This window comes from Lepisosteus oculatus, unplaced genomic scaffold (genome assembly GCF_040954835.1).
Source record: "Lepisosteus oculatus isolate fLepOcu1 unplaced genomic scaffold, fLepOcu1.hap2 HAP2_SCAFFOLD_144, whole genome shotgun sequence".
NCBI lineage: Eukaryota > Metazoa > Chordata > Actinopteri > Semionotiformes > Lepisosteidae > Lepisosteus > Lepisosteus oculatus.
In genome coordinates this window covers 59,432-203,610 of record NW_027167693.1, presented here as the reverse complement: position 1 = coordinate 203,610, position 144,179 = coordinate 59,432, and the positions used below count along the sequence as shown (strand labels likewise).

Genomic DNA, 144,179 nt, shown 5'->3' with positions numbered 1-144,179 from the left:
AAATTGACCTTATACGTTTTGGATTATGTTTAACCTTCTTCAATTTCTTTAACCATATTTTGAGATGATTACGTTTACAGAAGCAAATATTATTCAGTGCTTTTTCTTCACTCCTTTAATCAAACCCACATTTCTTTAAGGAGGGCCATTGTGAAACTCCCCAAAGTGAGCTGAATTAATCTTTTATTCTTCACACCTGCGAAGTCATTCCTTCATTGTGTAATATGAAGGCCTTTCATTATTCACGTATACTACAACATCTGAAAATAATCGGTCTTGAAATAGTTGAATGAAAGAAAATCCTGAATAACTCCTCCAAATGCGTGTTACACTTTCATCAGGTACACACACTTTGAATGTGATGAACTATAAAAAGTTATTTTAACCATACCCAATGGAGCTCGGGAGTGCGATTGCATACACAATCATGTTTTCAGTGTTTGGACATCAGCCGTACATCAGAACAATCATTTCACTAACACAGCTCCATGTTGAGTGACTTCCCTCCAAAAACACAAAGTCACTTTCCCTTAGCAATTATTGCATGGACTTAGATTATCTGCCTTCTGCATCAAGCCCTGTATGATATACTGTACAAAGCCAAGCTTTGTGATAGTGCTTTGTTTGGATCCTTTTCTTGATCCTTTTGGATCCCAGGCTGCTCATTTGCAAATGAGTTTTGACATTAATTAAAGTGACTATAGCAATGAGGTGGCACTGTGGTTCACAGAGCTGGGGTCCTGGGTTCAATTCCTGGGGTGCAGTCTGGATGGAATTGTATGTTCTCCCTTCATTTGTGTGGATTTCTTCCAGGTGCTCCAGTTTCTTCCCACAGTCCAAAGACATACAGTACTAGTAGGTTAAGGTGGAACTACAGTCCCAATTTTGCAGACACAAAAGTATTTAATTTCAGTCACAAAATAAAATCATTGACATTATAGAAAAACTTTACAAACTCAAAATTGAGCACAAAATCATGAATTTTGTGAAAGGACTGTAAGTTACGCCATGTTGTAACAAATTCGCATTCAAGTTCCACACAAATTGCGATGTGATGCAGCCCTTCCTGCTCACTAATCACTGTAATGACTAATGCAATGTGATGTAGGAGAGAAAAGGTATAGGTTATGCAGCAAACATTTCACTGCAAAAAACGTTCCATTCCAAGGTTCTTTATGCAGAGTTAACAATGTAATATTATTTATTGGCAAAAACGTAAAAAAGTTGAGAGCAATATTTCCATTGGATTAAACGAGATGTATTCACAAGCCTGCTCCTTTACAATGTCACAGGGCCACATCAGATTACAGGAAGTTTTGCTGCCTCGTTCTGAATCGCAGAACATGGTAATTCTTTAACCTTGAAATGTAGTCTATTTTGTGATGTAATGATGCAATGTCCCTTTACTGAGAGCCAGCAATCAACGGATGTGTCTGATCGTGAATGGTTTTCCCTGTTGTTTGTTGTATTACTTGGTGTTGCATTTTAAGCTGTGCATGAGGCAGGACCCGGAGGCTGCTGCTTCTGCTGGTGCTTCTGCTGGGATTGAGGAAGAGCTGAGCGCCATGTAAGGCAAAGACACTGCGTTCCACTTTATCAGGTGCCTGGAGTGTAAGAGCTGCAGATAATATTGAGTCACATTAATCCCAACATATTTCAAATATTATGAAAATTAAATAAATTAAATCAAATAACTTTCATTAAAAAAATCAATCACTCTTTACCTCGCTTTTTCAGTTGTTTTTAAGGAAAATTGATGCCGAGAATGTGTGAATACTACTTTTTGATGGTTCCAAGACCAATGTGACCTGTTCTATTGCCTGCCAATTGTACGTTCCAGGTTGAAAAATTATTTTTAGGAGGTCAAGGTGTATGAATGATAAGAGAAAAACTGAAATAACCACAGCTACGCAAACACCAGTCCACCAAAAAAAAAATCATTTAATTAAAATAAGGTAACATTTTTTTTTCATCATCATACGGATGAACTGTGCTAAATGTGTTTCTAAAAAGAAAAAGCAGGACGTGAGTCGTGAGCCAAGATCATGACTCTTTTGCTCTTCTTCACATCAGTTTTCATCTGCGAGGAGGAGGAGGAGGGCGGCTCCTGATGTGCTGACACTTGGGGATGTGCCTCTGTGCCGGCCTTGGGGCAAAGCGCCGGCCGCAGTGAGGGCAGGGCACGTAGTCGGGGTTTGGATTCACGGGGGGCTGGGGCAGGTTCACAACTTTCCCTCCTTGCGTGATCACCTGCTGCACCTCCCTGGCCTGTTTGATGCTCCGAATGAAATCCTCGTGCTTCTGCCTCCAGTTGTTCTTTCTCAGCTGGGAACAGGAAATGAAACCAATAAAACAGCTTCCAGAAAAAGTCCAGACTAGCACTGCGTACACAGTCTGGTCGCAAACCATTCACAAGGCAAGAAAATATCAATACAGTAATAACGTAGCTTTCTGGGGCTACCTTTCAGGTCATTGGGTAGAGAGTACAATTTACGTAGTTATGGTTTTGTTTCCTGTGAGTGCTATTTGCTTGATATGTAGATTTTTACAACAGAATTCAGAAGTCACTAAGACACATTTATTCTGTCTGGCAAATGTGCCTTTGCGGCAGTTTTTCAGAAGAGTACTTCATAAAACACTTATTTATTGTTTACATTGATTTATAAGCTGAGTCTGACTCTAGGAGAAAAAAAGGGAAGCTTGGAAAGAGTTTAAGGATAGCCCTTACCACGATTGGCGGTTTAACCTTCTTCTTATGGATGTATGTCTCCAGTTCTGTTCCCTTGGCCCTGTGCTTGAAAGAGTCAAAAACCTTCCTCTTTGAATTCTGAAGCTTCTTGCAGATCTTGCTGTGTTTCTCCAGCCTCTCTAAAGCAAACTTCCCGTGACACAGTTCACAGGGCACCAGCTGAGGGTTTCCACTCTGGCTATTCTCATATGGAAATTGCTCAGCGGTAGGGCACATCAGACTTGTAGGGGACAAATATCTGTTTTCCACTGACAGAGTTTGTTTATCCAGACATGTGGTCTTATTTCTGAAGTGGCCCTGCGCGGCCTGTGCCGCTGACACGTCGCTTTCAGGGAGCCTTGCTTTCTTGAGATACTTTCTCCTTCCACAGGGGACGTCTTCTAGCCCACGGCTGCAAGGGCTCACTTGACGTCTCTCCTGATGGGAAAGCGCAGAGGGAAAGTGCGATTCTGCGCATCCGCCATCTTCCATTGGAGAACCATAATCAAGGTTGTCTCCTCTGATAGGAAGGGCTTTCCTTGGAGTGAAGGCTTTTTGCTTCTCCATTCTGCAGGTCAGAAGAGGCACGGCCTTAGAGCGGTGGTTGGCCCATGGTCCTCTGGGGCAAAGCTCGCTCTGCCTCGCCTCTATTTTCCCTTCCGGCCACCTCTCTGGAGTCTTCCATCTCTCTCGGAACCATCCTCAGCTCCTCCTGAGCTCTGAAGAGCTTCGCCTGCATCATGGCCTCCTTCTGGCGAATCTCGTCCTTCATCATGGCCTCCTTCCGGCGCATCTCATCCTGCAGGCTGGCCTCCCTCCGGCGATGCTCCTCCTTCAGCGCGGCCTCTGCCTCGGCCACTTTTCGTAGCTCCTCTTGCAACTGAAAGTGCTCCTTCCCATTGGCATGAGAAGGGCATTGCCCTGGAGGGGTCGCCACCATGGGGAGGACAGTCCTGTCCTTAGGTTTGCGTACTCTTGAGCCCCTCCTGCCCGGCCTCTCGCAGGGCCTCTCATGACCATCCTGAGGCGGGGTGGGGGCAAACAAGGAATCACTCTGTGCGTCCGGGCGGTCCACAGCCCGAACCTCACCAGGGCCGGAGACTTTCCTGTTACCCATAGGCTTCAGGGGGTAAGACCGATCATACCCCACAATGTTCTTCTCGGGGCCCTGTTGGGCTTGGAAGCGATAGCTGTTCCCCATCTTCTTCTCCGCAGCGTATTTGACATATTGGAAACATTTTCTCATCTTCTGTAGAGCTGCCTCCTGCCGCCGATTGTACATGGCGATCATTTTTTTCTCCTTTTCCTGCATCAGTTTCTCTTGGAAGGTGTCCTTCAGAAGCTGTATCTTGGGAGGCGGGCAGTACGTGGAGATCAGATCCTGTTGCCTTAAGGGCGCGGGTCGATTCGAGTCTGTGTCCTTCGGGGAGGGGGACAGAGCACCAGGTTTAGGACTGGGCTCCATTGGCAAATGAGATATGAGCTTTGTTTCCCAGGTATCTGGAAAAGGCAAAAATGGCAAATAAATGATATCCTGCACAGTCTAGTATGGTCTAATAGAAAAGAATAAAAAAAAACAATTCAGGAAATACACAACTTTTTAATATTAAACCTAATGGTGTTGAATGCTGCATGCTGACTCAGTAGGAGACAGATCCTAAACATAAACATTATAATAAACATTTGTTTCCCAAATAACATTCTCAATGTTCAGAATGCTTAAAGTCATGAGCTTTTTTAAAAATGTTTAACTGAAACCTGGAAATGTGCTATTTCATTTCAAAGCTTGTATTATATCTATGATATAAATGTTTTTTTATATAAAATTAACCCATTATGCAACAGGGGTTTGAGCAAAAGTCACTGTGAATAAGGGAATTTATCAATATCAATTAGCCGTTTCACTACATTATAGATAGCTGAAGGATTATGATACAGTATATCGATTTCGCTACAAATTGACAAGCATATTTGATGACACTTACCAAACAAGCTTTAAACAGCGGAGAAATAGTTCACCACGACGATAGCAATGCAATGTTTGACTGCATCTCCCTATGTGATATATCTGTATTTGGGTATATACAGATCACGTAATTCAGGGAGCACTGTTACGTCAGGTCACCAACCATTATTACGACGCTCATATGTCATAGAGCTCCTTAGGATGTTTGTATAATCTTTATCCAAATTTTCATATGGCCGCAGTTACGGCGTTTATTTTACAGTTAATGTAACAGGGTGTCATTATATTTTTCTGTCTTTATGGTGGCAGACCACTTAAATAAATCTGAGTAGGCGGTTTCTACAAGTGGGTCAGATAAAATATTAAATATACAGTAAAAGCTCACACCTATTCATACCCTTTATGTACTGTATATCTACAATTACGTATACTACGTATACAGTTATCGTATACTATAATACGATAACTACCATTACAAAATGTCTCCCTTTTGATTTGAAGTGGTTCTTTTAAATAAGTAAATTGCAATCACTTAGCCTACATCTGAGCTCCTAATTCATCGCGACGACGGACTGAGACTCCAGTCGGATTTGTGAGAAGTAAAGGGGTGTGCCTGTTTTAAAACCGATTCATACGTCTTAAACACATGGACATAGATAGCAGTCTGTGTTATATAATTTATCTTTTTATTTTATTTAAATTTAAGTATCACATACACATTTTCAAAGTAACTGTACCCCTTTTAATTATGATCCCCATCGCTCACAGCTCCGAAGGTGAGACGAGGGCTACTTCAGATGGGATTTCCAATATTTCTCTCTTAGCTTGTATACCGGTGGAAAGGAGAGGGGTCTTAAAACGTGTTGATAGTAAGATTGGGATGTATTTGCAGTCTAGATATAGTTTTTTTAATGTTCGGAGCCGCCACAGATTCATTTTCTTACGACTGCTTTTCTGGATGACAATGACAATGCAAACGATGGTGTTAAGGCGAGGCTGTGCCTTAAGGCTCCTCTGCTTACAATGTTCAGCGCGTAAATCGCAAACGAGCGCCTCTCTTACTTTGAAAATGCAGAAAATAAGACCACGAGATTTAAACCTACGGCTTACAAATTTATGCGTAAACACTAAAACCGTATCTTTAGCAAAACTGGCGAGACAATGTGTTTTATCATTTAAAAAAGTACTGGAAAATAATTAAAGGTTATCACGATAAACAGAGGTTACTGATCTACTACTGTACGCTGTGACCAAAAATGAGAGTCCCCCGATCCTCGCAGCCTTCATGCTTTGGTCTTGGCCTGGCCGTTTTTTTTAAGATAATGGGGTCAAGTTAAGAAATTATGCAAGTTTCTAATCAAATCCAAGGGCGCCCCGATCTCCTAAACATCTTTAGAAGGCCGACGGACCACACTGCACGGTCCGGGTCGGGGCCCTGACCCGGTTCTGGATAATGCCAGCTTAAAGTGAAAAATTCTACTGTACATATTATGTTTCTTATTATGGTATATATGTATAATATAGCGCGACCGCTTCACGAAGCTAGAAAGAAAGTTATCCGCCATTTTTATTTTACCTGCAATTGAATTTGCCATTAAAATCATTATTAATACCGCAGCTGCTAAATAACTTACCTAAAAGCGTTCAGATACAAAAGCACTTGAGCTGTAATGTTTGTATACTGTTGGCCCGATGACCTACTTCAAGAAGAATTGTTACATAGACCGCCAAGGACTGTCATCACACTTTACGTCATAAAGCGCTTTAAAACTTTAGACAAGTTCAACACCTCATATTTTGTACTGTTTATCATGGTAAAAGCAACTCAAAGCAATTCTAAAAATGATCGAAAGGTAAAAATACAAGCTTATACGAGATGTCGTTTTAACATTTATAACATATATTTAAACAAAACATATATAATCTATTTTAATAAAATAGAAAAGTGTTCTTAGTCTTCACTTAAAAGCTGTTAGAAGCTGCCTTTCTGACAAGAGAGTTCTGTGAGTTCCACAGTCTCAGTGCATTAAAGTCAAAACCAGTTGCTTTTTATTTCCTGTTTTACGACAGAGCAAGGAGGGTGTCCACAGACCACTGTGCACCTGCAGACTGATATGGGGGGTAAAAAGTCTAGAAGTTAGTAAATAAGATTTTAGCACATGTTCTAAAACAAACCGGACACCTGTACAGTGATGCCAACACAGTGCTCTGAGCTCCTTCTTTGAGTTAAATCCTAGCATCTGCATTTTTTACAAGTTGTTGCTATGGCAGAGCATGACCAGAGCATAACAGAAACCACCCATTTTCTAACCGCTTCATCCAATTCAGGGTCAGGGGGTCAGGGGGTCGCGGGGCACGGGGGAGCCAGAGCCTCAGAAAGTAATAAGCAGGAGATACCTGGGACTGGATGGTAGTCCAATGCAGGGAAGACACAGACACTCACCAATTATCCCAGAAGCCAATTAATCTACCAGTAGTTCTTTGAACTGTGGGAGGAAGCCGGAGCACCCAAAGCAAACTCATGCAAACATGGGGAGAACATACAAGCTCCATACAGATAGCACCCCAGGTCCAGAAGTGTACCCAGGGCCTCAGCACTGTGAGCTAGCAATGCTAAACGCTGGGCTACTGTGCATGCTAATTTCTAGGCATCAGGTGATCAATCAGGTAGTGTTTCTCAGATAAAAGGACACCAGTTATTTAGTATGAGATTCAAATTGACCTCAGAACAAAATATAACTTATGTTATATAACTTATATAGAACTTACTACAGCATAACTGTCTTATTTGGCTCTTGTAGAAAATATTAACAGCATGCCTATTAAACATACAGTATCTAGCAATCAGCAATCAAAATAAAAACATTTCCAAACATGGAAACTGCCCAGTTAATGAAGCATTTCAAAGACATTAATCTATTCAATAATTACAGTTTTAAGTAGATAACAGATTTATATTCAGATTACGAAAGCATCATAACAACTGCTGCTTGTGTAAGGAATCCATGAATACCACTGTACATGAGAATTTCACACCTATTTGTAATCAATACACAAAATCCTATTGAATTTCAGGTACTTGTTTATTCAGCATTGCTTGACTCCGCGGACTCCTTGTTGTTTCAATATTCTAGCAATAGGACTAATCGCCAATACAGTGCCGTTGTAATCTATTCCTTCTGCCAGCAGAGGACGGTATTCGCACAGTCAGTTCAGGATAAGATACGGTCCTCGCAGTTCACAGCACAACTGGCCAAAGCCGTATTCGGAATATGCTCTCGATAACCTCGTTTAGTTTAAGTACGGCCATATTTCATATCAACCCACAGATGCATTGCATAAACACTAGAATTCTGGTTGTACTTAAATTGACCTTATACGTTTTGGATTATGTTTAACCTTCTTCAATTTCTTCAACCATATTTTGAGATGATTACGTTTACAGAAGCAAATATTATTCAGTGCTTTTTCTTCACTCCTTTAATCAAACCCACATTTCTATAAGGAGGGCCATTGTGAAACTCCCCAAAGTGAGCTGAATAAATCTTTTATTCTTCACACCTGCGAAGTCATTCCTTCATTGTGTAATATGAAGGCCTTTCATTATTCACGTATACTACAACATCTGAAAATAATGGGTCTTGAAATAGTTGAATGAAAGAAAATCCTGAATAACTCCTCCAAATGCGTGTTACACTTTCATCAAGTACACACACTTTGAATGTGATGAACTATAAAAAGTTATTTTAACCATACCCAATGGAGCTCAGGAGTGCGATTGCATACACAATCATGTTTTCAGTGTTTGGACATCAGCCGTACATCAGAACAATCATATCACTAACACAGCTCCGTGTTGAGTGACTTCCCTCCAAGAACACAAAGTCACTTTCCCTTAGCAATTATTGCATGGACTTTGATTATCTGCCTTCTGCATCAAGCCCTGTATTATATACGGTACAAAGCCAAGCTTTGGGATAGTGCTTTGTTTGGATCCTTGTCTTGATCCTTTTGGATCCCAGGCTGCTCATTTGCAAATGAGTTTTGACATTAATTATAGTGACTATAGCAATGAGCTGGCACTGTGGTTCACATAGCTGGGGTCCTGGGTTCAATTCCTGGGGTGCAGTCTGGATGGAATTGTATGTTCTCCCTTCATTTGTGTGGATTTCTTCCAGGTGCTCCAGTTTCTTCCCACAGTCCAAAGACATACAGTACTAGTAGGTTAAGGTGGAACTACAGTCCCAATTTTGCAGACACATAATTATTTAATTTCAGTCACAAAATAAAATCATTGACATTATAGAAAAACTTTACAAACTCAAAATTGAGCACAAAATCATGAATTTTGTGAAAGGACTGTAAGTTACGCCATGTTGTAACAAATTCGCATTCAAGTTCCACACAAATTGCGATGTGATGCAGCCCTTCCTGCTCACTAATCACTGTAATGACTAATGCAATGTGATGTAGGAGAGAAAGGGTATAGGTTATGCAGCAAACATTTCACTGCAAAAAACGTTCCATTCCAAGGTTCTTTATGCAGAGTTAACAATGTAGTATTATTTATTGGCAAAAACGTAAAAAAGTTGAGAGTTATATTTCCATTGGATTAAACGAGATGTATTCACAAGCCTGCTCCTTTACAATGTCATAGGGCCACAACAGATTATAGGAAGTTTTGCTGCCTCGTTCTGAATCGCAGAACATGGTAATTCTTTAACCTTGAAATGTAGTCTATTTTGTGATGTAATGATGCAATGTCCCTTTACTGAGAGCCAGCAATCAACGGATGTGTCTGATCGTGAATGGTTTTCCCTGTTGTTTGTTGTATTACTTGGTGTTGCATTTTAAGCTGTGCATGAGGCAGGACCCGGAGGCTGCTGCTTCTGCTGGTGCTTCTGCTGGGATTGAGGAAGAGCTGAGCGCCATGTAAGGCAAAGACACTGCGTTCCACTTTATCAGGTGCCTGGAGTGTAAGAGCTGCAGATAATATTGAGTCACATTAATCCCAACATATTTCAAATATTATGAAAATTAAATAAATTAAATCAAATAACTTTCATTAAAAAAATCAATCACTCTTTACCTTGCTTTTTCAGTTGTTTTTAAGGAAAATTGATGCCGAGAATGTGTGAATACTGCTTTTTGATGGTTCCAAGACCAATGTGACCTGTTCTATTGCCTGCTAATTGTACGTTCCAGGTTGAAAAATTATTTTTAGGAGGTCAAGGTATATGAATGATAAGAGAAAAACTGAAATAACCACAGCTACGCAAACACCAGTCCACCAAAAAAAAATCATTTAATTAAAATAAGGTAACATTTTTTTTTCATCATCATACGGATGAACTGTGCTAAATGTGTTTCTAAAAAGAAAAAGCAGGACGTGAGTCGTGAGCCAAGATCATGACTCTTTTGCTCTTCTTCACATCAGTTTTCATCTGCGAGGAGGAGGAGGAGGGCGGCTCCTGATGTGCTGACACTTGGGGAAGTGCCTCTGTGCCGGCCTGGGGGCAAAGCGCCGGCCGCAGTGAGGGCAGGGCACGTAGTCGGGGTTTGGATTCGCGGGGGGCTGGGGCAGGTTCACAACTTTCCCTCCTTGCGTGATCACCTGCTGCACCTCCCTGGCCTGTTTGATGCTCCGAATGAAATCCTCGTGCTTCTGCCTCCAGTTGTTCTTTCTCAGCTGGGAACAGGAAATGAAACCAATAAAACAGCTTCCAGAAAAAGTCCAGACTAGCACTGCGTACACAGTCTGGTCGCAAACCATTCACAAGGCAAGAAAATATCAATACAGTAATAACGTAGCTTTCTGGGGCTACCTTTCAGGTCATTGGGTAGAGAGTACAATTTACGTAGTTATGGTTTTGTTTCCTGTGAGTGCTATTTGCTTGATATGTAGATTTTTACAACAGAATTCAGAAGTCACTAAGACACATTTATTCTGTCTGGCAAATGTGCCTTTGCGGCAGTTTTTCAGAAGAGTACTTCATAAAACACTTATTTATTGTTTACATTGATTTATAAGCTGAGTCTGACTCTAGGAGAAAAAAAGGGAAGCTTGGAAAGAGTTTAAGGATAGCCCTTACCACGATTGGCGGTTTAACCTTCTTCTTATGGATGTATGTCTCCAGTTCTGTTCCCTTGGCCCTGTGCTTGAAAGAGTCAAAAACCTTCCTCTTTGAATTCTGAAGCTTCTTGCAGATCTTGCTGTGTTTCTCCAGCCTCTCTACAGCAAACTTCCCGTGACACAGTTCACAGGGCACCAGCTGAGGGTTTCCACTCTGGCTATTCTCATATGGAAATTGCTCAGCGGTAGGGCACATCAGACTTGTAGGGGACAAATATCTGTTTTCCACTGACAGAGTTTGTTCATCCAGACATGTGGTGTTATTTCTGAAGTGGCCCTGCGCGGCCTGTGCCGCTGACACGTCGCTTTCAGGGAGCCTTGCTTTCTTGAGATACTTTCTCCTTCCACAGGGGACGTCTTCTAGCCCACGGCTGCAAGGGCTCACTTGACGTCTCTCCTGATGGGAAAGCGCAGAGGGAAAGTGCGATTCTGCGCATCCGCCATCTTCCATTGGAGAACCATAATCAAGGTTGTCTCCTCTGATAGGAAGGGCTTTCCTTGGAGTGAAGGCTTTTTGCTTCTCCATTCTGCAGGTCAGAAGAGGCACGGCCTTAGAGCGGTGGTTGGCCCATGGTCCTCTGGGGCAAAGCTCGCTCTGCCTCGCCTCTATTTTCCCTTCCGGCCACCTCTCTGGAGTCTTCCATCTCTCTCGGAACCATCCTCAGCTCCTCCTGAGCTCTGAAGAGCTTCGCCTGCATCATGGCCTCCTTCTGGCGAATCTCGTCCTTCATCATGGCCTCCTTCCGGCGCATCTCATCCTGCAGGCTGGCCTCCCTCCGGCGATGCTCCTCCTTCAGCGCGGCCTCTGCTTCGGCCACTTTTCGTAGCTCCTCTTGCAACTGAAAGTGCTCCTTCCCATTGGCATGAGAAGGGCATTGCCCTGGAGGGGTCGCCACCATGGGGAGGACAGTCCTGTCCTTAGGTTTGCGTACTCTTGAGCCCCTCCTGCCCGGCCTCTCGCAGGGCCTCTCATGACCATCCTGAGGCGGGGTGGGGGCAAACAAGGAATCACTCTGTGCGTCCGGGCGGTCCACAGCCCGAACCTCACCAGGGCCGGAGACTTTCCTGTTACCCATAGGCTTCAGGGGGTAAGACCGATCATACCCCACAATGTTCTTCTCGGGGCCCTGTTGGGCTTGGAAGCGATAGCTGTTCCCCATCTTCTTCTCCGCAGCGTATTTGACATATTGGAAACATTTTCTCATCTTCTGTAGAGCTGCCTCCTGCCGCCGATTGTACATGGCGATCATTTTTTTCTCCTTTTCCTGCATCAGTTTCTCTTCGAAGGTGTCCTTCAGAAGCTGTATCTTGGGAGGCGGGCAGTACGTGGAGATCAGATCCTGTTGCCTTAAGGGCGCGGGTCGATTCGAGTCTGTGTCCTTCGGGGAGGGGGACAGAGCACCAGGCTTAGGACTGGGCTCCATTGGCAAATGAGATATGAGCTTTGTTTCCCAGGTATCTGGAAAAGGCAAAAATGGCAAATAAATGATATCCTGCACAGTCTAGTATGGTCTAATAGAAAAGAATAAAAAAAAACAATTCAGGAAATACACAACTTTTTAATATTAAACCTAATGGTGTTGAATGCTGCATGCTGACTCAGTAGGAGACAGATCCTAAACATAAACATTATAATAAACATTTGTTTCCCAAATAACATTCTCAATGTTCAGAATGCTTAAAGTCATGAGCTTTTTTAAAAATGTTTAACTGAAACCTGGAAATGTGCTATTTCATTTCAAAGCTTGTATTATATCTATGATATAAATGTTTTTTTATATAAAATTAACCCATTATGCAACAGGGGTTTGAGCAAAAGTCACTGTGAATAAGGGAATTTATCAATATTAATTAGCCGTTTCACTACATTATAGATAGCTGAAGGATTATGAGACAGTATATCGATTTCGCTACAAATTGACAAGCATATTTGATGACACTTACCAAACAAGTTTTAAACAGCGGAGAAATAGTTCACCACGACGATAGCAATGCAATGTTTGACTGCATCTCCCTATGTGATATATCTGTATTTGGGTATATACAGATCACGTAATTCAGGGAGCACTGTTACGTCAGGTCACCAACCATTATTACGACGCTCATATGTCATAGAGCTCCTTAGGATGTTTGTATAATCTTTATCCAAATTTTCATATGGCCGCAGTTACGGCGTTTATTTTACAGTTAATGTTACAGGGTGTCATTATATTTTTCTGTCTTTATGGTGGCAGACCACTTAAATAAATCTGAGTAGGCGGTTTCTACAAGTGGGTCAGATAAAATATTAAATATACAGTAAAAGCTCACACCTATTCATACCCTTTATGTACTGTATATCTACAATTACGTATACTACGTATACAGTTATCGTATACTATAATACGATAACTACCATTACAAAATGTCTCCCTTTTGATTTGAAGTGGTTCTTTTAAATAAGTAAATTGCAATCACTTAGCCTACATCTGAGCTCCTAATTCATCGCGACGACGGACTGAGACTCCAGTCGGATTTGTGAGAAGGGGTGTGCCTGTTTTAAAACCGATTCATACGTCTTAAACACATGGACATAGATAGCAGTCTGTGTTATATAATTTATCTTTTTATTTTATTTAAATTTAAGTATCACATACACATTTTCAAAGTAACTGGACCCCTTTTAATTATGATCCCCATCGCTCACAGCTCCGAAGGTGAGACGAGGGCTACTTCAGATGGGATTTCCAATATTTCTCTCTTAGCTTGTATACCGGTGGAAAGGAGAGGGGTCTTAAAACGTGTTGATAGTAAGATTGGGATGTATTTGAAGTCTAGATATAGTTTTTTTAATGTTCGGAGCCGCCACAGATTCATTTTCTTACGACTGCTTTTCTGGATGACAATGACAATGCAAACGATGGTGTTAAGGCGAGGCTGTGCCTTAAGGCTCCTCTGCTTACAATATTCAGCGCGTAAATCGCAAACGAGCGCCTTCCCTTACGATGAAAATGCAGAAAATAAGACCACGAGATTTAAACCTACGGCTTACAAATTTATGCGTAAACACTAAAACCGTATCTTTAGCAAAACTGGCGAGACAATGTGTTTTATCATTTAAAAAAGTACTGGAAAATAATTAAAGGTTATCACGATAAACAGAGGTTACTGATCTACTACTGTACGCTGTGACCAAAAATGAGAGTCCCCCGATCCTCGCAGCCTTCATGCTTTGGTCTTGGCCTGGCCGTTTTTTTTAAGATAATGGGGTCAAGTTAAGAAATTATGCAAGTTTCTAATCAAATCCAAGGGCGCCTCGATCTCCTAAACATCTTTAGAAGGCCGGCGGACCACACTGCACGGTCCGGGTCCGGGCCCTGACCCGGTTCTGGATAATGCCAGCTTAAAGTGAAAAATTCTACTGTACATATTATGTTTCTTATTATGGTATATATGTATAATATAGCGCGACCACTTCACGAAGCTAGAATGAAAGTTATCCGCCATTTTTATTTTACCTGCAATTGAATTTGCCATTAAAATCATTATTAATACCGCAGCTGCTAAATAACTTACCTAAAAGCGTTCAGATACAAAAGCACTTGAGCTGTAATGTTTGTATACTGTTGGCCCGATGACCTACTTCAAGAAGAATTGTTACATAGACCGCCAAGGACTGTCATCACACTTTACGTCATAAAGCGCTTTAAAACTTTAGACAAGTTCAACACCTCATATTTTGTACTGTTTATCATGGTAAAAGCAACTCAAAATATAACTCATTTTATAACTCATTATAAAAATGATCGAAAGGTAAAAATACAAGCTTATACGAGCTGTCGTTTTAACATTTATAACATATATTTAAACAAAACATATATCATCTATTTTAATAAAATAGAAAAGTGTTCTTAGTCTTCACTTAAAAGCTGTTAGAAGCTGCCTTTCTGACAAGAGAGTTCTGTGAGTTCCACAGTCTCAGTGCATTAAAGTCAAAACCAGTTGCTTTTTATTTCCTCTTTTACGACAGAGCAAGGAGGGTGTCCACAGACCACTGTGCACCTGCAGGCTGATATGGGGGGTAAAAAGTCTAGAAGTTAGTAAATAAGATTTTAGCACATGTTCTAAAACAAACCGGACGCCTGTACAGTGATGCCAACACAGTGATCTGAGCTCCTTCTTTGAGTTAAATCCTAGCATCTGCATTTTTTACAAGTTGTTGCTATGGCAGAGCATGACCAGAGCATAACAGAAACCACCCATTTTCTAACCGCTTCATCCAATTCAGGGTCAGGGGGTCAGGGGGTCGCGGGGCACGGGGGAGCCAGAGCCTCAGAAAGTAATAAGCAGGAGATACCTGGGACTGGATGGTAGTCCAATGCAGGGAAGACACAGACACTCACCAATTATCCCAGAAGCCAATTAACCTACCAGTAGTTCTTTGAACTGTGGGAGGAAGCCGGAGCACCCAAAGCAAACTCATGCAAACATGGGGAGAACATACAAGCTCCATACAGATAGCACCCCAGGTCCAGAAGTGTACCCAGGGCCTCAGCACTGTGAGCTAGCAATGCTAAACGCTGGGCTACTGTGCATGCTAATTTCTAGGCATCAGGTGATCAATCAGGTAGTGTTTCTCAGATAAAAGGACACCAGTTATTTAGTATGAGATTCAAATTGACCTCAGAACAAAATATAACTTATGTTATATAACTTATATAGAACTTACTACAGCATAACTGTCTTATTTGGCTCTTGTAGAAAATATTAACAGCATGCCTATTAAACATACAGTATCTAGCAATCAGCAATCAAAATAAAAACATTTCCAAACATGGAAACTGCCCAGTTAATGAAGCATTTCAAAGACATTAATCTATTCAATAATTACAGTTTTAAGTAGATAACAGATTTATATTCAGATTACGAAAGCATCATAACAACTGCTGCTTGTGTAAGGAATCCATGAATACCACTGTACATGAGAATTTCACACCTATTTGTAATCAATACACAAAATCCTATTGAATTTCAGGTACTTGTTTATTCAGCATTGCTTGACTCCGCGGACTCCTTGTTGTTTCAATATTCTAGCAATAGGACTAATCGCCAATACAGTGCCGTTGTAATCTATTCCTTCTGCCAGCAGAGGACGGTATTCGCACAGTCAGTTCAGGATAAGATACGGTCCTCGCAGTTCACAGCACAACTGGCCAAAGCCGTATTCGGAATATGCTCTCGATAACCTCGTTTAGTTTAAGTACGGCCATATTTCATATCAACCCACAGATGCATTGCATAAACACTAGAATTCTGGTTGTACTTAAATTGACCTTATACGTTTTGGATTATGTTTAACCTTCTTCAATTTCTTCAACCATATTTTGAGATGATTACGTTTACAGAAGCAAATATTATTCAGTGCTTTTTCTTCACTCCTTTAATCAAACCCACATTTCTATAAGGAGGGCCATTGTGAAACTCCCCAAAGTGAGCTGAATAAATCTTTTATTCTTCACACCTGCGAAGTCATTCCTTCATTGTGTAATATGAAGGCCTTTCATTATTCACGTATACTACAACATCTGAAAATAATGGGTCTTGAAATAGTTGAATGAAAGAAAATCCTGAATAACTCCTCCAAATGCGTGTTACACTTTCATCAAGTACACACACTTTGAATGTGATGAACTATAAAAAGTTATTTTAACCATACCCAATGGAGCTCAGGAGTGCGATTGCATACACAATCATGTTTTCAGTGTTTGGACATCAGCCGTACATCAGAACAATCATATCACTAACACAGCTCCGTGTTGAGTGACTTCCCTCCAAGAACACAAAGTCACTTTCCCTTAGCAATTATTGCATGGACTTTGATTATCTGCCTTCTGCATCAAGCCCTGTATTATATACGGTACAAAGCCAAGCTTTGGGATAGTGCTTTGTTTGGATCCTTGTCTTGATCCTTTTGGATCCCAGGCTGCTCATTTGCAAATGAGTTTTGACATTAATTATAGTGACTATAGCAATGAGCTGGCACTGTGGTTCACAGAGCTGGGGTCCTGGGTTCAATTCCTGGGGTGCAGTCTGGATGGAATTGTATGTTCTCCCTTCATTTGTGTGGATTTCTTCCAGGTGCTCCAGTTTCTTCCCACAGTCCAAAGACATACAGTACTAGTAGGTTAAGGTGGAACTACAGTCCCAATTTTGCAGACACATAATTATTTAATTTCAGTCACAAAATAAAATCATTGACATTATAGAAAAACTTTACAAACTCAAAATTGAGCACAAAATCATGAATTTTGTGAAAGGACTGTAAGTTACGCCATGTTGTAACAAATTCGCATTCAAGTTCCACACAAATTGCGATGTGATGCAGCCCTTCCTGCTCACTAATCACTGTAATGACTAATGCAATGTGATGTAGGAGAGAAAGGGTATAGGTTATGCAGCAAACATTTCACTGCAAAAAACGTTCCATTCCAAGGTTCTTTATGCAGAGTTAACAATGTAGTATTATTTATTGGCAAAAACGTAAAAAAGTTGAGAGTTATATTTCCATTGGATTAAACGAGATGTATTCACAAGCCTGCTCCTTTACAATGTCATAGGGCCACAACAGATTATAGGAAGTTTTGCTGCCTCGTTCTGAATCGCAGAACATGGTAATTCTTTAACCTTGAAATGTAGTCTATTTTGTGATGTAATGATGCAATGTCCCTTTACTGAGAGCCAGCAATCAACGGATGTGTCTGATCGTGAATGGTTTTCCCTGTTGTTTGTTGTATTACTTGGTGTTGCATTTTAAGCTGTGCATGAGGCAGGACCCGGAGGCTGCTGCTTCTGCTGGTGCTTCTGCTGGGATTGAGGAAGAGCTGAGCGCCATGTAAGGCAAAGACACTGCGTTCCACTTTATCAGGTGCCTGGAGTGTAAGAGCTGCAGATAATATTGAGTCACATTAATCCCAACATATTTCAAATATTATGAAAATTAAATAAATTAAATCAAATAACTTTCATTAAAAAAATCAATCACTCTTTACCTTGCTTTTTCAGTTGTTTTTAAGGAAAATTGATGCCGAGAATGTGTGAATACTGCTTTTTGATGGTTCCAAGACCAATGTGACCTGTTCTATTGCCTGCTAATTGTACGTTCCAGGTTGAAAAATTATTTTTAGGAGGTCAAGGTGTATGAATGATAAGAGAAAAACTGAAATAACCACAGCTACGCAAACACCAGTCCACCAAAAAAAAATCATTTAATTAAAATAAGGTAACATTTTTTTTTCATCATCATACGGATGAACTGTGCTACATGTGTTTCTAAAAAGAAAAAGCAGGACGTGAGTCGTGAGCCAAGATCATGACTCTTTTGCTCTTCTTCACATCAGTTTTCATCTGCGAGGAGGAGGAGGAGGGCGGCTCCTGATGTGCTGACACTTGGGGAAGTGCCTCTGTGCCGGCCTGGGGGCAAAGCGCCGGCCGCAGTGAGGGCAGGGCACGTAGTCGGGGTTTGGATTCGCGGGGGGCTGGGGCAGGTTCACAACTTTCCCTCCTTGCGTGATCACCTGCTGCACCTCCCTGGCCTGTTTGATGCTCCGAATGAAATCCTCGTGCTTCTGCCTCCAGTTGTTCTTTCTCAGCTGGGAACAGGAAATGAAACCAATAAAACAGCTTCCAGAAAAAGTCCAGACTAGCACTGCGTACACAGTCTGGTCGCAAACCATTCACAAGGCAAGAAAATATCAATACAGTAATAACGTAGCTTTCTGGGGCTACCTTTCAGGTCATTGGGTAGAGAGTACAATTTACGTAGTTATGGTTTTGTTTCCTGTGAGTGCTATTTGCTTGATATGTAGATTTTTACAACAGAATTCAGAAGTCACTAAGACCCATTTATTCTGTCTGGCAAATGTGCCTTTGCGGCAGTTTTTCAGAAGAGTACTTCATAAAACACTTATTTATTGTTTACATTGATTTATAAGCTGAGTCTGACTCTAGGAGAAAAAAAGGGAAGCTTGGAAAGAGTTTAAGGATAGCCCTTACCACGATTGGCGGTTTAACCTTCTTCTTATGGATGTATGTCTCCAGTTCTGTTCCCTTGGCCCTGTGCTTGAAAGAGTCAAAAACCTTCCTCTTTGAATTCTGAAGCTTCTTGCAGATCTTGCTGTGTTTCTCCAGCCTCTCTACAGCAAACTTCCCGTGACACAGTTCACAGGGCACCAGCTGAGGGTTTCCACTCTGGCTATTCTCATATGGAAATTGCTCAGCGGTAGGGCACATCAGACTTGTAGGGGACAAATATCTGTTTTCCACTGACAGAGTTTGTTCATCCAGACATGTGGTGTTATTTCTGAAGTGGCCCTGCGCGGCCTGTGCCGCTGACACGTCGCTTTCAGGGAGCCTTGCTTTCTTGAGATACTTTCTCCTTCCACAGGGGACGTCTTCTAGCCCACGGCTGCAAGGGCTCACTTGACGTCTCTCCTGATGGGAAAGCGCAGAGGGAAAGTGCGATTCTGCGCATCCGCCATCTTCCATTGGAGAACCATAATCAAGGTTGTCTCCTCTGATAGGAAGGGCTTTCCTTGGAGTGAAGGCTTTTTGCTTCTCCATTCTGCAGGTCAGAAGAGGCACGGCCTTAGAGCGGTGGTTGGCCCATGGTCCTCTGGGGCAAAGCTCGCTCTGCCTCGCCTCTATTTTCCCTTCCGGCCACCTCTCTGGAGTCTTCCATCTCTCTCGGAACCATCCTCAGCTCCTCCTGAGCTCTGAAGAGCTTCGCCTGCATCATGGCCTCCTTCTGGCGAATCTCGTCCTTCATCATGGCCTCCTTCCGGCGCATCTCATCCTGCAGGCTGGCCTCCCTCCGGCGATGCTCCTCCTTCAGCGCGGCCTCTGCCTCGGCCACTTTTCGTAGCTCCTCTTGCAACTGAAAGTGCTCCTTCCCATTGGCATGAGAAGGGCATTGCCCTGGAGGGGTCGCCACCATGGGGAGGACAGTCCTGTCCTTAGGTTTGCGTACTCTTGAGCCCCTCCTGCCCTGCCTCTCGCAGGGCCTCTCATGACCATCCTGAGGCGGGGTGGGGGCAAACAAGGAATCACTCTGTGCGTCCGGGCGGTCCACAGCCCGAACCTCACCAGGGCCGGAGACTTTCCTGTTACCCATAGGCTTCAGGGGGTAAGACCGATCATACCCCACAATGTTCTTCTCGGGGCCCTGTTGGGCTTGGAAGCGATAGCTGTTCCCCATCTTCTTCTCCGCAGCGCATTTGACATATTGGAAACATTTTCTCATCTTCTGTAGAGCTGCCTCCTGCCGCCGATTGTACATGGCGATCATTTTTTTCTCCTTTTCCTGCATCAGTTTCTCTTCGAAGGTGTCCTTCAGAAGCTGTATCTTGGGAGGCGGGCAGTACGTGGAGATCAGATCCTGTTGCCTTAAGGGCGCGGGTCGATTCGAGTCTGTGTCCTTCGGGGAGGGGGACAGAGCACCAGGCTTAGGACTGGGCTCCATTGGCAAATGAGATATGAGCTTTGTTTCCCAGGTATCTGGAAAAGGCAAAAATGGCAAATAAATGATATCCTGCACAGTCTAGTATGGTCTAATAGAAAAGAATAAAAAAAAACAATTCAGGAAATACACAACTTTTTAATATTAAACCTAATGGTGTTGAATGCTGCATGCTGACTCAGTAGGAGACAGATCCTAAACATAAACATTATAATAAACATTTGTTTCCCAAATAACATTCTCAATGTTCTGAATGCTTAAAGTCATGAGCTTTTTTAAAAATGTTTAACTGAAACCTGGAAATGTGCTATTTCATTTCAAAGCTTGTATTATATCTATGATATAAATGTTTTTTTATATAAAATTAACCCATTATGCAACAGGGGTTTGAGCAAAAGTCACTGTGAATAAGGGAATTTATCAATATTAATTAGCCGTTTCACTACATTATAGATAGCTGAAGGATTATGATACAGTATATCGATTTCGCTACAAATTGACAAGCATATTTGATGACACTTACCAAACAAGTTTTAAACAGCGGAGAAATAGTTCACCACGACGATAGCAATGCAATGTTTGACTGCATCTCCCTATGTGATATATCTGTATTTGGGTATATACAGATCACGTAATTCAGGGAGCACTGTTACGTCAGGTCACCAACCATTATTACGACGCTCATATGTCATAGAGCTCCTTAGGATGTTTGTATAATCTTTATCCAAATTTTCATATGGCCGCAGTTACGGCGTTTATTTTACAGTTAATGTAACAGGGTGTCATTATATTTTTCTGTCTTTATGGTGGCAGACCACTTAAATAAATCTGAGTAGGCGGTTTCTACAAGTGGGTCAGATAAAATATTAAATATACAGTAAAAGCTCACACCTATTCATACCCTTTATGTACTGTATATCTACAATTACGTATACTACGTATACAGTTATCGTATACTATAATACGATAACTACCATTACAAAATGTCTCCCTTTTGATTTGAAGTGGTTCTTTTAAATAAGTAAATTGCAATCACTTAGCCTACATCTGAGCTCCTAATTCATCGCGACGACGGACTGAGACTCCAGTTGGATTTGTGGGAAGTAAAGGGGTGTGCCTGTTTTAAAACCGATTCATACGTCTTAAACACATGGACATAGATAGCAGTCTGTGTTATATAATTTATCTTTTTATTTTATTTAAATTTAAGTATCACATACACATTTTCAAAGTAACTGTACCCCTTTTAATTATGATCCCCATCGCTCACAGCTCCGAAGGTGAGACGAGGGCTACTTCAGATGGGATTTCCAATATTTCTCTCTTAGCTTGTATACCGGTGGAAAGGAGAGGGCTCTTAAAACGTGTTGATAGTAAGATTGGGATGTATTTGCAGTCTAGATATAGTTTTTTTAATGTTCGGAGCCGCCACAGATTCATTTTCTTACGACTGCTTTTCTGGATGACAATGACAATGCAAACGATGGTGTTAAGGCGAGGCTGTGCCTTAAGGCTCCTCTGCTTACAATATTCAGCGCGTAAATCGCAAACGACCGCCTTCCCTTACGATGAAAATGCAGAAAATAAGACCACGAGATTTAAACCTACGGCTTACAAATTTATGCGTAAACACTAAAACCGTATCTTTAGCAAAACTGGCGAGACAATGTGTTTTATCATTTAAAAAAGTACTGGAAAATAATTAAAGGTTATCACGATAAACAGAGGTTACTGATCTACTACTGTACGCTGTGACCAAAAATGAGAGTCCCCCGATCCTCGCAGCCTTCATGCTTTGGTCTTGGCCTGGCCGTTTTTTTTAAGATAATGGGGTCAAGTTAAGAAATTATGCAAGTTTCTAATCAAATCCAAGGGCGCCTCGATCTCCTAAACATCTTTAGAAGGCCGACGGACCACACTGCACGGTCCGGGTCCGTTCCCTGACCCGGTTCTGGATAATGCCAGCTTAAAGTGAAAAATTCTACTGTACATATTATGTTTCTTATTATGGTATATATGTATAATATAGCGCGACCGCTTCACGAAGCTAGAAAGAAAGTTATCCGCCATTTTTATTTTACCTGCAATTGAATTTGCCATTAAAATCATTATTAATACCGCAGCTGCTAAATAACTTACCTAAAAGCGTTCAGATACAAAAGCACTTGAGCTGTAATGTTTGTATACTGTTGGCCCGATGACCTACTTCAAGAAGAATTGTTACATAGACCGCCAAGGACTGTCATCACACTTTACGTCATAAAGCGCTTTAAAACTTTAGACAAGTTCAACACCTCATATTTTGTACTGTTTATCATGGTAAAAGCAACTCAAAGCAATTCTAAAAATGATCGAAAGGTAAAAATACAAGCTTATACGAGCTGTCGTTTTAACATTTATAACATATATTTAAACAAAACATATATCATCTATTTTAATAAAATAGAAAAGTGTTCTTAGTCTTCACTTAAAAGCTGTTAGAAGCTGCCTTTCTGACAAGAGAGTTCTGTGAGTTCCACAGTCTCAGTGCATTAAAGTCAAAACCAGTTGCTTTTTATTTCCTCTTTTACGACAGAGCAAGGAGGGTGTCCACAGACCACTGTGCACCTGCAGACTGATATGGGGGGTAAAAAGTCTAGAAGTTAGTAAATAAGATTTTAGCACATGTTCTAAAACACACCGGACACCTGTACAGTGATGCCAACACAGTGATCTGAGCTCCTTCTTTGAGTTAAATCCTAGCATCTGCATTTTTTACAAGTTGTTGCTATGGCAGAGCATGACCAGAGCATAACAGAAACCACCCATTTTCTAACCGCTTCATCCAATTCAGGGTCAGGGGGTCAGGGGGTCGCGGGGCACGGGGGAGCCAGAGCCTCAGAAAGTAATAAGCAGGAGATACCTGGGACTGGATGGTAGTCCAATGCAGGGAAGACACAGACACTCACCAATTATCCCAGAAGCCAATTAACCTACCAGTAGTTCTTTGAACTGTGGGAGGAAGCCGGAGCACCCAAAGCAAACTCATGCAAACATGGGGAGAACATACAAGCTCCATACAGATAGCACCCCAGGTCCAGAAGTGTACCCAGGGCCTCAGCACTGTGAGCTAGCAATGCTAAACGCTGGGCTACTGTGCATGCTAATTTCTAGGCATCAGGTGATCAATCAGGTAGTGTTTCTCAGATAAAAGGACACCAGTTATTTAGTATGAGATTCAAATTGACCTCAGAACAAAATATAACTTATGTTATATAACTTATATAGAACTTACTACAGCATAACTGTCTTATTTGGCTCTTGTAGAAAATATGAACACCATGCCTATTAAACATACAGTATCTAGCAATCAGCAATCAAAATAAAAACATTTCCAAACATGGAAACTGCCCAGTTAATGAAGCATTTCAAAGACATTAATCTATTCAATAATTACAGTTTCAAGTAGATAACAGATTTATATTCAGATTACGAAAGTATCATAACAACGGCTGCTTGTGTAAGGAATCCATGAATACCACTGTACATGAGAAATTCACACCTATTTGTAATCAATACACAAAATCCTATTGAATTTCAGGTACTTGTTTATTCAGCATTGCTTGACTCCGCGGACTCCTTGTTGTTTCAATATTCTAGCAATAGGACTAATCGCCAATACAGTGCCGTTGTAATCTATTCCTTCTGCCAGCAGAGGACGGTATTCGCACAGTCAATTCGGGATAAGATACGGTCCTCGCAGTTCACAGTACAACTGGCCACAGCCGTACTCGGAATATGCTCTCGATAACCTCGTTTAGTTTAAGAACGGCCGTATTTCATATCAACCCACAGATGCATTGCATAAACACTAGAATTCTGGGTGTATTTAAATTGACCTTATACGTTTTGGATTATGTTTAACCTTCTTTATTTTCTTTAACCATATTTTGAGATGATTACGTTTACAGAAGCAAATATTATTCAGTGCTTTTTCTTCACTCCTTTAATCAAACCCACATTTCTTTAAGGAGGGCCATTGTGAAACTCCCCAAAGTGAGCTGAATTAATCTTTTATTCTTCACACCTGCGAAGTCATTCCTTCATTGTGTAATATGAAGGCCTTTCATTATTCACGTATACTACAACATCTGAAAATAATGGGTCTTGAAATAGTTGAATGAAAGAAAATCCTGAATAACTCCTCCAAATGCGTGTTACACTTTCATCAGGTACACACACTTTGAATGTGATGAACTATAAAAAGTTATTTTAACCATACCCAATGGAGCTCGGGAGTGCGATTGCATACACAATCATGTTTTCAGTGTTTGGACATCAGCCGTACATCAGAACAATCATTTCACTAACACAGCTCCATGTTGAGTGACTTCCCTCCAAAAACACAAAGTCACTTTCCCTTAGCAATTATTGCATGGAATTAGATTATCTGCCTTCTGCATCAAGCCCTGTATGATATACTGTACAAAGCCAAGCTTTGGGATAGTGCTTTGTTTGGATCCTTGTCTTGATCCTTTTGGATCCCAGGCTGCTCATTTGCAAATGAGTTTTGACATTAATTATAGTGACTATAGCAATGAGGTGGCACTGTGGTTCACAGAGCTGGGGTCCTGGGTTCAATTCCTGGGGTGCAGTCTGGATGGAATTGTATGTTCTCCCTTCATTTGTGTGGATTTCTTCCAGGTGCTCCAGTTTCTTCCCACAGTCCAAAGACATACAGTACTAGTAGGTTAAGGTGGAACTACAGTCCCAATTTTGCAGACACAAAAGTATTTAATTTCAGTCACAAAATAAAATCATTGACATTATAGAAAAACTTTACAAACTCAAAATTGAGCACAAAATCATGAATTTTGTGAAAGTACTGTAAGTTACGCCATGTTGTAACAAATTCGCATTCAAGTTCCACACAAATTGCGATGTGATGCAGCCCTTCCTGCTCACTAATCACTGTAATGACTAATGCAATGTGATGTAGGAGAGAAAAGGTATAGGTTATGCAGCAAACATTTCACTGCAAAAAACGTTCCATTCCAAGGTTCTTTATGCAGAGTTAACAATGTAATATTATTTTTTGGCAAAAACGTAAAAAAGTTGAGAGCAATATTTCCATTGGATTAAACGAGATGTATTCACAAGCCTGCTCCTTTACAATGTCACAGGGCCACATCAGATCACAGGAAGTTTTGCTGCCTCGTTCTGAATCGCAGAACATGATAATTCTTTAACCTTGAAATGTAGTCTATTTTGTGATGTAAATTGGAGGTTGTACAAGTTATTGTGTGTTCTCCTTTAGATGGCTTCTGGGAAAACTGGCCTCAACACTGTATTGGATAAGGCACTTAGAAAACAGATTCATGCGTGGACCACAGCAATGTCCCTTTACTGAGAGCCAGCAATCAACGGATGTGTCTGATCGTGAATGGTTTTCCCTGTTTTTTGTTGTATTACTCGGTGTTGCATTTTAAGCTGTGCATGAGGCAGGACCCGGAGGCTGCTGCTTCTGCTGGGATTGAGGAAGAGCTGAGCGCCATGTAAGGCAAAGACACTGCGTTCCACTTTATCAGGTGCCTGGAGTGTAAGAGCTGCAGATAATATTGAGTCACATTAATCCCAACATATTCAAATATTATGAAAATTAAATAAATTAAATCAAATAACTTTAATTAAAAAAATCAATCACACTTTACCTTGCTTTTTCAGTTGTTTTAAAGGAAAATTGATGCAGAGAATGTGTGAATACTACTTTTTGATGGTTCCAAGGCCAATGTGACCTGTTCTATTGCCTGCTAATTGTACGTTCTAGGTTGAACAATTATTTTTAGGAGGTCAAGGTGTATGAATGATAAGAACAGCTTGAAATTTATTTTCACGGTCGACACACATTTTCGCAAGGGAAAAAAACTGAAATAACCACAGTTACGCAAACACCAGTCCACCAAAAAAAAAACATTTTATTAAAACAAGGTAACATTTTTTTTATCATCATACGGATGAACTGTGCTAAATATATTTCTAAAAAGAAAAAGCAGGACATGAGTCGTGAGCCAAGATCATGACTCTTTTACTCTTCTTCACATCAGTTTTCATCTGTGAGGAGGAGGAGGAGGGCGGCTCCTGATGTGCTGACACTTGGGGATGTGCCTCTGTGCCGGCCTGGGGGCAAAGCGCCGGCCGCAGTGAGGGCAGGGCACGTAGTCGGGGTTTGGATTCGCGGGGGGCTGGGGCAGGTTCACAACCTTCCCTCCTTGCGTGATCACCTGCTGCACCTCCCTGGCCTATTTGATGCTCCGAATGAAATCCTCGTGCTTCTGCCTCCAGTTGTTCTTTCTCAGCTGGGAACAGGAAATGAAACCAATGAAACAGCTTCCAGAAAAAGTCCAGACTAGCACTGCGTACACAGTCTGGTCGCAAACCATTCACAAGGCAAGAAAATATCAATACAGTAATAACTTAGCTTTCTGGGCCTACCTTTCATGTCATTGGGTAGAGAGTACAATTTAGTTATGGTTTTGTTTCCCGTGAGTGCTATTTGCTTGATATCTCATGTAGATTTTTACAACAGAATTCAGAAGTCACTAAGACCCATTTATTCTGTCTGGCAAATGTGCCTTTGCGGCAGTTTTTCAGAAGAGTACTTCATAAAACACTTATTTATTGTTTACATTGATTTATAAGCTTAGTCTGACTCTAGGAGAAAACAAGGGAAGCTTGGAAAGAGTTTAAGGATAGCCCTTACCACGATTGGCGGTCTAACCTTCTTCTTATGGATGTATGTCTCCAGTTCTGTTCCCTTGGCCCTGAGCTTGAAAGAGTCAAAAACCTTCCTCTTTGAATTCTGAAGCTTCTTGCAGATCTTGCTGTGTTTCTCCAACCTCTCTACAGCAAACTTCCTGTGACACAGTTCACAGGGCACCAGCTGAGGGTTTCCACTCTGGCTATTCTCATATGGAAATTGCTCAGCGGTAGGGCACATCAGACTTGTAGGGGACTGTTGTAACAGAAGAAATAAGGTTCTTGATCCCGAGATGAAGTAAAACAAATGAGTTTATTGCATGCAAGGAACAATAAAGCCGAAGTCTTGTTTCCCGCAAGAAACAACAAAACCGAAGTATTGTTAGCCGTACTGTTACAAACTTTTGGGTTATATACAGTTTTCTTCTCCGTTTCTGACGTCACTCGGTCTGATGGTAAAGAGGGGGGTTCATGGTATTTGGCCAGTTTACGATGTTCTGGGCAAATGGTCAGTTTAAGATTACACCCAGGAGGGTTCCTAGCTTGCATCTGCAGTCCTTATCAGTTAACCCCCTTTCCTGCCATAAACCCCAGCTTGTGACTTAGAAGTCTAAACCCCCTACAGAAAGAATTAAATTCAAACCCCCGTCTTCACATCATTCTTCAATGTCAAGTGGCAAATGTTGACTGGTGATGTTATGTGAATCTTAGGAAATGGTCATTTTTCAATCGAGTCTATGTTTCTCAGAATTTGAGACAGAGAGGTCAATCTCTGCAATCCGAGCTGAGGGCATTTCTTGGAATGGAAAGGTAAGAGCAACGTGTTCTTTGATATTCTCTTAAGACTCTTCGCCAGATTTAACGATGAAAAATGTAAATAATAATAACAAACATTATTTTATATAGTGCCTTGAAAGGTGGCTTCTTTACAGAATGACAAAACCAACTACAATAAATAATACACAAGATATGCATGATGACAATACACAGTTAGAGGAGACAGTAGATGGTCTTAGTCAGTGTACTCTGAAGGTAGTTTTCCAATTTTTTGGAACGGGGTAAAAGAGGCCACCTCTACTAGAATCTTTGTCCTAACCAAAAATGTAACAAAGTATAATAATAATATTAAAAATAATAATGATAAACTTTATCTATAGAGCACCTTTCATACAAATAGTGCTTTGGTGCTTTAAAAACCAAGCGTAAAAATAAAATATTAAAATTGAGAGATATACTTTCAGTTGTAAAGGAAAATACAGCAATACACTAAAGCAACATACATGTCAATTAAATAAATAAAAATTAGGAAAGTCGTAATAAAATAAGAACAATTAAAGAGAACTAAAAAAAGAAACAGAAATAGAAAGAACAAAGAACCACTTTAACTAAAAGCAACATTTTCAAATGTTTTTTAAAACAATGTACCGAGCTTGACTGCCTAATAAAAAGTGGAAGTGAGTTTCATAATTTGGAAGCATAAAAACAAAAAGCAGCCTCTCCACTCTTTCTGCAATTCACATGTGGTATTTGCAGTAGGCCAGTATGTGCAGATCTCAGGTCACGTATAGGAACATATGAAGACAGACATTCAGTAAGTTACAGACGTGCTAGGTCGCTTAAAGCTTTAAAAACAAGTAAAAGAACTTTCAAATTTATCCTAGATAATACAGGTGACCAGTGAAGTTTTTTCAAAACAGGAATGATATTCTCTTTCTTGTATTTGTTAGGATCTGTGCTACTGCATTTCGAACAAGTAGTAAGGGATTTATTGTTTTCTTGGGAAGCCCACAAAACAGAGCATTATAATCATATCCACATCAATGTGAGCAATGGAGAAGTCAAATTAACGTGTCTAAATATCATCTAGTTCTATCCCAGGGAAGAGGGCTGTTGCCTACACAGACGACAAGACACAAAACGCTCAACTGTGCAAAACACGCATAAGGACATCAGTCAGGAGGAACAAGGTAAAGTGTTTTTACTTCTTCACCATGGTCATGTAGTTTCACTCCAAGCACTGTCTTATGAAATAACTGTGGAAACGACCTCCCCAACATTTTGGGTTGTTGCATTTTGCTTCAATGAATTTTAACCCTTTCTTTTAGACATTAAGAGGAAGGACACATTCACCCTTGGCAGAGATTCAGTTATTCTATGAGATGTCAAGGTGAGAATTAACCACTTCAGGCATAAGTCAATCCACATGACCGGAAATGGGGCAATGAACAGGATATGGGGATTTTGCTAGTTATAAAGTACAATAATCATCATTAAATGATCTAAGACTACTGAAGTATAAGCTGTGTCCCTGACTGATTAATTAGCAAATTCATCTTCGTAGAGTGGAGCTACACTGAATATGGAGTGAGATCATGTAGGGAATGTTGGACTTGTAATAACTTGTAATAACTAATTGAAGGATAATAATAATCAACGAAAGTGCTTAAAAGTATCAACAAATGCCTTCAAAGTACTTGACACGTACTTTGCTTTCAAAAGTGAAACATAATTAATGCTTACGTAAGATTTCTCTTGACTTCTCAGGAGTATACTAACTCCAAGGACAAGTAACATCACAAACCATTATTTAAGTGCTGATGTTGGAGCTGCAATACTACTACCAAGACAAAAAATGATACAGGTAACACTGCTTTCAGATTTCTAAGAATTGCTAAAATAGTATGTTTACAGAGCATTCAGAGTTGAGAATATGACAAGTTCCTACCATCTCAAACACTGCCAATCTAGAACAAAAAGAAAGTACTTGAACGCCTGCAGTAATCGAACACAAACCAGAACATATCAGTGCATGACAAGGAAATGTAGTCACAAAATGATTCTACCCTTTCAAGTCCCAAAAAGGACCGAGGAACTTACCGGAGACGATACCTGGATTTCAAACAGAGTACAATGTAGCCACTGTAGGGGAGAAGATCACAGAGAGCTCTTCTCAGATTGCTCAGAGTCAGCCCCAGCACCCTGTCCTGACTGAAGCAGACAAAGTGGTCAAACAGGTAGGTAGAAATGAGTAAGGAACAGAGAGTATGGTTATTCTTGCATTGTTTTGTTCGTCTGTCAAAGAAAAGAGTGCTTCTGACTTTTGTCAATGTTCATCTTTATTTTAGGAGAAGAACAAACGGTGGTATCACACTTTGCTCAAGTGTATGATACCATGTGTGTACAGCAGACATCACCAAAGGAACAGGAGACACCTGAGTAGAGAACAAGAATATGAAAAGACTGATGAAAAAAAGCACCAGGAGAAATCCATTGAATATGCACAATCTCATCCAGTATTTCAATGAAAAGTTTCAGTGTTGTTTTTAGTGTCGTCGTATTGCATACATTTAAAACAATGTGTCTTGTTTAATGAACAATTTGATTTACTTTAGTAAAAAGTGTTGTTTACTGTAGTCCTAGCATGGATGCAATTGTTACAAAAAACGTGAATTAAAATGTTTTTTCTTCAGAAATGACAAAAAATAAAGAATTTTTCAACAAGATGTCTTTCTATAGCGAGTTTCATTTGAGATAGTCTTTTCTTAGAAGTGCAAGAGTGGTATTTCCTACAACTTATTCCCCAATTTGATCATTCTCAGAAATTAGGAGACGGAAACCACACCTACTGTAATATTAGACCTTGTAACAAGGCAACTAGGTTTCAATGGCTTAAAAGGTGCAGAAAGAGGCTCATGTATAATGACCTCCAGTGTCCCACGGGTTTCCCAAATCATTTCTTAGAGTATGGAAAAAGAGGAAATAAAGTGTCTACAGAAAGCGTTTACCCCCTTGAACATTGTTCAGTTTGTTGCGCCAGTGCCAGAGTTTCATGCAATTAAATGAGGACCTCTTTCTCACACCACATATGTTATACTTTCAATGGGAAAAAAGGAAATATTACAATTGTATACATTTTAAAGCCATGTGTTCATATTTGGTAGAAGCCCTAACAACACCTAAAAAACACCTAACAACGGGTGCAGGACCGAATTAGGGCAGTACCCACTATTGATAAACATACAGAAAACAATATTAAAGTACTGGCTTTAATATTAGCCAGACACAGCTGGATGAGCTCTACCAGCCAGGACAGGAGGCTCTACTGTACACAGAGAGGGGTGGGAGGGGGGAACAAGCTGCCCAGCCGTGTGGAATGCTACAGAACCCTAAACAGACAAAACATACTACCCGAATATTTGACCAAGATATCCAGACACAGCTGGATGAGCTCCACCAGTCAGGACAGGCTAATAAGATACACTCCACAGACATTCACAACAGTGACATATCATAAACACTTGAATTACTTATCTAGTCTCTCGAAACAAAATTTCGAGAAAAAACACATTGCCCAACGTTAGAAAGCACCTTGCATTACATTGCTTGAAAAACAATTTTTTTTCGAAGGAATTATGGATCGGGAATTCTTCGAGGAAGTCGGGGTCACACAGCATGCCGCCCCATATATCAGGGAGCACATTGGATCAAGGCACCGTCTCTTTCAAGACAACGATCCGAAACACACAGCAGCAAGGGCGAGGCTTATAGCAGAACGAGTGAACTGGGTGAAAACTCCAGCCGAATCTCCAGATTTAAATCCAATAGAGATGGTATGGCATTAGCTGAAAGACTATGTTTGGAAAACTCCTAAACCCAGCACAAAGCAAGAACTGATACTGATACAATGTCTGTTGATACTGATACTGTATGAGTAGGGCTGTTTCACCACTCCTTTTTTTTTGTTGCATACAGCAGTACTTCTTATGGTAGTACTTAAGTACAGTACAGTAGGTACTTACATTAGTACTTCTCACGTTAAAAAAGTTAGGTGTTAGCATAAACTATTAGTAAATAAAAAATATTAAACTTAACACTGTAATAAATTATGCTAATATTAAATTTGATTCTGCTCTGAGAATGTAGGGGGAAGGAAAAATGCCAGTGGTCTTTTCACTGATGAACTTGTGCCTGATGAACACCACTGCGTCACACCACACAGCTGCGAGTGCACCTCACTGTGCCCGGCCACCACTGCGTCACACAGCTGCAAGCACACCTCACCGTGCCAGGCCACCACTGCGTCACACCACACAGCTCCCAGCGCACCTCAAAGTACCCGGCCACCAGTGCGTCACACCACGCACCTGCCAGCGCAGCTCACCATGCCAGGCCAGCACTGAGTCACACCATACAGCTGCCAGCGCACCTCACCGTGCCAGGCCACCACTGCGTCACACCACACAGCCGCCAGCACACCTCACTGTGCCAGGCCACCACTGCGTCACACAGCTGAAAGCGCACCTCACCGTGCCAAGCCACAACTGCGTCACACAGCTGCAAGCGCACCTCAAAGTTCCCGGCCACTACTGAATCACACCACACAGGTGGCAGCGCACCGTACCAGACCACCACTGCGTCACACAGGTGCCAGTGCACCTCACCGTGCCCGGCCACCACTTCATCATACAACTGCCAGTACACCTGACCGTACAAGGCCACCACTGAGTCACACAGCTGCCAGCACACCTCACCATGCCAGGCCACCACTGCGTCACACCACACAGCCGCCAGTGCACCTCACCGTGCCAAGCCACCACTGCGTCACACAGCTGCCAGCACACCTCACCGTAGCAGGCCACAACTGCGTCACACAGCTGCCAGCACACCTCACCGAGCACGGCCACAGCTGCATCACGCAGCGACCAGCGCACCTCACCGTATTCTGCCACAGCTGCGTCACACAGCTGCCAGCGCACCTCACTGTGCCAGGCCACCACTACGTCACACATCTGCCAACGCAACTCACCGTACCAGGCCACCACTGCGTCACACAGCTGCCAGCACACCTCACAGTGCCAGGCCACCACTGCGTCAAACCACACAGGTGCCAGTGCACCTCACTGTGCCCAGCAGCCACCGCATCACACAGCTGAAAGCACAACTCACCGTGCCAGGACACCACTGTGTCACACCACACAGCTGCCAGTGCACCTCACCATGCCAGGCCACCACTGTGTCACACCACACAGCTGCCAGTGCACCTCACCATGCCAGGACACCACTACGTCACACATCTGCCAACGCACCTCACCGTACCAGGCCACCACTGCGTCACACAGCTGCCAGCACACCTCACCGTGCCCGGCCACCACTTCATCATACAACTGCCAGCACACCTGACCCTGCAAGGCCACCACTGCATCACACAGCTGCCAGCGCACCTCACCGTGCCAGGCCACCACTGCGTCACACAGCTGCCAGCACACCTCACAGTGCCAGGCCACCACTGCGTCAAACCACACAGGTGCCAGTGCACCTCACTGTGCCTAGCAGCCACTGCATCACACAGCTGAAAGCACAACTCACCGTGCCAGGACACCACTGTGTCACACCACACAGCTGCCAGTGCACCTCACCATGCCAGGCCACCACTGTGTCACACCACACAGCTGCCAGCGCACCTCACCGTGCCAGGCTATCACTGCGTCACACAGCTGCCAGCACACCTCACAGTGCCAGGCCACCACTGCGTCAAACCACACAGGTGCCAGTGCACCTCACTGTGCCCAGCTACCACTGCGTCACACAGCTGCCAGCACAACTCACCGTGCCAGGCCACCACTGCGTCACACCACACAGCCGCCAGCGCACCTCACTGTGCCAGGCCACCACTGCGTCACACAGCTGAAAGCGCACCTCACAGTGCCAAGCCACAACTGCGTCACACAGCTGCAAGCGCACCTCAAAGTTCCCGGCCACTACTGAATCACACCACACAGGTGGCAGCGCACCGTACCAGAACACCACTGCGTCACACAGGTGCCAGTGCACCTCACCGTGCCCGGCCACCACTTCATCATACAACTGCCAGTACACCTGACCGTACAAGGCTACCACTGAGTCACACAGCTGCCAGCACACCTCACCATGCCAGGCCACCACTGCGTCACACCACACAGCCGCCAGTGCACCTCACCGTGCCAAGCCACCACTGCGTCACACAGCTGCCAGCACACCTCACCGTAGCAGGCCACAACTGCGTCACACAGCTGGCAGCACACCTCACCGAGCACGGCCACAGCTGCATCACGCAGCTACCAGCGCACCTCACCGTATTCTGCCACAACTGCGTCACACAGCTACCAGCGCACCTCACAGTGCCAGGCCACCACTACGTCACACATCTGCCAACGCAACTCACCGTACCAGGCCACCACTGCGTCACACAGCTGCCAGCACACCTCACAGTGCCAGGCCACCACTGCGTCAAACCACACAGGTGCCAGTGCACCTCACTGTGCCTAGCAGCCACTGCATCACACAGCTGAAAGCACAACTCACCGTGCCAGGACACCACTGTGTCACACCACACAGCTGCCAGTGCACCTCACCATGCCAGGCCACCACTGTGTCACACCACACAGCTGCCAGTGCACCTCACCATGCCAGGACACCACTACGTCACACATCTGCCAACGCACCTCACCGTACCAGGCCACCACTGCGTCACACAGCTGCCAGCACACCTCACCGTGCCCGGCCACCACTTCATCATACAACTGCCAGCACACCTGACCCTGCAAGGCCACCACTGCGTCACACAGCTGCCAGCGCACCTCACCGTGCCAGGCCACCACTGCGTCACACAGCTGCCAGCACACCTCACAGTGCCAGGCCACCACTGCGTCAAACCACACAGGTGCCAGTGCACCTCACTGTGCCCAGCTACCACTGCGTCACACAGCTGCCAGCGCACCTCACCATAACAGGTCACCACTACGTCAAACCACACAGCCGCCAGCGCACCTCACCGTGCCAGGCCACCACTGAGTCACACCACACAGCCGCCAGCGCACCTCACTGTGCCAGGCCACCACTGCGTCACACAGCTGAAAGCGCACCTCACCGTGCCAGGCCACCACTGCGTCACACAGATGCCAGCACACCTCACCGAGCCCGGCCACAGCTGCATCACACAGCTGCCAGCGCACCTCACCGTACCCTGCCACAGCTGCGTCATACAGCTGCCAGCGCACCTCACCGTGCCAGGCCACCACTGCGTCACACCACACAGCTGCCAGCGCACCTCACCGTGCCAAGCCACCACTGCGTCACACAGCTGCCAGCACACCTCACCGTACCAGGCCACAACTGCGTCACACAGCTGCCAGCACACCTCACCGAGCACGGCCACAGCTGCATCACGCAGCTGAAATCGCACTTCACCGTGCCAAGCCACAACTGCGTCACACAGCTGCCAGTAGACCTCACCGTGCCAGGCCACCACTGCGTCACACCAAACAGCTACCAGTGCACCTCAGCGTGTCAGGCCACCACTGCGTCATACCACAAAGCTGCCAGCGCACCTCACCGTACCAGGCCACCACTGCGTCAGACCACACACAGCTGAAAGCGCACCTCACCGTGCCAAGCCACCACGGCGTCACAACACACAGCTGCCAGCGCACCTCACCATGCCAGGCCACCACTGCGTCACACAGCTGCCAGCGCACCTCACCATGCCAGGCCACCACTGCATCACACCACACAGCTGCCAGCGCACCTCAAAGTACCCGGCCACCAGTGCGTCACACCACACAGCTGCCAGCGCACCTCAACGTGCCAGGCCACCACTGCGTCACACCACACAGCCGCCAGCGCACCTCACTGTGCCAGGCCACCACTGCATCACACAGCTGCAAGCGCACCTCAAAGTTCCCGGCCACTACTGAATCACACCACACAGGTGGCAGCACACCGTACCAGACCACCACTGCGTCACACAGGTGCCAGCACACCTCACCGAGCACGGCCACAGCTGCATCACGCAGCTGCCAGCGCACCTCACCGTGCCAGGCCACCACTACGTCACACATCTGCCAACGCACCTCACCGTACCCAGCCACCACTTCATCATACAACTGCCAGTACACCTGACCATGCAAGGCCACCACTGCGTCACACAGCTGCCAGCGCACCTCACCGTGCCAGGCCACCACTGCGTCACACAGCTGCCAGCGCACCTCACCGTGCCAGGCCACCACTGCGTCACACCACACAGCTGCCAGCGCACCTCACCGTGCCAAGCCACCACTGCGTCACACAGCTGCCAGCACACCTCACCGTACCAGGCCACAACTGCGTCACACAGCTGCCAGCACACCTCACCGAGCACGGCCACAGCTGCATCACGCAGCTGAAATCGCACTTCACCGTGCCAAGCCACAACTGCGTCACACAGCTGCCAGTAGACCTCACCGTGCCAGGCCACCACTGCGTCACACCAAACAGCTACCAGTGCACCTCAGCGTGTCAGGCCACCACTGCGTCATACCACAAAGCTGCCAGCGCACCTCACCGTACCAGGCCACCACTGCGTCAGACCACACACAGCTGAAAGCGCACCTCACCGTGCCAAGCCACCACGGCGTCACAACACACAGCTGCCAGCGCACCTCACCATGCCAGGCCACCACTGCGTCACACAGCTGCCAGCGCACCTCACCATGCCAGGCCACCACTGCATCACACCACACAGCTGCCAGCGCACCTCAAAGTACCCGGCCACCAGTGCGTCACACCACACAGCTGCCAGCGCACCTCAACGTGCCAGGCCACCACTGCGTCACACCACACAGCCGCCAGCGCACCTCACTGTGCCAGGCCACCACTGCATCACACAGCTGCAAGCGCACCTCAAAGTTCCCGGCCACTACTGAATCACACCACACAGGTGGCAGCACACCGTACCAGACCACCACTGCGTCACACAGGTGCCAGCACACCTCACCGAGCACGGCCACAGCTGCATCACGCAGCTGCCAGCGCACCTCACCGTGCCAGGCCACCACTACGTCACACATCTGCCAACGCACCTCACCGTACCCAGCCACCACTTCATCATACAACTGCCAGTACACCTGACCATGCAAGGCCACCACTGCGTCACACAGCTGCCAGCGCACCTCACCGTGCCAGGCCACCACTGCGTCACACAGCTGCCAGCGCACCTCACCGTGCCAGGCCACCACTGCGTCACAGAGCTGCCAGCACACCTCACAGTGCCAGGCCACCACTGCGTCAAACCACACAGGTGCCAGTGCACCTCACTGTGCCTAGCAGCCACTGCATCACAAAGCTGAAAGCACAACTCACCGTGCCAGGACACCACTGTGTCACACCACACAGCTGCCAGCACACCTCACCATGCCAGGCACACACAGAGTCACACCACACATCTGCCAGCACACCTCACCGTGCCTGGCCACCACTGCGTCACACCACACAGCTGCCAGTGCACCTCAGCGTGCCAGGCCGCCACTGAGTCACACCACACAACCACCAGCGCACCTCACCGTGCCAGGCCACCACTGAGTCACACCACACAGCCACCAGCGCACCTCACCGTGTCAGGCCACCACTGCGTCACACCACACTGCCACCAGCGCACCTCACCGTGCCAGGCCACCACTGCGTCACACATCTGCCAACGCACCTCACTGAACCCTGTCACAGGTGCGTCACACATCTACCAGCGCACCTCACCATGCCCAGCCACCACTGCATCACACAGCTGCAAGCGCACCTCAAAGTTCCCGGCCACTACTGAATCACACCACACAGGTGGCAGCGCACCGTACCAGACCACCACTGCGTCACACAGGTGCCAGCACACCTCACCGAGCACGGCCACAGCTGCATCACGCAGCTACCAGCGCACCTCACCGTATTCTGACACAACTGCGTCACACAGCTGCCAGCGCACCTCACTGTGCCAGGCCACCACTACGTCACACATCTGCCAACGCACCTCACCGTGCCCAGCCACCACTGCGTCACACAGCTGCCAGCACACCTCACCGTGCCCGGCCACCACTTCATCATACAACTGCCAGTACACCTGACCGTGCAAGGCCACCACTGTGTCACACAGCTGCCAGCGCACCTCACCGTGCCAGGCCACCACTGCGTCACTCCACACAGCCCCCAGCGCACATCACTGTGCCAGGCCACCACTGCGCCACACAGCTGAAATCGCACTTCACCGTGCCAAGCCACCACTGCATCACACAGGTGCCAGAGCACCTCACTGTGCCCAGCAGCCACTGCATCACACAGCTGAAAGCACAACTCACCGTGCCAGGCCGCCACTGCGTCACACCACACAGCCACCAGCGCACCTCACCGTGCCAGGCCACCACTGTGTCACACCACACAGATGCCAGTGCACCTCACCGTGCCAGGCCACCACTGCGTCACACACCTGCCAGAACACCTGAGCGTGCAAGGCCACCACTGCGTCACACAGCTGCCAGCGCACCTCACCGTGCCAGGCCACCACTGCGTCACACCACACAGCTGCCAGCACACCTCACCGTGCCAGGCCACCACTGCGTCAGACCACACACAGCTGAAAGCGCACCTCACCGTGCCAAGCCACCACTCCGTCAAACAGCTGCCAGCGCACCTGACCGTGCCAGGCCACCACTGCGTCAGACCACACACAGCTGAAAGCGCACCTCACCGTACCAGGCCACCACTGCGTCAAACAGCTGCCAGCACACCTCAACATGCCAGGCCACCACTGCATCAGACCACACACAGCTGAAAGCCCACCTCAACGTGCCAGGCCACCACTGCATCCCACAGCTGCCAGCACACCTCATGCCTTGTTATGTGAAACTTTAATTCTCTTTTTAGGAGAATTACAATTCGTGAACCACAATTCACGCTCAACCACATCACAGATCTACTACACACACCTCAGGATGGTGACGTCACTGCCTTTCATATGGAAACATTTTGACACCGCGCTCAACAATCTTAGGAAAATCACAAAACAAGCCTGCTAGCCTGGATTTTACCTAAAAAAATCCCACCCGAGAAAGTGAAGTACTGTAGCATTAACTAGCAAAGGTGTATTGCAGACATAGGCATAGTACGTAATACAGGCTTTATGAACTCTAATAATATTGTTTAGGCTGTGAATCCTTCTTCAGCTGTGAGGGTCTTCAGCTCATAATGAAACGCTTGGAGTTTGCAATGTACGGCGCTCTGAACGAGTTCAACTTTAATGCAGGAAAAATGGATTTCCCAGAAGCTATACTGATTCTTATGGAAGCCCGTTTCCGCCAGGGAGTAGAAAAAATGCGCCCTGGTATTCTCTGGGATGCAGTGCAGTTAAAACTGTTCACTGTTACTGATCATACTGCCTGCCTGCGGGCATTTTTCCTTTCCGTGGGGGAGGGTGGACTGTCTTTCATTAGAAGGTTAGCCTATTCTACTCGGAGAATGTAGAGGGGGTGGAAAGTGCCCGCGGTCATTTAATTAGTATTACAATTCGCACTGATTCCCCTGCGAAGATATGGACATAAGAATATTAGTGCGTGGTCAAAAAATGCCATAAAAATGACAAAATGAAGGCTGTGAAAACATTCACAATGTGCTGTATACACAAAGCACGTGTTCTCACAACTCGAGGAGGTTTCGTGAAAACTTTATATCGTCACACAAAATAAAGTTTTTTTGTTTACAAAGACGATTACAAAGAATGTGGACCAGGGTAATACTTTGAGTTTACAGCTTGTCCAAGGTCATTCATTATTAATACTATTAGGGATATCTTCGGTAAAGACTGACAGCAGGAACATTCCTGTTCTTTACTCAGCAGCTTATTTAAAACAGGGTGTTCAAAATGTTTTTTTTTTTACCCAGAAGAGTGACACAGCTTCGCGTTGTGAATCTGTTATTCCGTATTTACAAAGAAAGTGGAATACAGTAATACTACCTGCTATATAGATACATATTTTTAGATATTCAGATCCTTAAATTAATATCATTATTCATTTCTTTAGATACGTGATTCCATACTATATTCCCTATTACAAAATCAATAATTCCAGTCCTGAAATCTGATTGGCTGACACACATTCGAAGAACATACTGTAACACTTAGTTAACATGTCTGGTTTAGTTGAAGAATCGGCTAAGGTAAGTTTCAGGGTTTAATGGTGGGATGGCACCTGTGCTTTTTCCCCCCAACCGTTAGAATATGATTTGCACAAAACCCAAAAGAAATACTGCACAATTCAAGAACCTAGCAACTGTAAAATAAGCTTAAAAACAACTGAACTGAAATGCAAAAAAGTTCAGAGAAAGGCACAAAATATGTTTACTTGGGGTTTAAAAAATTAAAAATAACTAAAACATTCCAAACAGAAGCCGGCCTACCTTCTTTTCTTTGTACCTGATAAAGATGAGGATGGCTTTAAAGATACAGCTAAACTTTTGCAGAACCATTCAAGCGCATTGTTACTGTTTGCTGTAGAAGCCAAAAATATGAGAATCTCAAAATCTAAAAATCTCATGGCGTCAGAATGTAAAACTTTAAAAAAATAAATAATAATAATAATAATAATAATAATAATAATAAACATTAATTTATATAGCACCTTGAAAGGTGGCGTCTTAATAGAATGACAAAACCAACAACAATATAATACACAAGATATGCATGCTGACAATACACAGTTAGAGGAGACAGTAGATGGCGGTAATAAACACAGTGAGAGCAGAAGGATAAAGAACAGGGGTGAGTTTCCCGAAAACAACTAATCTTAGAGACTTTCAAGCAACTTTACGATGTACGTATGTACGTATGTAAACAATCGATTGACAATTCTTTCATTATATGGTGTCGGTTTTGGTCCTTCAGTGGGATGAAATAAAGTTGTGAAAAGGAATATGAAGTAATCTTGACATCATAGTTTAAGCAAAAGCATATAGATAGGTACAAAAAGGGACCTTATTGTTTCTAAGAGCAAAGAAAAGAAATGACTGACATGCCGTAAAAGAAAAACAAGATTAACTGCGTGGACAGTGTATGCGTCCGGCACGACGTCCTTGATTTAAAGCAATATTTTTTGGCGCGCTGCCATAGTTAAGAATCAATATTTCATGAGAAAAAACTGTTATTTAGAGTTATTGGGTGTACTGGAACTCAATGGAAACATTAACTACTAAGTTTGGCATGTGTCACTCAACAAATACAGGACCTATAATCAAATTTAAAAACAAGTAGATCTAAGCTTTACCGTCAACAATCACGACAGAACATCAAACGGTGTTGAACTACGCGGTATCGACCGCGGGTTTGGGTACGGAATGGAGCAGGCGTGGGACTCAGGACTGGGGCTGAACAACACATTTATTAACTCGAATCGGGAAAGGTACACACACAGGGACAGGGGTTACAGCGCTGCACCTTCACTAACACACACACACACCTGAAGGGAAGAGACTGTATCCCAGCCTCCGTCCCGCTATACAGTCCGGTAGAACCCAGGTGCTGTTCTCAGCCCGCCTTGCGTGCGCAGGACTAAAGCGCCCTGCGTGGCGCTACATTATAAATACATGTTAGGCCCAATGATTTCACTAAAATAATGCATTGCTGCACTTCATACTGAAAATAATATCATCTAGTCAAGTATAAAAATGAATATGAAATATACCCAGGATGACTCATAAATTCATCACTGTATAAATAAATGTTCTTTTTTCGAATTTCCTCTGACACAGTACAACACAATATCAAAGTCCTTCATATAAACTCTTAGTGTCCTGTATTCCCAGAGGATGCCCCTGCCGTGAAGTGACTGTGCTCTGTCTGGCGATCTCTGGCGCTCAGGGTGGGCAGGAGGAGGCCAGTTTAAGAAGCACTTAGTGATGAACGAGCGGGTCGGGGAGCACGTAGATGACGAAGGATTTAACGTGCTACTTCAGTTACGATGGGTTTTGGGAAACACTCGTCAATTAACGATCGAGCTTAAGAACGAGTTTACGATGTTCTTAGCGCTACGACGCTTTCGGGAAACAGAATCATAATATCTAGAAGGATTACCATATATAAAAATAGAAAGAATGATATATGATATATACAAGTAATTATATCATATCATATATTATTAACACCATACCCACCATCTATGTACATTCACATGACCACACATATCAGATCAATATCAAATCAATCACAATGATTAGAATGCGCGCAGAAATCGCCCCTTTCTCTTCCCATCTTTCAGCACATTATACGTCCTCTCCACGATACAAGCCGATATCCGTTATCTTACTCTACAATGCACCTTTTCCCGTGTTGTACGTTAACATTTGGTTCATAAAATCGACACACCTGAAATACTAAATAAGAAAGAAAACAATTATAACACAACGGATGACAGAGCCTCTAGAACAGAAAACCCGTTGGCGTCACACACGCTGAATGTCTCTCTCTCTCCTGCTCAGCAAAACACAACATGTGGGTCAACACCGTGTGAGGCATTAAACATCACCTTCGTGCATTACCGCGATTCATCTGGCACACAACTGTACTACTACAGAAATAATATATATAATGTCGCCACACGAATCTGTAATGAAAATAAAATTAAAAATGCCGCTGGCGTCTCACCCGACTGGCGGCCACAGCGCGTCTGAGGGCTCCCCAGAGAAACGAGCCGCCTGTGACCCCAGGGGCACCTTCACAAACCCCAAGGGCTGTCGCAAAGCCAACTCCATACAGAAAAACGGAACTCATTTGGGGGAAGTTCACAAAATAAAATAATAAAATAAAAGATGACATCATATAACCACGGCTCAACACAGCTGACTACACGTGTGAGAAGGTGCAGTACTTGAAGTGCGGCTCTCAGCAGAAATATAATAATAATAAACTTTATAGAGCACCTTTCATACAAATAGCAGCTCAAAGTGCTTTACAAACCAAGTGTAAAAATAAAATTTTAAAATTAAGAGATATACTTTCAGTTGTAAAGGAATACACAGCAATACAGTAAAGCAACATAAATGTCAATTAAATACACATGAGGAAACTCCTAATACAATAAGAAAAATAAAAGAGAACTAATCAGCCTCTTAGTTCGGATCGTGGTCACCGACGACAACGCCGGTGTCCCGTTTTCTGGAAAAACCTGCCGCAAAAGTACCATTTCACTTCATTATTTTATATCACCAGAAATACATAACCTTTACAGATAACCTTTTATTAATCAAAAAGTGTCAAATTGTTTTTCACAAAACCACTTTTGGAAATTGCATGAGAAGGTCCACACCACACGTGTGCTCTCCTCAGCGGTGGAAATCACGGCTGCGGTGGAAATCAAGATCCACCTTTGATTCCTTCGGCATTTTACATCGTTTTTGACCAACAAAACCATGTTATCAATCGAAAAAGGACAACCGGAGCTTTAAAAAAACCCAAGACAATCGATCACAAAGTCACTTTTTATCTGATGATGCACTTCCAAACTTCCAATATGCATTGATAACGCAATCAAAACCAGCGAAAAAAATATATATCGCATGTTTTTACCTTATTCTGAAGCATAACATATTGTATATCCACAGTAACCCAGACCTGGAGGCTATTAAACGTCATTGACTTTGTACTAAATGTCAGAATCAAAACCGCCAGAAACAAGGCGATCTGATTGGTAAAAAGCACCGTCATTCATTGTATTTTCAGCCATTCAGAGCCCTTAGGGGGTAAGACTTCCTCTAGAAGCCTCAGGATATTTACAGTAGCTGTCAATCATTGACTCGGAAGGAGTAATCAATCAGTTTTTTGATCAGTTTCTTATCAGTGCTCCTTTTTTTCACACCAGAAGGCAACTCTGAGATTTTTTTCATTGCATAACAACAGATAAAGGCTCTTTAGCAGTGTCTAAAGGTTTTAATAGCAATTGCAATGGTTTTTATTCTTATTATTTTCAATATTTTTATGTTTTTTTATTATAGGCGTGAAATTTCATTCCAGGTCCAGTCTTCACAAGACATGATGTATATTTTTTTTCTAATTGATCAATTTGTCCCAGATTTTATCCAAGCTAGTAGTCACCTAGAACAAGGTTTTCAAAATCTGTTGAAAAATCTGACCTCTGAAGACCAAAAAACATTTTCGCCTGCTTTTTTTTGGGGTGGGGGGGGGGGTTCATATGTTTGTCTGCTGAGTAGACACATTAGGAAATATAAGACATTTGACTGTTCACACTCAAAGCCACGGGGGTTAGCTTCAATTTAAGACCTGAATCAGGCTCCTGCTATGTTCTGCTACAGCGATATAACAAATTGTTTAAGAGGAGGAAATTCCAGGCGGACATTGGCTAAATGTGTCACTGGGAGTAAGAGGCTACAAAAAGAAACCTAAATTGAAAGAACAAAGAACCACTTTAACTAAAAGCTAAATTTAAAAAAATATATATTTTCAAATATTTTCATTGTTTTAAAATGTTTTTTAAAACAATGTACCGAGCTTGACTGCCTAGTAAAAAGTGGTAGTGAGTTTCATAATTTAGAAGCATAAAAACAAAAAGCAGCCTCTCCACTCTTTCTGTATTTCACATGTGGTATTTGAAGTAGGCCAGTATGTGCAGATCTCAGGTCACGTATAGGAACATATGAAGACAGACATTCAGTAAGGTACATAGGCGCTGGGCCGTTTAGAGCTTTAAAAACAAGTAAAAGAACTTTCAAACTTATCCTCGTTAATAAAGGTGACCAGTGAAGGTTTTTCAAAACAGGAGTGATATTCTCTTTCTTTTATTTGTTAGGATCTCTGCTACTGCATTTCGAACAAGTTGTAAGGGATTAAGCCAGGAGAGGTATACTCATTCACTCAGTAAGGTCTTTATTCATTTTGCAAAGCCATCACCTGTCTGCGCAGAGAAGTGAAAGCTGATTCAAAAGCAAGCAGGGAGACCCCTTGTTTTATATCTTTTTTTAAGCTGATGCAACACTTTAAGGATAGGCAAAGCAGTCATTTTCCATTCCTTATAGGTTTTTGCTTTAAGCAAAGAAGAGCAGTTATTCAAATGGTTTCTCACACTCCCTTCTTCAAGCAGCCGAGATAAACAGTATTAAAACATCCTGTGTCCTTGACAAGTTGGGTGCTATCACACTTTGTTCTAAGTATCCAGCTGCTTCTGCAGCACAGCTCTGTCCGTAAACAACATAGAATAAAACACTTTTTCTCAGTAACTTTTCATTACATTCCCTCCTTTTTATCCTTAAATGTGTTCATACCACAGAGTCCTCATAGGGGTCACCCTAGTCAGACAACAGCACAACAGCAAAAACACGACAACAGGCATGAATAGCTTTAAGAAAAACAGTCCCCATGACCCAAAAAATGATTTTAACCATGAAAAGAAGGGGAACTTATTGCCAATGCCCTGTTCTTGATTTACCCTGTTCTTAAGTTCTTTCAGCTGGTGTATTGCGAGGGTGAGGTGACCATGGTCATCATCACTAGCAGGGATATACAGATGCAGCCATTCAAAACAAGCGGGCGATACCGCATTATTTTGCGGTGTGCTTATCGCGGTGTAACACAAGTTACCATATTAATACCGTGTATTCTCGCATAGTACCGCATAATACCACATGTTCTAATGAATGACCTTGGACAAGCTGTAAACTCAAAGTATTGCCCTGGTCCACATTCTTTTTTTCATTGACCGTCTTTGTAAAAGTAACACCACAGCATTTCGTTGATCCAATCACGCATTTGTTTCCAATCATGCAAAGTACAGTCATTTTTGAGAATCTCCAATTCACCATGCCTTTTGCATGCTCATAAGAGATATTGATTTAGGAACATAAACATATTACTGTATGCAAACTGTACTGTATACAGTATGTATATGTATATTTAATGTCTTTACTGTGCCCGTTTAAGTCTTAAATATTTATATGGAATTTTACCACTGAAGGGAAATCTTAGTAGCTGAGCATAAAAAGAATAGGAGCATAACGCGTGTGAAGGCCATAAACGATATTAATTTTGGAACATAAACATACAGTATTACAGTATGTAAACTGTATATGGCTGGTCTCGGTACAAAAATACACACCAGTATTCCATTTCTCCCTAAACAATATTAAGCATCGAAGTCTTTAACTAACGTGTGTATAAAAAGTGGTAGTTTTAAGCTTTTCTGCAAATACGCTCAATACAGGAGCAAACAAGCATACTTTTAGAATTTGATTAATAGGGAATATAATATGGAATCGCATATCTAAAGAAATTAATAATGATATAATTCTATTCATGTGCTGAACTTGTAAGTGAGAGGTTGGCTGTTCAAATCCAGCCTGTGCCATGACTTTTCTTTTAACAAGCATTTCTTTGAAAAAATAAAATAGCAATATGATGGACAATTAATTGACTTTTTATATTTCTAAATATCACAACATGTTCGAATCTAAGTCATTTTTTAATAACAATGAATAGTCACCACGCATGCTTACACAGCTCCCTGGGTAAAGTATCACAAAGTCTTAGAGAACTTAACATTTTTATTATCAACAAATTGTAAATACGCTGTTTACATTGGGGTTATTAATATTTCACTTGAGTGTATGGGGGATTGTCAGCAGACCCCCCCCCTCTTAGACTGCGCAAACAATTGTTTTAATTTTTAGAAAGAAATGGCGGCTGTATGCTTTACAATATAAACATTTACTGTCAAACTTTAAATCAACAATTGATTTAAAGATGATCTGTCAAAGTGCAATGGAAAACAATATTGTTTTTGTTGTTTTTATCCCATAAGGCGCTTTGAGAAGCCACCTTTAAAGGCGCTATATAAAGGCACTGATTCCTATGGAATGTGTATTCTTTCTTCTTTTTTTCAGCATGGAATAAACCTATTACGTGATTTTAAGGTTTGTGTGAGAAGCCAGGGTATCAGCTTGTTCCCCCCACCGCCTCTCTCTGTGTACAGTAGAGCCTCCTGTCTTGACTGGTGGAGCTCATTCAGCTGTATCTGGAGAGGATCAAGCGGGGTATCAGCTTCAAACCCACGGCTGGGCAGCATGTTCCCCCCTCCTGCCCCCCTCTGTGTACAGTAGAGCATTCCTTCATGACTGGTGGAGCTCATACAGCTGTGTCTCGAGAGGATCCAGGGTATCAGCTTCAACCCCATGGCTGGGTAGCTTGTTCCCCCCTCCCAACCCTCTCTGTGTACAGTAGAGCCTCCCTCCTGACTGGTGGAGCTCATACAGCTGTGTCTGGAGAGGATCCAGGGTATCAGCTTCAACCCCACGGCTGGCAACTTGTTCCCCTCTACCACCCCTCTGTGCGTATAGTAAAGCCTCCTGTCCTGACTGGTGGAGCTCATACAGCTGTATCTGGAGAGGGAGAGAGAGAGGGGTGCGGAACCAGGGAACTATTTACATGGAAAACGGGCGATCTCCCCAGCCCGTATGCCCCTTTCACTGTGTGGCAGCTGCAATAGTCAGCGGCCTACCTAAACCCCGCCCTGACCACTCCTGTCCTGCCCCTCACCGCGCACCCCAGCCGGGTGTTCTTCAGCCGCCCCCCAGGGCGAATGCGCTACAATGCTAAAAATAAGATACACTCTGCAGACATTCACAACAGCGACTGTCAGAAGATAGGACACAGCAACTCAGACACCCATTGAATGGAAAGGGACACTTTAATGTTCTGTGCGGGTGGTACAGCACCCCACCGCGCCCGCGCGCCAGCAAAGAGAGAGAGACACACCAGTTTTCATTGTCAAAAAGTAATTGTTTTTTACTTTTGTACACCAACGCATTAGCAAGTTAAAGCTATCCCATTGAGGAGCTGGGCGCAATAATTGTTTTGTTCCTTGATTTTCTGATCTGCAAGGCCATTTGAATTCTGTCTGGCATTGCCAGATTGTGAAAAAATAAAAGTATTTAAATCATAAGATACAATCTACAGACATTCACAACATATACATATCTTAAAACATTTACATATCTTGTTAAATTATTACTTTAAATATGTACTTTAAGTTACTGAAACAGCCAGTTAATAAAATCGTTGCAATTTTGTTCTTGTTTGGAGGTGGGGATATTCTGACAACAATTGATTTAAAGACAATCGGTCAAAGTGAAATGAAATACAATATTACGCTGGGTAAACGTTCCGAGGTCAAATTCTTCCGTGATGGGGGTACCTTTAAAGGTCTAAGCCGGAAACCATCATTATGTCTCATTTTTGATTCTCTCTTCCAAACGAGAACAAAATTGCGACAATTTTATTAGCGGGCTGTTTCAGTAACTCAAAGTATTCATTTAAAGTAATAATTTAACAATAAATCCCGCACCCAGCAGAAGAATCCTACTCCGTTGGGCTGCTGAGCAAGGCCCTTAACCCCAACTGCTCCAGGGGCGCTGTACAATGGCTGACCCTGTACTCTGACCACAGGCTCTCTCCCTATCTCTTTCATCTGTGTGTCTGTGTATCTCATGGAGAGCAAGCTGGGGTATGCGAAAAGATAATTACTAATGCAAGAAATTGTAAAGGGTTAATAAAGTAATGTTGTTGTATATCTAAGCAAGTGTTCCTGCATCCCTCTTCTGCACTATAGGCATGGCTTTTATTCTGTTTGCTCCAGTTCTAAAACTTTTTGCTCATGTGCATTTTTGTATTTTTTTACACCTCTAGCACTTTAACGTCCTGAATTTTCATTTGCCTTAATTTGTAGAATGAATTTGAGTTTTAGCCTTAAAAATCTTAAGTTTTCACTATCTTTTGTTTCTTGTCCTACAACTGTTATTATTGATCACCACGACTTCATTCAGCCTTTCCTGAACGTCTATGACAGGCAGAGAGAGTGCTGTTTCTGGTGCGATCTTTTGCAGCTGACATTTCACTGTTTTAAACGAACAAGAAATTAGATTGCTCATAAATCACTTATTCTATATAAATACAGCGTAATTGCCCTCCGAAAATCCTCTTTTTCTTGTTCGTTTTAGAGACCTTGATCAAAACTGATTTTAGATGTCAGAAAGGATTTATTTTCTCTGTATTTCCTACATTGCTTTGTCGAGATTTTAACTTTATATTTAGGCTCAGATTTCAACTATAAATCGTACACTAATTAATAGCAGTAAATACTGATGTTTTGCTCCCTCTTACCACAAAAATATATGTTTTGTAGCTGGGATGAACTTTATTTCGTACGCGATTTGGACACGAAGCGGTTAAAGATGGCGGCAAATCAGGCACCCAGAGAGGGGTGGGGGGGGGGGCGTCTTCTCGCCTCCATAACTAAAATGCCAAATAGAAGTGGCTTAAGCGACATACACAGTCGTGTAACTGACAGTTTGAGGTAGCCTATCGTGTAAATTTCGCTTTGTTGCTGATAGGTTAAGCTTTCGAAACTCTGCCCCAAATTCATGTGACTGATTTTTCGCCCTGTTTCGTTGGTTAAACGCAATGATCACAAGCACCACCATGGTAACTGGGATGTGTAGTTTTTAATTCCGTTTGAATTATAACTGTACGTACTGTCTTCATATTTGGCCAGGGCTTTAAAGAGAAGGCGCGCCAAAACATTTCGGTTTCCGCTTTAAAGGTACAACCGTGCTGAAGAATTTGACCTCGGAAGTTTGCCCAGCGCACTTCAAGTACTGCACCTTCTCACACGTGTAGCCAGCTGCGTTGAGCCGTGGTTATATGATGTCATCTTTTATTTTATTATTTTATTTTGTGAACTTCCCCCAGATGAGTTCCGTTTTTCTGTATGGAGTTGGCTTTGCGACAGCCCTTGGGGTTTGTTGGTGGCGGGGCGCCAGTGAAGGTGCCCCTGGGGTCACAGGCGGCTCGTTTCTCTGGGGAGCCCTCAGACGCGCTGTGGCCGCCAGTCGGGTGAGACGCCAGCGGCATTTTTAATTTTATTTTCATTACAGATTCGTGTGGCGACATTATATATATTATTTCTGTAGTGGTACAGTTGTGTGCCAGATGAATCGCGGTAATGCACGAAGGTGATGTTTAATGCCTCACACGGTGTTGACCCACATGTTGTGTTTTGCTGAGCAGGAGAGAGAGACATTCAGCGTGTGTGACGCCAACGGGTTTTCTGTTCTAGAGGCTCTGTCATCCGTTGTGTTATAATTGTTTTCTTTCTTATTTAGTATTTCAGGTGTGTCGATTTTATGAACCAAATGTTAACGTACAACACGGGAAAAGGTGCATTGTAGAGTAAGATAACGGATATCGGCTTGTATCGTGGAGAGGACGTATAATGTGCTGAAAGATGGGAAGAGAAAGGGGCGATTTCTGCGCGCATTCTAATCATTGTGATTGATTTGATATTGATCTGATATGTGTGGTCATGTGAATGTACATAGATGGTGGGTATGGTGTTAATAATATATGATATGATATAATTACTTGTATATATCATATATCATTCTTTCTATTTTTATATATGGTAATCCTTCTAGATATGATTCTGTTTCCCGAAAGCGTCGTAGCGCTAAGAACATCGTAAACTCGCTCTTAAGCTCGATCGTTAATTGACGAGTGTTTCCCAAAACCCATCGTAACTGAAGTAGCACGTTAAATCCTTCGTCATCTACGTGCTCCCCGACCCGCTCGTTCATCACTAAGTGCTTCTTAAACTGGCCTCCTCCTGCCCACCCTGAGCGCCAGAGATCGCCAGACAGAGCACAGTCACTTCACGGCAGGGGCATCCTCTGGGAATACAGGACACTAAGAGTTTATATGAAGGACTTTGATATTGTGTTGTACTGTGTCAGAGGAAATTCGAAAAAAGAACATTTATTTATACAGTGATGAATTTATGAGTCATCCTGGGTATATTTCATATTCATTTTTATACTTGACTAGATGATATTATTTTCAGTATGAAGTGCAGCAATGCATTATTTTAGTGAAATCATTGGGCCTAACATGTATTTATAATGTAGCGCCACGCAGGGCGCTTTAGTCCTGCGCACGCAAGGCGGGCTGAGAACAGCACCTGGGTTCTACCGGACTGTATAGCGGGACGGAGGCTGGGATACAGTCTCTTCCCTTCAGGTGTGTGTGTGTGTTAGTGAAGGTGCAGCGCTGTAACCCCTGTCCCTGTGTGTGTACCTTTCCCGATTCGAGTTAATAAATGTGTTGTTCAGCCCCAGTCCTGAGTCCCACGCCTGCTCCATTCCGTACCCAAACCCGCGGTCGATACCGCGTAGTTCAACACCGTTTGATGTTCTGTCGTGATTGTTGACGGTAAAGCTTAGATCTACTTGTTTTTAAATTTGATTATAGGTCCTGTATTTGTTGAGTGACACATGCCAAGCTTAGTAGTTAATGTTTCCATTGAGTTCCAGTACACCCAATAACTATAAATAACAGTTTTTTCTCATGAAATATTGATTCTTACTATGGCAGCGCGCCAAAAAATATTGCTTTAAATCAAGGACGTCGTGCGGGACGCATACACTGCCCACGCAGTTAATCTTGGTTTTCTTTTACGGCATGTCAGTCATTTCTTTTCTTTGCTCTTAGAAACAATAAGGTCCCTTTTTGTGCCTATCTATATGCTTTTGCTTAAACTATGATGTCAAGTTTACTTCATATTCCTTTTCACAACTTTATTTCATCCCACTGAAGGACCAAAACCGACACCATATAATGAAAGAATTGTCAATCGATTGTTTACATACGTACATACGTACATCGTAAAGTTGCTTGAAAGTCTCTAAGATTAGTTGTTTTCGGGAAACTCACCCCTGTTCTTTATCCTTCTGCTCTCACTGTGTTTATTACCGCCATCTACTGTCTCCTCTAACTGTGTATTGTCAGCATGCATATCTTGTGTATTATTTATTGTTGTTGGTTTTGTCATTCTATTAAGAAGCCACCTTTCAAGGCGCTATATAAATTAATGTTTATTATTATTATTATTATTTATTTTTTTAAAGTTGTACATTCTGACGCCATGAGATTTTTAGATTTTGAGATTCTCATATTTTTGGCTTCTACAATAAACAGTAACAACGCGCTTGAATGGTTCTGCAAAAGTTTAGCTGTATCTTTAAAGCCATCCTCATCTTTATCAGGTACAAAGAAAAGAAGGTAGGCCGGCTTCTGTTTGGAATGTTTTAGTTAGTTTTAATTTTTTAAACCCCAAGTAAACATATTTTGTGCCTTTCTCTGAACTTTTTTGCATTTCAGTTCAGTTGTTTTTAAGCTTATTTTACAGTTGCTAGGTTCTTGAACTGTGCAGTATTTCTTTTGGGTTTTGTGCAAATCATATTCTAACGGTTGGGGGGAAAAAGCACAGGTGCCATCCCACCATTAAACCCTGAAACTTACCTTAGCCGATTCTTCAACTAAACCAGACATGTTAACTAAGTGTTACAGTATGTTCTTCGAATGTGTGTCAGCCAATCAGATTTCAGGACTGGAATTATTGGTTTTGTAATAGGGAATATAGTATGGAATCACGTATCTAAAGAAATGAATAATGATATTAATTTAAGGATCTGAATATCTAAAAATATGTATCTATATAGCAGGTAGTATTACTGTATTCCACTTTCTTTGTAAATACGGAATAACAGAGTCACAACGCGAAGCTGTGTCACTCTTCTGGGTAAAAAAAACGTTTTGAACACCCTGTTTTTAATAAGCTGCTGAGTAAAGAACAGGAATGTTCCTGCTGTCAGTCTTTACCGAAGATATCCCTAATAGTATTAATAATGAATGACCTTGGACAAGCTGTAAACTCAAAGTATTACCCTGGTCCACATTCTTTGTAATCGTCTTTGTAAACAAAAAAACTTTATTTTGTGTGACGATATAAAGTTTCACGAAACCTCCTCGAGTTGTGAGAACACGTGCTTTGTGTATACAGCACATTGTGAATGTTTTCACAGCCTTCATTTTGTCGTTTTAATGGCATTTTTTGACCACGCACGAATATTCTTATGTCCATATCTTCGCAGGGGAATCAGTGCGAATTGTAATACTAATTAAATGACCGCGGGCACTTTCCACCCCCTCTACATTCTCCGAGTAGAATAGGCTAACCTTCTAATGAAAGACAGTCCACCCTCCCCCACGGACAGGAAAAGTGCCCGCAGGCAGGCAGTATGGTCAGTAACAGTGAACAGTTTTAACTGCACTGCATCCCAGAGAATACCAGGGCGCATTTTTTCTACTCCCTGGCGGAAACGGGCTTCCATAAGAATCAGTATAGCTTCTGGGAAATCCATTTTTCCTGCATTAAAGTTGAACTCGTTCAGAGCGCCGTACATTGCAAACTCCAAGCGTTTCATTATGAGCTGAAGACCCTCACAGCTGAAGAAGGATTCACAGCCGAAACAATATTATTAGAGTTCATAAAGCCTGTTTTACGTACTATACCTATGTCTGCAATACACCTTTGCTAGTTAATGCTACAGTACTTCACTTTCTCGGGCGTTTTTTTTAGGTAAAATCCAGGCTAGCAGGCTTGTTTTGTGATCTTCCTAAGATTGTTGAGCGCGGTGTCAAAATGTTTCCATATGAAAGGCAGTGACGTCACCATCCTGAGGTGTGTGTAGTAGATCTGTGATGTGGTTGAGCATGAATTGTGGTGAGCCTCTGATTGGGGGAAAAAAAGACCATGTTCAAAAAATCCTAAAAAGAGAATTAAAGTTTCACATAACAAGGCATGAGGTGTGCTTGCAGCTGTGGGATACAGTGGTGGCCTGGCACGTTGAGGTGGGCTTTCAGCTGTGTGTGGTCTGACGCAGTGGTGGCCTGGCACGGTGAGGTGCGCTGGCAGCTGTGTGGTGCGACGCAGTGGTGGCTGGCATGGTGAGGTGCGCTGGCAGCTGTGTGACGCAGTGGTGGCCTGGTACGGTGAGGTATGCTGGCAGCTGTGTGATGCAGTGGTGGCTTGGCACGGTGAGGTGCGCTTTCAGCTGTGTGTGGTCTGACGCAGTGGTGGCCTGGCACGGTGAGGTGCGCTGGCAGCTGTGTGGTGCGACGCAGTGGTGGCTGGCATGGTGAGGTGCACTGGCACCTGTGTGACGCAGTGGTGGTCTGGTACGGTGCTCTGCCACCTGTGTAGTGTGATTCAGTAGTGGCAGAATACGGTGAGGTGCGCTGGCAGCTGCTTGATGCAGCTGTGGCCGTGCTCGGTGAGGTGTGCTGGCACCTGTGTGACGCAGTTGTGGCCTGGTACGGTGAGGTGTGCTGGCAGCTGTGTGACGCAGTGGTGGCTTGGCACGGTGAGGTGCACTGGTGGCTGTGTGGTGTGACGCAGTGGTGGCCTGGCACGGTGAGGTGCGCTGGCAGCTGTGTGACGCAGTGGTGGCCTGGCACGGTGAGGTGCGCTGGCAGCTGTGTGTTGTGACGCCGTGGTGGCCTGGCACGGTGAGGTGTGCTTGCAGCTGTGTGACGCAGTGGTGGCCTGGTATGGTGAGGTGCGCTGGCAGTTGTGTGATGCAGTGGTGGCCGGGCACAGTGAGGTGCACTCGCAGCTGTGTGGTGTGACGCAGTGGTGTTCATCAGGCACAAGTTCATCAGTGAAAAGACCACTGGCATTTTTCCTTCCCCCTACATTCTCAGAGCAGAATCGAATTTAATATTAGCATAATTTATTACAGTGCTAAGTTTAATATTTTTTATTTACTAATAGTTTATGCTAACACCTAACTTTTTTAACGTGAGAAGTACTAATGTAAGTACCTACTGTACTGTACTTAAGTACTACCATAAGAAGTACTGCTGTATGCAACAAAAAAAAAGGAGTGGTGAAACAGCCCTACTCATACAGTATCAGTATCAACAGACATTGTATCAGTATCAGTTCTTGCTTTGTGCTGGGTTTAGGAGTTTTCCAAACATAGTCTTTCAGCTAATGCCATACCATCTCTATTGGATTTAAATCTGGAGATTCGGCTGGAGTTTTCACCCAGTTCACTCGTTCTGCTATAAGCCTCGCCCTTGCTGCTGTGTGTTTCGGATCGTTGTCTTGAAAGAGACGGTGCCTTGATCCAATGTGCTCCCTGATATATGGGGCGGCATGCTGTGTGACCCCGACTTCCTCGAAGAATTCCCGATCCATAATTCCTTCGAAATAAAATTGTTTTTCAAGCAATGTAATGCAAGGTGCTTTCTAACGTTGGGCAATGTGTTTTTTCTCGAAATTTTGTTTCGAGAGACTAGATAAGTAATTCAAGTGTTTATGATATGTCACTGTTGTGAATGTCTGTGGATTGTATCTTATTAGCCTGTCCTGACTAGTGGAGCTCATCTAGCTATGTCTGGATATCTTGGTCAAATATTCAGGTAGTATGTTTTGTCTGTTTAGGGTTCTGTAGCATTCCACACGGCTGGGCAGCTTGTTCCCCCCTCCCTCCCCTCTCTGTGTACAGTAGAGCCTCCTGTCCTGGCTGGTAGAGCTCATCCAGCTGTGTCTGGCTAATATTAAAGCCAGTACTTTAATATTGTTTTCTGTATGTTTATCAATAGTGGGTATTGCCCTAATTCGGTCCTGCACCCGTTGTTAGGTGTTTTTTAGGTGTTTTTAGGGCTTCTACCAAATATGAACACATGGCTTTAAAATGTATACAATTGTAATATTTCCTTTTTTCCCATTGAAAGTATAACATATGTGGTGTGAAAAAGAGGTCCTCATTTAATTGCATGAAACTCTGGCACTGGCGCAACAAACTGAACAAAGTTCAAGGGGGTATACGCTTTCTGTAGACACTTTATTTCCTCTTTTTCCATACTCTAAGAAATGATTTGGGAAACCTGTGGGACACTGGAGGTCATTATACATGAGCCTCTTTCTGCACCTTTTAAGCCATTGAAACCTAGTTGCCTTGTTACAAGGTCTAATATTACAGTAGGTGTGGTTTCCGTCTCCTAATTTCTGAGAATGATCAAATTGGGGAATAAGTTGTAGGGAATACCACTCTTGCACTTCTAAGAAAAGACTATCTCAAATGAAACTCGCTATAGAAAGACATCTTGTTGAAAAATTCTTTATTTTTTGTCATTTCTAAAGAAAAAACATTCATCAAGTCCTTCACAAATGTTTTGTTTGTGACTTTCTCTGTTGTTCCCTTTCACACTCAACTGAACTATGTGTTATGTCTTGTAAACGTAATCAAACATTTCACTTAGGTGTGTGGGTTAACACAAACCCATATTGTATGAAACATTCAGGATTTCATTCAAGTTTTTTCTAACAATTGCATCCATGCTAGGACTACAGTAAACAACACTTTTTACTAAAGTAAATGAAATTGTTCATTAAACAAGACACATTGTTTTAAATGTATGCAATACGACGACACTAAAAACAACACTGAAACTTTTCATTGAAATACTGTACGAGATTGTGCATATTCAATGGATTTCTCCTGGTGCTTTTTTTCATCAGTCTTTTCATGTTCTTGTTCTCTACTCAGGTGTCTCCTGTTCCTTTGGTGATGTCTGCTGTACACACATGGTATCATACACTTGAGCAAAGTGTGATACCACCGTTTGTTCTTCTCCTAAAATAAAGATGAACATTGACAAAAGTCAGAAGCACTCTTTTCTTTGACAGACGAACAAAACAATGCAAGAATAACCATACTCTCTGTTCCTTACTCATTTCTACCTACCTGTTTGACCACTTTGTCTGCTTCAGTCAGGACAGGGTGCTGGGGCTGACTCTGAGCAATCTGAGAAGAGCTCTCTGTGATCTTCTCCCCTACAGTGGCTACATTGTACTCTGTTTGAAATCCAGGTATCGCCTCCGGTAAGTTCCTCGGTCCTTTTTGGGACTTGAAAGGGCAGAATCATTTTGTGACTACATTTCCTTGTCATGCACTGATATGTTCTGGTTTGTGTTCGATTACTGCAGGCGTTCAAGTACTTTCTTTTTGTTCTAGATTGGCAGTGTTTGAGATGGTAGGAACTTGTCATATTCTCAACTCTGAATGCTCTGTAAACATACTATTTTAGCAATTCTTAGAAATCTGAAAGCAGTGTTACCTGTATCATTTTTTGTCTTGGTAGTAGTATTGCAGCTCCAACATCAGCACTTAAATAATGGTTTGTGATGTTACTTGTCCTTGGAGTTAGTATACTCCTGAGAAGTCAAGAGAAATCTTACGTAAGCATTAATTATGTTTCACTTTTGAAAGCAAAGTACGTGTCAAGTACTTTGAAGGCATTTGTTGATACTTTTAAGCACTTTCGTTGATTATTATTATCCTTCAATTAGTTATTACAAGTCCAACATTCTCTACATGATCTCACTCCATATTCAGAATGTGGGAATACAATTGTTTTAAGGAAATGCCACTGAATAGATAGTAGCTGCACTCTACAAAGATGAATTTGCTAATTAATCAGTCAGGGACACAGCTTATACTTCAGTAGTCTTAGATCATGTAATGATGATTATTGTACTTTATAACTAGCAAAATCCCCATATCCTGTTCATTGCCCCTTTTTCAGTTATGTGGATTGACTTATCCCTGAAGTGGTTAATTCTCACCTTGACATCTCATAGAACAACTGAATCTCTACCAAGGGTGAATGTGTCCTTCCTCTTAATGTCTAAAAGAAAAGGTTAAAATTCATTGAAGCAAAATGCAACAACCCAAAACGTTGGGGAGGTCGTTTCCACAGTTATTTCATATGACAGTGCTTGGAGTGAAACTACATGACCATGGTGAAGAAGAAAAAACACTTTACCTTGTTCCTCCTGACTGATGTCCTTATGCGTGTTTTGCACAGTTGAGCGTTTTGTGTCTTGTCGTCTGTGTAGGCAACAGCCCTCTTCCCTGGGATAGAACTAGATGATATTTAGACACGTTAATTTGACTTCTCCATTGCTCACATTGATGTGGATATGATTATAATGCTCTGTTTTGTGGGCTTCCCAAGAAAACAATAAATCCCTTACTACTTGTTCGAAATGCAGTAGCACAGATCCTAACAAATACAAGAAAGAGAATATCATTCCTGTTTTGAAAAAACTTCACTGGTCACCTGTATTATCTAGGATAAATTTGAAAGTTCTTTTACTTGTTTTTAAAGCTTTAAGCGACCTAGCACGTCTGTACCTTACTGAATGTCTGTCTTCATATGTTCCTATACGTGACCTGAGATCTGCACATACTGGCCTACTGCAAATACCACATGTGAAATGCAGAAAGAGTGGAGAGGCTGCTTTTTGTTTTTATGCTTCCAAATTATGAAACTCACTTCCACTTTTTATTAGGCAGTCAAGCTCGGTACATTGTTTTAAAAAACATTTGAAAATGTTGCTTTTAGTTAAAGTGGTTCTTTGTTCTTTCTATTTCTGTTTCTTTTTTTAGTTGTCTTTAATTGTTCTTATTTTATTACGACTTTCCTAATTTTTATTTATTTAATTGACATGTATGTTGCTTTACTGTATTGCTGTATTTTCCTTTACAACTGAGAGTATATCTCTCAATTTTAATATTTTATTTTTACGCTTGGTTTTTAAAGCACCAAAGCACTATTTGTATGAAAGGTGCTCTATAGATAAAGTTTATTATTATTATTTTTAATATTATTATTATACTTTGTTACATTTTTGGTTAGGACAAAGATTCTAGTAGAGGTGGCCTCTTTTACCCCGTTCCAAAAAATTGGAAAACTACCTTCAGAATACACTGACAATGACCATCTACTGTCTCCTCTAACTGTGTATTGTCATCATGCATATCTTGTGTATTATTTATTGTAGTTGGTTTTGTCATTCTGTAAAGAAGCCACCTTTCAAGGCACTATATAAAATAATGTTTGTTATTATTATTTACATTTTTCATCGTTAAATCTGGCGAAGAGTCTTAAGAGAATATCAAAGAACACGTTGCTCTTACCTTTCCATTCCAAGAAATGCCCTCAGCTCGGATTGCAGAGATTGACCTCTCTGTCTCAAATTCTGAGAAACATAGACTCGATTGAAAAATGACCATTTCCTAAGATTCACATAACATCACCAGTCAACATTTGCCACTTGACATCAATAGAAACCATAGAGTACATGACATTTCCAATCAGTTTTCTTTCAAGGTACAATACCAATCGCCTTGCCAGAAGAGTTATACTGCGGTAGATAAATATTACAAATGTCAGATACACGCAGAGTTGTTTGGATTACTATGAAAAGATTGGCAAATATATTTATGTTCATTATATTTCTTGGAGTGACAGAGCTAAAGAGAAAACAATACTTACCTTTATCTCTGCAGACAGGATCGCAAGGGATTCCCTTATACTGGGTTCCTATGTAACAAATAATACATTATTCAAAAAACATGATATTTCTCTGTCCATTGACAGCATGATTGTTTATCATTACAGTTTTAGTTAGCTTTAATTTTGTAAACCCCAAGTAAACATAGTTTGTGCCTTTCTCTGAACTTTTTGGCATTTCAATTCAGTTGTTTGTAAGCTTATTTTACAGTTGCTAGGTTGATGAAGTTCCTGAACTGTGCAGTATTTCTTTTGGGTTTGGTGCGAATCATATTCTAGCGGTTGGGGGAAAAAAACACAGGTGCCATCCCACCATTAAACCCTGAAACTTACCTTAGCCGATTCTTCAAGTAAACCAGACATGTTAACTAAGTGTTACAGTATGTTTCAAAGTGTGTATTTTAGCAAACACAACTGAAGTTCTGTTGTCTCCTTGGAGACACCTGGAACTGGTGTGATGCTGGTTCTATGACATCATTCGTTCTAAATGTAAATGCAGGTATTGGCACAACATAGTAAATTGATGTAAAGTTATGGATCCATTTATGATTTTCACTCAGTTTGAAAGAGTTCCTGTCGTGTGGTTAAAGTTTGTGTTACGGAGGGTTAACTGGAGTTCTGGCTACTAGTTAGGCTTGGTCATTCAGTCATCTGGTTCATGAAATAGGAAGCTAAGAGATCTGTGTTTTAGTTTTACTGTTTGTTTTTGTTCCATAGAATAAGAAATGTTTCATTATTATTAGTAATAGAGTAGCTGTTTCTCTAAACAGTGTGTGTCAGTTTGCACTGCAGGTGTGCCAGGTAGAGACCATTTAAGAACCCAAAAATATGCTGTCATTTACTGCCGTGGCTAATTTCTGTTAACCTTGTCTCTCACTCACTTTGATGAGCAAAATGTTCATACATAAAGCATACATTTCTGATTGGTCAGAAGAAGCTTCTTAACATATAAGGTATAAAGAAAGTCAGAAAGTTAGGCACTTAGGTCAGCCTTAGGCAGTTAACCAAGACCATAATCCGATAAGAAGCTATTCCCTTTCATGTTGCTAAATCACATGTAGGATACATGAGTTACACCTCCACTTAAGAGACCTTAAAGAGACCTTGGCCAGCCAGGAGTGTAGAAAACCGTAAAACAGTTCTTGAGGACCTAATTGTTAACTCTTAACAGGCAAAGGTTCCTTCAGTCCTATGAGAAATATTTTAGAATTGAACTAAAGTGTGTTTCCGATACAGGAGCATATGTCTGTCAGGGCCTGTTGGAGAGGCCCTGGATGAGAACCCCTGGCTGCAGTTCCACATCCCCCTGAAAGTAAATAGAGCCATAAGCACGGAGCAAAGGACACTGCTCCAGGACATGCTGGCTGTCGATCCTGACCAGCGACCAGAAGCCATCCAGCAGAAGAAGTAAGTCAGGCAAGCCATGGCACGAGAGAAAACATCTTTGTAGTGACTGATAGCAAGATGTCCGTGACCAAGGGCAATTCGTCTGAGTAAAGTCTGATTTCATTTTTATGTCCCGAAAGGCCACTGCCTTTGTGCTGTAGATTTCTGATTTAGACGGGCATTTCTATGGACAACTTTGACTTTTCTGTGGGTCCAATGAAAATAAGTTTTTTAACTTATTCTTTGTTACAGTTTTCGAAAGTTTAAAGACATTCACTGAGTTGACGATAAAGGAAAAGTTTCATCTTTCACCTCTTGGAAGGTAGGCCGGTCAGAGGTACAATATATGTCTTCATGTCTTCATCCTCCATGTTTGTAACTACAGGTTTCACAGTGTTGAGCTAAGACACAAAAACACCTACAAATGGCAGTTCCAAATGTATCAAATGTATAAACCTGGGCTGAAAAAGTGTGTACAGTATATACTCTGTGTAGGTCTGATAAAAGTATTCGAGTCAAAGTGTCATATGGATACAAATTCTCATGATTTTGTATTGTGTGTTTTTTCTCTGTTCTGCTTTATTGAAAGAAATCAGATGCTCTTCCTGAAACTTACCTTAGCTGATTCTTCAGCTAAACCAGACAGACCTCTGAAATTCTCAAATATTATCAAATCTTGTTGGTTCAGAGGTGGTGGAGCCCATTACCAACAGACTCACAGCTGAAATTGCTGTGAAAAGGGCTTCTACCAGATATTAACATATGGGTGAAAATGTATACAATTGTAATATTTCCTTTTTTCCCTTTGAAAGTATAACATATGTGGTGTGAGAAAGAGGTCCTCATTTAATTGCATGAAACTCTGGCACTGGCGCAACAAACTGAACAAAGTTCAAGGGGGTATACGCTTTCTGTAGACACTTTATTTCCTCTTTTTCCATACTCTAAGAAATGATTTGGGAAACCTGTGGGACACTGGAGGTCATTATAAATGAGCCTCTTTCTGCACCTTTTAAGCCATTGAAACCTAGTTGCCTTATTACAAGTTCTAATATTACAGTAGGTGTGGTTTCCGTCTCCTAATTTCTGAGAATGATCAAATTGGGGAATAAGTTGTAGGGAATACCACTCTTGCACTTCTAAGAAAAGACTATCTCAAATGAAACTCGCTATAGAAAGACATCGTGTTGAAAAATTCTTTGTTTTTTGTCATTTCTAAAGAAAAAACATTCATCAAGTCCTTCACAAATGTTTTGTTTGTGACTTTCTCTGTTGTTCCCTTTCTCACTCAACTGAACTATGTGTTATGTCTTGTAAACGTAATCAAACATTTCACTTAGGTGTGTGGGTTAACACAAACCCATATTGTATGAAACATTCAGTTTTTCATTCAAGTTTTTTCTAACAATTGCATCCATGCTAGGAGTACAGTAAACAACACTTTTTACTGAAGTAAATGAAATTGTTCATTAAACAAGACACATTGTTTTAAATGTATGCAATACGACGACACTAAAAACAACACTGAAACTTTTCATTGAAATACTGTACGAGATTGTGCATATTCAATGGATTTCTCCTGGTGCTTTTTTTCATCAGTCTTTTCATGTTCTTGTTCTCTACTCAGGTGTCTCCTGTTCCTTTGGTGATGTCTGCTGTACACACATGGTATCATACACTTGAGCAAAGTGTGATACCACCGTTTGTTCTTCTCCTAAAATAAAGATGAACATTGACAAAAGTCAGAAGCACTCTTTTCTTTGACAGACGAACAAAACAATGCAAGAATAACCATACTCTCTGTTCCTTACTCATTTCTACCTACCTGTTTGACCACTTTGTCTGCTTCAGTCAGGACAGGGTGCTGGGGCTGACTCTGAGCAATCTGAGAAGAGCTCTCTGTGATCTTCTCCCCTACAGTGGCTACATTGTACTCTGTTTGAAATCCAGGTATCGCCTCCGGTAAGTTCCTCGGTCTTTTTTGGGACTTGAAAGGGTAGAATCATTTTGTGACTACATTTCATTGTCATGCACTGATATGTTCTGGTTTGTGTTTGATTACTGCAGGCGTTCAAGTACTTTCTTTTTGTTCTAGATTGGCAGTGTTTGAGATGGTAGGAACTTGTCATATTCTCAACTCTGAATGCTCTGTAAACATACTATTTTAGCAATTCTTAGAAATCTGAAAGCAGTGTTACCTGTATCATTTTTTGTCTTGGTAGTAGTATTGCAGCTCCAACATCAGCACTTAAATAATGGTTTGTGATGTTACTTGTCCTTGGAGTTAGTATACTCCTGAGAAGTCAAGAGAAATCTTACGTAAGCATTAATTATGTTTCACTTTTGAAAGCAAAGTACGTGTCAAGTACTTTGAAGGCATTTGTTGATACTTTTAAGCACTTTCGTTGATTATTATTATCCTTCAATTAGTTATTACAAGTCCAACATTCTCTACATGATCTCACTCCATATTCAGAATGTGGGAATACAATTGTTTTAAGGAAATGCCACTGAATAGATAGTAGCTGCACTCTACAAAGATGAATTTGCTAATTAATCAGTCAGGGACACAGCTTATACTTCAGTAGTCTTAGATCATGTAATGATGATTATTGTACTTTATAACTAGCAAAATCCCCATATCCTGTTCATTGCCCCTTTTTCAGTTATGTGGATTGACTTATCCCTGAAGTGGTTAATTCTCACCTTGACATCTCATAGAACAACTGAATCTCTACCAAGGGTGAATGTGTCCTTCCTCTTAATGTCTAAAAGAAAAGGTTAAAATTCATTGAAGCAAAATGCAACAACCCAAAACGTTGGGGAGGTCGTTTCCACAGTTATTTCATATGACAGTGCTTGGAGTGAAACTACATGACCATGGTGAAGAAGAAAAAACACTTTATCTTGTTCCTCCTGACTGATGTCCTTATGCGTGTTTTGCACAGTTGAGCGTTTTGTGTCTTGTCGTCTGTGTAGGCAACAGCCCTCTTCCCTGGGATAGAACTAGATGATATTTAGACACGTTAATTTGACTTCTCCATTGCTCACATTGATGTGGATATGATTATAATGCTCTGTTTTGTGGGCTTCCCAAGAAAACAATAAATCCCTTACTACTTGTTCGAAATGCAGTAGCACAGATCCTAACAAATACAAGAAAGAGAATATCATTCCTGTTTTGAAAAAACTTCACTGGTCACCTGTATTATCTAGGATAAATTTGAAAGTTCTTTTACTTGTTTTTAAAGCTTTAAGCGACCTAGCACGTCTGTACCTTACTGAATGTCTGTCTTCATATGTTCCTATACGTGACCTGAGATCTGCACATACTGGCCTACTGCAAATACCACATGTGAAATGCAGAAAGAGTGGAGAGGCTGCTTTTTGTTTTTATGCTTCCAAATTATGAAACTCACTTCCACTTTTTATTAGGCAGTCAAGCTCGGTACATTGTTTTAAAAAACATTTGAAAATGTTGCTTTTAGTTAAAGTGGTTCTTTGTTCTTTCTATTTCTGTTTCTTTTTTTAGTTGTCTTTAATTGTTCTTATTTTATTACGACTTTCCTAATTTTTATTTATTTAATTGACATGTATGTTGCTTTACTGTATTGCTGTATTTTCCTTTACAACTGAGAGTATATCTCTCAATTTTAATATTTTATTTTTACGCTTGGTTTTTAAAGCACCAAAGCACTATTTGTATGAAAGGTGCTCTATAGATAAAGTTTATTATTATTATTTTTAATATTATTATTATACTTTGTTACATTTTTGGTTAGGACAAAGATTCTAGTAGAGGTGGCCTCTTTTACCCCGTTCCAAAAAATTGGAAAACTACCTTCAGAATACACTGACAATGACCATCTACTGTCTCCTCTAACTGTGTATTGTCATCATGCATATCTTGTGTATTATTTATTGTAGTTGGTTTTGTCATTCTGTAAAGAAGCCACCTTTCAAGGCACTATATAAAATAATGTTTGTTATTATTATTTACAGTTTTCATCGTTAAATCTGGCGAAGAGTCTTAAGAGAATATCAAAGAACAAGTTGCTCTTACCTTTCCATTCCAAGAAATGCCCTCAGCTCGAATTGCAGAGATTGACCTCTCTGTCTCAAATTCTGAGAAACATAGACTCGATTGAAAAATGACCATTTCCTAAGATTCACATAACATCACCAGTCAACATTTGCCACTTGACATCAATAGAAACCATAGAGTACATGACATTTCCAATCAGTTTTCTTTCAAGGTACAATACCAATCGCCTTGCCAGAAGAGTTATACTGCGGTAGATAAATATTACAAATGTCAGATACACGCAGAGTTGTTTGGATTACTATGAAAAGATTGGCAAATATATTTATGTTCATTATATTTCTTGGAGTGACAGAGCTAAAGAGAAAACAATACTTACCTTTATCTCTGCAGACAGGATCGCAAGGGATTCCCTTATACTGGGTTCCTATGTAACAAATAATACATTATTCAAAAAACATGATATTTCTCTGTCCATTGGCAGCATGATTGTTTATCATTACAGTTTTAGTTAGCTTTAATTTTGTAAACCCCAAGTAAACATAGTTTGTGCCTTTCTCTGAACTTTTTGGCATTTCAATTCAGTTGTTTGTAAGCTTATTTTACAGTTGCTAGGTTGATGAAGTTCCTGAACTGTGCAGTATTTCTTTTGGGTTTGGTGCGAATCATATTCTAGCGGTTGGGGGAAAAAAGCACAGGTGCCATCCCACCATTAAACCCTGAAACTTACCTTAGCCGATTCTTCAACTAAACCAGACATGTTAACTAAGTGTTACAGTATGTTTCAAAGTGTGTATTTTAGCAAACACAACTGAAGTTCTGTTGTCTCCTTGGAGACACCTGGAACTGGTGTGATGCTGGTTCTATGACATCATTCGTTCTAAATGTAAATGCAGGTATTGGCACAACATAGTAAATTGATGTAAAGTTATGGATCCATTTATGATTTTCACTCAGTTTGAAAGAGTTCTTGTCGTGTGGTTAAAGTTTGTGTTACGGAGGGTTAACTGGGGTTCTGGCTACTAGTTAGGCTTGGTCATTCAGTCATCTGGTTCATGAAATAGGAAGCTAAGAGATCTGTGTTTTAGTTTTACTGTTTGTTTTTGTTCCATAGAATAAGAAATGTTTCATTAATATTAGTAATAGAGTAGCTGTTTCTCTAAACAGTGTGTGTCAGTTTGCACTGCAGGTGTGCCAGGTAGAGACCATTTAAGAACCCAAAAATATGCTGTCATTTACTGCCGTGGCTAATTTCTGTTAACCTTGTCTCTCACTCACTTTGATGAGCAAAATGTTCATACATAAAGCATACATTTCTGATTGGTCAGAAGAAGCTTCTTAACATATAAGGTATAAAGAAAGTCAGAAAGTTAGGCACTTAGGTCAGCCTTAGGCAGTTAACCAAGACCATAATCCGATAAGAAGCTATTCCCTTTCATGTTGCTAAATCACATGTAGGATACATGAGTTACACCTCCACTTAAGAGACCTTAAAGAGACCTTGGCCAGCCAGGAGTGTAGAAAACCGTAAAACAGTTCTTGAGGACCTAATTGTTAACTCTTAACAGGCAAAGGTTCCTTCAGTCCTATGAGAAATATTTTAGAATTGAACTAAAGTGTGTTTCCGATACAGGAGCATATGTCTGTCAGGGCCTGTTGGAGAGGCCCTGGATGAGAACCCCTGGCTGCAGTTCCACATCCCCCTGAAAGTAAATAGAGCCATAAGCACGGAGCAAAGGACACTGCTCCAGGACATGCTGGCTGTCGATCCTGACCAGCGACCAGAAGCCATCCAGCAGAAGAAGCAAGTCAGGCAAGCCATGGGACGAGAGAAAACATCTTTGTAGTGACTGATAGCAAGATGTCCGTGACCAAGGGCAATTCGTCTGAGTAAAGTCTGATTTCATTTTTATGTCCCGAAAGGCCACTGCCTTTGTGCTGTAGATTTCTGATTTAGACGGGCATTTCTATGGACAACTTTGACTTTTCTGTGGGTCCAATGAAAATAAGTTTTTTAACTTATTCTTTGTTACAGTTTTCGAAAGTTTAAAGACATTCACTGAGTTGACGATAAAGGAAAAGTTTCATCTTTCACCTCTTGGAAGGTAGGCCGGTCAGAGGTACAATATATGTCTTCATGTCTTCATCCTCCATGTTTGTAACTACAGGTTTCACAGTGTTGAGCTAAGACACAAAAACACCTACAAATGGCAGTTCCAAATGTATCAAATGTATAAACCTGGGCTGAAAAAGTGTGTACAGTATATACTCTGTGTAGGTCTGATAAAAGTATTCGAGTCAAAGTGTCATATGGATACAAATTCTCATGATTTTGTATTGTGTGTTTTTTCTCTGTTCTGCTTTATTGAAAGAAATCAGATGCTCTTCCTGAAACTTACCTTAGCTGATTCTTCAGCTAAACCAGACAGACCTCTGAAATTCTCAAATATTATCAAATCTTGTTAGTTCAGAGGTGGTGGAGCCCATTACCAACAGACTCACAGCTGAAATTGCTGTGAAAAGGGCTTCTACCAGATATTAACATATGGGTGAAAATGTATACAATTGTAATATTTCCTTTTTTCCCTTTGAAAGTATAACATATGTGGTGTGAGAAAGAGGTCCTCATTTAATTGCATGAAACTCTGGCACTGGCGCAACAAACTGAACAAAGTTCAAGGGGGTATACACTTTCTGTAGACACTTTATTTCCTCTTTTTCCATACTCTAAGAAATGATTTGGGAAACCTGTGGGACACTGGAGGTCATTATAAATGAGCCTCTTTCTGCACCTTTTAAGCCATTGAAACCTAGTTGCCTTGTTACAAGGTCTAATATTACAGTAGGTGTGGTTTCCGTCTCCTAATTTCTGAGAATGATCAAATTGGGGAATAAGTTGTAGGGAATACCACTCTTGCACTTCTAAGAAAAGACTATCTCAAATGAAACTCGCTATAGAAAGACATCTTGTTGAAAAATTCTTTGTTTTTTGTCATTTCTAAAGAAAAAACATTCATCAAGTCCTTCACAAATGTTTTGTTTGTGACTTTCTCTGTTGTTCCCTTTCACACTCAACTGAACTATGTGTTATGTCTTGTAAACGTAATCAAACATTTCACTTAGGTGTGTGGGTTAACACAAACCCATATTGTATGAAACATTCAGTTTTTCATTCAAGTTTTTTCTAACAATTGCATCCATGCTAGGAGTACAGTAAACAACACTTTTTACTGAAATAAATGAAATTGTTCATTAAACAAGACACATTGTTTTAAATGTATGCAATACGACGACACTAAAAACAACACTGAAACTTTTCATTGAAATACTGTACGAGATTGTGCATATTCAATGGATTTCTCCTGGTGCTTTTTTTCATCAGTCTTTTCATGTTCTTGTTCTCTACTCAGGTGTCTCCTGTTCCTTTGGTGATGTCTGCTGTACACACATGGTATCATACACTTGAGCAAAGTGTGATACCACCGTTTGTTCTTCTCCTAAAATAAAGATGAACATTGACAAAAGTCAGAAGCACTCTTTTCTTTGACAGACGAACAAAACAATGCAAGAATAACCATACTCTCTGTTCCTTACTCATTTCTACCTACCTGTTTGACCACTTTGTCTGCTTCAGTCAGGACAGGGTGCTGGGGCTGACTCTGAGCAATCTGAGAAGAGCTCTCTGTGATCTTCTCCCCTACAGTGGCTACATTGTACTCTGTTTGAAATCCAGGTATCGCCTCCGGTAAGTTCCTCGGTCCTTTTTGGGACTTGAAAGGGCAGAATCATTTTGTGACTACATTTCCTTGTCATGCACTGATATGTTCTGGTTTGTGTTCGATTACTGCAGGCGTTCAAGTACTTTCTTTTTGTTCTAGATTGGCAGTGTTTGAGATGGTAGGAACTTGTCATATTCTCAACTCTGAATGCTCTGTAAACATACTATTTTAGCAATTCTTAGAAATCTGAAAGCAGTGTTACCTGTATCATTTTTTGTCTTGGTAGTAGTATTGCAGCTCCAACATCAGCACTTAAATAATGGTTTGTGATGTTACTTGTCCTTGGAGTTAGTATACTCCTGAGAAGTCAAGAGAAATCTTACGTAAGCATTAATTATGTTTCACTTTTGAAAGCAAAGTACGTGTCAAGTACTTTGAAGGCATTTGTTGATACTTTTAAGCACTTTCGTTGATTATTATTATCCTTCAATTAGTTATTACAAGTCCAACATTCTCTACATGATCTCACTCCATATTCAGAATGTGGGAATACAATTGTTTTAAGGAAATGCCACTGAATAGATAGTAGCTGCACTCTACAAAGATGAATTTGCTAATTAATCAGTCAGGGACACAGCTTATACTTCAGTAGTCTTAGATCATGTAATGATGATTATTGTACTTTATAACTAGCAAAATCCCCATATCCTGTTCATTGCCCCTTTTTCAGTTATGTGGATTGACTTATCCCTGAAGTGGTTAATTCTCACCTTGACATCTCATAGAACAACTGAATCTCTACCAAGGGTGAATGTGTCCTTCCTCTTAATGTCTAAAAGAAAAGGTTAAAATTCATTGAAGCAAAATGCAACAACCCAAAACGTTGGGGAGGTCGTTTCCACAGTTATTTCATATGACAGTGCTTGGAGTGAAACTACATGACCATGGTGAAGAAGAAAAAACACTTTACCTTGTTCCTCCTGACTGATGTCCTTATGCGTGTTTTGCACAGTTGAGCGTTTTGTGTCTTGTCGTCTGTGTAGGCAACAGCCCTCTTCCCTGGGATAGAACTAGATGATATTTAGACACGTTAATTTGACTTCTCCATTGCTCACATTGATGTGGATATGATTATAATGCTCTGTTTTGTGGGCTTCCCAAGAAAACAATAAATCCCTTACTACTTGTTCGAAATGCAGTAGCACAGATCCTAACAAATACAAGAAAGAGAATATCATTCCTGTTTTGAAAAAACTTCACTGGTCACCTGTATTATCTAGGATAAATTTGAAAGTTCTTTTACTTGTTTTTAAAGCTTTAAGCGACCTAGCACGTCTGTACCTTACTGAATGTCTGTCTTCATATGTTCCTATACGTGACCTGAGATCTGCACATACTGGCCTACTGCAAATACCACATGTGAAATGCAGAAAGAGTGGAGAGGCTGCTTTTTGTTTTTATGCTTCCAAATTATGAAACTCACTTCCACTTTTTATTAGGCAGTCAAGCTCGGTACATTGTTTTAAAAAACATTTGAAAATGTTGCTTTTAGTTAAAGTGGTTCTTTGTTCTTTCTATTTCTGTTTCTTTTTTTAGTTGTCTTTAATTGTTCTTATTTTATTACGACTTTCCTAATTTTTATTTATTTAATTGACATGTATGTTGCTTTACTGTATTGCTGTATTTTCCTTTACAACTGAGAGTATATCTCTCAATTTTAATATTTTATTTTTACGCTTGGTTTTTAAAGCACCAAAGCACTATTTGTATGAAAGGTGCTCTATAGATAAAGTTTATTATTATTATTTTTAATATTATTATTATACTTTGTTACATTTTTGGTTAGGACAAAGATTCTAGTAGAGGTGGCCTCTTTTACCCCGTTCCAAAAAATTGGAAAACTACCTTCAGAATACACTGACAATGACCATCTACTGTCTCCTCTAACTGTGTATTGTCATCATGCATATCTTGTGTATTATTTATTGTAGTTGGTTTTGTCATTCTGTAAAGAAGCCACCTTTCAAGGCACTATATAAAATAATGTTTGTTATTATTATTTACAGTTTTCATCGTTAAATCTGGTGAAGAGTCTTAAGAGAATATCAAAGAACAAGTTGCTCTTACCTTTCCATTCCAAGAAATGCCCTCAGCTCGAATTGCAGAGATTGACCTCTCTGTCTCAAATTCTGAGAAACATAGACTCGATTGAAAAATGACCATTTCCTAAGATTCACATAACATCACCAGTCAACATTTGCCACTTGACATCAATAGAAACCATAGAGTACATGACATTTCCAATCAGTTTTCTTTCAAGGTACAATACCAATCGCCTTGCCAGAAGAGTTATACTGCGGTAGATAAATATTACAAATGTCAGATACACGCAGAGTTGTTTGGATTACTATGAAAAGATTGGCAAATATATTTATGTTCATTATATTTCTTGGAGTGACAGAGCTAAAGAGAAAACAATACTTACCTTTATCTCTGCAGACAGGATCGCAAGGGATTCCCTTATACTGGGTTCCTATGTAACAAATAATACATTATTCAAAAAACATGATATTTCTCTGTCCATTGGCAGCATGATTGTTTATCATTACAGTTTTAGTTAGCTTTAATTTTGTAAACCCCAAGTAAACATAGTTTGTGCCTTTCTCTGAACTTTTTGGCATTTCAATTCAGTTGTTTGTAAGCTTATTTTACAGTTGCTAGGTTGATGAAGTTCCTGAACTGTGCAGTATTTCTTTTGGGTTTGGTGCGAATCATATTCTAGCGGTTGGGGGAAAAAAGCACAGGTGCCATCCCACCATTAAACCCTGAAACTTACCTTAGCCGATTCTTCAACTAAACCAGACATGTTAACTAAGTGTTACAGTATGTTTCAAAGTGTGTATTTTAGCAAACACAACTGAAGTTCTGTTGTCTCCTTGGAGACACCTGGAACTGGTGTGATGCTGGTTCTATGACATCATTCGTTCTAAATGTAAATGCAGGTATTGGCACAACATAGTAAATTGATGTAAAGTTATGGATCCATTTATGATTTTCACTCAGTTTGAAAGAGTTCTTGTCGTGTGGTTAAAGTTTGTGTTACGGAGGGTTAACTGGGGTTCTGGCTACTAGTTAGGCTTGGTCATTCAGTCATCTGGTTCATGAAATAGGAAGCTAAGAGATCTGTGTTTTAGTTTTACTGTTTGTTTTTGTTCCATAGAATAAGAAATGTTTCATTAATATTAGTAATAGAGTAGCTGTTTCTCTAAACAGTGTGTGTCAGTTTGCAGTGCAGGTGTGCCAGGTAGAGACCATTTAAGAACCCAAAAATATGCTGTCATTTACTGCCGTGGCTAATTTCTGTTAACCTTGTCTCTCACTCACTTTGATGAGCAAAATGTTCATACATAAAGCATACATTTCTGATTGGTCAGAAGAAGCTTCTTAACATATAAGGTATAAAGAAAGTCAGAAAGTTAGGCACTTAGGTCAGCCTTAGGCAGTTAACCAAGACCATAATCCGATAAGAAGCTATTCCCTTTCATGTTGCTAAATCACATGTAGGATACATGAGTTACACCTCCACTTAAGAGACCTTAAAGAGACCTTGGCCAGCCAGGAGTGTAGAAAACCGTAAAACAGTTCTTGAGGACCTAATTGTTAACTCTTAACAGGCAAAGGTTCCTTCAGTCCTATGAGAAATATTTTAGAATTGAACTAAAGTGTGTTTCCGATACAGGAGCATATGTCTGTCAGGGCCTGTTGGAGAGGCCCTGGATGAGAACCCCTGGCTGCAGTTCCACATCCCCCTGAAAGTAAATAGAGCCATAAGCACGGAGCAAAGGACACTGCTCCAGGACATGCTGGCTGTCGATCCTGACCAGCGACCAGAAGCCATCCAGCAGAAGAAGCAAGTCAGGCAAGCCATGGCACGAGAGAAAACATCTTTGTAGTGACTGATAGCAAGATGTCCGTGACCAAGGGCAATTCGTCTGAGTAAAGTCTGATTTCATTTTTATGTCCCGAAAGGCCACTGCCTTTGTGCTGTAGATTTCTGATTTAGACGGGCATTTCTATGGACAACTTTGACTTTTCTGTGGGTCCAATGAAAATAAGTTTTTTAACTTATTCTTTGTTACAGTTTTCGAAAGTTTAAAGACATTCACTGAGTTGACGATAAAGGAAAAGTTTCATCTTTCACCTCTTGGAAGGTAGGCCGGTCAGAGGTACAATATATGTCTTCATGTCTTCATCCTCCATGTTTGTAACTACAGGTTTCACAGTGTTGAGCTAAGACACAAAAACACCTACAAATGGCAGTTCCAAATGTATCAAATGTATAAACCTGGGCTGAAAAAGTGTGTACAGTATATACTCTGTGTAGGTCTGATAAAAGTATTCGAGTCAAAGTGTCATATGGATACAAATTCTCATGATTTTGTATTGTGTGTTTTTTCTCTGTTCTGCTTTATTGAAAGAAATCAGATGCTCTTCCTGAAACTTACCTTAGCTGATTCTTCAGCTAAACCAGACAGACCTCTGAAATTCTCAAATATTATCAAATCTTGTTAGTTCAGAGGTGGTGGAGCCCATTACCAACAGACTCACAGCTGAAATTGCTGTGAAAAGGGCTTCTACCAAATATTAACATGTGGGTGAAAATGTATACAATTGTAATATTTCCTTTTTTCCCATTGAAAGTATAACATATGTGGTGTGAGAAAGAGGTCCTCATTTAATTGCATGAAACTCTGGCACTGGCGCAACAAACTGAACAAAGTTCAAGGGGTATACGCTTTCTGTAGACACTTTATTTCCTCTTTTTCCATACTCTAAGAAATGATTTGGGAAACCTGTGGGACACTGGAGGTCATTATACATGAGCCTCTTTCTGCACCTTTTAAGCCATTGAAACCTAGTTGCCTTGTTACAAGGTCTAATATTACAGTAGGTGTGGTTTCCGTCTCCTAATTTCTGAGAATGATCAAATTGGGGAATAAGTTGTAGGGAATACCACTCTTGCACTTCTAAGAAAAGACTATCTCAAATGAAACTCGCTATAGAAAGACATCTTGTTGAAAAATTCTTTATTTTTTGTCATTTTTAAAGAAAAAACATTCATCAAGTCCTTCACAAATGTTTTGTTTGTGACTTTCTCTGTTGTTCCCTTTCACACTCAACTGAACTATGTGTTATGTCTTGTAAACGTAATCAAACATTTCACTTAGGTGTGTGGGTTAACACAAACCCATATTGTATGAAACATTCAGTTTTTCATTCAAGTTTTTTCTAACAATTGCATCCATGCTAGGACTACAGTAAACAACACTTTTTACTAAAGTAAATGAAATTGTTCATTAAACAAGACACATTGTTTTAAATGTATGCAATACGACGACACTAAAAACAACACTGAAACTTTTCATTGAAATACTGGACGAGATTGTGCATATTCAATGGATTTCTCCTGGTGCTTTTTTTCATCAGTCTTTTCATATTCTTGTTCTCTACTCAGGTGTCTCCTGTTCCTTTGGTGATGTCTGCTGTACACACATGGTATCATACACTTGAGCAAAGTGTGATACCACCGTTTGTTCTTCTCCTAAAATAAAGATGAACATTGACAAAAGTCAGAAGCACTCTTTTCTTTGACAGACGAACAAAATAATGCAAGAATAACCATACTCTCTGTTCCTTACTCATTTCTACCTGCCTGTTTGACCACTTTGTCTGCTTCAGTCAGGACAGGGTGCTGGGGCTGACTCTGAGCAATCTGAGAAGAGCTCTCTGTGATCTTCTCCCCTACAGTGGCTACATTGTACTCTGTTTGAAATCCAGGTATCGCCTCCGGTAAGTTCCTCGGTCCTTTTTGGGACTTGAAAGGGTAGAATCATTTTGTGACTACATTTCCTTGTCATGCACTGATATGTTCTGGTTTGTGTTCGATTACTGCAGGCGTTCAAGTACTTTCTTTTTGTTCTAGATTGGCAGTGTTTGAGATGGTAGGAACTTGTCATATTCTCAACTCTGAATGCTCTGTAAACATACTATTTTAGCAATTCTTAGAAATCTGAAAGCAGTGTTACCTGTATCATTTTTTGTCTTGGTAGTAGTATTGCAGCTCCAACATCAGCACTTAAATAATGGTTTGTGATGTTACTTGTCCTTGGAGTTAGTATACTCCTGAGAAGTCAAAAGAAATCTTACGTAAGCATTAATTATGTTTCACTTTTGAAAGCAAAGTACGTGTCAAGTACTTTGAAGGCATTTGTTGATACTTTTAAGCACTTTCGTTGATTATTATTATCCTTCAATTAGTTATTACAAGTCCAACATTCTCTACATGATCTCACTCCATATTCAGAATGTGGGAATACAATTGTTTTAAGGAAATGCCACTGAATAGATAGTAGCTGCACTCTACAAAGATGAATTTGCTAATTAATCAGTCAGGGACACAGCTTATACTTCAGTAGTCTTAGATCATGTAATGATGATTATTGTACTTTATAACTAGCAAAATCCCCATATCCTGTTCATTGCCCCTTTTTCAGTTATGTGGATTGACTTATCCCTGAAGTGGTTAATTCTCACCTTGACATCTCATAGAACAACTGAATCTCTACCAAGGGTGAATGTGTCCTTCCTCTTAATGTCTAAAAGAAAAGGTTAAAATTCCCTGAAGCAAAATGCAACAACCCAAAATGTTGGGGAGGTCGTTTCCACAGTTATTTCATATGACAGTGCTTGGAGTGAAACTACATGACCATGGTGAAGAAGAAAAAACACTTTACCTTGTTCCTCCTGACTGATGTCCTTATGCGTGTTTTGCACAGTTGAGCGTTTTGTGTCTTGTCGTCTGTGTAGGCAACAGCCCTCTTCCCTGGGATAGAACTAGATGATATTTAGACACGTTAATTTGACTTCTCCATTGCTCACATTGATGTGGATATGATTATAATGCTCTGTTTTGTGGGCTTCCCAAGAAAACAATAAATCCCGTACTACTTGTTCGAAATGCAGTAGCACAGATCCTAACAAATACAAGAAAGAGAATATCATTCCTGTTTTGAAAAAACTTCACTGGTCACCTGTATTATCTAGGATAAATTTGAAAGTTCTTTTACTTGTTTTTAAAGCTTTAAGCGACCTAGCACGTCTGTACCTTACTGAATGTCTGTCTTCATATGTTCCTATACGTGACCTGAGATCTGCACATACTGGCCTACTGCAAATACCACATGTGAAATGCAGAAAGAGTGGAGAGGCTGCTTTTTGTTTTTATGCTTCTAAATTATGAAACTCACTTCCACTTTTTATTAGGCAGTCAAGCTCGGTACATTGTTTTAAAAAAACATTTGAAAATGTTGCTTTAAGTTAAAGTGGTTCTTTGTTCTTTCTATTTCTGTTTCTTTTTTTAGTTCTCTTTAATTGTTCTTATTTTATTACGACTTTCCTAATTTTTATTTATTTAATTGACATGTATGTTGCTTTACTGTATTGCTGTATTTTCCTTTACAACTGAAAGTATATCTCTCAATTTTAATATTTTATTTTTACGCTTGGTTTTTAAAGCACCAAAGCACTATTTGTATGAAAGGTGCTCTATAGATAAAGTTTATTATTATTATTTTTAATATTATTATTATACTTTGTTACATTTTTGGTTAGGACAAAGATTCTAGTAGAGGTGGTATCTTTTACCCCGTTCCAAAAAATTGGAAAACTACCTTCAGAATACACTGACAATGACCATCTACTGTCTCCTCTAACTGTGTATTGTCATCATGCATATCTTGTGTATTATTTATTGTAGTTGGTTTTGTCATTCTGTAAAGAAGCCACCTTTCAAGGCACTATATAAAATAATGTTTGTTATTATTATTTACATTTTTCATCGTTAAATCTGGCGAAGAGTCTTAAGAGAATATCAAAGAACACGTTGCTCTTACCTTTCCATTCCAAGAAATGCCCTCAGCTCGGATTGCAGAGATTGACCTCTCTGTCTCAAATTCTGAGAAACATAGACTCGATTGAAAAATGACCATTTCCTAAGATTCACATAACATAACCAGTCAACATTTGCCACTTGACATCAATAGAAACCATAGAGTACATGACATTTCCAATCAGTTTTCTTTCAAGGTACAATACCAATCGCCTTGCCAGAAGAATTATACTGCGGTAGATAAATATTACAAATGTCAGATACACGCAGAGTTGTTTGGATTACTATGAAAAGATTGGCAAATATATTTATGTTCATTATATTTCTTGGAGTGACAGAGCTAAAGAGAAAACAATACTTACCTTTATCTCTGCAGACAGGATCGCAAGGGATTCCCTTATACTGGGTTCCTATGTAACAAATAATACATTATTCAAAAAACATGATATTTCTCTGTCCATTGGCAGCATGATTGTTTATCATTACAGTTTTAGTTAGCTTTAATTTTGTAAACCCCAAGTAAACATAGTTTGTGCCTTTCTCTGAACTTTTTGGCATTTCAATTCAGTTGTTTGTAAGCTTATTTTACAGTTGCTAGGTTGATGAAGTTCCTGAACTGTGCAGTATTTCTTTTGGGTTTGGTGCGAATCATATTCTAGCGGTTGGGGGAAAAAAGCACAGGTGCCATCCCACCATTAAACCCTGAAACTTACCTTAGCCGATTCTTCAACTAAACCAGACATGTTAACTAAGTGTTACAGTATGTTTCAAAGTGTGTATTTTAGCAAACACAACTGAAGTTCTGTTGTCTCCTTGGAGACACCTGGAACTGGTGTGATGCTGGTTCTATGACATCATTCGTTCTAAATGTAAATGCAGGTATTGGCACAACATAGTAAATTGATGTAAAGTTATGGATCCATTTATGATTTTCACTCAGTTTGAAAGAGTTCCTGTCGTGTGGTTCAACTTTGTGTTACGGAGGGTTAACTGGGGTTCTGGCTACTAGCTAGGCTTGGTCATTCAGTCATCTGGTTCATGAAATAGGAAGCTAAGAGATCTGTGTTTTAGTTTTACTGTTTGTTTTTGTTCCATAGAATAAGAAATGTTTCATTAATATTAGTAATAGAGTAGCTGTTTCTCTAAACAGTGTGTGTCAGTTTGCACTGCAGGTGTGCCAGGTAGAGACCATTTAAGAACCCAAAAATATGCTGTCATTTACTGCCGTGGCTAATTTCTGTTAACCTTGTCTCTCACTCACTTTGATGAGCAAAATGTTCATACATAAAGCATACATTTCTGATTGGTCAGAAGAAGCTTCTTAACATATAAGGTATAAAGAAAGTCAGAAAGTTAGGCACTTAGGTCAGCCTTAGGCAGTTAACCAAGACCATAATCCGATAAGAAGCTATTCCCTTTCATGTTGCTAAATCACATGTAGGATACATGAGTTACACCTCCACTTAAGAGACCTTAAAGAGACCTTGGCCAGCCAGGAGTGTAGAAAACCGTAAAACAGTTCTTGAGGACCTAATTGTTAACTCTTAACAGGCAAAGGTTCCTTCAGTCCTATGAGAAATATTTTAGAATTGAACTAAAGTGTGTTTCCGATACAGGAGCATATGTCTGTCAGGGCCTGTTGGAGAGGCCCTGGATGAGAACCCCTGGCTGCAGTTCCACATCCCCCTGAAAGTAAATAGAGCCATAAGCACGGAGCTAAGGACACTGCTCCAGGACATGCTGGCTGTCGATCCTGACCAGCGACCAGAAGCCATCCAGCAGAAGAAGCAAGTCAGGCAAGCCATGGCACGAGAGAAAACATCTTTGTAGTGACTGATAGCAAGATGTCCGTGACCAAGGGCAATTCGTCTGAGTAAAGTCTGATTTCATTTTTATGTCCCGAAAGGCCACTGCCTTTGTGCTGTAGATTTCTGATTTAGACGGGCATTTCTATGGACAACTTTGACTTTTCTGTGGGTCCAATGAAAATAAGTTTTTTAACTTATTCTTTGTTACAGCTTTCGAAAGTTTAGAGACATTCACTGAGTTGACGATAAAGGAAAAGTTTCATCTTTCACCTCTTGGAAGGTAGGCCGGTCAGAGGTACAATATATGTCTTCATGTCTTCATCCTCCATGTTTGTAACTACAGGTTTCACAGTGTTGAGCTAAGACACAAAAACACCTACAAATGGCAGATCCAAATGTATAAACCTGGGCTGAAAAAGTATGTACAGTATATACTCTGTGTAGGTCTGATAAAAGTATTCGAGTCAAAGTGTCATATGGATACAAATTCTCATGATTTTGTATTGTGTGTTTTTTCTCTGTTCTGCTTTATTGAAAGAAATCAGATGCTCTTCCTGAAACTTACCTTAGCTGATTCTTCAGCTAAACCAGACAGACCTCTGAAATTCTCAAATATTATCAAATCTTGTTAGTTCAGAGGTGGTGGAGCCCATTACCAACAGACTCACAGCTGAAATTGCTGTGAAAAGGGCTTCTACCAAATATTAACATGTGGGTGAAAATGTATACAATTGTAATATTTCCTTTTTTCCCTTTGAAAGTATAACATATGTGGTGTGAGAAAGAGGTCCTCATTTAATTGCATGAAACTCTGGCACTGGCGCAACAAACTGAACAAAGTTCAAGGGGTATACGCTTTCTGTAGACACTTTATTTCCTCTTTTTCCATACTCTAAGAAATGATTTGGGAAACCTGTGGGACACTGGAGGTCATTATACATGAGCCTCTTTCTGCACCTTTTAAGCCATTGAAACCTAGTTGCCTTGTTACAAGGTCTAATATTACAGTAGGTGTGGTTTCCGTCTCCTAATTTCTGAGAATGATCAAATTGGGGAATAAGTTGTAGGGAATACCACTCTTGCACTTCTAAGAAAAGACTATCTCAAATGAAACTCGCTATAGAAAGACATCTTGTTGAAAAATTCTTTATTTTTTGTCATTTTTAAAGAAAAAACATTCATCAAGTCCTTCACAAATGTTTTGTTTGTGACTTTCTCTGTTGTTCCCTTTCACACTCAACTGAACTATGTGTTATGTCTTGTAAACGTAATCAAACATTTCACTTAGGTGTGTGGGTTAACACAAACCCATATTGTATGAAACATTCAGTTTTTCATTCAAGTTTTTTCTAACAATTGCATCCATGCTAGGACTACAGTAAACAACACTTTTTACTAAAGTAAATGAAATTGTTCATTAAACAAGACACATTGTTTTAAATGTATGCAATACGACGACACTAAAAACAACACTGAAACTTTTCATTGAAATACTGGACGAGATTGTGCATATTCAATGGATTTCTCCTGGTGCTTTTTTTCATCAGTCTTTTCATATTCTTGTTCTCTACTCAGGTGTCTCCTGTTCCTTTGGTGATGTCTGCTGTACACACATGGTATCATACACTTGAGCAAAGTGTGATACCACCGTTTGTTCTTCTCCTAAAATAAAGATGAACATTGACAAAAGTCAGAAGCACTCTTTTCTTTGACAGACGAACAAAATAATGCAAGAATAACCATACTCTCTGTTCCTTACTCATTTCTACCTGCCTGTTTGACCACTTTGTCTGCTTCAGTCAGGACAGGGTGCTGGGGCTGACTCTGAGCAATCTGAGAAGAGCTCTCTGTGATCTTCTCCCCTACAGTGGCTACATTGTACTCTGTTTGAAATCCAGGTATCGCCTCCGGTAAGTTCCTCGGTCCTTTTTGGGACTTGAAAGGGTAGAATCATTTTGTGACTACATTTCCTTGTCATGCACTGATATGTTCTGGTTTGTGTTCGATTACTGCAGGCGTTCAAGTACTTTCTTTTTGTTCTAGATTGGCAGTGTTTGAGATGGTAGGAACTTGTCATATTCTCAACTCTGAATGCTCTGTAAACATACTATTTTAGCAATTCTTAGAAATCTGAAAGCAGTGTTACCTGTATCATTTTTTGTCTTGGTAGTAGTATTGCAGCTCCAACATCAGCACTTAAATAATGGTTTGTGATGTTACTTGTCCTTGGAGTTAGTATACTCCTGAGAAGTCAAAAGAAATCTTACGTAAGCATTAATTATGTTTCACTTTTGAAAGCAAAGTACGTGTCAAGTACTTTGAAGGCATTTGTTGATACTTTTAAGCACTTTCGTTGATTATTATTATCCTTCAATTAGTTATTACAAGTCCAACATTCTCTACATGATCTCACTCCATATTCAGAATGTGGGAATACAATTGTTTTAAGGAAATGCCACTGAATAGATAGTAGCTGCACTCTACAAAGATGAATTTGCTAATTAATCAGTCAGGGACACAGCTTATACTTCAGTAGTCTTAGATCATGTAATGATGATTATTGTACTTTATAACTAGCAAAATCCCCATATCCTGTTCATTGCCCCTTTTTCAGTTATGTGGATTGACTTATCCCTGAAGTGGTTAATTCTCACCTTGACATCTCATAGAACAACTGAATCTCTACCAAGGGTGAATGTGTCCTTCCTCTTAATGTCTAAAAGAAAAGGTTAAAATTCCCTGAAGCAAAATGCAACAACCCAAAATGTTGGGGAGGTCGTTTCCACAGTTATTTCATATGACAGTGCTTGGAGTGAAACTACATGACCATGGTGAAGAAGAAAAAACACTTTACCTTGTTCCTCCTGACTGATGTCCTTATGCGTGTTTTGCACAGTTGAGCGTTTTGTGTCTTGTCGTCTGTGTAGGCAACAGCCCTCTTCCCTGGGATAGAACTAGATGATATTTAGACACGTTAATTTGACTTCTCCATTGCTCACATTGATGTGGATATGATTATAATGCTCTGTTTTGTGGGCTTCCCAAGAAAACAATAAATCCCGTACTACTTGTTCGAAATGCAGTAGCACAGATCCTAACAAATACAAGAAAGAGAATATCATTCCTGTTTTGAAAAAACTTCACTGGTCACCTGTATTATCTAGGATAAATTTGAAAGTTCTTTTACTTGTTTTTAAAGCTTTAAGCGACCTAGCACGTCTGTACCTTACTGAATGTCTGTCTTCATATGTTCCTATACGTGACCTGAGATCTGCACATACTGGCCTACTGCAAATACCACATGTGAAATGCAGAAAGAGTGGAGAGGCTGCTTTTTGTTTTTATGCTTCTAAATTATGAAACTCACTTCCACTTTTTATTAGGCAGTCAAGCTCGGTACATTGTTTTAAAAAAACATTTGAAAATGTTGCTTTAAGTTAAAGTGGTTCTTTGTTCTTTCTATTTCTGTTTCTTTTTTTAGTTCTCTTTAATTGTTCTTATTTTATTACGACTTTCCTAATTTTTATTTATTTAATTGACATGTATGTTGCTTTACTGTATTGCTGTATTTTCCTTTACAACTGAAAGTATATCTCTCAATTTTAATATTTTATTTTTACGCTTGGTTTTTAAAGCACCAAAGCACTATTTGTATGAAAGGTGCTCTATAGATAAAGTTTATTATTATTATTTTTAATATTATTATTATACTTTGTTACATTTTTGGTTAGGACAAAGATTCTAGTAGAGGTGGCCTCTTTTACCCCGTTCCAAAAAATTGGAAAACTACCTTCAGAATACACTGACAATGACCATCTACTGTCTCCTCTAACTGTGTATTGTCATCATGCATATCTTGTGTATTATTTATTGTAGTTGGTTTTGTCATTCTGTAAAGAAGCCACCTTTCAAGGCACTATATAAAATAATGTTTGTTATTATTATTTACATTTTTCATCGTTAAATCTGGCGAAGAGTCTTAAGAGAATATCAAAGAACACGTTGCTCTTACCTTTCCATTCCAAGAAATGCCCTCAGCTCGGATTGCAGAGATTGACCTCTCTGTCTCAAATTCTGAGAAACATAGACTCGATTGAAAAATGACCATTTCCTAAGATTCACATAACATAACCAGTCAACATTTGCCACTTGACATCAATAGAAACCATAGAGTACATGACATTTCCAATCAGTTTTCTTTCAAGGTACAATACCAATCGCCTTGCCAGAAGAATTATACTGCGGTAGATAAATATTACAAATGTCAGATACACGCAGAGTTGTTTGGATTACTATGAAAAGATTGGCAAATATATTTATGTTCATTATATTTCTTGGAGTGACAGAGCTAAAGAGAAAACAATACTTACCTTTATCTCTGCAGACAGGATCGCAAGGGATTCCCTTATACTGGGTTCCTATGTAACAAATAATACATTATTCAAAAAACATGATATTTCTCTGTCCATTGGCAGCATGATTGTTTATCATTACAGTTTTAGTTAGCTTTAATTTTGTAAACCCCAAGTAAACATAGTTTGTGCCTTTCTCTGAACTTTTTGGCATTTCAATTCAGTTGTTTGTAAGCTTATTTTACAGTTGCTAGGTTGATGAAGTTCCTGAACTGTGCAGTATTTCTTTTGGGTTTGGTGCGAATCATATTCTAGCGGTTGGGGGAAAAAAGCACAGGTGCCATCCCACCATTAAACCCTGAAACTTACCTTAGCCGATTCTTCAACTAAACCAGACATGTTAACTAAGTGTTACAGTATGTTTCAAAGTGTGTATTTTAGCAAACACAACTGAAGTTCTGTTGTCTCCTTGGAGACACCTGGAACTGGTGTGATGCTGGTTCTATGACATCATTCGTTCTAAATGTAAATGCAGGTATTGGCACAACATAGTAAATTGATGTAAAGTTATGGATCCATTTATGATTTTCACTCAGTTTGAAAGAGTTCCTGTCGTGTGGTTCAACTTTGTGTTACGGAGGGTTAACTGGGGTTCTGGCTACTAGCTAGGCTTGGTCATTCAGTCATCTGGTTCATGAAATAGGAAGCTAAGAGATCTGTGTTTTAGTTTTACTGTTTGTTTTTGTTCCATAGAATAAGAAATGTTTCATTAATATTAGTAATAGAGTAGCTGTTTCTCTAAACAGTGTGTGTCAGTTTGCACTGCAGGTGTGCCAGGTAGAGACCATTTAAGAACCCAAAAATATGCTGTCATTTACTGCCGTGGCTAATTTCTGTTAACCTTGTCTCTCACTCACTTTGATGAGCAAAATGTTCATACATAAAGCATACATTTCTGATTGGTCAGAAGAAGCTTCTTAACATATAAGGTATAAAGAAAGTCAGAAAGTTAGGCACTTAGGTCAGCCTTAGGCAGTTAACCAAGACCATAATCCGATAAGAAGCTATTCCCTTTCATGTTGCTAAATCACATGTAGGATACATGAGTTACACCTCCACTTAAGAGACCTTAAAGAGACCTTGGCCAGCCAGGAGTGTAGAAAACCGTAAAACAGTTCTTGAGGACCTAATTGTTAACTCTTAACAGGCAAAGGTTCCTTCAGTCCTATGAGAAATATTTTAGAATTGAACTAAAGTGTGTTTCCGATACAGGAGCATATGTCTGTCAGGGCCTGTTGGAGAGGCCCTGGATGAGAACCCCTGGCTGCAGTTCCACATCCCCCTGAAAGTAAATAGAGCCATAAGCACGGAGCTAAGGACACTGCTCCAGGACATGCTGGCTGTCGATCCTGACCAGCGACCAGAAGCCATCCAGCAGAAGAAGCAAGTCAGGCAAGCCATGGCACGAGAGAAAACATCTTTGTAGTGACTGATAGCAAGATGTCCGTGACCAAGGGCAATTCGTCTGAGTAAAGTCTGATTTCATTTTTATGTCCCGAAAGGCCACTGCCTTTGTGCTGTAGATTTCTGATTTAGACGGGCATTTCTATGGACAACTTTGACTTTTCTGTGGGTCCAATGAAAATAAGTTTTTTAACTTATTCTTTGTTACAGCTTTCGAAAGTTTAGAGACATTCACTGAGTTGACGATAAAGGAAAAGTTTCATCTTTCACCTCTTGGAAGGTAGGCCGGTCAGAGGTACAATATATGTCTTCATGTCTTCATCCTCCATGTTTGTAACTACAGGTTTCACAGTGTTGAGCTAAGACACAAAAACACCTACAAATGGCAGATCCAAATGTATAAACCTGGGCTGAAAAAGTATGTACAGTATATACTCTGTGTAGGTCTGATAAAAGTATTCGAGTCAAAGTGTCATATGGATACAAATTCTCATGATTTTGTATTGTGTGTTTTTTCTCTGTTCTGCTTTATTGAAAGAAATCAGATGCTCTTCCTGAAACTTACCTTAGCTGATTCTTCAGCTAAACCAGACAGACTTCTGAAATTCTCAAATATTATCAAATCTTGTTGGTGCAGAGGTGGTGGAGCCCATTACCAACAGACTCACAGCTGAAATTGCTGTGAAAAGGGCTTCTACCAAATATTAACATGTGGGTGAAAATGTATACAATTGTAATATTTCCTTTTTTCCCATTGAAAGTATAACATATGTGGTGTGAGATAGAGGTCCTCATTTAATTGCATGAAACTCGGGCACTGGCGCAACAAACTGAACAAAGTTCAAGGGGGTATACGCTTTCTGTAGACACTTTATTTCCTCTTTTTCCATACACTAAGAAATGATTTGGGAAACCTGTGGGACACTGGAGGTCATTATACATGAGCCTCTTTCTGCACCTTTTAAGCCATTGAAACCTAGTTGCCTTGTTACAAGGTCTAATATTACAGTAGGTGTGGTTTCCGTCTCCTAATTTCTGAGAATGATCAAATTGGGGAATAAGTTGTAGGGAATACCACTCTTGCACTTCTAAGAAAAGACTATCTCAAATGAAACTCGCTATAGAAAGACATCTTGTTGAAAAATTCTTTATTTTTTGTCATTTCTAAAGAAAAAACATTCATCAAGTCCTTCACAAATGTTTTGTTTGTGACTTTCTCTTTTGTTCCCTTTCACACTCAACTGAACTATGTGTTATGTCTTGTAAACGTAATCAAACATTTCACCTAGGTGTGTGGGTTAACACAAACCCATATTCTATGAAACATTCAGTTTTTCATTCAAGTTTTTTCTAACAATTGCATCCATGCTAGGACTACAGTAAACAACACTTTTTACTAAAGTAAATCAAATTGTTAATTAAACAAGACACATTGTTTTAAATGTATGCAATACGACGACACTAAAAACAACACTGAAACTTTTCATTGAAATACTGGACGAGATTGTGCATATTCAATGGATTTCTCCTGGTGCTTTTTTTCATCAGTCTTTTCATATTCTTGTTCTCTACTCAGGTGTCTCCTGTTCCTTTGGTGATGTCTGCTGTACACACATGGTATCATACACTTGAGCAAAGTGTGATACCACCGTTTGTTCTTCTCCTAAAATAAAGATGAACATTGACAAAAGTCAGAAGCACTCTTTTCTTTGACAGACGAACAAAACAATGCAAGAATAACCATACTCTCTGTTCCTTACTCATTTCTACCTACCTGTTTGACCACTTTGTCTGCTTCAGTCAGGACAGGGTGCTGGGGCTGACTCTGAGCAATCTGAGAAGAGCTCTCTGTGATCTTCTCCCCTACAGTGGCTACATTGTACTCTGTTTGAAATCCAGGTATCGCCTCCGGTAAGTTCCTCGGTCCTTTTTGGGACTTGAAAGGGTAGAATCATTTTGTGACTACATTTCCTTGTCATGCACTGATATGTTCTGGTTTGTGTTCGATTACTGCAGGCGTTCAAGTACTTTCTTTTTTGTTCTAGATTGGCAGTGTTTGAGATGGTAGGAACTTGTCATATTCTCAACTCTGAATGCTCTGTAAACATACTATTTTAGCAATTCTTAGAAATCTGAAAACAGTGTTACCTGTATCAGTTTTTGTCTTGGTAGTAGTATTGCAGCTCCAACATCAGCACTTAAATAATGGTTTGTGATGTTACTTGTCCTTGGAGTTAGTATACTCCTGAGAAGTCAAGAGAAATCTTACGTAAGCATTAATTATGTTTCACTTTTGAAAGCAAAGTACGTGTCAAGTACTTTGAAGGCATTTGTTGATACTTTTAAGCACTTTCGTTGATTATTATTATCCTTCAATAAGTTATTACAAGTCCAACATTCTCTACATGATCTCACTCCATATTCAGAATGTGGGAATACAATTGTTTTAAGGAAATGCCACTGAATAGATAGTAGCTGCACTCTACAAAGATGAATTTGCTAATTAATCAGTCAGGGACACAGCTTATACTTCAGTAGTCTTAGATCATGTAATGATGATTATTGTACTTTATAACTAGCAAAATCCCCATATCCTGTTCATTGCCCCTTTTTCAGTTATGTGGATTGACTTATCCCTGAAGTGGTTAATTCTCACCTTGACATCTCATAGAACAACTGAATCTCTACCAAGGGTGAATGTGTCCTTCCTCTTAATGTCTAAAAGAAAAGGTTAAAATTCATTGAAGCAAAATGCAACAACCCAAAATGTTGGGGAGGTCGTTTCCACAGTTATTTCATATGACAGTGCTTGGAGTGAAACTACATGACCATGGTGAAGAAGAAAAAACACTTTACCTTGTTCCTCCTGATTGATGTCCTTATGCGTGTTTTGCACAGTTGAGCGTTTTGTGTCTTGTCGTCTGTGTAGGCAACAGCCCTCTTCCCTGGGATAGAACTAGATGATATTTAGACACGTTAATTTGACTTCTCCATTGCTCACATTGATGTGGATATGATTATAATGCTCTGTTTTGTGGGCTTCCCAAGAAAACAATAAATCCCGTACTACTTGTTCGAAATGCAGTAGCACAGATCCTAACAAATACAAGAAAGAGAATATCATTCCTGTTTTGAAAAAACTTCACTGGTCACCTGTATTATCTAGGATAAATTTGAAAGTTCTTTTACTTGTTTTTAAAGCTTTAAGCGACCTAGCACGTCTGTACCTTACTGAATGTCTGTCTTCATATGTTCCTATACGTGACCTGAGATCTGCACATACTGGCCTACTGCAAATACCACATGTGAAATGCAGAAAGAGTGGAGAGGCTGCTTTTTGTTTTTATGCTTCTAAATTATGAAACTCACTTCCACTTTTTATTAGGCAGTCAAGCTCGGTACATTGTTTTAAAAAAACATTTGAAAATGTTGCTTTAAGTTAAAGTGGTTCTTTGTTCTTTCTATTTCTGTTTCTTTTTTTAGTTCTCTTTAATTGTTCTTATTTTATTACGACTTTCCTAATTTTTATTTATTTAATTGACATGTATGTTGCTTTACTGTATTGCTGTATTTTCCTTTACAACTGAAAGTATATCTCTCAATTTTAATATTTTATTTTTACGCTTGGTTTTTAAAGCACCAAAGCACTATTTGTATGAAAGGTGCTCTATAGATAAAGTTTATTATTATTATTTTTAATATTATTATTATACTTTGTTACATTTTTGGTTAGGACAAAGATTCTAGTAGAGGTGGCCTCTTTTACCCCGTTCCAAAAAATTGGAAAACTACCTTCAGAATACACTGACAATGACCATCTACTGTCTCCTCTAACTGTGTATTGTCATCATGCATATCTTGTGTATTATTTATTGTAGTTGGTTTTGTCATTCTGTAAAGAAGCCACCTTTCAAGGCACTATATAAAATAATGTTTGTTATTATTATTTACATTTTTCATCGTTAAATCTGGCGAAGTCTTAAGAGAATATCAAAGAACACGTTGCTCTTACCTTTCCATTCCAAGAAATGCCCTCAGCTCGGATTGCAGAGATTGACCTCTCTGTCTCAAATTCTGAGAAACATAGACTCGATTGAAAAATGACCATTTCCTAAGATTCACATAACATCACCAGTCAACATTTGCCACTTGACATCAATAGAAACCATAGAGTACATGACATTTCCAATCAGTTTTCTTTCAAGGTACAATACCAATCGCCTTGCCAGAAGAGTTATACTGCGGTAGATAAATATTACAAATGTCAGATACACGCAGAGTTGTTTGGATTACTATGAAAAGATTGGCAAATATATTTATGTTCATTATATTTCTTGGAGTGACAGAGCTAAAGAGAAAACAATACTTACCTTTATCTCTGCAGACAGGATCGCAAGGGATTCCCTTATACTGGGTTCCTATGTAACAAATAATACATTATTCAAAAAACATGATATTTCTCTGTCCATTGGCAGCATGATTGTTTATCATTACAGTTTTAGTTAGCTTTAATTTTGTAAACCCCAAGTAAACATAGTTTGTGCCTTTCTCTGAACTTTTTGGCATTTCAGTTCAGTTGTTTGTAAGCTTATTTTACAGTTGCTAGGTTGATGAAGTTCCTGAACTGTGCAGTATTTCTTTTGGGTCTGGTGCAAATCATATTCTAGCGGTTGGGGGAAAAAAGCACAGGTGCCATCCCACCATTAAACCCTGAAACTTACCTTAGCCGATTCTTCAACTAAACCAGACATGTTAACTAAGTGTTACAGTATGTTTCAAAGTGTGTATTTTAGCAAACACAACTGAAGTTCTGTTGTCTCCTTGGAGACACCTGGAACTGGTGTGATGCTGGTTCTATGACATCATTCGTTCTAAATGTAAATGCAGGTATTGGCACAACATAGTAAATTGATGTAAAGTTATGGATCCATTTATGATTTTCACTCAGTTTGAAAGAGTTCCTGTCGTGTGGTTCAACTTTGTGTTACGGAGGGTTAACTGGGGTTCTGGCTACTAGCTAGGCTTGGTCATTCAGTCATCTGGTTCATGAAATAGGAAGCTAAGAGATCTGTGTTTTAGTTTTACTGTTTGTTTTTGTTCCATAGAATAAGAAATGTTTCATTAATATTAGTAATAGAGTAGCTGTTTCTCTAAACAGTGTGTGTCAGTTTGCACTGCAGGTGTGCCAGGTAGAGACCATTTAAGAACCCAAAAATATGCTGTCATTTACTGCCGTGGCTAATTTCTGTTAACCTTGTCTCTCACTCACTTTGATGAGCAAAATGTTCATACATAAAGCATACATTTCTGATTGGTCAGAAGAAGCTTCTTAACATATAAGGTATAAAGAAAGTCAGAAAGTTAGGCACTTAGGTCAGCCTTAGGCAGTTAACCAAGACCATAATCCGATAAGAAGCTATTCCCTTTCATGTTGCTAAATCACATGTAGGATACATGAGTTACACCTCCACTTAAGAGACCTTAAAGAGACCTTGGCCAGCCAGGAGTGTAGAAAACCGTAAAACAGTTCTTGAGGACCTAATTGTTAACTCTTAACAGGCAAAGGTTCCTTCAGTCCTATGAGAAATATTTTAGAATTGAACTAAAGTGTGTTTCCGATACAGGAGCATATGTCTGTCAGGGCCTGTTGGAGAGGCCCTGGATGAGAACCCCTGGCTGCAGTTCCACATCCCCCTGAAAGTAAATAGAGCCATAAGCACGGAGCTAAGGACACTGCTCCAGGACATGCTGGCTGTCGATCCTGACCAGCGACCAGAAGCCATCCAGCAGAAGAAGCAAGTCAGGCAAGCCATGGCACGAGAGAAAACATCTTTGTAGTGACTGATAGCAAGATGTCCGTGACCAAGGGCAATTCGTCTGAGTAAAGTCTGATTTCATTTTTATGTCCCGAAAGGCCACTGCCTTTGTGCTGTAGATTTCTGATTTAGACGGGCATTTCTATGGACAACTTTGACTTTTCTGTGGGTCCAATGAAAATAAGTTTTTTAACTTATTCTTTGTTACAGCTTTCGAAAGTTTAGAGACATTCACTGAGTTGACGATAAAGGAAAAGTTTCATCTTTCACCTCTTGGAAGGTAGGCCGGTCAGAGGTACAATATATGTCTTCATGTCTTCATCCTCCATGTTTGTAACTACAGGTTTCACAGTGTTGAGCTAAGACACAAAAACACCTACAAATGGCAGATCCAAATGTATAAACCTGGGCTGAAAAAGTGTGTACAGTATATACTCTGTGTAGGTCTGATAAAAGTATTCGAGTCAAAGTGTCATATGGATACAAATTCTCATGATTTTGTATTGTGTGTTTTTTCTCTGTTCTGCTTTATTGAAAGAAATCAGATGCTCTTCCTGAAACTTACCTTAGCTGATTCTTCAGCTAAACCAGACAGACTTCTGAAATTCTCAAATATTATCAAATCTTGTTGGTGCAGAGGTGGTGGAGCCCATTACCAACAGACTCACAGCTGAAATTGCTGTGAAAAGGGCTTCTACCAAATATTAACATGTGGGTGAAAATGTATACAATTGTAATATTTCCTTTTTTCCCATTGAAAGTATAACATATGTGGTGTGAGATAGAGGTCCTCATTTAATTGCATGAAACTCGGGCACTGGCGCAACAAACTGAACAAAGTTCAAGGGGGTATACGCTTTCTGTAGACACTTTATTTCCTCTTTTTCCATACACTAAGAAATGATTTGGGAAACCTGTGGGACACTGGAGGTCATTATACATGAGCCTCTTTCTGCACCTTTTAAGCCATTGAAACCTAGTTGCCTTGTTACAAGGTCTAATATTACAGTAGGTGTGGTTTCCGTCTCCTAATTTCTGAGAATGATCAAATTGGGGAATAAGTTGTAGGGAATACCACTCTTGCACTTCTAAGAAAAGACTATCTCAAATGAAACTCGCTATAGAAAGACATCTTGTTGAAAAATTCTTTATTTTTTGTCATTTCTAAAGAAAAAACATTCATCAAGTCCTTCACAAATGTTTTGTTTGTGACTTTCTCTTTTGTTCCCTTTCACACTCAACTGAACTATGTGTTATGTCTTGTAAACGTAATCAAACATTTCACCTAGGTGTGTGGGTTAACACAAACCCATATTCTATGAAACATTCAGTTTTTCATTCAAGTTTTTTCTAACAATTGCATCCATGCTAGGACTACAGTAAACAACACTTTTTACTAAAGTAAATCAAATTGTTAATTAAACAAGACACATTGTTTTAAATGTATGCAATACGACGACACTAAAAACAACACTGAAACTTTTCATTGAAATACTGGACGAGATTGTGCATATTCAATGGATTTCTCCTGGTGCTTTTTTTCATCAGTCTTTTCATATTCTTGTTCTCTACTCAGGTGTCTCCTGTTCCTTTGGTGATGTCTGCTGTACACACATGGTATCATACACTTGAGCAAAGTGTGATACCACCGTTTGTTCTTCTCCTAAAATAAAGATGAACATTGACAAAAGTCAGAAGCACTCTTTTCTTTGACAGACGAACAAAACAATGCAAGAATAACCATACTCTCTGTTCCTTACTCATTTCTACCTACCTGTTTGACCACTTTGTCTGCTTCAGTCAGGACAGGGTGCTGGGGCTGACTCTGAGCAATCTGAGAAGAGCTCTCTGTGATCTTCTCCCCTACAGTGGCTACATTGTACTCTGTTTGAAATCCAGGTATCGCCTCCGGTAAGTTCCTCGGTCCTTTTTGGGACTTGAAAGGGTAGAATCATTTTGTGACTACATTTCCTTGTCATGCACTGATATGTTCTGGTTTGTGTTCGATTACTGCAGGCGTTCAAGTACTTTCTTTTTTGTTCTAGATTGGCAGTGTTTGAGATGGTAGGAACTTGTCATATTCTCAACTCTGAATGCTCTGTAAACATACTATTTTAGCAATTCTTAGAAATCTGAAAACAGTGTTACCTGTATCAGTTTTTGTCTTGGTAGTAGTATTGCAGCTCCAACATCAGCACTTAAATAATGGTTTGTGATGTTACTTGTCCTTGGAGTTAGTATACTCCTGAGAAGTCAAGAGAAATCTTACGTAAGCATTAATTATGTTTCACTTTTGAAAGCAAAGTACGTGTCAAGTACTTTGAAGGCATTTGTTGATACTTTTAAGCACTTTCGTTGATTATTATTATCCTTCAATAAGTTATTACAAGTCCAACATTCTCTACATGATCTCACTCCATATTCAGAATGTGGGAATACAATTGTTTTAAGGAAATGCCACTGAATAGATAGTAGCTGCACTCTACAAAGATGAATTTGCTAATTAATCAGTCAGGGACACAGCTTATACTTCAGTAGTCTTAGATCATGTAATGATGATTATTGTACTTTATAACTAGCAAAATCCCCATATCCTGTTCATTGCCCCTTTTTCAGTTATGTGGATTGACTTATCCCTGAAGTGGTTAATTCTCACCTTGACATCTCATAGAACAACTGAATCTCTACCAAGGGTGAATGTGTCCTTCCTCTTAATGTCTAAAAGAAAAGGTTAAAATTCATTGAAGCAAAATGCAACAACCCAAAATGTTGGGGAGGTCGTTTCCACAGTTATTTCATATGACAGTGCTTGGAGTGAAACTACATGACCATGGTGAAGAAGAAAAAACACTTTACCTTGTTCCTCCTGACTGATGTCCTTATGCGTGTTTTGCACAGTTGAGCGTTTTGTGTCTTGTCGTCTGTGTAGGCAACAGCCCTCTTCCCTGGGATAGAACTAGATGATATTTAGACACGTTAATTTGACTTCTCCATTGCTCACATTGATGTGGATATGATTATAATGCTCTGTTTTGTGGGCTTCCCAAGAAAACAATAAATCCCGTACTACTTGTTCGAAATGCAGTAGCACAGATCCTAACAAATACAAGAAAGAGAATATCATTCCTGTTTTGAAAAAACTTCACTGGTCACCTGTATTATCGAGGATAAATTTGAAAGTTCTTTTACTTGTTTTTAAAGCTTTAAGCGACCTAGCACGTCTGTACCTTACTGAATGTCTGTCTTCATATGTTCCTATATGTGACCTGAGATCTGCACATACTGGCCTACTGCAAATACCACATGTGAAATGCAGAAAGAGTGGAGAGGCTGCTTTTTGTTTTTATGCTTCTAAATTATGAAACTCACTTCCACTTTTTATTAGGCAGTCAAGCTCGGTACATTGTTTTAAAAAAACATTTGAAAATGTTGCTTTAAGTTAAAGTGGTTCTTTGTTCTTTCTATTTCTGTTTCTTTTTTTAGTTCTCTTTAATTGTTCTTATTTTATTACGACTTTCCTAATTTTTATTTATTTAATTGACATGTATGTTGCTTTACTGTATTGCTGTATTTTCCTTTACAACTGAAAGTATATCTCTCAATTTTAATATTTTATTTTTACGCTTGGTTTTTAAAGCACCAAAGCACTATTTGTATGAAAGGTGCTCTATAGATAAAGTTTATTATTATTATTTTTAATATTATTATTATACTTTGTTACATTTTTGGTTAGGACAAAGATTCTAGTAGAGGTGGCCTCTTTTACCCCGTTCCAAAAAATTGGAAAACTACCTTCAGAATACACTGACAATGACCATCTACTGTCTCCTCTAACTGTGTATTGTCATCATGCATATCTTGTGTATTATTTATTGTAGTTGGTTTTGTCATTCTGTAAAGAAGCCACCTTTCAAGGCACTATATAAAATAATGTTTGTTATTATTATTTACATTTTTCATCGTTAAATCTGGCGAAGTCTTAAGAGAATATCAAAGAACACGTTGCTCTTACCTTTCCATTCCAAGAAATGCCCTCAGCTCGGATTGCAGAGATTGACCTCTCTGTCTCAAATTCTGAGAAACATAGACTCGATTGAAAAATGACCATTTCCTAAGATTCACATAACATCACCAGTCAACATTTGCCACTTGACATCAATAGAAACCATAGAGTACATGACATTTCCAATCAGTTTTCTTTCAAGGTACAATACCAATCGCCTTGCCAGAAGAGTTATACTGCGGTAGATAAATATTACAAATGTCAGATACACGCAGAGTTGTTTGGATTACTATGAAAAGATTGGCAAATATATTTATGTTCATTATATTTCTTGGAGTGACAGAGCTAAAGAGAAAACAATACTTACCTTTATCTCTGCAGACAGGATCGCAAGGGATTCCCTTATACTGGGTTCCTATGTAACAAATAATACATTATTCAAAAAACATGATATTTCTCTGTCCATTGGCAGCATGATTGTTTATCATTACAGTTTTAGTTAGCTTTAATTTTGTAAACCCCAAGTAAACATAGTTTGTGCCTTTCTCTGAACTTTTTGGCATTTCAGTTCAGTTGTTTGTAAGCTTATTTTACAGTTGCTAGGTTGATGAAGTTCCTGAACTGTGCAGTATTTCTTTTGGGTCTGGTGCAAATCATATTCTAGCGGTTGGGGGAAAAAAGCACAGGTGCCATCCCACCATTAAACCCTGAAACTTACCTTAGCCGATTCTTCAACTAAACCAGACATGTTAACTAAGTGTTACAGTATGTTTCAAAGTGTGTATTTTAGCAAACACAACTGAAGTTCTGTTGTCTCCTTGGAGACACCTGGAACTGGTGTGATGCTGGTTCTATGACATCATTCGTTCTAAATGTAAATGCAGGTATTGGCACAACATAGTAAATTGATGTAAAGTTATGGATCCATTTATGATTTTCACTCAGTTTGAAAGAGTTCCTGTCGTGTGGTTCAACTTTGTGTTACGGAGGGTTAACTGGGGTTCTGGCTACTAGCTAGGCTTGGTCATTCAGTCATCTGGTTCATGAAATAGGAAGCTAAGAGATCTGTGTTTTAGTTTTACTGTTTGTTTTTGTTCCATAGAATAAGAAATGTTTCATTAATATTAGTAATAGAGTAGCTGTTTCTCTAAACAGTGTGTGTCAGTTTGCACTGCAGGTGTGCCAGGTAGAGACCATTTAAGAACCCAAAAATATGCTGTCATTTACTGCCGTGGCTAATTTCTGTTAACCTTGTCTCTCACTCACTTTGATGAGCAAAATGTTCATACATAAAGCATACATTTCTGATTGGTCAGAAGAAGCTTCTTAACATATAAGGTATAAAGAAAGTCAGAAAGTTAGGCACTTAGGTCAGCCTTAGGCAGTTAACCAAGACCATAATCCGATAAGAAGCTATTCCCTTTCATGTTGCTAAATCACATGTAGGATACATGAGTTACACCTCCACTTAAGAGACCTTAAAGAGACCTTGGCCAGCCAGGAGTGTAGAAAACCGTAAAACAGTTCTTGAGGACCTAATTGTTAACTCTTAACAGGCAAAGGTTCCTTCAGTCCTATGAGAAATATTTTAGAATTGAACTAAAGTGTGTTTCCGATACAGGAGCATATGTCTGTCAGGGCCTGTTGGAGAGGCCCTGGATGAGAACCCCTGGCTGCAGTTCCACATCCCCCTGAAAGTAAATAGAGCCATAAGCACGGAGCTAAGGACACTGCTCCAGGACATGCTGGCTGTCGATCCTGACCAGCGACCAGAAGCCATCCAGCAGAAGAAGCAAGTCAGGCAAGCCATGGCACGAGAGAAAACATCTTTGTAGTGACTGATAGCAAGATGTCCGTGACCAAGGGCAATTCGTCTGAGTAAAGTCTGATTTCATTTTTATGTCCCGAAAGGCCACTGCCTTTGTGCTGTAGATTTCTGATTTAGACGGGCATTTCTATGGACAACTTTGACTTTTCTGTGGGTCCAATGAAAATAAGTTTTTTAACTTATTCTTTGTTACAGCTTTCGAAAGTTTAGAGACATTCACTGAGTTGACGATAAAGGAAAAGTTTCATCTTTCACCTCTTGGAAGGTAGGCCGGTCAGAGGTACAATATATGTCTTCATGTCTTCATCCTCCATGTTTGTAACTACAGGTTTCACAGTGTTGAGCTAAGACACAAAAACACCTACAAATGGCAGATCCAAATGTATAAACCTGGGCTGAAAAAGTGTGTACAGTATATACTCTGTGTAGGTCTGATAAAAGTATTCGAGTCAAAGTGTCATATGGATACAAATTCTCATGATTTTGTATTGTGTGTTTTTTCTCTGTTCTGCTTTATTGAAAGAAATCAGATGCTCTTCCTGAAACTTACCTTAGCTGATTCTTCAGCTAAACCAGACAGACTTCTGAAATTCTCAAATATTATCAAATCTTGTTGGTGCAGAGGTGGTGGAGCCCATTACCAACAGACTCACAGCTGAAATTGATGTGAAAAGGGCTTCTACCAAATATTAACATGTGGGTGAAAATGTATACAATTGTAATATTTCCTTTTTTCCCATTGAAAGTATAACATATGTGGTGTGAGATAGAGGTCCTCATTTAATTGCATGAAACTCGGGCACTGGCGCAACAAACTGAACAAAGTTCAAGGGGGTATACGCTTTCTGTAGACACTTTATTTCCTCTTTTTCCATACTCTAAGAAATGATTTGGGAAACCTGTGGGACACTGGAGGTCATTATACATGAGCCTCTTTCTGCACCTTTTAAGCCATTGAAACCTAGTTGCCTTGTTACAAGGTCTAATATTACAGTAGGTGTGGTTTCCGTCTCCTAATTTCTGAGAATGATCAAATTGGGGAATAAGTTGTAGGGAATACCACTCTTGCACTTCTAAGAAAAGACTATCTCAAATGAAACTCGCTATAGAAAGACATCTTGTTGAAAAATTCTTTATTTTTTGTCATTTCTAAAGAAAAAACATTCATCAAGTCCTTCACAAATGTTTTGTTTGTGACTTTCTCTGTTGTTCCCTTTCACACTCAACTGAACTATGTGTTATGTCTTGTAAACGTAATCAAACATTTCACTTTGGTGTGTGGGTTAACACAAACCCATATTGTATGAAACATTCAGTTTTTCATTCCCGTTTTTTCTAACAATTGCATCCATGCTAGGACTACAGTAAACAACACTTTTTACTAAAGTAAATGAAATTGTTCATTAAACAAGACACATTGTTTTAAAATTATGCAATACGACGACACTAAAAACAACACTGAAACTTTTCATTGAAATACTGGACGAGATTGTGCATATTCAATGGATTTCTCCTGGTGCTTTTTTTCATCAGTCTTTTCATATTCTTGTTCTCTACTCAGGTGTCTCCTGTTCCTTTGGTGATGTCTGCTGTACACACATGGTATCATACACCTGAGCAAAGTGTGATACCACCGTTTGTTCTTCTCCTAAAATAAAGATGAACATTGACAAAAGTCAGAAGCACTCTTTTCTTTGACAGACGAACAAAACAATGCAAGAATAACCATACTCTCTGTTCCTTACTCATTTCTACCTACCTGTTTGACCACTTTGTCTGCTTCAGTCAGGACAGGGTGCTGGGGCTGACTCTGAGCAATCTGAGAAGAGCTCTCTGTGATCTTCTCCCCTACAGTGGCTACATTGTACTCTGTTTGAAATCCAGGTATCGCCTCCGGTAAGTTCCTCGGTCCTTTTTGGGACTTGAAAGGGTAGAATCATTTTGTGACTACATTTCCTTGTCATGCACTGATATGTTCTGGTTTGTGTTCGATTACTGCAGGCGTTCAAGTACTTTCTTTTTGTTCTAGATTGGCAGTGTTTGAGATGGTAGGAACTTGTCATATTCTCAACTCTGAATGCTCTGTAAACATACTATTTTAGCAATTCTTAGAAATCTGAAAGCAGTGTTACCTGTATCAGTTTTTGTCTTGGTAGTAGTATTGCAGCTCCAACATCAGCACTTAAATAATGGTTTGTGATGTTACTTGTCCTTGGAGTTAGTATACTCCTGAGAAGTCAAGAGAAATCTTACGTAAGCATTAATTATGTTTCACTTTTGAAAGCAAAGTACGTGTCAAGTACTTTGAAGGCATTTGTTGATACTTTTAAGCACTTTTGTTGATTATTATTATCCTTCAATTAGTTATTACAAGTCCAACATTCTCTACATGATCTCACTCCATATTCAGAATGTGGGAATACAATTGTTTTAAGGAAATGCCACTGAATAGATAGTAGCTGCACTCTACAAAGATGAATTTGCTAATTAATCAGTCAGGGACACAGCTTATACTTCAGTAGTCTTAGATCATGTAATGATGATTATTGTACTTTATAACTAGCAAAATCCCCATATCCTGTTCATTGCCCCTTTTTCAGTTATGTGGATTGACTTATCCCTGAAGTGGTTAATTCTCACCTTGACATCTCATAGAACAACTGAATCTCTACCAAGGGTGAATGTGTCCTTCCTCTTAATGTCTAAAAGAAAAGGTTAAAATTCATTGAAGCAAAATGCAACAACCCAAAATGTTGGGGAGGTCGTTTCCACAGTTATTTCATATGACAGTGCTTGGAGTGAAACTACATGACCATGGTGAAGAAGAAAAAACACTTTACCTTGTTCCTCCTGACTGATGTCCTTATGCGTGTTTTGGACAGTTGAGCGTTTTGTGTCTTGTCGTCTGTGTAGGCAACAGCCCTCTTCCCTGGGATAGAACTAGATGATATTTAGACACGTTAATTTGACTTCTCCATTGCTCACATTGATGTGGATATGATTATAATGCTCTGTTTTGTGGGCTTCCCAAGAAAACAATAAATCCCTTACTACTTGTTCGAAATGCAGTAGCACAGATCCTAACAAATACAAGAAAGAGAATATCATTCCTGTTTTGAAAAAACTTCACTGGTCACCTGTATTATCTAGGATAAATTTGAAAGTTCTTTTACTTGTTTTTAAAGCTTTAAGCGACCTAGCACGTCTGTACCTTACTGAATGTCTGTCTTCATATGTTCCTATACGTGACCTGAGATCTGCACATACTGGCCTACTGCAAATACCACATGTGAAATGCAGAAAGAGTGGAGAGGCTGCTTTTTGTTTTTATGCTTCTAAATTATGAAACTCACTTCCACTTTTTATTAGGCAGTCAAGCTCGGTACATTGTTTTAAAAAAACATTTGAAAATGTTGCTTTAAGTTAAAGTGGTTCTTTGTTCTTTCTATTTCTGTTTCTTTTTTTAGTTCTCTTTAATTGTTCTTATTTTATTACGACTTTCCTAATTTTTATTTATTTAATTGACATGTATGTTGCTTTACTGTATTGCTGTATTTTCCTTTACAACTGAAAGTATATCTCTCAATTTTAATATTTTATTTTTACGCTTGGTTTTTAAAGCACCAAAGCACTATTTGTATGAAAGGTGCTCTATAGATAAAGTTTATTATTATTATTTTTAATATTATTATTATACTTTGTTACATTTTTGGTTAGGACAAAGATTCTAGTAGAGCTGGCCTCTTTTACCCCGTTCCAAAAAATTGGAAAACTACCTTCAGAATACACTGACAATGACCATCTACTGTCTCCTCTAACTGTGTATTGTCATCATGCATATCTTGTGTATTATTTATTGTAGTTGGTTTTGTCATTCTGTAAAGAAGCCACCTTTCAAGGCACTATATAAAATAATGTTTGTTATTATTATTTACATTTTTCATCGTTAAATCTGGCGAAGAGTCTTAAGAGAATATCAAAGAACACGTTGCTCTTACCTTTCCATTCCAAGAAATGCCCTCAGCTCGGATTGCAGAGATTGACCTGTCTGTCTCAAATTCTGAGAAACATAGACTCGATTGAAAAATGACCATTTCCTAAGATTCACATAACATCACCAGTCAACATTTGCCACTTGACATCAATAGAAACCATAGAGTACATGACATTTCCAATCAGTTTTCTTTCAAGGTACAATACCAATCGCCTTGCCAGAAGAATTATACTGCGGTAGATAAATATTACAAATGTCAGATACACGCAGAGTTGTTTGGATTACTATGAAAAGATTGGCAAATATATTTATGTTCATTATATTTCTTGGAGTGACAGAGCTAAAGAGAAAACAATACTTACCTTTATCTCTGCAGACAGGATCGCAAGGGATTCCCTTATACTGGGTTCCTATGTAACAAATAATACATTATTCAAAAAACATGATATTTCTCTGTCCATTGGCAGCATGATTGTTTATCATTACAGTTTTAGTTAGCTTTAATTTTGTAAACCCCAAGTAAACATAGTTTGTGCCTTTCTCTGAACTTTTTGCCATTTCAATTCAGTTGTTTGTAAGCTTATTTTACAGTTGCTAGGTTGATGAAGTTCCTGAACTGTGCAGTATTTCTTTTGGGTTTGGTGCGAATCATATTCTAGCGGTTGGGGGAAAAAAGCACAGGTGCCATCCCACCATTAAACCCTGAAACTTACCTTAGCCGATTCTTCAACTAAACCAGACATGTTAACTAAGTGTTACAGTATGTTTCAAAGTGTGTATTTTAGCAAACACAACTGAAGTTCTGTTGTCTCCTTGGAGACACCTGGAACTGGTGTGATGCTGGTTCTATGACATCATTCGTTCTAAATGTAAATGCAGGTATTGGCACAACATAGTAAATTGATGTAAAGTTATGGATCCATTTATGATTTTCACTCAGTTTGAAAGAGTTCCTGTCGTGTGGTTAAACTTTGTGTTACGGAGGGTTAACTGGGGTTCTGGCTAATAGTTAGGCTTGGTCATTCAGTCATCTGGTTCATGAAATAGGAAGCTAAGAGATCTGTGTTTTAGTTTTACTGTTTGTTTTTGTTCCATAGAATAAGAAATGTTTCATTAATATTAGTAATAGAGTAGCTGTTTCTCTAAACAGTGTGTGTCAGTTTGCACTGCAGGTGTGCCAGGTAGAGACCATTTAAGAACCCAAAAATATGCTGTCATTTACTGCCGTGGCTAATTTCTGTTAACCTTGTCTCTCACTCACTTTGATGAGCAAAATGTTCATACATAAAGCATACATTTCTGATTGGTCAGAAGAAGCTTCTTAACATATAAGGTATAAAGAAAGTCAGAAAGTTAGGCACTTAGGTCAGCCTTAGGCAGTTAACCAAGACCATAATCCGATAAGAAGCTATTCCCTTTCATGTTGCTAAATCACATGTAGGATACATGAGTTACACCTCCACTTAAGAGACCTTAAAGAGACCTTGGCCAGCCAGGAGTGTAGAAAACCGTAAAACAGTTCTTGAGGACCTAATTGTTAACTCTTAACAGGCAAAGAACTTGAACTTGAACTTGAACTTGAACTTTATTGCCATATGTAACCGGTACTGGTACAATGGAATTCTTACTTGCAGAAAGTCTCTCGATTGTAAAACAAGTGTAAAAACAAAACAAAGTGCAAACAGTGCATCAAGACAATGTGCAAACAATAGACAATGTGCAAGTAAACATGCAGGCAGTTTGAATGTAAACAATACAGACATGTAAACAATGACTGGAGACGTACAATAAATAAATTACAATGAGGTAGATGGTGATGGTGTGGGTGTGGTCCGAGGGGGATGGCTAAATGTGTTCGCCAGTCTCACTGCTTGTGGATAGAAGCTATTGAAGAATCTAGTGGTAAGTGTCCGTATGCTCTTATATCTCTTGCCTGAGGGCAGTGGGGTGAAGAGCTCATGCCCGGGGTGGTGACTGTCCTCTGTGATGGCCAGAATTCTACCACGGCAGCGGTCCTCATAGAGCTGTTTAATCTCGGTGAGACCGCAGCCAATGATCTTCTGGGCCATATTGACCATTCTCTGCAGTGCCTTTCTTTCTCGCGAAGAGGTGTTGCCATACCACACGGTGATCCCGTTGGTGAGGACGCTCTCGATAGTGCAGCGGTAGAAGTTCACCAACACATGTATTGGCATCCCCCATCGCTTGAGGCACCTTAAGAAATAGAGGCGCTGCTGAGCCTTCTTCATGATAGAGTCAGTGTTCACAGTCCAGGTTAGATCTTTAGAGATGTGAATCTTTAGAAAGGTTCCTTCAGTCCTATGAGAAATATTTTAGAATTGAACTAAAGTGTGTTTCCGATACAGGAGCATATGTCTGTCAGGGCCTGTTGGAGAGGCCCTGGATGAGAACCCCTGGCTGCAGTTCCACATCCCCCTGAAAGTAAATAGAGCCATAAGCACGGAGCTAAGAACACTGCTCCAGGACATGCTGGCTGTCGATCCTGACCAGCGACCAGAAGCCATCCAGCAGAAGAAGCAAGTCAGGCAAGCCATGGCACGAGAGAAAACATCTTTGTAGTGACTGATAGCAAGATGTCCGTGACCAAGGGCAATTCGTCTGAGTAAAGTCTGATTTCATTTTTATGTCCCGAAAGGCCACTGCCTTTGTGCTGTAGATTTCTGATTTAGACGGGCATTTCTATGGACAACTTTGACTTTTCTGTGGGTCCAATGAAAATAAGTTTTTTAACTTATACTTTGTTACAGCTTTCGAAAGTTTAGAGACATTCACTGAGTTGACGATAAAGGAAAAGTTTCATCTTTCACCTCTTGGAAGGTAGGCCGGTCAGAGGTACAATATATGTCTTCATGTCTTCATCCTCCATGTTTGTAACTACAGGTTTCACAGTGTTGAGCTAAGACACAAAAACACCTACAAATGGCAGATCCAAATGTATAAACCTGGGCTGAAAAAGTGTGTACAGTATATACTCTGTGTAGGTCTGATAAAAGTATTCGAGTCAAAGTGTCATATGGATACAAATTCTCATGATTTTGTATTGTGTGTTTTTTCTCTGTTCTGCTTTATTGAAAGAAATCAGATGCTCTTCCTGAAACTTACCTTAGCTGATTCTTCAGCTAAACCAGACAGACTTCTGAAATTCTCAAATATTATCAAATCTTGTTGGTGCAGAGGTGGTGGAGCCCATTACCAACAGACTCACAGCTGAAATTGCTGTGAAAAGGGCTTCTACCAAATATTAACATGTGGGTGAAAATGTATACAATTGTAATATTTCCTTTTTTCCCTTTGAAAGTATAACATATGTGGTGTGAGATAGAGGTCCTCATTTAATTGCTTGAAACTCTGGCACTGGCGCAACAAACTGAACAAAGTTCAAGGGGGTATACGCTTTCTGTAGACACTTTATTTCCTCTTTTTCCATACTCTAAGAAATGATTTGGGAAACCTGTGGGACACTGGAGGTCATTATACATGAGCCTCTTTCTGCACCTTTTAAGCCATTGAAACCTAGTTGCCTTGTTACAAGGTCTAATATTACAGTAGGTGTGGTTTCCGTCTCCTAATTTCTGAGAATGATCAAATTGGGGAATAAGTTGTAGGGAATACCACTCTTGCACTTCTAAGAAAAGACTATCTCAAATGAAACTCGCTATAGAAAGACATCTTGTTGAAAAATTCTTTATTTTTTGTCATTTCTAAAGAAAAAACATTCATCAAGTCCTTCACAAATGTTTTGTTTGTGACTTTCTCTGTTGTTCCCTTTCACATTCAGTTTTTCATTCCCGTTTTTTCTAACAATTGCATCCATGCTAGGACTACAGTAAACAACACTTTTTACTAAAGTAAATGAAATTGTTCATTAAACAAGACACATTGTTTTAAAATTATGCAATACGACGACACTAAAAACAACACTGAAACTTTTCATTGAAATACTGGACGAGATTGTGCATATTCAATGGATTTCTCCTGGTGCTTTTTTTCATCAGTCTTTTCATATTCTTGTTCTCTACTCAGGTGTCTCCTGTTCCTTTGGTGATGTCTGCTGTACACACATGGTATCATACACCTGAGCAAAGTGTGATACCACCGTTTGTTCTTCTCCTAAAATAAAGATGAACATTGACAAAAGTCAGAAGCACTCTTTTCTTTGACAGACGAACAAAACAATGCAAGAATAACCATACTCTCTGTTCCTTACTCATTTCTACCTACCTGTTTGACCACTTTGTCTGCTTCAGTCAGGACAGGGTGCTGGGGCTGACTCTGAGCAATCTGAGAAGAGCTCTCTGTGATCTTCTCCCCTACAGTGGCTACATTGTACTCTGTTTGAAATCCAGGTATCGCCTCCGGTAAGTTCCTCGGTCCTTTTTGGGACTTGAAAGGGTAGAATCATTTTGTGACTACATTTCCTTGTCATGCACTGATATGTTCTGGTTTGTGTTCGATTACTGCAGGCGTTCAAGTACTTTCTTTTTGTTCTAGATTGGCAGTGTTTGAGATGGTAGGAACTTGTCATATTCTCAACTCTGAATGCTCTGTAAACATACTATTTTAGCAATTCTTAGAAATCTGAAAGCAGTGTTACCTGTATCATTTTTTGTCTTGGTAGTAGTATTGCAGCTCCAACATCAGCACTTAAATAATGGTTTGTGATGTTACTTGTCCTTGGAGTTAGTATACTCCTGAGAAGTCAAGAGAAATCTTACGTAAGCATTAATTATGTTTCACTTTTGAAAGCAAAGTACGTGTCAAGTACTTTGAAGGCATTTGTTGATACTTTTAAGCACTTTTGTTGATTATTATTATCCTTCAATTAGTTATTACAAGTCCAACATTCTCTACATGATCTCACTCCATATTCAGAATGTGGGAATACAATTGTTTTAAGGAAATGCCACTGAATAGATAGTAGCTGCACTCTACAAAGATGAATTTGCTAATTAATCAGTCAGGGACACAGCTTATACTTCAGTAGTCTTAGATCATGTAATGATGATTATTGTACTTTATAACTAGCAAAATCCCCATATCCTGTTCATTGCCCCTTTTTCAGTTATGTGGATTGACTTATCCCTGAAGTGGTTAATTCTCACCTTGACATCTCATAGAACAACTGAATCTCTACCAAGGGTGAATGTGTCCTTCCTCTTAATGTCTAAAAGAAAAGGTTAAAATTCATTGAAGCAAAATGCAACAACCCAAAATGTTGGGGAGGTCGTTTCCACAGTTATTTCATATGACAGTGCTTGGAGTGAAACTACATGACCATGGTGAAGAAGAAAAAACACTTTACCTTGTTCCTCCTGACTGATGTCCTTATGCGTGTTTTGCACAGTTGAGCGTTTTGTGTCTTGTCGTCTGTGTAGGCAACAGCCCTCTTCCCTGGGATAGAACTAGATGATATTTAGACACGTTAATTTGACTTCTCCATTGCTCACATTGATGTGGATATGATTATAATGCTCTGTTTTGTGGGCTTCCCAAGAAAACAATAAATCCCTTACTACTTGTTCGAAATGCAGTAGCACAGATCCTAACAAATACAAGAAAGAGAATATCATTCCTGTTTTGAAAAAACTTCACTGGTCACCTGTATTATCTAGGATAAATTTGAAAGTTCTTTTACTTGTTTTTAAAGCTTTAAGCGACCTAGCACGTCTGTACCTTACTGAATGTCTGTCTTCATATGTTCCTATACGTGACCTGAGATCTGCACATACTGGCCTACTGCAAATACCACATGTGAAATGCAGAAAGAGTGGAGAGGCTGCTTTTTGTTTTTATGCTTCTAAATTATGAAACTCACTTCCACTTTTTATTAGGCAGTCAAGCTCGGTACATTGTTTTAAAAAAACATTTGAAAATGTTGCTTTAAGTTAAAGTGGTTCTTTGTTCTTTCTATTTCTGTTTCTTTTTTTAGTTCTCTTTAATTGTTCTTATTTTATTACGACTTTCCTAATTTTTATTTATTTAATTGACATGTATGTTGCTTTACTGTATTGCTGTATTTTCCTTTACAACTGAAAGTATATCTCTCAATTTTAATATTTTATTTTTACGCTTGGTTTTTAAAGCACCAAAGCACTATTTGTATGAAAGGTGCTCTATAGATAAAGTTTATTATTATTATTTTTAATATTATTATTATACTTTGTTACATTTTTGGTTAGGACAAAGATTCTAGTAGAGGTGGCCTCTTTTACCCCGTTCCAAAAAATTGGAAAACTACCTTCAGAATACACTGACAATGACCATCTACTGTCTCCTCTAACTGTGTATTGTCATCATGCATATCTTGTGTATTATTTATTGTAGTTGGTTTTGTCATTCTGTAAAGAAGCCACCTTTCAAGGCACTATATAAAATAATGTTTGTTATTATTATTTACATTTTTCATCGTTAAATCTGGCGAAGAGTCTTAAGAGAATATCAAAGAACACGTTGCTCTTACCTTTCCATTCCAAGAAATGCCCTCAGCTCGGATTGCAGAGATTGACCTCTCTGTCTCAAATTCTGAGAAACACAGACTCGATTGAAAAATGACCATTTCCTAAGATTCACATAACATCACCAGTCAACATTTGCCACTTGACATCAATAGAAACCATAGAGTACATGACATTTCCAATCAGTTTTCTTTCAAGGTACAATACCAATCGCCTTGCCAGAAGAGTTATACTGCGGTAGATAAATATTACAAATGTCAGATACACGCAGAGTTGTTTGGATTACTATGAAAAGATTGGCAAATATATTTATGTTCATTATATTTCTTGGAGTGACAGAGCTAAAGAGAAAACAATACTTACCTTTATCTCTGCAGACAGGATCGCAAGGGATTCCCTTATACTGGGTTCCTATGTAACAAATAATACATTATTCAAAAAACATGATATTTCTCTGTCCATTGGCAGCATGATTGTTTATCATTACAGTTTTAGTTAGCTTTAATTTTGTAAACCCCAAGTAAACATAGTTTGTGCCTTTCTCTGAACTTTTTGCCATTTCAATTCAGTTGTTTGTAAGCTTATTTTACAGTTGCTAGGTTGATGAAGTTCCTGAACTGTGCAGTATTTCTTTTGGGTTTGGTGCGAATCATATTCTAGCGGTTGGGGGAAAAAAGCACAGGTGCCATCCCACCATTAAACCCTGAAACTTACCTTAGCCGATTCTTCAACTAAACCAGACATGTTAACTAAGTGTTACAGTATGTTTCAAAGTGTGTATTTTAGCAAACACAACTGAAGTTCTGTTGTCTCCTTGGAGACACCTGGAACTGGTGTGATGCTGGTTCTATGACATCATTCGTTCTAAATGTAAATGCAGGTATTGGCACAACATAGTAAATTGATGTAAAGTTATGGATCCATTTATGATTTTCACTCAGTTTGAAAGAGTTCCTGTCGTGTGGTTCAACTTTGTGTTACGGAGGGTTAACTGGGGTTCTGGCTACTAGTTAGGCTTGGTCATTCAGTCATCTGGTTCATGAAATAGGAAGCTAAGAGATCTGTGTTTTAGTTTTACTGTTTGTTTTTGTTCCATAGAATAAGAAATGTTTCATTAATATTAGTAATAGCGTAGCTGTTTCTCTAAACAGTGTGTGTCAGTTTGCACTGCAGGTGTGCCAGGTAGAGACCATTTAAGAACCCAAAAATATGCTGTCATTTACTGCCGTGGCTAATTTCTGTTAACCTTGTCTCTCACTCACTTTGATGAGCAAAATGTTCATACATAAAGCATACATTTCTGATTGGTCAGAAGAAGCTTCTTAACATATAAGGTATAAAGAAAATCAGAAAGTTAGGCACTTAGGTCAGCCTTAGGCAGTTAACCAAGACCATAATCCGATAAGAAGCTATTCCCTTTCATGTTGCTAAATCACATGTAGGATACATGAGTTACACCTCCACTTAAGAGACCTTAAAGAGACCTTGGCCAGCCAGGAGTGTAGAAAACCGTAAAACAGTTCTTGAGGACCTAATTGTTAACTCTTAACAGGCAAAGAACTTGAACTTGAACTTGAACTTGAACTTTATTGCCATATGTAACCGGTACTGGTACAATGGAATTTTTACTTACAGAAAGTCTCTCGATTGTAAAACAAGTGTAAAAACAAAACAAAGTGCAAACAGTGCATCAAGACAATGTGCAAACAATAGACAATGTGCAAGTAAACATGCAGGCAGTTTGAATGTAAACAATACAGACATGTAAACAATGACTGGAGACGTACAATAAATAAATTACAATGAGGTAGATGGTGATGGTGTGGGTGTGGTCCGAGGGGGATGGCTAAATGTGTTCGCCAGTCTCACTGCTTGTGGATAGAAGCTATTGAAGAATCTAGTGGTAAGTGTCCGTATGCTCTTATATCTCTTGCCTGAGGGCAGTGGGGTGAAGAGCTCATGCCCGGGGTGGTGACTGTCCTCTGTGATGGCCAGAATTCTACCACGGCAGCGGTCCTCATAGAGCTGTTTAATCTCGGTGAGACCGCAACCAATGAACTTCTGGGCCATATTGACCATTCTCTGCAGTGCCTTTCTTTCTCGCGAAGAGGTGTTGCCATACCACACGGTGATCCCGTTGGTGAGGACGCTCTCGATAGTGCAGCGGTAGAAGTTCACCAACACATGTATTGGCATCCCCCATCGCTTGAGGCACCTTAAGAAATAGAGGCGCTGCTGAGCCTTCTTCATGATAGAGTCAGTGTTCACAGTCCAGGTTAGATCTTTAGAGATGTGAATCTTTAGAAAGGTTCCTTTAGTCCTATGAGAAATATTTTAGAATTGAATTTAAGTGTGTTTCCGATACAGGAGCATATGTCTGTCAGGCCCTGTTGGAGAGGCCCTGGATGAGAACCCCTGGCTGCAGTTCCACATCCCCCTGAAAGTAAATAGAGCCATAAGCACGGAGCTAAGGACACTGCTCCAGGACATGCTGGCTGTCGATCCTGACCAGCGACCAGAAGCCATCCAGCAGAAGAAGCAAGTCAGGCAAGCCATGGCACGAGAGAAAACATCTTTGTAGTGACTGATAGCAAGATGTCCGTGACCAAGGGCAATTCGTCTGAGTAAAGTCTGATTTCATTTTTATGTCCCGAAAGGCCACTGCCTTTGTGCTGTAGATTTCTGATTTAGATGGGCATTTCTATGGACAACTTTGACTTTTCTGTGGGTCCAATGAAAATAAGTTTTTTAACTTATTCTTTGTTACAGCTTTCGAAAGTTTAGAGACATTCACTGAGTTGACGATAAAGGAAAAGTTTCATCTTTCACCTCTTGGAAGGTAGGCCGGTCAGAGGTACAATATATGTCTTCATGTCTTCATCCTCCATGTTTGTAACTACAGGTTTCACGGTGTTGAGCTAAGACACAAAAACACCTACAAATGGCAGATCCAAATGTATAAACCTGGGCTGAAAAAGTGTGTACAGTATATACTCTGTGTAGGTCTGATAAAAGTATTCGAGTCAAAGTGTCATATGGATACAAATTCTCATGATTTTGTATTGTGTGTTTTTTCTCTGTTCTGCTTTATTGAAAGAAATCAGATGCTCTTCCTGAAACTTACCTTAGCTGATTCTTCAGCTAAACCAGACAGACTTCTGAAATTCTCAAATATTATCAAATCTTGTTGGTGCAGAGGTGGTGGAGCCCATTACCAACAGACTCACAGCTGAAATTGATGTGAAAAGGGCTTCTACCAAATATTAACATGTGGGTGAAAATGTATACAATTGTAATATTTCCTTTTTTCCCATTGAAAGTATAACATATGTGGTGTGAGATAGAGGTCCTCATTTAATTGCATGAAACTCGGGCACTGGCGCAACAAACTGAACAAAGTTCAAGGGGGTATACGCTTTCTGTAGACACTTTATTTCCTCTTTTTCCATACTCTAAGAAATGATTTGGGAAACCTGTGGGACACTGGAGGTCATTATACATGAGCCTCTTTCTGCACCTTTTAAGCCATTGAAACCTAGTTGCCTTGTTACAAGGTCTAATATTACAGTAGGTGTGGTTTCCGTCTCCTAATTTCTGAGAATGATCAAATTGGGGAATAAGTTGTAGGGAATACCACTCTTGCACTTCTAAGAAAAGACTATCTCAAATGAAACTCGCTATAGAAAGACATCTTGTTGAAAAATTCTTTATTTTTTGTCATTTCTAAAGAAAAAACATTCATCAAGTCCTTCACAAATGTTTTGTTTGTGACTTTCTCTGTTGTTCCCTTTCACACTCAACTGAACTATGTGTTATGTCTTGTAAACGTAATCAAACATTTCACTTTGGTGTGTGGGTTAACACAAACCCATATTGTATGAAACATTCAGTTTTTCATTCCCGTTTTTTCTAACAATTGCATCCATGCTAGGACTACAGTAAACAACACTTTTTACTAAAGTAAATGAAATTGTTCATTAAACAAGACACATTGTTTTAAAATTATGCAATACGACGACACTAAAAACAACACTGAAACTTTTCATTGAAATACTGGACGAGATTGTGCATATTCAATGGATTTCTCCTGGTGCTTTTTTTCATCAGTCTTTTCATATTCTTGTTCTCTACTCAGGTGTCTCCTGTTCCTTTGGTGATGTCTGCTGTACACACATGGTATCATACACCTGAGCAAAGTGTGATACCACCGTTTGTTCTTCTCCTAAAATAAAGATGAACATTGACAAAAGTCAGAAGCACTCTTTTCTTTGACAGACGAACAAAACAATGCAAGAATAACCATACTCTCTGTTCCTTACTCATTTCTACCTACCTGTTTGACCACTTTGTCTGCTTCAGTCAGGACAGGGTGCTGGGGCTGACTCTGAGCAATCTGAGAAGAGCTCTCTGTGATCTTCTCCCCTACAGTGGCTACATTGTACTCTGTTTGAAATCCAGGTATCGCCTCCGGTAAGTTCCTCGGTCCTTTTTGGGACTTGAAAGGGTAGAATCATTTTGTGACTACATTTCCTTGTCATGCACTGATATGTTCTGGTTTGTGTTCGATTACTGCAGGCGTTCAAGTACTTTCTTTTTGTTCTAGATTGGCAGTGTTTGAGATGGTAGGAACTTGTCATATTCTCAACTCTGAATGCTCTGTAAACATACTATTTTAGCAATTCTTAGAAATCTGAAAGCAGTGTTACCTGTATCATTTTTTGTCTTGGTAGTAGTATTGCAGCTCCAACATCAGCACTTAAATAATGGTTTGTGATGTTACTTGTCCTTGGAGTTAGTATACTCCTGAGAAGTCAAGAGAAATCTTACGTAAGCATTAATTATGTTTCACTTTTGAAAGCAAAGTACGTGTCAAGTACTTTGAAGGCATTTGTTGATACTTTTAAGCACTTTTGTTGATTATTATTATCCTTCAATTAGTTATTACAAGTCCAACATTCTCTACATGATCTCACTCCATATTCAGAATGTGGGAATACAATTGTTTTAAGGAAATGCCACTGAATAGATAGTAGCTGCACTCTACAAAGATGAATTTGCTAATTAATCAGTCAGGGACACAGCTTATACTTCAGTAGTCTTAGATCATGTAATGATGATTATTGTACTTTATAACTAGCAAAATCCCCATATCCTGTTCATTGCCCCTTTTTCAGTTATGTGGATTGACTTATCCCTGAAGTGGTTAATTCTCACCTTGACATCTCATAGAACAACTGAATCTCTACCAAGGGTGAATGTGTCCTTCCTCTTAATGTCTAAAAGAAAAGGTTAAAATTCATTGAAGCAAAATGCAACAACCCAAAATGTTGGGGAGGTCGTTTCCACAGTTATTTCATATGACAGTGCTTGGAGTGAAACTACATGACCATGGTGAAGAAGAAAAAACACTTTACCTTGTTCCTCCTGACTGATGTCCTTATGCGTGTTTTGCACAGTTGAGCGTTTTGTGTCTTGTCGTCTGTGTAGGCAACAGCCCTCTTCCCTGGGATAGAACTAGATGATATTTAGACACGTTAATTTGACTTCTCCATTGCTCACATTGATGTGGATATGATTATAATGCTCTGTTTTGTGGGCTTCCCAAGAAAACAATAAATCCCTTACTACTTGTTCGAAATGCAGTAGCACAGATCCTAACAAATACAAGAAAGAGAATATCATTCCTGTTTTGAAAAAACTTCACTGGTCACCTGTATTATCTAGGATAAATTTGAAAGTTCTTTTACTTGTTTTTAAAGCTTTAAGCGACCTAGCACGTCTGTACCTTACTGAATGTCTGTCTTCATATGTTCCTATACGTGACCTGAGATCTGCACATACTGGCCTACTGCAAATACCACATGTGAAATGCAGAAAGAGTGGAGAGGCTGCTTTTTGTTTTTATGCTTCTAAATTATGAAACTCACTTCCACTTTTTATTAGGCAGTCAAGCTCGGTACATTGTTTTAAAAAAACATTTGAAAATGTTGCTTTAAGTTAAAGTGGTTCTTTGTTCTTTCTATTTCTGTTTCTTTTTTTAGTTCTCTTTAATTGTTCTTATTTTATTACGACTTTCCTAATTTTTATTTATTTAATTGACATGTATGTTGCTTTACTGTATTGCTGTATTTTCCTTTACAACTGAAAGTATATCTCTCAATTTTAATATTTTATTTTTACGCTTGGTTTTTAAAGCACCAAAGCACTATTTGTATGAAAGGTGCTCTATAGATAAAGTTTATTATTATTATTTTTAATATTATTATTATACTTTGTTACATTTTTGGTTAGGACAAAGATTCTAGTAGAGGTGGCCTCTTTTACCCCGTTCCAAAAAATTGGAAAACTACCTTCAGAATACACTGACAATGACCATCTACTGTCTCCTCTAACTGTGTATTGTCATCATGCATATCTTGTGTATTATTTATTGTAGTTGGTTTTGTCATTCTGTAAAGAAGCCACCTTTCAAGGCACTATATAAAATAATGTTTGTTATTATTATTTACATTTTTCATCGTTAAATCTGGCGAAGAGTCTTAAGAGAATATCAAAGAACACGTTGCTCTTACCTTTCCATTCCAAGAAATGCCCTCAGCTCGGATTGCAGAGATTGACCTCTCTGTCTCAAATTCTGAGAAACATAGACTCGATTGAAAAATGACCATTTCCTAAGATTCACATAACATCACCAGTCAACATTTGCCACTTGACATCAATAGAAACCATAGAGTACATGACATTTCCAATCAGTTTTCTTTCAAGGTACAATACCAATCGCCTTGCCAGAAGAGTTATACTGTGGTAGATAAATATTACAAATGTCAGATACACGCAGAGTTGTTTGGATTACTATGAAAAGATTGCCAAATATATTTATGTTCATTATATTTCTTGGAGTGACAGAGCTAAAGAGAAAACAATAGTTACCTTTATCTCTGCAGACAGGATCGCAAGGGATTCCCTTATACTGGGTTCCTATGTAACAAATAATACATTATTCAAAAAACATGATATTTCTCTGTCCATTGGCAGCATGATTGTTTATCATTACAGTTTTAGTTAGCTTTAATTTTGTAAACCCCAAGTAAACATAGTTTGTGCCTTTCTCTGAACTTTTTGGCATTTCAATTCAGTTGTTTGTAAGCTTATTTTACAGTTGCCAGGTTGATGAAGTTCCTGAACTGTGCAGTATTTCTTTTGGGTTTGGTGCGAATCATATTCTAGCGGTTGGGGGAAAAAAGCACAGGTGCCATCCCACCATTAAACCCTGAAACTTACCTTAGCCGATTCTTCAACTTAACCAGACATGTTAACTAAGTGTTACAGTATGTTTCAAAGTGTGTATTTTAGCAAACACAACTGAAGTTCTGTTGTCTCCTTGGAGACACCTGGAACTGGTGTGATGCTGGTTCTATGACATCATTCGTTCTAAATGTAAATGCAGGTATTGGCACAACATAGTAAATTGATGAAAAGTTATGGATCCATTTATGATTTTCACTCAGTTTGAAAGAGTTCCTGTCGTGTGGTTAAACTTTGTGTTACGGAGGGTTAACTGGGGTTCTGGCTACTAGTTAGGCTTGGTCATTCAGTCATCTGGTTCATGAAATAGGAAGCTAAGAGATCTGTGTTTTAGTTTTACTGTTTGTTTTTGTTCCATAGAATAAGAAATGTTTCATTAATATTAGTAATAGAGTAGCTGTTTCTCTAAACAGTGTGTGTCAGCTTGCACTGCAGGTGTGCCAGGTAGAGACCATTTAAGAACCCAAAAATATGCTGTCATTTACTGCCGTGGCTAATTTCTGTTAACCTTGTCTCTCACTCACTTTGATGAGCAAAATGTTCATACATAAAGCATACATTTCTGATTGGTCAGAAGAAGCTTCTTAACATATAAGGTATAAAGAAAGTCAGAAAGTTAGGCACTTAGGTCAGCCTTAGGCAGTTAACCAAGACCATAATCCGATAAGAAGCTATTCCCTTTCATGTTGCTAAATCACATGTAGGATACATGAGTTACACCTCCACTTAAGAGACCTTAAAGAGACCTTGGCCAGCCAGGAGTGTAGAAAACCGTAAAACAGTTCTTGAGGACCTAATTGTTAACTCTTAACAGGCAAAGAACTTGAACTTGAACTTGAACTTTATTGCCATATGTAACCGGTACTGGTACAATGGAATTCTTACTTGCAGAAAGTCTCTCGATTGTAAAACAAGTGTAAAAACAAAACAAAGTGCAAACAGTGCATCAAGACAATGTGCAAACAATAGACAATGTGCAAGTAAACATGCAGGCAGTTTGAATGTAAACAATACAGACATGTAAACAATGACTGGAGACGTACAATAAATAAATTACAATGAGGTAGATGGTGATGGTGTGGGTGTGGTCCGAGGGGGATGGCTAAATGTGTTCGCCAGTCTCACTGCTTGTGGATAGAAGCTATTGAAGAATCTAGTGGTAAGTGTCCGTATGCTCTTATATCTCTTGCCTGAGGGCAGTGGGGTGAAGAGCTCATGCCCGGGGTGGTGACTGTCCTCTGTGATGGCCAGAATTCTACCACGGCAGCGGTCCTCATAGAGCTGTTTAATCTCGGTGAGACCGCAGCCAATGATCTTCTGGGCCATATTGACCATTCTCTGCAGTGCCTTTCTTTCTCGCGAAGAGGTGTTGCCATACCACACGGTGATCCCGTTGGTGAGGACGCTCTCGATAGTGCAGCGGTAGAAGTTCACCAACACATGTATTGGCATCCCCCATCGCTTGAGGCACCTTAAGAAATAGAGGCGCTGCTGAGCCTTCTTCATGATAGAGTCAGTGTTCACAGTCCAGGTTAGATCTTTAGAGATGTGAATCTTTAGAAAGGTTCCTTCAGTCCTATGGACAACTTTGACTTTTCTGTGGGTCCAATGAAAATAAGTTTTTTAACTTATTCTTTGTTACAGTTTTCGAAAGTTTAAAGACATTCACTGAGTTGACGATAAAGGAAAAGTTTCATCTTTCACCTCTTGGAAGGTAGGCCGGTCAGAGGTACAATATATGTCTTCATGTCTTCATCCTCCATGTTTGTAACTACAGGTTTCACAGTGTTGAGCTAAGACACAAAAACACCTACAAATGGGTGGGTAGCTGCATCAGCATGCGTAGGCTGCAAAGGAACAAGTAATAGGTTTATTCCATGCTGATTATTCCAGCATGGAATAAACCTATTACTTGTTCCTTAACACCTACAAATGGCAGATCCAAATGTATAAACCTGGGCTGAAAAAGTGTGTACGGTATATACTCTGTGTAGGTCTGATAAAAGTATTCGAGTCAAAGTGTCATATGGATACAAATTCTCATGATTTTGTATTGTGTGTTTTTTCTCTGTTCTGCTTTATTGAAAGAAATCAGATGCTCTTCCTGAAACTTACCTTAGCTGATTCTTCAGCTAAACCAGACAGACTTCTGAAATTCTCAAATATTATCAAATCTTGTTGGTGCAGAGGTGGTGGAGCCCATTACCAACAGACTCACAGCTGAAATTGCTGTGAAAAGGGCTTCTACCAAATATTAACATGTGGGTGAAAATGTATACAATTGTAATATTTCCTTTTTTCCCATTGAAAGTATAACATATGTGGTGTGAGATAGAGGTCCTCATTTAATTGCATGAAACTCGGGCACTGGCGCAACAAACTGAACAAAGTTCAAGGGGGTATACGCTTTCTGTAGACACTTTATTTCCTCTTTTTCCATAGTCTAAGAAATGATTTGGGAAACCTGTGGGACACTGGAGGTCATTATACATGAGCCTCTTTCTGCACCTTTTAAGCCATTGAAACCTAGTTGCCTTGTTACAAGGTCTAATATTACAGTAGGTGTGGTTTCCGTCTCCTAATTTCTGAGAATGATGAAATTGGGGAATAAGTTGTAGGGAATACCACTCTTGCACTTCTAAGAAAAGACTATCTCAAATGAAACTCGCTATAGAAAGACATCTTGTTGAAAAATTCTTTATTTTTTGTCATTTCTAAAGAAAAAACATTCATCAAGTCCTTCACAAATGTTTTGTTTGTGACTTTTTCTGTTGTTCCCTTTCACACTCAACTGAACTATGTGTTATGTCTTGTAAACGTAATCAAACATTTCACTTAGGTGTGTGGGTTAACACAAACCCATATTGTATGAAACATTCAGTTTTTCATTCAAGTTTTTTCTAACAATTGCATCCATGCTAGGACTACAGTAAACAACACTTTTTACTAAAGTAAATGAAATTGTTCATTAAACAAGACACATTGTTTTAAATGTATGCAATACGACGACACTAAAAACAACACTGAAACTTTTCATTGAAATACTGGACGAGATTGTGCATATTCAATGGATTTCTCCTGGTGCTTTTTTTCATCAGTCTTTTCATATTCTTGTTCTCTACTCAGGTGTCTCCTGTTCCTTTGGTGATGTCTGCTGTACACACATGGTATCATACACTTGAGCAAAGTGTGATACTACCGTTTGTTCTTCTCCTAAAATAAAGATGAACATTGACAAAAGTCAGAAGCACTCTTTTCTTTGACAGACGAACAAAACAATGCAAGAATAACCATACTCTCTGTTCCTTACTCATTTCTACCTACCTGTTTGACCACTTTGTCTGCTTCAGTCAGGACAGGGTGCTGGGGCTGACTCTGAGCAATCTGAGAAGAGCTCTCTGTGATCTTCTCCCCTACAGTGGCTACATTGTACTCTGTTTGAAATCCAGGTATCGCCTCCGGTAAGTTCCTCGGTCCTTTTTGGGACTTGAAAGGGTAGAATCATTTTGTGACTACATTTCCTTGTCATGCACTGATATGTTCTGGTTTGTGTTCGATTACTGCAGGCGTTCAAGTACTTTCTTTTTGTTCTAGATTGGCAGTGTTTGAGATGGTAGGAACTTGTCATATTCTCAACTCTGAATGCTCTGTAAACATACTATTTTAGCAATTCTTAGAAATCTGAAAGCAGTGTTACCTGTATCATTTTTTGTCTTGGTAGTAGTATTGCAGCTCCAACATCAGCACTTAAATAATGGTTTGTGATGTTACTTGTCCTTGGAGTTAGTATACTCCTGAGAAGTCAAGAGAAATCTTACGTAAGCATTAATTATGTTTCACTTTTGAAAGCAAAGTACGTGTCAAGTACTTTGAAGGCATTTGTTGATACTTTTAAGCACTTTTGTTGATTATTATTATCCTTCAATTAGTTATTACAAGTCCAACATTCTCTACATGATCTCACTCCATATTCAGAATGTGGGAATACAATTGTTTTAAGGAAATGCCACTGAATAGATAGTAGCTGCACTCTACAAAGATGAATTTGCTAATTAATCAGTCAGGGACACAGCTTATACTTCAGTAGTCTTAGATCATGTAATGATGATTATTGTACTTTATAACTAGCAAAATCCCCATATCCTGTTCATTGCCCCTTTTTCAGTTATGTGGATTGACTTATCCCTGAAGTGGTTAATTCTCACCTTGACATCTCATAGAACAACTGAATCTCTACCAAGGGTGAATGTGTCCTTCCTCTTAATGTCTAAAAGAAAAGGTTAAAATTCATTGAAGCAAAATGCAACAACCCAAAATGTTGGGGAGGTCGTTTCCACAGTTATTTCATATGACAGTGCTTGGAGTGAAACTACATGACCATGGTGAAGAAGAAAAAACACTTTACCTTGTTCCTCCTGACTGATGTCCTTATGCGTGTTTTGCACAGTTGAGCGTTTTGTGTCTTGTCGTCTGTGTAGGCAACAGCCCTCTTCCCTGGGATAGAACTAGATGATATTTAGACACGTTAATTTGACTTCTCCATTGCTCACATTGATGTGGATATGATTATAATGCTCTGTTTTGTGGGCTTCCCAAGAAAACAATAAATCCCTTACTACTTGTTCGAAATGCAGTAGCACAGATCCTAACAAATACAAGAAAGAGAATATCATTCCTGTTTTGAAAAAACTTCACTGGTCACCTGTATTATCGAGGATAAATTTGAAAGTTCTTTTACTTGTTTTTAAAGCTTTAAGCGACCTAGCACGTCTGTACCTTACTGAATGTCTGTCTTCATATGTTCCTATACGTGACCTGAGATCTGCACATACTGGCCTACTGCAAATACCACATGTGAAATGCAGAAAGAGTGGAGAGGCTGCTTTTTGTTTTTATGCTTCTAAATTATGAAACTCACTTCCACTTTTTATTAGGCAGTCAAGCTCGGTACATTGTTTTAAAAAACATTTGAAAATGTTGCTTTTAGTTAAAGTGGTTCTTTGTTCTTTCTATTTCTGTTTCTTTTTTTAGTTCTCTTTAATTGTTCTTATTTTATTACGACTTTCCTAATTTTTATTTATTTAATTGACATGTATGTTGCTTTACTGTATTGCTGTATTTTCCTTTACAACTGAAAGTATATCTCTCAATTTTAATATTTTATTTTTACGTTTGGTTTTTAAAGCACCAAAGCACTATTTGTATGAAAGGTGCTCTATAGATAAAGTTTATCATTATTATTTTTAATATTATTATTATACTTTGTTACATTTTTGGTTAGGACAAAGATTCTAGTAGAGGTGGCCTCTTTTACCCCGTTCCAAAAAATTGGAAAACTACCTTCAGAGTACACTGACAATGACCATCTACTGTCTCCTCTAACTGTGTAATGTCATCGTGCATATCTTGTGTATTATTTATTGTAGTTGGTTTTGTCATTCTGTAAAGAAGCCACCTTTCAAGGCACTATATAAAATAATGTTTGTTATTATTATTTACATTTTTCATCGTTAAATCTGGCGAAGAGTCTTAAGAGAATATCAAAGAACACGTTGCTCTTACCTTTCCATTCCAAGAAATGCCCTCAGCTCGGATTGCAGAGATTGACCTCTCTGTCTCAAATTCTGAGAAACATAGACTCGATTGAAAAATGACCATTTCCTAAGATTCACATAACATCACCAGTCAACATTTGCCACTTGACATCAATAGAAACCATAGAGTACATGACATTTCCAATCAGTTTTCTTTCAAGGTACAATACCAATCGCCTTGCCAGAAGAGTTATACTGCGGTAGATAAATATTACAAATGTCAGATACACGCAGAGTTGTTTGGATTACTATGAAAAGATTGGCAAATATATTTATGTTCATTATATTTCTTGGAGTGACAGAGCTAAAGAGAAAACAATACTTACCTTTATCTCTGCAGACAGGATCGCAAGGGATTCCCTTATACTGGGTTCCTATGTAACAAATAATACATTATTCAAAAAACATGATATTTCTCTGTCCATTGGCAGCATGATTGTTTATCATAACAGTTTTAGTTAGCTTTAATTTTGTAAACCCCAAGTAAACATAGTTTGTGCCTTTCTCTGAACTTTTTGGCATTTCAATTCAGTTGTTTGTAAGCTTATTTTACAGTTGCCAGGTTGATGAAGTTCCTGAACTGTGCAGTATTTCTTTTGGGTTTGGTGCGAATCATATTCTAGCGGTTGGGGGAAAAAAGCACAGGTGCCATCCCACCATTAAACCCTTAAACTTACCTTAGCCGATTCTTCAACTTAACCAGACATGTTAACTAAGTGTTACAGTATGTTTCAAAGTGTGTATTTTAGCAAACACAACTGAAGTTCTGTTGTCTCCTTGGAGACACCTGGAACTGGTGTGATGCTGGTTCTATGACATCATTCGTTCTAAATGTAAATGCAGGTATTGGCACAACATAGTAAATTGATGAAAAGTTATGGATCCATTTATGATTTTCACTCAGTTTGAAAGAGTTCCTGTCGTGTGGTTAAACTTTGTGTTACGGAGGGTTAACTGGGGTTCTGGCTACTAGTTAGGCTTGGTCATTCAGTCATCTGGTTCATGAAATAGGAAGCTAAGAGATCTGTGTTTTAGTTTTACTGTTTGTTTTTGTTCCATAGAATAAGAAATGTTTCATTAATATTAGTAATAGAGTAGCTGTTTCTCTAAACAGTGTGTGTCAGCTTGCACTGCAGGTGTGCCAGGTAGAGACCATTTAAGAACCCAAAAATATGCTGTCATTTACTGCCGTGGCTAATTTCTGTTAACCTTGTCTCTCACTCACTTTGATGAGCAAAATGTTCATACATAAAGCATACATTTCTGATTGGTCAGAAGAAGCTTCTTAACATATAAGGTATAAAGAAAGTCAGAAAGTTAGGCACTTAGGTCAGCCTTAGGCAGTTAACCAAGACCATAATCCGATAAGAAGCTATTCCCTTTCATGTTGCTAAATCACATGTAGGATACATGAGTTACACCTCCACTTAAGAGACCTTAAAGAGACCTTGGCCAGCCAGGAGTGTAGAAAACCGTAAAACAGTTCTTGAGGACCTAATTGTTAACTCTTAACAGGCAAAGGTTCCTTCAGTCCTATGAGAAATATTTTAGAATTGAACCAAAGTGTGTTTCCGATACAGGAGCATATGTCTGTCAGGGCCTGTTGGAGAGGCCCTGGATGAGAACCCCTGGCTGCAGTTCCACATCCCCCTGAAAGTAAATAGAGCCATAAGCACTGAGCTAAGGACACTGCTCCAGGACATGCTGGCTGTCGATCCTGACCAGCGACCAGAAGCCATCCAGCAGAAGAAGCAAGTCAGGCAAGCCATGGCACGAGAGAAAACATCTTTGTAGTGACTGATAGCAAGATGTCCGTGACCAAGGGCAATTCGTCTGAGTAAAGTCTGATTTCATTTTTATGTCCCGAAATGCCACTGCCTTTGTGCTGTAGATTTCTGATTTAGACGGGCATTTCTATGGACAACTTTGACTTTTCTGTGGGTCCAATGAAAATAAGTTTTTTAACTTATTCTTTGTTACTGAAGAAAGATGTGAAGACGGGGGTTTGAATTTAATCTTTTCTGTAGGGGGTTTAGACTTCCAAGTCACAAGCAGGGGTTTATGGCAGGAAAGGGGGTTAACTGATAAGGATTGCAGATGCCAGCTAGGAACCCCCCTGGGTGTAATGTTAAACTGACCATTTGCCCAGAACATCATAAACTGGCCAAATACCATGAACCCCCCTCTTTACCATCAGACCGAGTGACGTCAGAAACGGAGAAGAAAACTGTATATAACCCAAAAGTTTGTAACAATACGGGGAACAATACTTCGGTTTTGTTGTTTCTTGCGGGAAACAAGACTTCGGCTTTATTGTTCCTTGCATGCAATAAACTCATCTGTTTTACTTCATCTCGGGATCAAGAACCTTATTTCTTCTGTTACAACAAATTTGGCGTAGTCGGCAGGATGCTCCAGAAGGCGCAGAACTTCCCATCGGCAGGGACGGTCAGCTGGCACATAACTAAGAGGTAAGGACTCCTCTTTTATTTAAAAGTCCCGACTCTCTCTGACCGATTGGGAAATCTCTGCTCCCTGCGAGAATCGCCCGAGATGACGGAGTAAACGTGAGTTTCTGAATTCCTCTGGCCCGGGGAAGGCACCGGTGTATGTAATGGGTTGTTTGCTGTAAGCCCAGAATTTGGTCTGGCAGGGGTTCCGCGGTATTGTGTACAGGCGTTCGAAGCTGGTGTATGCCTTAATTGCGCGTGGAGTTTTGAACGGGTTTTGGACCCTTACCGTGAAGTCAGGACTGGTGTGGGTCTTAATTGCACCCGGAGTTCTGAAGGTCAGAACTGGTTTGGGTCTTAATTGCACCCGGAGTTCTGAGGCTCTGAATCGGTGTGGGCCTTAATTGCGCCCGGGGTTCTAGAGCAAGTGGTGCATTAAATGCACGTAGTTCAGGACTGGTGTGGGTCTTAGTTGCACCCGGAGTTCTGAAGGTCAGAACTGGTGTGGGTCTTAATTGCACCCGGAGTTCTGTGGCTCGGGATCGGTGTGGGCCTTAATTGCGCCCGGGGTTCTGGAGCTGAGTGGTGCATTAAATGCACGTATAATCCAGGATTGGTGTGGGCTTTAATTACGCCCGGGGTCCTGAGATTAGCTACGCCTTGATCGTGCACAGATTGGCGTGGCGTGGTTTTTTTTTTGTTTTAAAGGAAACAGGAGTAGAAGAGATATATGTATGTATGTTTTTGGTGTTTTCCTTGTTTGTGAAATACATATACACACGCACGACACTGAAATACATATACACACGCACTACACTAACATAAACACACCTCATAATAAAAGAGCAAAGCATTAAGTAGCAGGATTTAAAGGACGTTGAGACCCGAGAATCGCCCTGATTGAGCTCAGTGCGTAAGTCCACCCCGGGGCAAAAGCAGCGATGCTGGCGTTCTGGGGATGGTGAATTACTGATCAAGAAAGGGGGTTTTCGAGGTCTCGTTTCTTACCTGTGAACAGTGCGGTGTAAGTCCTCTCTAAAGTCTCGGAGAGGCATTTAGATCTGGAGGTAACAGACGCCCTTAGCTGAATGAGTGCAGTGATGCACAGGTTTTTCCAAGTGAAAACATCCCCCTACTGAATGAGCTGTTACCTCACACACGACAAAAGTAAATCCTAAAGAAACCAAACATGTGTGCTAATTGGGTGTTTGAGAAAGTGGTGGAAGTATCTGATTACATATCAGAAAAGTGTAAATTGACTGAAAGGGAAGAGAAATATAGGAAGAAGCTGAGTCTGTCAGAAGGAGTTTGGGGCGAAGATGCCTGTAAAAAAGCGTACGAACATTGGAACAAAAACAAAGATTTAGCTGCAGCCCTGGTGATCGGCCGACACCTGAGGTGGCAGATTAGCATGAAGGAGAAATCAGAATGGGATAGAAAAGAGAAGGAGTTCACAGAAAAAATAAAAGCGTTAAATGAGAGGAAAGATAATTTATTCGCGGCAAAAGAGGTACTAGAAAAAAAACTAAAAGAGGCAGTACAGGAGAATGAGAAATTAAAGAAGGAATTAACTCCTGGTCACGCTGCACTGGTTAATGTGCTACAGCCGGCGACTAAGTTATATCCTGCTCTCCCACAGGGGAACAAACAGGCAGGAAACGAAAATAATTGGGATCAATTCCCTCAGTGGCCATATGGAGAAGGGGGGTCTGATTGGGATAACACTTGGTATGAGTGTGATAAAGACGGATCAGGGTCTCCCCTGTTAGAGGGAGGGCGCCCGCAGGTCTGTACTCTCACTCGAAGTGGGAAAGGACTTGATGTAGCAGGGGCTGGTGCCGTTGATGACAGCGCCACTCTAACTCCGTCTCGCACCCCGCCGAGGGGGTCCGTTCTCGCACCTACCTTCCCTGAACCCCCAATACGATCAAATCCAAAACCGGAGGATATTGACCGGTGGGCTAGAGAAGTACCGCACCCAAAATTAGGGATGCAGCGAACCTGGAGTGCGCTTCAGGAATTAAAAGATACTTATGGTATCTCCCCCCTGACTGCCGCTATGATCCTCAGAAGGACAGGGGAAAAACGTGTCGGAGAACTTAAACAATTGTGTGAGGATAACGGCAGGGGAGGGCGATGGGAATGGGTTTGGCGATGGCTTAAACAAAATTATCCACCAAAAACAGATTGGAAAAAGATATCTGCGTGTCAGCAAAAAGAAAGCGAGGATGTGGCTGACTTCACTGACCGCTTCGTCACACTCTGGCTGGAATGCTCAGGACTGAGTGACGAAGATGATGTGAATAGCGACGCCTCTGCTGTAATTAAACAAATTTATTTGGGCGGTCTTAAGCCTGATATAGCCAAAGCCCTTCAGTTAAAAGAGCCCGAAATAGGGCAAGATACGACTAAACAATTTGAGGAAATAGTTAAAATGGCACGGCAAATCGAGAGAAATATGTATGCTAAGGTGCGGGCAATACAAACAGGGTGGACACCCCCCATACTGAAGGGTGGAACTGGCCCGGACACCCGACTTAATCCAAAAAGCGAAATTACAACTCGGTGCCATTATTGTAAAAATTTCGGACATTGGCAAAAGAATTGCAAAAAGCGATTAGCCAGTGAGGGCAGGTTTGGAAGATACCGAGATCCCCCTTTCAATCCCTCGAATCGAGAGGGGCAAAAAAACCTGTTGTCACAATTACAGGATCTGAGCGAAGCAGACAAACGCGCTATCAGGGAGCTTTTAAACTAGGACTCCCCCTAGTGGCCTCCCTACGCCTATCTCAGGAACTGAGTAAAAAAGAGCTCAAATTACAATGCACGATTAATGGGATTCAAATGTCACTTTTATGGGACACTGGGGCTCAATTATCGTGTTTATCTGAACAGTCAGCCAAACGGTGTGGTGTCATGTTCACAGGGAAGGAGCTGGAGGCCACTGGTGTAGGGGGTAATAGAATAACACTCAGAGAAACTCAAGAACTCAAGATTAGACTAGGAGATGGGGAGGTAACATTTAATGCTGTCATGTGGGTAGGATCTACCCCAGATCTGTTGGGATGGGATGCTCTGAAATACCTACAAGGGGTTACATTAACCGTACATGAGGAGAGGGTGGAGGTAAACATCTGGTCCCTCCAAAAAGACGAACTAAAAGGGCATCCAATTTGGACTATGGATAAGGACGAATGCGGGCTTCTGGATATGGAACCCGCCACATTTACTGGGAAATCCCCGCCATACACAAAGCCATATAAAATCAACAAAGAGGCGGAGGAAGGGGTTCGACCAGTAATACAAAAACTATTGACTCAAGGCATTGTACGAAAAACACATAGTACAAGCAACAGTCCAATATGGCCCGTAAAGAAAGCCAGCGGAGCATGGCGATTTACAGTTGATTACTCAAAAGCTAATCAACACATCAACCGTCTCACCCCCTTAGTAGCAGACCCCTCTGCTATTTTTCAACTACTGACCCCTGAGCACCAGGTGTTTTCAGTAATTGACATGGCTAATGGGTTCTGGTCTGTTCCTCTACACCCAGAGGTACAAGATTGGTTCGCCTTTGTTGTAGATGGAGAACAATATACTTGGACCAGGTTACCACAGGGGTTTCATAACAGCCCCACCGTGTATCACATGGCACTTCGGAGGCATCTCCGGGAGCTGCCTCAAGTGTCCTCCGTCGTTATCCAATATGTGGATGATATTTTAATCGCGTCTCCTGACGAGGAAACCCACAAGAAGGACCTCCAAATTATTCTCAACCATTTGGTTAAAAAAGGACACAAGGCTAGTTATAGCAAAGCACAGTTATGCCTAGACACCGTAATTTACTTGGGACAAAAGATTAGTCAGGGAAAAAGGGAATTGACAGAAGATCGGGCCCAGGCAATCCGAACACACCCTAGTCCCAATACGGTGAGAGAGCTCCGATCATTTCTGGGCCTGTGCAATTTCAATAGAAATTGGGTTGATGCTTTTTCTGAAAGGGCCAAACCACTTACAGACCTATTAAAGGGGGGAGGGAGGTCCCTTGATCCTATTGCTTGGAGTCCTGAAGCTGAACATGCTTTTAATGATTTAAAACAAGCTCTGTTACAGGCTCCTGCATTGGGGTTTCCTCAGACAGACCAACCATTCTACCTCTACGTAAGTGAAAAGAATGGATTTTGGACAGCTGTACTAACACAGGAACATGGGGGTAGGTACCGCCCGGTAGGGTATTACTCTGGATCCTTGGACGAGGTAGCCAGGGGCTGGGGACCATGTCTACGAGCCGTTCAGGCCGTCTGTCTAGCAGTACAGGCAGTCAATAACATAGTGCTAGATCAACAACTGATTGTTCGATGCCCACATGCGGTACACACCCTCATGTCCCTGAATCGGGTCAGTCAGGTTAATGCGATACGATGGAGCAAGTGGCAGGTCTTGTTAGAGGCTCCAAATATTACCATTGAACGTGAAGGAGCTCTTAATCCAGCCACATTGTTACCTGACCCATCAGAAGCCTACATGTTAGAACACAGCTGTGATGTTTGGGCAATGGGAGAAGATGAGGGCATCAAAATAGCCGAGCCACCACTAAGGAATGAAGACCTCATCCTTTTCACTGATGGAACTTCATTCATAAATTCTAGTGGGGAGAGGAAAGCGGGTTGGGCTGTGACTACAGAACATGATATCCAATGTGGGGGAAGATTTGAGGTACCCACGTCAGCACAGCGAGCTGAACTGAAAGCTTTGGTGGAAGCCTGTAAATTAGCGAAAGGCAAGACCACCACAATATACACAGACTCACGATACGCATTTGGAGTATGCCATGATTTTGGAAGGTTATGGAGTAATAGGGATTTTTTAACCTCTGCTGGCACTCCGGTAAAGAATGCAGATCTGGTGTCTGAGCTGCTTGCGGCTCTCCAACTCCCAAAGCAGGTAGCTGTAGTCAAATGTAAGGGCCACAGCAGAGAGGACACTCCCGAGGCCAGGGGCAATAAGCTAGCAGACTGGACAGCACGTCAAGCTGCCCTGGGGCAATGGGAGGAGTGGGCTATAGAAAAACCTCTTCAGATTATTTCAGTTTGCACAGTGAACATACAGGCACTCCGGACGGAACAGCTCAGCGAGCTCCAGGCCCAGGCTCCAAGGATTGAGAAATGGACCTGGATGGAACGCAATGTGGGGCTGCAGAAGGATGGGACCTGGAGGTGCCAGCGTACAGGCAGACCCGCCTGTCCCAAGCAACTAATGCCCTACCTGGCACAACAAATACACTCCACAGGGCACCCAGGTGTTAGCCAAATGACTCGACGCTTTGCTCAGAGCTGGGTGGGCACAGGCTTCACACCCTTCGCAGCTGATGTGGTACAACGCTGTGGAGAGTGCCAAAAAGCCTCTGGAGCACCGCCGGTTCGGGCTCCTAATCTTCGACGTCCTGCACCCGAGGGACCCTTTAGACACTGGCAAATAGACTATTGTTCACTGCCACCCTGTAAAGGGAAAACAGGCCTCCTAGTGATGGTGGACCAGTTTTCTAGATGGGTGGAGGCTGTCCCTGTCAAACGAGAGACTGCGCAGACAACTGCCAAATATCTCGTGACAGAAGTAATTCCCCGATGGGGACTCCCGTGTCGCATAGACTCAGACCAGGGCACACATTTTACTGGAAAAGTGTGTCAGGTGGTGGCAGACCTTCTAGGGATCAAATGGGACTTGCATTGCCCTCATCATCCGCAGTCCTCCGGCATGGTGGAACGGGTGAACCGGACTTTGAAAGCTAAATTGACAAAGTACCACTTGGGAGGGATCCCCTGGGTGGATGCATTGCCCGCCGTACTGTGCAGCATCCGGGCTGGGACAAATCGAATAGTGGGGCTGAGCCCGTTTGAGGTGATCACGGGGCGTCCCATGAGACTGAGTGACTCTCCAGGACATGACAGAGTAGGCTTGAGTATACTAACTGATTCTCTGTTACAGTATTGCAAGTTGCTGACAGAGGCCACCCAAGGAGCCCGTGAGCAGGTCCTGGAGGCGTGGGGACCACCACCTGAAGGAGGGCACGACCTCATCCCAGGAGAGTGGGTGTGGATCAGGAAATTTCCTTCACAGGTTCTCCAGCCCAGGTGGGACGGACCCTACCAGATCCTGTTGACAACCGAGTCTGCGGTTCGAGTGGAAGGAAAAGATCGTTGGATCCACGCGTCACACTGCCGACGAGCCTCATCCCCAGACCCAGAATGAAATCATTTCTGTCAATAATGATAATTGTTGCTGTAGAACTATGTTCTGCAGGGATTAATGATCATCTCTCCCACAAAGGAGAACATGGAATTAATTCCTTTTTAGGCCTCTCCTATCTGACAGCTAAGAAAACCAACCAAAGTGCCTGCTGGGTGTGTGCCGCATTACCCAAATATGTACAGGGAGGACTTCCTATGGGAGCCATTCCTTGGCGTCTCGAGGAAGTCATAGGCATGATCATTTGGAGGGATAATTTAGGAGATTTTAATATGACAAACTATGGGGGTTGCCATAACACAACTTTAACCTGCACAACATTACAATATCTACAGGAGCGAGGCTTAGAGCCCACGAGTTTCACAGGCTCTTACGCTCCTAAATATAACAGAAGCCATACACCACCATACCTGACTCTAAATAAGGAACGTGAGGGAAACATATGTTTTCAGCACACTAATGGTCTGCACTTGGTTGGATGGAGTCGATGCAACCTTACCATCGCTGCAAATATATCTACCTCTACCTTCCAAATTCCAGGATGGGATCGGCACACCCCACAATTCGGTATAAGTTTCTTATTTTCAGAGGCATGGGGAGCGCCAAACGGAACATATTTCATTTGTGGAAAACGAGCCTACCCATGGTTGCCAGCCCAGTGGTCTGGCTCATGTTATTTAGGATATGTGGTTCCTCATATCCGTGTTCAAACCCACACCCCCTTCGTGACCTAACCACAGACCACAAAGAAAATTGGCTGATTGGGAATATTATTTAGGTATAATGTTTCCACAAGCCGGCATGAACTTTCTGAGTCGAGAGTTAATTCAAATGGCTTCGACTTTAGAAGAATTAGCAAATTCTACCTCATCTAGTCTGAAGGCTGTTAATGATGAGATGGTAGCCCTCAGAACAGTGGCCATGCAGAACCGACTAGCTTTAGATTATGTACTGGCGGCCCAAGGAGGAACTTGTGCAGTAATTGGCACTGAATGCTGCACATATATCCCTGATAATTCTGAGCACATCTCAGATCTGGCCCAACACATTTACAATGAGGGACAGAAATATCAGGACTATTATACTGAAAATTGGGGAATTGGATCTTGGGTAAAGTCTGTGTTTGGGGCCTGGGGCGGAACTTTTTTACAGTGTTTATTTGTAGGAATAGTATTGTTTATATGTATAATTGTAATCATCACGTGCACAAAAACATGTATCACATCTTGCCATAACCGTGGAACGAACAATGTCATGGCAATACATACCTGTTCGCCAAGAAAGGAAAGATCTGCCCTGACATTGTATGTATAAAAATAGGCGACACTGACGTATGCCATATTTTATAAGGGGGGAATGAAGAAAGATGTGAAGACGGGGGTTTGAATTTAATCTTTTCTGTAGGGGGTTTAGACTTCCAAGTCACAAGCAGGGGTTTATGGCAGGAAAGGGGGTTAACTGATAAGGATTGCAGATGCCAGCTAGGAACCCCCCTGGGTGTAATGTTAAACTGACCATTTGCCCAGAACATCATAAACTGGCCAAATACCATGAACCCCCCTCTTTACCATCAGACCGAGTGACGTCAGAAACGGAGAAGAAAACTGTATATAACCCAAAAGTTTGTAACAATACGGGGAACAATACTTCGGTTTTGTTGTTTCTTGCGGGAAACAAGACTTCGGCTTTATTGTTCCTTGCATGCAATAAACTCATCTGTTTTACTTCATCTCGGGATCAAGAACCTTATTTCTTCTGTTACAACATTACAGTTTTCGAAAGTTTAAAGACATTCACTGAGTTGACGATAAAGGAAAAGTTTCATCTTTCACCTCTTGGAAGGTAGGCCGGTCAGAGGTACAATATATGTCTTCATGTCTTCATCCTCCATGTTTGTAACTACAGGTTTCACAGTGTTGAGCTAAGACACAAAAACACCTACAAATGGGTGGGTAGCTGCGTCAGCATGCGTAGGCTGCAAAGGAACAAGTAATAGGTTTATTCCATGCTGATTATTCCAGCATGGAATAAACCTATTACTTGTTCCTTAACACCTACAAATGGCAGATCCAAATGTATAAACCTGGGCTGAAAAAGTGTGTACGGTATATACTCTGTGTAGGTCTGATAAAAGTATTCGAGTCAAAGTGTCATATGGATACAAATTCTCATGATTTTGTATTGTGTGTTTTTTCTCTGTTCTGCTTTATTGAAAGAAATCAGATGCTCTTCCTGAAACTTACCTTAGCTGATTCTTCAGCTAAACCAGACAGACTTCTGAAATTCTCAAATATTATCAAATCTTGTTGGTGCAGAGGTGGTGGAGCCCATTACCAACAGACTCACAGCTGAAATTGATGTGAAAAGGGCTTCTACCAAATATTAACATGTGGGTGAAAATGTATACAATTGTAATATTTCCTTTTTTCCCATTGAAAGTATAACATACGTGGTGTGAGAAAGAGGTCCTCATTTCTCATTGAAACTCTGGCACTGGCGCAACAAACTGAACAAAGTTCAAGGGGGTATACGCTTTCTGTAGACACTTTATTTCCTCTTTTTCCATACTCTAAGAAATGATTTGGGAAACCTGTGGGACACTGGAGGTCATTATACATGAGCCTCTTTCTGCACCTTTTAAGCCATTGAAACCTAGTTGCCTTGTTACAAGGTCTAATATTACAGTAGGTGTGGTTTCCGTCTCCTAATTTCTGAGAATGATCAAATTGGGGAATAAGTTGTAGGGAATACCACTCTTGCACTTCTAAGAAAAGACTATCTCAAATGAAACTCGCTATAGAAAGACATCTTGTTGAAAAATTCTTTATTTTTTGTCATTTCTAAAGAAAAAACATTCATCAAGTCCTTCACAGATGTTTTGTTTGTGACTTTCTCTGTTGTTCCCTTTCACACTCAACTGAACTATGTGTTATGTCTTGTAAACGTAATCAAACATTTCACTTAGGTGTGTGGGTTAACACAAACCCATATTGTATGAAACATTCAGTTTTTCATTCACGTTTTTTCTAACAATTGCATCCATGCTAGGACTACAGTAAACAACACTTTTTACTAAAGTAAATGAAATTATTCATTAAACAAGACACATTGTTTTAAATGTATGCAATACGACGACACTAAAAACAACACTGAAACTTTTCATTGAAATACTGGACGAGATTGTGCATATTCAATGGATTTCTCCTGGTGCTTTTTTTCATCAGTCTTTTCATATTCTTGTTCTCTACTCAGGTGTCTCCTGTTCCTTTGGTGATGTCTGCTGTACACACATGGTATCATACACTTGAGCAAAGTGTGATACCACCGTTTGTTCTTCTCCTAAAATAAAGATGAACATTGACAAAAGTCAGAAGCACTCTTTTCTTTGACAGACGAACAAAACAATGCAAGAATAACCATACTCTCTGTTCCTTACTCATTTCTACCTACCTGTTTGACCACTTTGTCTGCTTCAGTCAGGACAGGGTGCTGGGGCTGACTCTGAGCAATCTGAGAAGAGCTCTCTGTGATCTTCTCCCCTACAGTGGCTACATTGTACTCTGTTTGAAATCCAGGTATCGCCTCCGGTAAGTTCCTCGGTCCTTTTTGGGACTTGAAAGGGTAGAATCATTTTGTGACTACATTTCCTTGTCATGCACTGATATGTTCTGGTTTGTGTTCGATTACTGCAGGCGTTCAAGTACTTTCTTTTTGTTCTAGATTGGCAGTGTTTGAGATGGTAGGAACTTGTCATATTCTCAACTCTGAATGCTCTGTAAACATACTATTTTAGCAATTCTTAGAAATCTGAAAGCAGTGTTACCTGTATCATTTTTTGTCTTGGTAGTAGTATTGCAGCTCCAACATCAGCACTTAAATAATGGTTTGTGATGTTACTTGTCCTTGGAGTTAGTATACTCCTGAGAAGTCAAGAGAAATCTTACGTAAGCATTAATTATGTTTCACTTTTGAAAGCAAAGTACGTGTCAAGTACTTTGAAGGCATTTGTTGATACTTTTAAGCACTTTTGTTGATTATTATTATCCTTCAATTAGTTATTACAAGTCCAACATTCTCTACATGATCTCACTCCATATTCAGAATGTGGGAATACAATTGTTTTAAGGAAATGCCACTGAATAGATAGTAGCTGCACTCTACAAAGATGAATTTGCTAATTAATCAGTCAGGGACACAGCTTATACTTCAGTAGTCTTAGATCATGTAATGATGATTATTGTACTTTATAACTAGCAAAATCCCCATATCCTGTTCATTGCCCCTTTTTCAGTTATGTGGATTGACTTATCCCTGAAGTGGTTAATTCTCACCTTGACATCTCATAGAACAACTGAATCTCTACCAAGGGTGAATGTGTCCTTCCTCTTAATGTCTAAAAGAAAAGGTTAAAATTCATTGAAGCAAAATGCAACAACCCAAAATGTTGGGGAGGTCGTTTCCACAGTTATTTCATATGACAGTGCTTGGAGTGAAACTACATGACCATGGTGAAGAAGAAAAAACACTTTACCTTGTTCCTCCTGACTGATGTCCTTATGCGTGTTTTGCACAGTTGAGCGTTTTGTGTCTTGTCGTCTGTGTAGGCAACAGCCCTCTTCCCTGGGATAGAACTAGATGATATTTAGACACGTTAATTTGACTTCTCCATTGCTCACATTGATGTGGATATGATTATAATGCTCTGTTTTGTGGGCTTCCCAAGAAAACAATAAATCCCTTACTACTTGTTCGAAATGCAGTAGCACAGATCCTAACAAATACAAGAAAGAGAATATCATTCCTGTTTTGAAAAAACTTCACTGGTCACCTGTATTATCTAGGATAAATTTGAAAGTTCTTTTACTTGTTTTTAAAGCTTTAAGCGACCTAGCACGTCTGTACCTTACTGAATGTCTGTCTTCATATGTTCCTATACGTGACCTGAGATCTGCACATACTGGCCTACTGCAAATACCACATGTGAAATGCAGAAAGAGTGGAGAGGCTGCTTTTTGTTTTTATGCTTCTAAATTATGAAACTCACTTCCACTTTTTATTAGGCAGTCAAGCTCGGTACATTGTTTTAAAAAAACATTTGAAAATGTTGCTTTAAGTTAAAGTGGTTCTTTGTTCTTTCTATTTCTGTTTCTTTTTTTAGTTCTCTTTAATTGTTCTTATTTTATTACGACTTTCCTAATTTTTATTTATTTAATTGACATGTATGTTGCTTTACTGTATTGCTGTATTTTCCTTTACAACTGAAAGTATATCTCTCAATTTTAATATTTTATTTTTACGCTTGGTTTTTAAAGCACCAAAGCACTATTTGTATGAAAGGTGCTCTATAGATAAAGTTTATTATTATTATTTTTAATATTATTATTATACTTTGTTACATTTTTGGTTAGGACAAAGATTCTAGTAGAGGTGGCCTCTTTTACCCCGTTCCAAAAAATTGGAAAACTACCTTCAGAATACACTGACAATGACCATCTACTGTCTCCTCTAACTGTGTATTGTCATCATGCATATCTTGTGTATTATTTATTGTAGTTGGTTTTGTCATTCTGTAAAGAAGCCACCTTTCAAGGCACTATATAAAATAATGTTTGTTATTATTATTTACATTTTTCATCGTTAAATCTGGCGAAGAGTCTTAAGAGAATATCAAAGAACACGTTGCTCTTACCTTTCCATTCCAAGAAATGCCCTCAGCTCGGATTGCAGAGATTGACCTCTCTGTCTCAAATTCTGAGAAACATAGACTCGATTGAAAAATGACCATTTCCTAAGATTCACATAACATCACCAGTCAACATTTGCCACTTGACATCAATAGAAACCATAGAGTACATGACATTTCCAATCAGTTTTCTTTCAAGGTACAATACCAATCGCCTTGCCAGAAGAGTTATACTGCGGTAGATAAATATTACAAATGTCAGATACACGCAGAGTTGTTTGGATTACTATGAAAAGATTGGCAAATATATTTATGTTCATTATATTTCTTGGAGTGACAGAGCTAAAGAGAAAACAATACTTACCTTTATCTCTGCAGACAGGATCGCAAGGGATTCCCTTATACTGGGTTCCTATGTAACAAATAATACATTATTCAAAAAACATGATATTTCTCTGTCCATTGGCAGCATGATTGTTTATCATTACAGTTTTAGTTAGCTTTAATTTTGTAAACCCCAAGTAAACATAGTTTGTGCCTTTCTCTGAACTTTTTGCCATTTCAATTCAGTTGTTTGTAAGCTTATTTTACAGTTGCTAGGTTGATGAAGTTCCTGAACTGTGCAGTATTTCTTTTGGGTTTGGTGCGAATCATATTCTAGCGGTTGGGGGAAAAAAGCACAGGTGCCATCCCACCATTAAACCCTGAAACTTACCTTAGCCGATTCTTCAACTAAACCAGACATGTTAACTAAGTGTTACAGTATGTTTCAAAGTGTGTATTTTAGCAAACACAACTGAAGTTCTGTTGTCTCCTTGGAGACACCTGGAACTGGTGTGATGCTGGTTCTATGACATCATTCGTTCTAAATGTAAATGCAGGTATTGGCACAACATAGTAAATTGATGTAAAGTTATGGATCCATTTATGATTTTCACTCAGTTTGAAAGAGTTCCTGTCGTGTGGTTCAACTTTGTGTTACGGAGGGTTAACTGGGGTTCTGGCTACTAGTTAGGCTTGGTCATTCAGTCATCTGGTTCATGAAATAGGAAGCTAAGAGATCTGTGTTTTAGTTTTACTGTTTGTTTTTGTTCCATAGAATAAGAAATGTTTCATTAATATTAGTAATAGCGTAGCTGTTTCTCTAAACAGTGTGTGTCAGTTTGAAAAAACTTCACTGGTCACCTGTATTATCTAGGATAAATTTGAAAGTTCTTTTACTTGTTTTTAAAGCTTTAAGCGACCTAGCACGTCTGTACCTTACTGAATGTCTGTCTTCATATGTTCCTATACGTGACCTGAGATCTGCACATACTGGCCTACTGCAAATACAACATGTGAAATGCAGAAAGAGTGGAGAGGCTGCTTTTTGTTTTTATGCTTCTAAATTATGAAACTCACTTCCACTTTTTATTAGGCAGTCAAGCTCGGTACATTGTTTTGAAAAACATTTGAAAATGTTGCTTTTAGTTAAAGTGGTTCTTTGTTCTTTCTATTTCTGTTTCTTTTTTAGTTCTCTTTAATTGTTCTTATTTTATTACGACTTTCCTAATTTTTATTTATTTAATTGACATGTATGTTGCTTTACTGTATTGCTGTATTTTCCTTTACAACTGAAAGTATATCTCTCAATTTTAATATTTTATTTTTACGCTTGGTTTTTAAAGCACCAAAGCACTATTTGTATGAAAGGTGCTCTATAGATAAAGTTTATTATTATTATTTTTAATATTATTATTATTATACTTTGTTACATTTTTGGTTAGGACAAAGATTCTAGTAGAGGTGGCCTCTTTTACCCCGTTCCAAAAAATTGGAAAACTACCTTCAGAGTACACTGACAATGACCATCTACTGTCTCCTCTAACTGTGTATTGTCATCGTGCATATCTTGTGTATTATTTATTGTAGTTGGTTTTGTCATTCTGTAAAGAAGCCACCTTTCAAGGCACTATATCAAATAATGTTTGTTATTATTATTTACATTTTTCATCGTAAAATCTGGCGAAGAGTCTTAAGAGAAATCAAAGAACACGTTGCTCTTACCTTTCCATTCCAATAAATGCCCTCAGCTCGGATTGCACAGATTGACCTCTCTGTCTCAAATTCTGAGAAACATAGACTCGATTGAAAAATGACCATTTCCTATGATTCACATAACATCACCAGTCAACATTTGCCACTTGACATTGAAGAATGATGTGAAGACGGGGGTTTGAATTTAATCCTTTCTGTAGGGGGTTTAGACTTCTAAGTCACAAGCTGGGGTTTATGGCAGGAAAGGGGGTTAACTGATAAGGACTGCAGATGCAAGCTAGGAACCCCCCTGGGTGTAATCTTAAACTGACCATTTGTCCAGAACATCGTAAACTGGCCAAATACCATGAACCCCCCTCTTTACCATCAGACCAAGTGACGTCAGAAACGGAGAAGAAAACACTATATAACCCAAAAGTTTGTAACAGTACGGCTAAAAATACTTCGGTTTTGTTGTTTCTTGCGGGAAACAAGACTTCGGCTTTATTGTTCCTTGCATGCAATAAACTCATTTGTTTTACTTCATCTCGGGATCAAGAACATTATTTCTTCTGTTACAACAGTCCCCTACAAGTCTGATGTGCCCTACCGCTGAGCAATTTCCATATGAGAATAGCCAGAGTGGAAACCCTCAGCTGGTGCCCTGTGAACTGTGTCACAGGAAGTTTGCTGTAAAGAGGTTGGAGAAACACAGCAAGATCTGAAAGAAGCTTCAGAATTCAAAGAGGAAGGTTTTTGACTCTTTCAAGCACAGGGCCAAGGGAACAGAACTGGAGACATACATCCATAAGAAGAAGGTTAAACCGCCAATCGTGGTAAGGGCTATCCTTAAACTCTTTCCAAGCTTCCCTTGTTTTCTCCTAGAGTCAGACTCAGCTTATAAATCAATGTAAACAATAAATAAGTGTTTTATGAAGTACTCTTCTGAAAAACTGCCGCAAAGGCACATTTGCCAGACAGAATAAATGGGTCTTAGTGACTTCTGAATTCTGTTGTAAAAATCTACATGAGATATCAAGCAAATAGCACTCATGGGAAACAAAACCATAACTAAATTGTACTCTCTACCCAATGACATGAAAGGTAGGCCCAGAAAGCTACGTTATTACTGTATTGATATTTTCTTGCCTTGTGAATGGTTTGCGACCAGACTGTGTACGCAGTGCTAGTCTGGACTTTTTCTGGAAGCTGTTTCATTGGTTTCATTTCCTGTTCCCAGCTGAGAAAGAACAACTGGAGGCAGAAGCACGAGGATTTCATTCGGAGCATCAAACAGGCCAGGGAGGTGCAGCAGGTGATCACGCAAGGAGGGAAGGTTGTGAACCTGCCCCAGCCCCCCGCGAATCCAAACCCCGACTACATGCCCTGCCCTCACTGCGGCCGGCGCTTTGCCCCCAGGTCGGCACAGTGGCACATCCCCAAGTGTCAGCACATCAGGAGCCGCCCTCCTCCTCCTCCTCACAGATGAAAACTGATGTGAAGAAGAGTAAAAGAGTCATGATCTTGGCTCACGACTCACGTCCTGCTTTTTCTTTTTAGAAATATATTTAGCACAGTTCATCCGTATGATGATAAAAAAAATGTTACCTTGTTTTAATAAAATGATTTTTTTTTGGTGGACTGGTGTTTGCGTAACTGTGGTTATTTCAGTTTTTTTCCCTTGCGAAAATGTGTGTCGACCGTGAAAATAAATTTCAAGCTGTTCTTATCATTCATACACCTTGACCTCCTAAAAATAATTGTTCAACCTGGAACGTACAATTAGCAGGCAATAGAACAGGTGACATTGGCCTTGGAACCATCAAAAAGTAGTATTCACACATTTTCTGCATCAATTTTCCTTTAAAACAACTGAAAAAGCAAGGTAAAGTGTGATTGATTTTTTTAATGAAAGTTATTTGATTTAATTTATTTAATTTTCATAATATTTGAAATATGTTGGGATTAATGTGACTCAATATTATCTGCAGCTCTTACACTCCAGGCACCTGATAAAGTGGAACGCAGTGTCTTTGCCTTACATGGCGCTCAGCTCTTCCTCAATCCCAGCAGAAGCAGCAGCCTCCGGGTCCTGCCTCATGCACAGCTTAAAATGCAACACCGAGTAATACAACAAACAACAGGGAAAACCATTCACGATCAGACACATCCGTTGATTGCTGGCTCTGTTAATATTTTCTACAAGAGCCAAATAAGACAGTTATGCTGTAGTAAGTTCTATATAAGTTATATTTTGTTCTGAGGTCAATTTGAATCTCATACTAAATTACTGGTGTCCTTTTATCTGAGAAACACTACCTGATTGATCACCTGATGCCTAGAAATTAGCATGCACAGTAGCCCAGCGTTTAGCATTGCTAGCTCACAGTGCTGAGGCCCTGGGTACACTTCTGGACCTGGGGTGCTATCTGTATGGAGCTTGTATGTTCTCCCCATGGTTGCATGAGTTTGCTTTGGGTGCTCCGGCTTCCTCCCACAGTTCAAAGAACTACTGGTAGGTTAATTGGCTTCTGGGATAATTGGTGAGTGTCTGTGTCTTCCCTGCATTGGACTACCATCCAGTACCAGGTATCTCCTGCTTATTACTTTCTGAGGCTCTGGCTCCCCCGTGACCCCCCGACCCCTGACCCCCTGACCCTGAATTGGATGAAGCGGTTAGAAAATGGGTGGTTTCTGTTATGCTCTGGTCATGCTCTGCCATAGCAACAACTTGTAAAAAATGCAGATGCTAGGATTTAACTCAAAGAAGGAGCCAACCACCGCTCTAAGGCCGTGCCTCTTCTGACCTGCAGAATGGAGAAGCAAAAAGCCTTCACTCCAAGGAAAGCCCTTCCTTTCAAAGGAGACAACCTTGATTATGGTTCTCCAATGGAAGACGGCGGATGCGCAGAATCGCACTTTCCCTCTGCGCTTTCCCATCAGGAGAGACGTCAAGTGAGCCCTTGCAGCCGTGGGCTAGAAGACGTCCCCTGTGGAAGGAGAAAGTACCTCAAGAAAGCAAGGCTCCCTGAAAGTGACGTGTCAACGGCACAGGCCGCGCAGGCCCACTTCGAATGAAATGCTCCGAATGAAATCCTCGTGCTTCTGCCTCCAGTTGTTCTTTCTCAGCTGGGAACAGGAAATGAAACCAATAAAACAGCTTCCAGAAAAAGTCCAGACTAGCACTGCGTACACAGTCTGGTCGCAAACCATTCACAAGGCAAGAAAATATCAATACAGTAATAACGTAGCTTTCTGGGGCCACCTTTCAGGTCATTGGGTAGAGAGTACAATTTACGTAGTTATGGTTTTGTTTCCTGTGAGTGCTATTTGCTTGATATGTAGATTTTTACAACAGAATTCAGAAGTCACTAAGACACATTTATTCTGTCTGGCAAATGTGCCTTTGCGGCAGTTTTTCAGAAGAGTACTTCATAAAACACTTATTTATTGTCTACATTGATTTATAAGCTGAGTCTGACTCTAGGAGAAAAAAAGGGAAGCTTGGAAAGAGTTTAAGGATAGCCCTTACCACGATTGGCGGTTTAACCTTCTTCTTATGGATGTATGTCTCCAGTTCTGTTCCCTTGGCCCTGTGCTTGAAAGAGTCAAAAACCTTCCTCTTTGAATTCTGAAGCTTCTTGCAGATCTTGCTGTGTTTCTCCAGCCTCTCTACAGCAAACTTCCCGTGACACAGTTCACAGGGCACCAGCTGAGGGTTTCCACTCTGGCTATTCTCATATGGAAATTGCTCAGCGGTAGGGCACATCAGACTTGTAGGGGACAAATATCTGTTTTCCACTGACAGAGTTTGTTCATCCAGACATGTGGTCTTATTTCTGAAGTGGCCCTGCGCGGCCTGTGCCGCTGACACGTCGCTTTCAGGGAGCCTTGCTTTCTTGAGATACTTTCTCCTTCCACAGGGGACGTCTTCTAGCCCACGGCTGCAAGGGCTCACTTGACGTCTCTCCTGATGGGAAAGCGCAGAGGGAAAGTGCGATTCTGCGCATCCACCGTCTTCCATTGGAGAACCATAATCAAGGTTGTCTCCTTTGAAAGGAAGGGCTTTCCTTGGAGTGAAGGCTTTTTGCTTCTCCATTCTGCAGGTCAGAAGAGGCACGGCCTTAGAGCAGTGGTTGGCCCACGGTCCTCTGGGGCGAAGCTCGCTCTGCCTCGCCTGGAGTGTCTTCCTTCGGGTCAGGAGTCCTCTATTTTCCCTTCCGGCCACCTCTCTGGAGTCTTCCATCTCTCTCTGAACCATCCTCAGCTCCTCCTGAGCTCTAAAGAGCTTCGCCTGCATCATGGCCTCCTTCTGGCGAATCTCGTCCTTCATCATGGCCTCCTTCTGGCGCATCACATCCTGCAGACTGGCCTCCCTCCGGCGATGCTCCTCCTTCAGCGCGGCCTCTGCCTCGGCCACTTTTCGTAGCTCCTCTTGCAACTGAAAGTGTTCCTTCCCATTGGCATGAGAAGGGCATTGCCCTGGAGGGGTCGCCACCATGGGGAGGACAGTCCTGTCCTTAGGTTTGCATACTCTTGAGCCCCTCCTGCCCGGCCTCTCGCAGGGCCTCTCATGACCATCCTGAAGCGGGGTGGGGGCAAACAAGGAATCACTCTGTGCTTCCGGGCGGTCCACAGCCGGAACCTCACCAGGGCCGGAGACTTTCCTGTTACCCATAGGCTTCAGGGGGTTAGGGTTAGGGTTAGGGTTAGGGTAGAGGAACAAAGCTCTTTCTCCCAGATTTTCTCTAAAAAGGGACCATCTGGGACAAGGAGTGTTGCACTCTCCTTCCAACGACTGAAACCCTCCCAGTTTATTTTCTGATGTTCAGGCCTTGTGGAAAGGTAGTATGAAGTCTTTTGATCCACTCCGTTTCCTTTTTCTTTCTTTCCATCTCTGTCCAGTTGGGGTTGCTCTCCAGTCCTGTGGCCTCCAGCGCTTCCAGCCCGTGCTGTAGGAAGTGTGCCACCAGGTGAGTCCTCCTTTCCCGCTGTTTCCGGATGTTGTACCTGTGTTGTGCCAGTCGGGTTCGGATGGAGTTACCTGTTTCCGCCACATAGGTCACCCCGCACGTTTTGCACTGGATGCCATAGACAGCGTTATTGGTGTTTTCTGAGAGCGCCCTTTGCAACTGGAAGATTTCTTTGGTTTTGTTGTTTTGGATCGTTGTTTTCTGTTTGAAGTGTTTGGCTTTTGGTGTATTTGATCTGTTTTGTACAGGTTTTAGTTTGCTTTGGACTAAATAATCCTGTAGGGTTTTGTTTTTTCTATATGCAGATATGATTTTGTGTTCCCTCAGTAGGTTTGTGTTTTCTAATATCGTGGTGAATGTAGACTTTAGTTTTTGGTTGGTTATTACGCTGAGTTGGGAGTATGTTGTGATGAGGGGTATTATTTTGCTGTCATCAGGTGTTTTTCTGTTTAGAAATGTTTGTGCCACATTTCTGAGGAAACTTCGTGTGTATCCTCTCAGGCGTAGAGCTTGGAAGAGTGTGTGTTTGGCTTCCTCAAAGTCTTGTTGTTGTGTGCAGATTTTGTGGAAGCGTAGGAGTTGTGATTTTACCAGTCCTTTGAAAGTATGTTTTGGATGGAAGCTGTCTTTGTGCAGTAAGCCGTGTGTGTCCGTGTCTTTGAAATATACCTTAATGTCCAGTTTGCCTGTGTTGTTGAAGGAGGAACCCTTGTATGTGGTGGTGTCTAGGAAATCTATCTGGTTTTCCTGCTTGGTGTATTTGAGTTTAATGGACCTGTGGTGTGTGTTGAGGGTGTTAATGAATTCTTGAAAGGCCTGTGGGCCGTGCGTCCAGGTTCCCCAGATGTCGTCGAGGTACCTGAAGTAGTGTGTAGGTTTGTGTATGCATTTTGGGAATACTGTGGCTTCCCAATGGGCCATATAGATGTCAGCATAGGCCGGAGCAAAGCGCTTCCCCATAGCAGTTCCTTTTATTTGTAAGTAGTGATGCTCTTCAATTTCAAAATCGTTTTTGTTGAGGCTAATTTCCAATAGCTTCAGAATTTGGGTTTCTGGTCTGTTGCGGTCAGGGTATTTGAGAAACCACTCCCGGACTGCTTTCAGTCCCTCGGTAGTTTCAATGTTGGTGTATAAACTGTCAATGTCAATGGTGAACAGGAAGGCTTCCTGTTGTATTGTAGCATTTTTGACTTTGGCTACAAAGTCATAGGTGTCTTTGATGTAACTTGGGTGGTGTTTAGAAATGGGGTTGAGGAAATGGTCTAGATATTCTGCTATTCTGTAGGATTCACTGTTGCAGTCGGACACTATGGGCCTCCCAGGTGGAATTTCGTAGGGGAGTGGCCATGTTTCTGGGGCTTTATGAATTTTTGGGAGGAGGTAGAAGATCCTCGGTCGTGGTGATTCCTCTCCTCTTAGGTAGAATGCCTGTTTTTTTGTTAGGTGTTTTAGTTCAACCAGAGTTTGTAGGATTTGCCCTATTTCTAGTGCTGTTTGTTTGTACAGCGGTTCTTCCAAAGTAGTATAGTGTTCCTGATTATTTAATTGTCTGTGTGCTTCTGCAATGTATTGTTCTCTATCCATGATAACTATTGCACTCCCTTTGTCTGCTGGTTTTATGACTATATGTTTGTTTTCCTTTAAATGTTTTAAGGCTACGGTTTCCTCCTTTGTTATGTTGTGTGAGTCCCTGTATGGTCGGAGTTTCTGTAGAATTGTGTTGTCCTCTTGGATTATTTCCTGGATTTCTGGTGGCAGTTGGTTTTCCCTTGGTTCCCAACTGCATTTAGGCAGGAAGGGAACCCTTTCTGTGTCGGTGTCTTTATCCTCAAAGAAGGCGGTCAGTTTAAGGCGACGGTGGTATTGTCGGATTTCGCTTTTCAGTCGGGTTTTCTGACCTTTCTTTGTCCCTACTGTGGGGACAAATGATAAGCCCTTATTGAGGAGGTTTATTTGTTCAGTTGTGGGGTGGAAGTTGTTGCTTAGATTTACAATGTTTTTGTTGTTCTTGTCCCCATCTTGTTCTGCGGCTTTGGGGCTTACCAGTTTAAATGTTGTGACCAGTGGTCTAGCATTTTTTGAGCTGTTGCGGTGGTCCAGTGAATTCCATCTCTTTCTGTCTTGAAAAGGGCTTCTTCCAGTTTGGGGAGGTATGGCATGTTTTGCTGTATGTGATTGTTTATTGTGTCCAGGTTTTTCCTGAATCCTGGTTCCAGGTCTCTGGAGTAATTAATCAGTGGGATGTATATTTCTGCAGATGGGAAGGTTCCCTTAGCTTCCCGTAGCATCTGTTGTAGTTGTTTGATGGCTGTTTCCTTTGCTTTTTGTGCCTTGTTATTGATTCCAAAGGACAGAATGATTTTCTCCACTCCTGTGTTCCGGGGGGTGTGTTGTAGGAGGTTTGCTGCATTGTAAAATGATGCTCCTGGGTAGCTTTCTATCTGTAGATCTGGATTTTCATAGGGGGGTATTCTTGATAAATTGGAGTCCCCTATGCAGAGCCAGCGTTTGTGGGTTTCCAGCTTCCAGTCCATTAGCTTTCTTGTGGTCTTGTCATGTCGATGTGGTCTGTATCTTGGTTGGGCTGGTGGTGGTGTGGGGGGGTAATAGTCGGGGTCGGAGTCAGGGTTAGGATCAGGGTCGGGGTTAGGATCAGGGTTGATGTCAGGGTTAAGATTAGGGTTAGGGTTAGGATCAGGGTCGGGGTTAGGATCAGGGTTAATGTCAGTGTTAGTATTAGGGTTAGGGTTAGGATCAGGGTCGGGGTTAGGATCAGGGTTAATGTCAGTGTTAGTATTAGGGTTAGGGTTAGGATCAGGGTCGGGGTTAGGATCGGGGTTAATGTCAGGGTTAGGATTAGGGTTGGGGATAAGGTTAGGGTTAGGGTTGGTGTCGGGGTTGGTGTTAACGTCAGTATAAGCGTTAGGGTTAGGGCTGAGGTTAGGGTCAGAGCTAGAGTCCTGGGAGAGGTGTACCCTGGTGGTGCTGTTTGGGATACAGATTCCAGTTAGGGTGTTTCTCATGGTTCCCTCTTGTCTTCTCTGCTCTCTTCGGATCCTTTGTGGCATGGGGATCGGAGGAAAGTCATCTATTTCCGGAGTATATGCTCTGGCTCTCATGGGGCCAGATTTCTGGGTTGGATGTCTGCTTTCCCAGTGTCTCTTCACTGGTTCTGGATGGGATTCTGCCTGGGTTACGTATGTCTCTTCCGAGCCATTTACCTCTTCCCTGATTAGTGTGTCGAGTATTTGGAATCTGTTTGGAGACGTGGGGATAGTGGATTCCTTGTTGCTAAGTGTAGCAGTAACCATAGCTTGTGTATGGTCCAACGTGTCCTTCTGTATTTTCCTCCCATAATTTTTCTTTGCCCAGTTGGAGGCAACCGCGAAAGCTTGTTCCCAGCGGGGAAGCTCCAGGTCCTCCAGTCGTCTGGACAGATGTGTGAGAGTTTCCTCGTAGTGCTCTTCGAGGATCTGCAATGAGGTGTGGAGCCAGTTGTTGGCATTGCTTACTAGCTTCAAACATGTGAGTGCGGTTGGGTTGGCCGGTCTTATGAGGTGCTTGAGTTCCTCTGTCTTCCGTCGTAGGCTGGCGGGTGCCTGGTTCTCCCCTCCGGAAACTGCTGTGTTTTTTAGGTGGTGGACTGTCTGGATCATTTTGTAGATGATCCTGGTTCCTAGTTGGAAGGTATCCTGTCTGTTTGATGTGTTTGATGTGGTGTGGTTTGGTGTGTAGGCGGTGTGGGCGGCGGTGTGGAGAGTGACCGTACGGCAGCGTGCGTTGTCAACTCTGGGTTGACGCATACCATAACGATCCATACTTACCAGTAAAATGCCTAAAGCTTCGTTGGCACCGTTAGGTTTCCACTGTTAGGCAATTTACCTCTGTAGAGTCTGTGGCTCCGTGAAAAGGCAATCTTGCTTTTCTTTGTG

The 144,179-nt window shown here is 40.6% G+C and overlaps 1 protein-coding gene and 12 long non-coding RNA genes across 13 annotated transcripts; all 13 read right to left on the bottom strand.

Annotated features, from left to right (window-relative positions):
* Positions 1-18,141: 18,141 nt before the first annotated feature.
* Positions 18,142-19,213, bottom strand: LOC138226642 (zinc finger C2HC domain-containing protein 1C-like). The gene is made up of 2 exons (XM_069186272.1): positions 18,859-19,213; positions 18,142-18,455 (listed from the first exon to the last, which is right to left on the bottom strand). Exons 1-2 carry the CDS (start codon positions 19,093-19,095, stop codon positions 18,207-18,209), a joined length of 486 nt encoding a protein of 161 aa, XP_069042373.1. The 5' UTR covers positions 19,096-19,213; the 3' UTR covers positions 18,142-18,206.
* Positions 19,214-56,587: 37,374 nt separating this feature from the next.
* LOC138226653 (uncharacterized) lies at positions 56,588-59,176 on the bottom strand. The gene is made up of 6 exons (XR_011184617.1): positions 59,127-59,176; positions 58,769-58,830; positions 57,612-57,711; positions 57,412-57,473; positions 56,904-57,000; positions 56,588-56,692 (listed from the first exon to the last, which is right to left on the bottom strand). It is a non-coding gene; the product is annotated as an uncharacterized lncRNA (long non-coding RNA).
* A 3,187-nt stretch (positions 59,177-62,363) lies between these two features.
* LOC138226645 (uncharacterized) lies at positions 62,364-63,300 on the bottom strand. The gene is made up of 3 exons (XR_011184609.1): positions 63,237-63,300; positions 62,729-62,825; positions 62,364-62,517 (listed from the first exon to the last, which is right to left on the bottom strand). It is a non-coding gene; the product is annotated as an uncharacterized lncRNA (long non-coding RNA).
* A 139-nt stretch (positions 63,301-63,439) lies between these two features.
* On the bottom strand, positions 63,440-65,358 carry LOC138226646 (uncharacterized). Its single transcript, XR_011184610.1, has 4 exons — positions 65,303-65,358; positions 64,952-64,999; positions 64,594-64,655; positions 63,440-63,536 (listed from the first exon to the last, which is right to left on the bottom strand). It is a non-coding gene; the product is annotated as an uncharacterized lncRNA (long non-coding RNA).
* Positions 65,359-68,237: 2,879 nt separating this feature from the next.
* LOC138226643 (uncharacterized) lies at positions 68,238-76,970 on the bottom strand. The gene is made up of 9 exons (XR_011184607.1): positions 76,953-76,970; positions 76,602-76,649; positions 76,244-76,305; positions 75,086-75,185; positions 74,886-74,947; positions 69,262-69,361; positions 69,062-69,123; positions 68,554-68,650; positions 68,238-68,342 (listed from the first exon to the last, which is right to left on the bottom strand). It is a non-coding gene; the product is annotated as an uncharacterized lncRNA (long non-coding RNA).
* Positions 76,971-79,895: 2,925 nt separating this feature from the next.
* On the bottom strand, positions 79,896-82,786 carry LOC138226651 (uncharacterized). The gene is made up of 7 exons (XR_011184614.1): positions 82,769-82,786; positions 82,418-82,465; positions 82,060-82,121; positions 80,902-81,001; positions 80,702-80,763; positions 80,194-80,290; positions 79,896-79,982 (listed from the first exon to the last, which is right to left on the bottom strand). It is a non-coding gene; the product is annotated as an uncharacterized lncRNA (long non-coding RNA).
* A 2,928-nt stretch (positions 82,787-85,714) lies between these two features.
* LOC138226655 (uncharacterized) lies at positions 85,715-86,632 on the bottom strand. Its single transcript, XR_011184619.1, has 3 exons — positions 86,520-86,632; positions 86,012-86,108; positions 85,715-85,799 (listed from the first exon to the last, which is right to left on the bottom strand). It is a non-coding gene; the product is annotated as an uncharacterized lncRNA (long non-coding RNA).
* A 4,623-nt stretch (positions 86,633-91,255) lies between these two features.
* Positions 91,256-94,425, bottom strand: LOC138226652 (uncharacterized). The gene is made up of 8 exons (XR_011184615.1): positions 94,401-94,425; positions 94,050-94,097; positions 93,692-93,753; positions 92,536-92,635; positions 92,336-92,397; positions 91,828-91,924; positions 91,454-91,615; positions 91,256-91,342 (listed from the first exon to the last, which is right to left on the bottom strand). It is a non-coding gene; the product is annotated as an uncharacterized lncRNA (long non-coding RNA).
* Positions 94,426-97,084: 2,659 nt separating this feature from the next.
* Positions 97,085-99,572, bottom strand: LOC138226654 (uncharacterized). The gene is made up of 6 exons (XR_011184618.1): positions 99,509-99,572; positions 98,351-98,450; positions 98,151-98,212; positions 97,643-97,739; positions 97,270-97,431; positions 97,085-97,158 (listed from the first exon to the last, which is right to left on the bottom strand). It is a non-coding gene; the product is annotated as an uncharacterized lncRNA (long non-coding RNA).
* A 4,231-nt stretch (positions 99,573-103,803) lies between these two features.
* Positions 103,804-106,712, bottom strand: LOC138226644 (uncharacterized). Its single transcript, XR_011184608.1, has 7 exons — positions 106,695-106,712; positions 106,344-106,391; positions 105,986-106,047; positions 104,828-104,927; positions 104,628-104,689; positions 104,120-104,216; positions 103,804-103,908 (listed from the first exon to the last, which is right to left on the bottom strand). It is a non-coding gene; the product is annotated as an uncharacterized lncRNA (long non-coding RNA).
* A 3,434-nt stretch (positions 106,713-110,146) lies between these two features.
* Positions 110,147-112,960, bottom strand: LOC138226650 (uncharacterized). Its single transcript, XR_011184613.1, has 7 exons — positions 112,911-112,960; positions 112,553-112,614; positions 111,395-111,494; positions 111,195-111,256; positions 110,687-110,783; positions 110,314-110,475; positions 110,147-110,202 (listed from the first exon to the last, which is right to left on the bottom strand). It is a non-coding gene; the product is annotated as an uncharacterized lncRNA (long non-coding RNA).
* A 3,706-nt stretch (positions 112,961-116,666) lies between these two features.
* Positions 116,667-119,255, bottom strand: LOC138226647 (uncharacterized). Its single transcript, XR_011184611.1, has 6 exons — positions 119,206-119,255; positions 118,848-118,909; positions 117,691-117,790; positions 117,491-117,552; positions 116,983-117,079; positions 116,667-116,771 (listed from the first exon to the last, which is right to left on the bottom strand). It is a non-coding gene; the product is annotated as an uncharacterized lncRNA (long non-coding RNA).
* Positions 119,256-131,082: 11,827 nt separating this feature from the next.
* Positions 131,083-133,991, bottom strand: LOC138226649 (uncharacterized). Its single transcript, XR_011184612.1, has 7 exons — positions 133,974-133,991; positions 133,623-133,670; positions 133,265-133,326; positions 132,107-132,206; positions 131,907-131,968; positions 131,399-131,495; positions 131,083-131,187 (listed from the first exon to the last, which is right to left on the bottom strand). It is a non-coding gene; the product is annotated as an uncharacterized lncRNA (long non-coding RNA).
* Positions 133,992-144,179: the final 10,188 nt, after the last annotated feature.

Coding starts and splice junctions, on each gene's coding strand:
- LOC138226642 (XM_069186272.1), bottom strand. CDS start 19,095: ATGTGCCCTACCGCTGAGCAATTTCCATATGAGAATAGCCAGAGTGGA. Junction 18,456..18,858: donor AGGTTAAACCGCCAATCGTG/GTAAGGGCTATC, acceptor TCCTGTTCCCAG/CTGAGAAAGAACAACTGGAG.